This window comes from Cygnus atratus, chromosome 3 (assembly GCF_013377495.2).
Source record: "Cygnus atratus isolate AKBS03 ecotype Queensland, Australia chromosome 3, CAtr_DNAZoo_HiC_assembly, whole genome shotgun sequence".
Classification (NCBI taxonomy): Eukaryota; Metazoa; Chordata; class Aves; order Anseriformes; family Anatidae; genus Cygnus; species Cygnus atratus.
This window is the reverse complement of record NC_066364.1, coordinates 57,002,306-57,124,144: the sequence shown is the minus strand read 5'-3', so window position 1 is coordinate 57,124,144 and position 121,839 is coordinate 57,002,306. Positions and strand designations below refer to the sequence as shown.

General features: G+C 43.5%; 2 protein-coding genes and 1 pseudogene across 9 annotated transcripts; 2 read left to right on the top strand and 1 right to left on the bottom strand.

Moving 5' to 3' along the window:
• The first annotated feature begins 42,055 nt into the window (after positions 1-42,055).
• ECHDC1 (ethylmalonyl-CoA decarboxylase 1) lies at positions 42,056-84,388 on the top strand. Of its 6 annotated transcripts, none has more exons than XR_007707997.1 (8): positions 42,056-42,140; positions 44,088-44,227; positions 48,563-48,784; positions 54,832-54,974; positions 58,580-58,632; positions 60,563-60,643; positions 79,534-81,055; positions 81,929-84,210. XR_007707997.1 is itself a non-coding variant. In XM_035538595.2 (7 exons), the coding sequence occupies exons 3-7, from the start codon at positions 48,565-48,567 to the stop codon at positions 79,859-79,861; spliced, it is 903 nt and encodes a 300-aa protein (XP_035394488.1). In that variant the 5' UTR covers positions 42,056-42,140; positions 44,088-44,227; positions 48,563-48,564; the 3' UTR covers positions 79,862-84,210. The 6 variants fall into 6 exon arrangements, 2 of the variants coding, with proteins under 2 accessions (XP_035394488.1, XP_035394489.1); XR_007707995.1 differs by having other exon boundaries at positions 44,088-44,222; positions 79,456-81,055; positions 81,929-84,208; XM_035538595.2 differs by having other exon boundaries at positions 79,456-84,210.
• Positions 84,389-84,659: 271 nt separating this feature from the next.
• RNF146 (ring finger protein 146) lies at positions 84,660-94,964 on the bottom strand. Of its 3 annotated transcripts, none has more exons than XM_035538592.2 (4): positions 94,852-94,964; positions 89,987-90,143; positions 86,281-86,419; positions 84,660-86,193 (listed from the first exon to the last, which is right to left on the bottom strand). In XM_035538592.2, exons 3-4 carry the CDS (start codon positions 86,416-86,418, stop codon positions 85,360-85,362), a joined length of 972 nt encoding a protein of 323 aa, XP_035394485.1. In that variant the 5' UTR covers position 86,419; positions 89,987-90,143; positions 94,852-94,964; the 3' UTR covers positions 84,660-85,359. The 3 variants fall into 3 exon arrangements, with proteins under 3 accessions (XP_035394485.1, XP_050565721.1, XP_050565720.1); XM_050709764.1 differs by lacking the exon at positions 94,852-94,964 and adding an exon at positions 87,823-87,888 and having other exon boundaries at positions 89,987-90,061; XM_050709763.1 differs by lacking the exons at positions 89,987-90,143; positions 94,852-94,964 and having other exon boundaries at positions 84,660-86,418.
• A 3,718-nt stretch (positions 94,965-98,682) lies between these two features.
• Positions 98,683-108,074, top strand: LOC126913252 (uncharacterized; annotated as a pseudogene).
• The last annotated feature ends 13,765 nt before the right edge of the window (positions 108,075-121,839 follow it).

Here is a 121,839-nt window from a genome sequence, read left to right as displayed (position 1 = left end):
ACCAACACCCCAGTGAAAGGAAACGTTGAGACATTTTAGGGTAGGGAGTTGGACCGAGTCATTTATTACTCATTTCAGCTAAAGCAGTCCTAATCCTGTCTCGTGGTATCTTGTTCTAACACTATAGGTTTGCTGCTATATCTATAGGGCCAGTTTGAGTAAGTTCATATTTTTCCCAACGTACATTTTCCTGTGATTTGGAGAAAGGCTGTAGAAAAAAGACTTGGAATAAAATTGAAGATTTCCCCAATTCAGGATGATTGGGGGAAATTCTGTTCATTCACTTGGCACACAGAGGTCAAATGTAAACTGTGTCCAAACTGAATTCATCTAAAATTGGACAGACTCAGATCTCTGGTTTAGTCCAACTTGTTCAGTTTGTCTTTTTTTTTTCTTTCTTTTTTTTTTTTTTCCTAGATTAGCCTAATTTGCATAGTCTAGTGATGTTGTCATTGATGTCATCTCACTTAATATTAGGGAAGGGAAAATCTAGCTGGTTTTACATTCAGAAGAGTGCTCCAGTCCAATGATGTTATCACGCCATTGTGAAATATCAATCTATGAACTAGGTCAGAGCTATGTTATATTAACTCTAGTTAAAGAACATTGAAGACCGAGGAGGTAGTGTTTGTTCTCAGACTCAGTTCACAGAGAGTAACTTATTGGGTACAGCCTTTACATACTTCCACAGGTTAGCAAGGTATGAATTATTTAGGTATTTGATCACTATCTCAAGTAATTTGATAACTGTGTCAAGCTTATTCTAGCCAGTGAACTATGTAGGTAGGTAGTTCTGTAAATCTATATTTACAATTTGAAGAGTCCCTTTTTAAAATGTACATACGTTCTGCAGAGCCTCATCCTTGTACTTAAATTTCAGGTCTAATCACTGCATGTCTACTATTAGTTTTCTGTTCTTGTTCATCTTAATCTAAGAACAGAAACAGCATCAAGATAGAGCATGGAACTGCGACTGTGGGGATTTATGCTCAGGTTTCTTGTTGTACCAATAGACAATTTGGCTAATCTCGCTCAAAGCACTGGGTCAGATTACCAAAGAGGAACCCAGTGCTTGTTTCTGCAGGAGTGAGTGAAGCACTTGCATAGTTTTGCAGGTCTGGACTTTTATTCCCCTTCTGCAAAATAATGGTTATAATAATACTTTCTTTGGCTGACTTGTCTGTTTAGATTATGTTAGTCACTCTGCAGACATAGCAGAGAGACAACAGGAACTCCCTATTTCAGGGTAAAACAAAGAGCAACAAATCCAAAATCCACTGAAATCATTAGAAGTCTTTTCTGTCTTGAATCATGACCAGTATGTTTAAGATCAGTTTTCACCTAATATTTCCTATCATTGAATTGTGGGAGTAATCTGGAAAGGAGCCATGGACAAAAGACGTGAAAAGATGCAAAGAGAATTCCTTTCTTCAATTAACAAGTATCTCCACATTACACTTTGGCAAAATTTGCTGAGTTTTTGTCCTAGTTTTGGAAATTGTTGTGGGCATCCCAAAGACCAGCAGACAAGTCTCACAGAGTGTCATCAGAGGAACTTCCTATTATCAACCTAGTGGATAAAAATTATTAAAATGTTGCTGATTCTTCCATATAAGGCATATTGGATTCAAAACTGAGCTGGTCTCTGCCTGTCAGCGTTGAGTTAACAGATTCCAGGCAGTATGCTCCAAGTCTGCAATACTTTATTCTCCTGCCCCTGATTAAGGTCTTGGATCCATACAACTCTCACATTTAATTGCACTCTTCTCAGTTAAAAGCACATCTTTAATCAAGCAGTGGGCAGCTGCAGTTAGCACAATCAGATGTCCTAATGAAAGAAAGAAGTTGTAGGTATTGCCAGCAGAGCTCACACAAACCATGCTGAAAAGAAAGGCAAGCTGATGGCTGGAAAAGTTTCTGTCTTTTCTCTTCTCTTTAGTCACCCCTCCCCTCTCCCGCTGACATTTTCTAACTCAGCAGAAGCTGCCAAATTGCAGATGGTTGTGGGGCCTGCATGAACCAGAATAAAACACGGAAGCCAGTATCTGCAGGAGAGGCTGGAACAGGAACAAATGCGCCTGACCTGATTATTCAAGCATGGCCAGATATAATGCCAAAGTCCATCTTCTGATATTTGTTATGTGCTTTATACACCAATTCTGTGTAGAATGCAGTCAAAAAGTGCTGCATAGCCGTTTTTCTTCCTCTGGTGGAGTTGTAATAGCTGTGGGGTGCTTTGAACCTGCTGGCTTCCAAACTTTGCTATATTATATACCTCAAGCACAGGTTCCTGGGGGCAGCAAGACCAAATCCAAAAACTTTTGCCCACACAATAATAAGTGGAGATATTTTGTTACCAAGATGTTTAATTCCTATGCAGCTGATATTCTGTTTCAATGAAGATGTGGTATTGCATGCTGGGTCTTGTAGTTTCAGCACGGTACCTGTGTATGGAAGAGGAGTAAAGGTTTCATCCCAGAGTTGCCAACAGTTGGTTCCAAGGTTCACGCTGAGTTCACTTTTGCTTTTCATCACCTTCATTGATGCTTTGTCATCAAAGGTTCATGCTGGAGCAAAGGCATGGATACAAACTCAGTCGCTAAAATTTAAGAACGCAGAAAGGGGAGAGGGATGCTGAGTCACAGGCAGGACTCATCACGCACTGCTATTGCTCTCCTGACTCTGTGGCATCAGAATATCCACCTCCAGGAGAGGACCACTGCTGCTGTACTAGCCCAGTCTGACCTTCGCAGAGGTCAGCAATATCGTGTACTTTGGGACAAGGAGAAAAAAGCAAACAGGCAAAAAAAAAACCACAGAATTAGAAAGATAAGTTAATTATGAAGATAATATTTCTCATATCCCTGGTCACAGGAATATGTATCTGTGCACTTCTTAAGCCTTGATGGATTGGCCCTTCTGTGTTTTTGGATGGAGTGCAATGCCATTGTTTGTGCTCTGTAGCTGGAGAGCAGAGGCACAGAGAGACCCATGTTTTAAAGGCACTGACATGTGTCATTCTCATGGGAGTTTGGTTTCCAAACCACGTTTAAGCATCTGGCCCTCTATTGTCTTTCCTCCCTCCACACCAAACTGAGATTGCAGGGTAGGGAAGGAAATTGAACCCATACCTCTCACATTCGCCATTACAGCCACACGCAAGACCATCCCCACCAGCTAAGATTAGGATTTGGACCCTGCATACTAGTACTGTTATAGCTCTTGAAATCGCTTTCAGCTGTAAGCAAACCTAACCTGCATTTCTGTCTTAAGGGGTGCCTGCTTTAATGAGAACATAGGCTGTCTATGCACATGGTGAAAATGTACATTTTTTAACTGCTTTTCTTTCATTCCTCCCCATGCTCTTATGAAAGAAAGAATAAATGTAACTTCCTCATCCACTTTCTTGATTAGGTCATTTTATGTGCTTTTAGTCTTGTTCCTTTTTACAAAACCTTTTTTGACTCAGTCCAACAGAAACTGCCCCAAACTCTTCAAGCATCCTTTATGGGGAATTTTGCCATGCCTCTAATTGTGCTTTGGAATTGCCTCTAATACCATCCAGTCCTCACAAAATAGGCAGGAGCAAACTGTGTTTTGGATAAGAAACTCTCCCTGTATTATCAAATGACCCAGAGCATATTTCATACTGTTTTCCACCCCCTTCTTTTTGCATTCTGACATACATTAGTTATTTTCACCACTACTGCAAAGCAGGGAGATGCCAACACCAAGTTAATTCCTAACAGGGATGCCCTGGGGCATGTCCACACAACACAGTGAAGCTGGGGCAAGCACTGACCTGAGAGCTGCTAAGCCACTGAATGTCACTTAGTGGTTGTCTCTGAGTCACTAAGTAGTGCTTGTATACGGAATTAGCAGCTGGGTCACAGCTAAGGAGACCTGCAGGTTCACTTGGTGGCTCTGAAAAGTGATTTTCTAGAAGCTTCAGACATTTGCATGCAGGCAATGAAATTACCATGACTATTTCTTACTCATGTCGTTAGAAAACGCGCATACGGAAGAATCATATTTCTTTTTAGAAACTGGTCATTTTGTTTTGTATAGCAGTGGGCAGCAGATGCTAATGAGAGACCAAAAACCATCACACAGACTAAATGACATGTCTCTTTCTGCAGCCAAATTTAACTCGCATTGAAATCCACGGGAGTTTTGCCAATGACTAGTAGAAATACTAGACGTTCCTCAGGGACGGACAAGCAGTAAAACTGTATAGGGAAAAATCCAGCTGAAAGCTGCACTTCAAATACATATGTAAAAGTTAGTCCTGCTCACAAGAAATTCACTGGCTGGGCTTGCACAGCTGCCACCTGCCATGGGGCAAGTGATAGTTAAAAGGAGCCTAAGTTCAGGCTGTGTGCAAAAGCAGGGATGCAAGTTCAACACAGGTACGAAGCAGATTAGCCCTTGCTCTGGAACATGCTGTTATGAAATCTTTGTGATACAGTCTCACTCAAAGCTGCTAGTTTTCTCATTTGGTAAAACACAGACCTCTCCTCCTTTAAAGAGTACGGTAACTCAGCTAAAACATACAAATGCAGTGCACAAAGGCCTGTTGCTTAGCACTGGCCAGTGCTCGTGATCCCTGGCTTGATTAAAAAAAGTGTTTAAATAGATAATTTTGTTTCAGTAAAAATGAACCGTTCTCTTAGACTGCAAAAGAGTGCTTAGTGTTCAGCCAAATTTAGGGTTCAGAAAAAGATGCCCTTTAAAGTAGGGTAGACAAAATAAAGCAGAGTGTAATGGTATGCTGGGAAATCGTTTAAAAACATCAGAATAATAATAAACATGCATTTTAATGTGGAAAACACAAATCTAGTGGTGTACCTTTTAGAGGCAACAGGGCTTGATAGTGCCAGACACATGTAAACACACATTGATCAGAACTCGTGGGCATGAATAATATACAACAAATATGAGAGATGGAGAGACCAAAAGAAAAATGTCCTTGTGCTGAAAGTTCCTGCTGTAGGCAGAATCAGATGGAAACTATCTCTGGAAATGTTATAGCCAAAATATGTGTTACAACTGCATCTCCAAATGCTCTAGTCTAATCTACCACATCAAGAGGCATCCCAAACCCCACATTTCTTATTAATGTGCAGACAAATATTAAGAGACACTTTACTGCGGAATGAGATAAACCTTCCAAATGAGCCCACAGGCTCAACAAGTTTCAAGAGATCAGCAGTAACTCATTTCTGAGTGACTAGGTCATAGCAGAGGTACTAACTATAGTCTGGTATTGAAAGTATCGAGTGTGACCTCCTCCTAACATTGTGTGTGTCTACATATTTACCCTGGTGATGCTATTTACATGGCTGCAGTCATTCGGTCCCTATGGGCCTCAGTACTGCCTGTGAAACTGGATAGTGTTGCCAGTAATGGAGGAGGAGGATGTCACCAACTGACCACGGTAACTTAGCACACATGATGCTTTTGCGGCATGTTAGATCCCCAGAGCCTTGGGAAGTAGTTATTTGGCAACGTGAATTCACATTTTGTGTCAGAATAACCATTGGACATCCCTAGTACAAGTGTGACATGGTACCTGTGCCTGCTCTGGCTACTTGAGTACTACCAAGACTTTCCAAAGTGGGGGAGAAATGACTTTTCGCTTCTGAAGAATGAATGGATCAGAATGTCCATCCCAATAATGTACGGTTTCTTTGGAAGTCAGGATGCAGACGTTAACAGCTCCCAGGGATGTCGTCACATCCCATAATCTCAGAAGTTAAGAGGTGTAGAATAATAGAAAGCAAACTTCATACTTCTCAAAGGCAAAGCTATTTGGGATCTAGCCTTCCAATGATGTTCTAATAGATGTTTTCAGTCCTGGCTTCCAATGTTTGTAACTCACTGACAGCAGTGGGCTTCCTCTCTCCAGCTCATAACAGCGTCTAAGAGACAAATAAATCTGGTTTATCTTTGACACCACCGTGTATTTTGGTCTTTATTGCTACCTATTTCTCTCTCTTTCCATTTTTCTGTCCTTGCCTGGCAGCTGAAAAAGGCAAAAAAGCACAAGCAGTGTCTTCAGATTTGACACTTTAAGGAGACAGAAATGAGCTTTATACTATTAGTTGCCGTTGGCAACCTCCGCACAGATACAAATGCTCTACTGTGTTCTGCCTCCCTGCTTTCACCTCCCAACGAGTCATCTTCACAAGATGTCAGAAAGTATTAAGTAGGGATGTAATTGCTGCTATATAAAATAGATATATGAAATTGCAATAATTACATTGTACTTGCCATCGTAATGCAGTATGTGATCGAAGGTTTTTCCTACAGCATTAGCCAAGCTTTAAATCTGGTCATTTCTCACAGAAACCTCCCATGGAGCCTGCCTGCTAACCAACCTTGCCACATAAACCCAATACAGAAAGAAAGATAAAACACGCACTTTTCTCACTGCTAAGTATTTCCATCGCTTCATTTTTGAGGAGGGAAAATGGCTGAAAGTTGAAGTCATGTGCTTATCGTAGGTCCAGTTCTCATTAGGTGTTAATACAGTTAATGAGTATTCAGATTTAATTTACCTGTGTTCTGCGCATTTGAAGTCTGCAGGTTGATCGTGTTCAAGTGAAGGATTTCCTCAGGCTTATATGGGCACGTGAGGTCTCTGCCATGTGAACTGCTGACTGACTGCCATGTGTCATCTGGAGCTCAACCTGGCTACTGCCGTTAAAGACAACAAAAAATCCTTTTACAAATATATCAATGCGAAACGGAGGACTAAGGAGAATCTCCATCCTTTACTGGATGCGAGGGGAAACCTAGTTACTAAGGATGAGGAAAAGGCTGAGGTGCTTAATGCCGCCTTTGCCTCAGTCTTTAGCGGCAATACCGGTTGTTCTCTGGATACCCAGTGCCCTGAGCTGGCGGAAGGGGATGGGGAGCAGGATGTGGCCTTCGCTATTCATGAGGAAATGGTTGGCGACCTGCTAAGGAGCTTGGATGTGTGCAAGTCGATGGGCCGGATGGGATCCACCTGAGGGTACTGAAAGAACTGGCGGAGGAGCTGGCCGAGCCGCTTTCCATCATTTATCGGCAGTCCTGGCTATCGGGGGAGGTCCCAGTTGACTGGCGGCTAGCCAATGTGACGCCCATCTATAAGAAGGGCCGGAGGGCAGACCCGGGGAACTATAGGCCTGTCAGTTTGACCTCAGTGCCAGGAAAGCTCATGGAGCAGATTATCTTGAGAGTCATCACGCGGCACTTGCAGGGCAAGCAGGCGATCAGGCCCAGTCAGCATGGGTTTATGAAAGGCAGGTCCTGCTTGACGAACCTGATCTCCTTCTATGACAAAGTGACGCGCTTGGTGGATGAGGGAAGGGCTGTGGATGTGGTTTACCTTGACCTCAGTAAGGCTTTTGACACCGTTCCCCACAACATTCTCCTCAAGAAACTGGCTGCTCGGGGCTTGGACTGGCGTACGCTTCGCTGGGTTAGAAACTGGCTGGATAGCCGGGCCCAGAGAGTTGTGGTGAATGGAGTCAAATCTGGTTGGAGGCTGGTCACAAGTGGTGTCCCCCAGGGCTCGGTACTGGGGCCGGTCCTCTTTAATATCTTTATCGATGATCTGGATGAGGGCGTCCAGTGCACCCTCAGTAAGTTTGCAGATGACACCAAGCTAAGCGCGTGTGTCGATCTGCTCAAGGGCAGGAAGGCTCTGCAGGAGGATCTGGATAGGCTGGAGCGATGGGCTGAGGTCAACTGTATGAAGTTCAACAAGGCCAAGTGCCGGGTCCTGCACCTGGGGCGCAAGAACCCCAAGCAGAGCTACAGGCTGGGAGATGAGTGGCTGGAAAGCTGCCTGGCCGAGAAGGACCTGGGAGTATTGGTTGATAGTCGGCTGAATATGAGCCAGCAGTGTGCTCAGGTGGCCAAGAAGGCCAACAGCATCCTGGCCTGTATAAGAAGCAGTGTGGCCAGCAGGGCTAGGGAAGTGATTGTCCCCCTGTACTCGGCTCTGGTGAGGCCGCACCTCGAGTACTGTGTTCAGTTTTGGGCCCCTCGCTACAGGAAGGACATGGACGTGCTCGAGCGAGTCCAGAGAAGGGCGACCAAGCTGGTGAGGGGTCTGGAGAACAAGTCTTATGAGGAGCGGCTGAGGGAGCTGGGCTTGTTCAGCCTGGAGAAGAGGAGGCTCAGGGGCGACCTTATCGCTCTCTACAGTTACCTTAAAGGAGGCTGTAGAGAGGTGGGGGTTGGTCTGTTCTCCCACGTGCCTGGTGACAGGACGAGGGGGAATGGGCGAAAGTTGCGACAGGGGAGTTTTAGGTTGGATGTTAGGAAGTACTTCTTTACCGAAAGGGTTATTAAGCATTGGAACGGGCTGCCCAGGGAGGTGGTGGAGTCACCATCCCTGGAGGTCTTTAAAAGACGTTTAGATGTAGAGCTTAGCGATATGGTTTAGTGGAGTACTTAGTGTTAGGTCGGAGGTTGGACTCGATGATCTTGAGGTCTCTTCCAACCTAGAAATCTGTGTCTGTGTCTGTGTCTGTGTCAGTGAGACCTGGGTACCACAGTCAGCGTGCTGTGTACCCACATCTAGTCTGCCATAGGTACAAGGTAAGGCAGCAGAGCTCAGACCTGTGTGAAAATAAAACCTGATGCCTGGAGGACTGCAGTTAGATCTAATAATGCAGGAGTTAGGAAACTCAGTGTTTTTCCTCTCTGTGCCACTCATCTGCTGTGCAGCTTTGGGCAGATTGTTTTGACCTGTCATCTTCCTCTCTTTCCTTGTACTTTTTCCTCTCTCCTGTTCACTTTGGTTAAAAAATCCTGAAGGATCATGTGCACTTGGGGTCTGTAGACTTCCCTATACAAAGAATTCTTCCATTTGCTGGGGTTTGCATCCAGCTAGGATATGAATCTTATGGTTCAATGAGCTTAGAGAGTGCTCTTGTGAAGACAGCCGTGTATGCAGGTAGTGCAAGCTCAGAGAAGGGACAACCATGTTGACTGACCAAGACCTGTGAATGGGACAGTAGCTGAGTGCAGGAAACAATGGCCATTAGTCTGAAATATTCCTAATTGAATCTGACTCCTAGCTAAACCACTGCTGTGAGTCACACCAGTGCTTCAGTGTAAATACTTCTCTCGATCAGACACAATAAAACATAATTGGAGTCAGCCTGTTGTTGTTGATTAGAACATAATGTGTTAGAGACCATCCTCTTTTAATACACTCTATTTATAGTGTCTGCATCATGGAACAGTCATTACAGCTTTTCCATCCTTATTGCTCAATCATGAACAAAGCATTTAACATGCATTCCTGTTAGCACACTAATTCATGCCTGTGTAAAATGACAGGGACTAAAGCCAGATTGAGAATGTAGCATTTAAGGAGCATTTCTGTAAGAATCTGTCCAAGTAGAGTGAAATCCAGAGGAAGAGGGGTGTGATTTATCAAGGGATGTTAATCTTCTCTATGTGGGAAGTGCTACACACTGGGGACATGGTATGTATGTTTGCACTGCCAAAAGCATTTACAGGGCAGATGGCACTACATGAGTCTTCTCTCCCTGCAAAAGTGGCTCTGTGCCTGGCTCTGCAGCTTTCCCTCTAGTCGCTCCATGAACCTGCAGTCCCAGCAGAAGCCTTTCTCGAATGGGCTTGAATTGGAAAACAAAGTTTGTGTTCTGCCAGATTCACTTTACCTTAAGCCGTAGTGCAAAAATAGAGAAGCAGACGTCAATTGAATGAGGTATATATTAATGGGCACGTGAGCAGGAAAGTGCCTTTAGGCTAACGCAGTGCAAGTCCATGCACAATTAGAGAGAAACTCGTGTGCTGACAGTATACTCTTCCTACCGCTCGCTGTGAACGCCATGGAGAGTTTAATTTTGTGTCTGCTGTCTCCAGTGCTGTTGCTGCAAGGTGGTGACAGTGCAGTGTCACACGAAACCGCTGATTTAGAGTCTGCTCTCTGCAGAGGACGCACAAGGTTGCCCTCTCAAGAATGAGGCACACACTGGCCAAGACAGACAGTGATGGCACCATGTGTTCCCAGGGGAAACAGCAACTTGCAATGCTCTTGAACAAGTCTGTTTGGGCCAATGTTTGAAGTAACCTCACAGAGCCCGTGGTGAGGTCTACAGATTGTTAGTGTAATACAGGACTCTCCTTAGTGATACGAAGCGGGTAGCTAATAACAGGGCCAAAATTCAACAAAGCACGTAAGCCACGATTAACTGCTTGATGCTGAACATGTGCACAAACATTTCAATGAACTGGAGCCAAAAGTTAGAAGGAAAAAGAGAAGGTGATAGCAAAGGAACATCTGAAAATGAAAAAAAAAAAAAAAAAAAGTATGTTACTGGAAATGCTTGTGACAATTCTTTCAGTTCATTATTTACAGATGTATTCTTTTTCCCTATTTGCACCCTAACATAGCACGCAGAGCTATGCTGGAGATTCACCTTGGAGGGGTCTGCATTTCAGTGGAGATTACTTTAGGAACATAATTTATTCAGATCATTAGTAGTAATCTACTTTTCTGGCAGAGAAAGTGAGTAGCATTTAAAAGTGAGAGGCAAACAGCAGTGGAAGAAGACCTACAGCAAACTCTGTTATTTACTAGCCATGGGCAAATACATCTTGCTCCAGATTGTGCATCCGTCTGCTACAGCAGACCCCAGACCTCAGAGCACCACGGAGCAATGCACACCTGCTATAAATAGTCACCAAGGGCTGTTTGAGAGTGTTCTGTAGGTACTAAATATTTTTTGCAAGACTAGACCCTTCATTTGTCCTTCATGGTATGACACGACATGAAATCATATTGATATGATACATTAACTGGGATAATTTGGGGCCCGGTTTCTCATTTATAGCAGAATAGGCAGTAAAAACACCAACTGAGTTGATACAGACTTCGCTTCAAGGGCTTTTACACTTCCTGCACTGTGTGAAAGGCCCACGGTGCCAGTGAACATCAGTCCTCTGGAGCCAAAGACAGACTCCTCAGTGATGTGCTTGACCTCCTCTGTGCTGCCCGCAGCCACAGTGGCACCATGAGCAGGACCAGGGGACAGTGCTCCTGCCTCTTCCCTGCAGGAGCCTTCAATGACCGTGGTCCTCCATGAGTTCCTGGCTGTTAAAGTGTCTCCGGGGTGAAAGCAAAGTGTATAGCCAGAGGACTATATTCCCAATGCAGAGGTCAAAGTGCAGGAGGGAGTGCAGGAGGGGAAGAGCCCAGCTGGGTCATTCCATGTCAGGCTCCCGTGGATCCCAGGAGAGCACGTGATGTGGTCCCACTCCTCGCTACGTGTGGTCCATGAGGTTGTGCTGTGCAGTCTGCAGACCTACGTGAGAGAATAGCATCTTTCTTAAGCATCCCCAGGGAAGATATTGATGCTAGCAGTATCTTGAGGTCTGTGAAAATGTAGGCCCTATCCTTTGGTCCACATGGTGTGGGATACCAGTTTGATCTCACACGCTATGTGGTATAAAGAGGTGGCCGATGGTAGCTTGAGAGAGTGCTGGAGAGCACACCCAAATTGCTGTATAGCAAGGGCAGGATCGGTACAAACACACAAACTTTCACATGGCCACGAGCCAAAGGACGTATATCATCTCCAAGGGGTGACAGGAGATCTCATTGTCTTTTACAGGCCAGAGCTGGGCTGACCACATGGCTGTTAACTCAGACAAGCCAAAGCTGTCAAACCCAGGAGCTCCTGCTGGCCCACTGCTCGACGGAGAGGACACTGTCCGACAGGAGCTGAACTGCTCACAGGCTGCTCCTCGTGAGCCTTCCTGTAGTGCCCATACTGATGTAGGAAGGGCAGGTACGTGCTTGGAGGATTTCTGTCCTGCTGCTGCTTCCCTGGCACCTGGCAGACCGACAGGCCTCGGAGCATGCAGCAGTCGAACGAAAGAGAAGGTCACCACAGAAGGAAGCCGAAAGATCAGGCGCTGTTCCAGGCACTGCTGCTGATGTATAAAATATAATCCAATTGGCATGCAAACCCCTCTAGCTGCCAAACATATCCCAAGAAGAGCTCGGGGTGGTCTCTAGGGCTGGACCACTGAGAGGAAAAAATGTACTAATGGCAGCAAGATGGGGAAGCCGTGCCAAGTCAGGACAAAAATCATGTGTGTACCAGTTTCCATGCCTGTGAAGAAAACTCTGCTATGTCTGTGAGAAAGGATCTACATGTGGACACGGTCACGCACGCATATGTGCACGCTTAGCTCAGCACACGTGGCCCAGGATGGCTCGCAGCAGCATCGCTGTGCCCTGACCCAGCAGGCAGGATCTGGGGAGACATCCAGCTGCAAACAGGCCCAGGGGAAAAATAAAATCTGACGTCCAGACTGAGACATTCCCTGACTCGTTTTGCAATTTGCCCCCACCTCGGTGCTAGGCAGGCTTTGGGACTGTGCAGCAGGCCAGTCGTGTCCTTTTGGATGACGGTGTGAAATTGTATCTGTTTAATTGCACACAAAAACCCAGTCTGGTTCATGCAGGTCAGACCTAGAGGAGGATTTGAGGGTTTGTTTCAAGGAGACTGCTCATTATCTGGACTGTCCTTTTAGACTAAAATAGAAATGAGCATTAGACCTGAAGAATTTTCTCCCCCTAGGTACGTAGATGGTTTTAGGCTGGTGAGAGACCAATTGCTGTCTGGCCCAACATCTCTCTCTTTTTTCCTTCCCCTTCCCAGCTATGTCTGTCCCCTTGTTGCAATGGCTCTGGGTCTGTTGAACCCCATGCTGAGCAGTTCAGCACATTAAAACCTCAGCTAATTAACCCATCAAAGGAAAATGAATTATCCTCTATCGGGCTGTGGCACTGACGTGCCTTTTGTGCAGGGTCTGACTATCATCAGAAAGCAGTGGAAGCAAGGGGGTAAGGGCAGTGACTGTGGCACTCTGCAGTTAAATCTGTACAGGCTCCCACCCTGGGACAGCCGCCCCAAAGGACAACAGACTCACTGTTTGGCCTGAAACGGTGCATTTCCTGACAGGTTTTGTGACAGGTGAATATAGTGAGGGACAAGTTTAATTCCAGCTTGTGGTCTTACTAATGTTTTGCAGTTTCTTTTGAAAGAAAAAATTGCAATTTAAAAATGCAATGGATTTCCTTCCTTGGCTTGCTTTCTGTCGGTACCCAGCAGACATTGAAATAAGAGATGTCTTCTCCAGCTGGAGCAGTCCATTGATATTCAGGATCACTTCCACTGGGAGGAATTACCAATTACATGAATCAAGTGTCCTTCAGTATAATCTTACTTAACCCAGAAGCACAAAGCTTGATTTCCCAAGGACTATTGGAAGGAACAGGCATTTCCCATGCTCAGCATCCCCCAGTCTGCCACGCCAGTGAGCTCTGTGCACATGAAGCCTGATTTCTGTTGCTCCTCAGAAGTCCACGATGCTTTTTCTTTGGTTTCAGCTGTCAACACACTGCCTTTAGCTCATGTGCTCATCCCCGGCTTGTGCCTTGGCAAACTTCAGCACCACAATGTGCTGTGCAGCCTTCACTGGTTCTCCTCTTGTTTTTGTGAGGTTTTGCTAACAGCAGCTGGTGACTGCTCCCGTTGAGTCAGGAGAAGGGCGCATCACATCTCTGGTTTGGTAGGCATGTCTCTCGTGCCATAATGCCATTTTCAAAGGCAACACAGTCTTATTTCAGGACAGGCAAAAATGTCAGAGGCCATCAGGACTGGTGCACTTGAAGATCCATCCTCAAGAGGTTGCTGGCCCCATATCTTTTTCCTGCATTAGCACCCCACGGTGGGAAGGAGAACAGCCCTGTACAGCCCTCTTTCCCACTCACCTGCAGGGAGGACACTCACTCTAATGCAACGAGCTCACTCATGGTCTATATGTGGCTTGGTCCTGCAAGTATCTCCCTGGGTGATGCTGAAGTACACCCATCTGTTTGCCTCTGCCTCGAACTGGACTGCTTACCCGGTTCCTGGGAGCACTTCTGAGCTGCAGCGAAATGCTGAGCGCTGGCCTGAAAGGTCAGTATGTGTGCAGGCTGGAAATGGCTGGTATTGGACATTCAGTGGCCAAAAACCTCCCTGAAACTCAAACCGACTTTGATCTTAACAATTATTTGGCAATAAATGATATCGCTAAATAAAATAACGTTGGATACCAAGCTGGACTGTCTTTCTGGTACCAAATGGATGTGAGAATGAAGGTGCCAAGTGGCACTGGAAACACTAGGTCACCATGCCTGATCTGGATCCTTGTGTGAGAGAACAAGAACAACATTTATCTGCTCACAGTGTTCTGACAACTCATTAATTAACATTTGTGTCACGCTCTGACATTCTCAGCTGGGAGGCAGGGCTGTGCGGTTGCCCTCATGGTGGTAGCAGGAGTGGTTTTAGCCACGAAAGCAGGACTGCTCTGGTGGCTGGATGCAACACCGTGCCTTCTGCTGGTGTGCCAGGAACACAAGAGTTCAAAGGTATTTCATGGGTCACGTTACTTTGGCCACTTCTCCCCTTCTAATACTGAAATCCAATGTGTTTTTTGGAAGAGGCAGCTTCCCCTAATCCAGCAGGATTGTTTTCATTAAAAACAAACCTCTTGGAGCCAGAGCAGCACAGAGGTGGAGAGAGCCTGCCAACGCCTGCAGCCACCCGACCCGGCTCCGGCACAGCCACAGCCCCCCTGCACATCCCAAGTCCCAGCTTCAGCTGACGTGGGAGCACAGCCGGCTGGGACATGGCTCTGGGGGTGGGCGAGGGACCCAGGAGAGAGGGCTGGGGGGGACAGAGGCAATGGAGGGGGGCAGAGGGAAGGGGAGATGGGGACTGGGAAAGGATGGGGGGCTAGGATGTGGAAAAGGTACAGGAAATCATGGAAAGGGGAAAGGTGGTGAGACAGGGAATCATGGAAAAGAGGGCAAGGAGGGAAAATGAGGAGGGAGGGTGACTTCAAGCTCCTGGGAGGGAATTGAGGTACTGGGAAATGGAGGGAAATCTCCGGGGCCACAGAGGGACACGTGTTGCATTACAGCATCAGGCATGGCATGAGGGCTGGTGGGAAAGCTGTGGGCAGGAGAGGGATTGAGCCAGAGAAAACATAATGGGGAGAAGGTGAAGGGAGGCTGGGCTTGGAGAAGAAGAATCAGGAGAAAAAAAAGAGGGAGTGAAAACATTCAAGATGTTAATGTAATAGAAAGCAATGAAGAATGAAAATGGAGAGGCAAGGACGTGCCCATGACTGTTAGAGATTTCAGCTCATTCAGGCTTGCTTCAGCCCAGTTTTTAAGGGTGACTCCTAGGATAGGCTTAGGAGCCTTTGTTAAACAAACTGCGTTTTGGAAATTTCTTTCCAATAACAATGAAGCAAGATGCCTGAAAACTGGCATGCTTCCTGTAGCAAGGAGGAGATGTAAGGAAAGAAAAATAATAGACTTGTTCATAAAGAAAGTAATTACAACCATATGTTCACACAGTAGATCTATTCTTAAAGTATCATAGCATTTTTATTTATTTATTTATTGCTTATTAGCCATCACTGGGGATGAAAAGGGACGTAGAATAGTAAGGAATTAACTAACCTGTGTTTGCAGCACTGCCTGCTGCTGGATAGCCGCGCTTGTATCCCACAGAATATATGCCTATGCTGTACATCACGTGGCAGCAGGTGGGGAGCTGGGGTGCGGTCTCAGCCTGGGTTTCAGATGGCCTGCTGAGCCTGGCTCTGCCTCTGCACGGCCATCAGCGCGCATCCAGCTGAGCCTCAGGCCTGTGTGTGCCTCGGTCAGGACGCTGAATCTGGTCTCTGTGTGACCTTGTGCTCTCCAGTGTGAAGCACGGCTGCACAGCAGGTGCCCCCACCAAGTGGACCCAGGGCAGCACGAGTGAGATGCCACCACAGCTGAGGTGGTTTGGGGCCAGGTTGCCTGGGGCCGGAGCAACCCGTGCTGTTGTGCTGAAGTGACTGCAAGTTTCATGTCACTTCATCTGGCAGCGTGCTGACAACTGCACAACCTGTCACACACTTCTGGTGCTACTACGAATGCTAGAAAAAAAAAAGGAAAAAAAAAAAAAGCAAGCTGAAGCAGCACAGAGCATAAAGCTGCACTACTCTGCACCATGCCTTGCCACAGTTTCAGTCACGGCTGTGGTGACTTGCAGCCCAGCCCTGTCAGACTTCTCTGGTGTTGGCTGTGGCAGCCTCCCCTTGTACATAAGGCTCACGGGTTTCTGGTCAGAGCCTCCTCCCTTCTCCCTGTGAAGATGAGGAGGGGCCGTGCTGCCGAAGTGGTAGCCAGGGAGCAGGATGCTCCTGGTGGGAGTGATGCCCCACTTCTGCCTGGGCACCAGCCTTGTGGGAAGGGGTGGCTTTCCAGAGAGCTCCCATGGGCATGGCTCCCTCCGCCGCCCAGGCTGAACTAAAGTGAAGGAATCCAGTGCAGAAAGCAGCCACCTCTCCACATCCTCCAGTACTGCCAAAGCCTCAGAGCAGAGGATCTAACTGTGGATAAGCAGTGCCATGAGAACAAGGCTGGGACTGGTGAGCAGTGTTTCTGCCAGGTGTCTTGCTTTTGTGAGCTTTACAAGGTATCTACCTGGTATTTTGGCATAATGATCTACCTGGGCATGTGCAAAACATTTGACACTGTCCCACATGCTATCCTTGTTTCTAAATCGGAGAGACATGGATTTGAAGGATGGACCACTTGGTGGGTAAAGAATTGGTTGGATGGTAGCACTTGAAGTGTTGTGGCCTGCAGCTCTGTGTCCAGGTGGAGATCGGTAATGAGTGGTTTTCCTCAGGGGTCAGTATCAAGACCGGCAGTGTTTAACATCTTTGTTGGTGACATGGACAGTGGGATCAAGTGCACCCTCAGCAAGTTTGCCAATGACACCAAGCCAAGTTTTGTGGTGCAGTCGACATGCTGGAGGGAAGGGATGCCATCCAGAGGGACCTGGGCAGGCATGAGAGGTGGGCCTGTGTGAACCCTATGAGGTTCAACAAGGCCAAGTGCAAGGCCCTGCACCTGCGTCAGGGCAATCCCAAGCACAAGTACAGGCTGGGTGCAGAATGGATTGAGAACAGCCCTGAGGAGAAGGACCTGGGGGTGTTGGTTGATAAGAAGCTCAACACAAGCCAGCAATGAGCGCTCACAGTCCAGAAAGCCAACCATGTCCTGGGCTGTGTCAACAGAAGTGTGGCCAGCAGGTTGAGGGAGGTGATTCTCCCCCTCTGCGCTGCTCTTGTGAGACCCCACCTGGAGCACTGCGGTCAGCTCTGGGGCCCCCAGCACAAGAAGGACATGGACATATTAGAGGAAGTCCAGAGCAGGGCCATGAGGATGATCAAGGGTCTGGAGCACCTCTCCTATGAGGACAGGCTGAGGGAGTTGGGGTTGTTTAGCCTGGAGAAGAGAAGGCTCCAGGCAGGCCTTGTAGAGGCCTTCCAGTGCCTAAAGGGGGCCTACAGGAAAGCTGGGGAGGGACTCTTTGTCAAGGAGTGTGGTGACAGGACAAGGAGTAATGGCTTTAAATTAAAAGAGGGTAGGTTTAGATCAGATATAAGGAAGAAATTCTTTACTCAGAGGGTGGTGAGGCCCTGGGACAGGCTGCCCAGAGAAGCTGTGGATGCCCAATCCCTGGAGGTGCTCAAGGCCAGGCTGGATGGGGCTTTGAGCAACCTGGTCTGATGGGAGGTGTCCCTGCCCATGGAACTGGATGGTCTTTAAGGCCCAGTCCAACCCAAACCATTCTGTGATTCTATGCATTCACCGAGAACAGAGTGCAGCAGAAGCCTTCCCTGCCAAGTCCTGCCAACTTGATTCAGTGCCATTGCTCCCAGCTGTGCCAGTGCTGCTCTCCTGGTGGCCCCAAAGATGCCCACTGCTAACAAAGTGTCTGTGTGCTAGCACCTGGGGTGCCAGCTGGTGAGGATGGCCAGGGCCAAGGAGCACGGTAGATGGCACAGGCAGGCACCACGCACTGCAGCTCTCCTGCTTGGGAATTTGTCTATGCTAAAGTGTGTTGAAAGCTTTAAGAATGCATTAGCAAATAGAGCAGTTAAGTACTCACCAGCATTTTAAATATCTTGTTTCCACGTGTTACATCAGAGAGCCACATATTAATATCACATTCAGAGTGATATCTAAGTGAGTGTGCACCAAAATAATTGCTGTGCATTAGCGCTGCAAACTTACTAGAGGGTTGCTTTAGAAGCCTGCCTGCAACACTAAGTGGGGAGGCATTGCCAACAGCAGCAGCTCCATTAAAGAGAGCAATAAAGCAGAATTCTGTAAAAGTCAGACATGCCTGAGCAGCAAGCTCTTTTGGAGAATGGCTTTTGTTCCATGAAGATGTAATGAGAATCACTTAAGACATAAAAACAGAGCATGTATTAGATGAACTCCACAGACAAGAAAAAATAGTACGAATACCTGGCACTAAGAACAGAAATTCTTCTCTTCCGGATAATCTCAATGTATCTGACTCTTCAAAATCTCTGCTTACAGATGTGAAAAAAAGCTTTATTTACTTTATAGCTTTCTAGGCTATAACATCTTAAAAGAAACCTCATGAGAGCACCACCCAGTTTTATAGGTCTTTCCTTAGTGATTTAGGTGTTCCTGGGAAATGGTCTGGGTTATGGCATCTCATTAGAAACAGAACTCTGTTGACTGAAACAGACTGTAAATAAACCTGAGCACCAGCAGGCTGGTTTTTGTCACAGCCCACATCCCACTGCTGCACTCATACACGTGCTTGTTAGGACCTTGTTTTGCAGAGATGCTGACACGTGCAATTCCTTCTCATGTCAGGAACACTTGTGGGTGTACTAACATTTCAAAAATCAGGTCAAATGGATTTTTATGCTTTGCTGGCCCCAATTCCACATTTCAAGAGCACCTTGCTGGTGTAGGATGGGCAACGGGAACCTGCTCCCTGTGGGCCTGCTCTGTACTCCATGACAACAAATTGCTACTTGTTACTGTCATTATATTGATTGATTATTTTTAATTGGGTAGTGAATTGCCACGAAAATTGCCAAGCTTCCAGTACTCCACCAGTCCATTCCTTCCCCTTCTGCACCCTTGCATTTCCAATTAGCTTATAAATTTAGTCTGAGCAAGCTGTCTCCCATAGCTGTACCTGTGACCAACGGTGTGCATGGACTGCACCTTAAGGAGTTTGTGGAACAAAAAGCAAGCTAAGGAAAGTGAGAAGAAAGGTCTGCTTCTCCCCTGAGAAATGCCTGCTGTTCTGAAAACAGAGAGGTGGAAAGCACTGGGCTAGCTTAGCTTGTCTTCAGCAAGGGCTGCATGCGTTTGCAGCCTTATGGCTTTGCCAGAGTGAGCTATAGGGCTACCACTGTTGTTTCTCACTCCCCCCAAAACACAAACCTTTTATTTCTATTTATATATATATATATATATATATATACACACACACTATATGGTCATATATAGTTGATATAGCCATTAGCTATATTTCTTATGGACTATCTTTCTGTGGCTGATGCGGGAGACCCCCTACTAACACAGGAATTCTCAGGGAATTACATGCCTTTTCTGCACATAAGAAAATGGCACTAAAACTATTAGCACCTGGAATAGCCTGGGAAATTCCCAGATGCCCAGAGTTTTAATAAAAGAAAAGTTATATTTTTTTGTGATGTAAGGCCTGAAACTGAGGAACACTTCTCTGGTCAGGCTAGTTTAATCCCAGGAAAAGGTAGTTGCCATCTGGCATAGTTCAAAAAATGATGAGAGAGATGGAAGCAGCTTCAGGACGTCTCTCAAATACCAAGGAAAGATCAGCCAGACTTGAAGTCCCTGAGAGAGCTCCCTTCCTGTGCCTTGCTATACCTGCCATTGGAGAGCTTTCTAAAAAGCTAAGCAGGACTTCCAATGCTGCACTTAATTTGAAACCCTTCTTTCTTCTCTTACCCACCATTGCCATGGAGAACTGTTTTCCCCTTTCTCCTTTCAGCTTTTGCTTTCTCGTCCCCCAGATCTTCACACCAAGGATCCTACTCCAGGGCAGTCCTACCCATGCTGCTGATCCCTCTGTGTCTGAACACTGCCGGAAAATGGTTGCCCAAAGGCTCCCTGCTGTAGAGAGGCTGAACATGGTCCTACACAAGCTCTAGACCAGACCTTTGCTCAAGCTTATGTACTGCATTTAAGCTGGCAGTGCTATCAGAACACAAGCAGGGCCAGAGGGATTTGGAAAACTATCTGCACGTCCCCCTAGCACACTGTGGCTCCTCTACCAAACATACACACATTTTTGTTGGCTTTTGGCTTCTTCTTTGCATAAAGATTGTAAAGTGAGTTTCATGGGTTAGGGAAATGGGGGGAGTGAGTGTATAGAACCAGGTACAGTGGAGGCTTATTCTCTTGGGTTATCATGAAATGGTGCTCTTAACTATTTTAACTGTGATAAATGCATCAGGATATATGAAACAGATGGGAACAATTTAAAATTTAACTCAGTCCCAGCCAGACCAGCTTGCAACACACATATTGCTTCCTACTGTCGAAATGTGATTGGGTGCTTTATTTTATTTGTGGGAAAGGGCTGAGTATACATCTTGAATGGATTAATTTCACTTCTTACATAAACCTACAAAGCTGTCCATAGAGCTAATCTATATGAAAATTATTCTCGTGGCCCTAAATCCTATCTTTTTTTTTCTTTTTTTTTCTTTACACTATAAAAATCCATCTTTACAATACATACAAGCTGTGTGGTTTTGCAATATTTTTTTTCTTTTAAGTGCAACTAGGTTTTCAGGACTCAGAAAATGGCAATGTGTATGAGCCCTCCTGCAACATTTGAGTAACAATATTAGTCCCAGAGCTCTGCTGCCACCAGGGAAGACAAAATGTTTTTTATGCATGGACGTAACAGGCTTCCAAACACCAGAGTTCCCAAAGGGACAGCGGGAGGGTTGATCTGTTGAGAGTTTTCACCCCTCACCTGAAGCCAGTCCAACAGCAACACACTCTGCCAGCTCCCACGTGTTCAACAAACACCGATGCTTTTATCAGCTTTGTGACACTGTTTTAACTTCATACCACATCAGGTATCATCTGTTCTCCTGCTGCTCATGGACAGCTTCAGGTCGCCACAGATAGCTGCTGTGGGCTTGGGTTAATTTTGGGGAATGGGGTGGTCTGATCTCATTTGTCCTGTTAGGCTAGGCAGTGCTCAGGTCTGGTACTAATTGTCATGAAGCCACAGTCCTGAGGCACAGCAAGTGACTGAACAACAAGATTATTAAAAGAGAGAATGTGGAGGTGTAAAATAGATGCAGGGGAAAAATGCTAACCTTCATGGAGTAAGTAAAAGAGGAACAATGGTAAACTCCAGATAAAATTATTTGCGGATAAGTAACCAAAACTGGCGTGGTAAGGATAAGGCCCAGTATTTTGATGAACCCTTCATCCAAAGCACTTCCAAGTCATTGCTGAGAGAAAAAGAGGCCAAAGTGCATACGATGGGTAATACTTCTCCTCCTGTTCTGCAGGCAGTGGGGTGGTGATGGGGATATGTGGGTGGTGGGCTTGTCTGGCAGCCTGCAGAAAACTGGTGCCTGTCGTGAAATCAAGGCAGTTCTGCTGAGCCCCAGCAGCAGGGGGAGGCATCAGGTTTGCTAGGGTGAGCACAGAGGAGAGCAAAGGGCTGGAGGAACCGAAGACTCCCTGTTTTCTTCTCCGTTGTGATCACAATTTACAGCAAGTCTTCCCAGTGCTCCCAGGTGCTTTCAGTATCTGCTAGCAGAGACAAGCAATGTGTTGAAGGGAAAACACCCCCATTGGTAAACAAGGATTACATTTGCTAAACCATGATAACCTCATACAAAATGTGTTCTCGTGTGGACTTTATCCTTCCTTCACGTGTTTGTGCTCTGTGGGACCTCCCATGGCAGAATTAGAAACAGAAGTGCAAATCAGGTCCTCGGTCTCTCTCTTGTAAGCTGCAGCATTCTCCTAAAGGACTTGGCCCCACAGTAAGAGTAGATTTAAGTTGTGAAGCTACTTGCGTGCTAATGCTTCCAAGTGCCTGTGGATTCTGTAGGCAGGGCTCAGAAGCTGAGACCCGAGCACACCATGGGCCAAAGGCAAAAAGACCCACTGAGCACATCAGAAAAATACTAATAGAAATGGCAGCCCCATGAGAAGGGCAAGGCTCTGAAATCATGCAGCCAGACTCAGCATTGCCTTCAGCTCTGAAAACTGGGAGAGGGAGGGAGGGACTCACTCTTCCTGTGCTGCTTCACCATGTCCTGCTGGGGGAAGATCCCAACGTACATCTGGAGAAGGAGGAGACAGAACAGTAAATATTTGTGTGGGAAGAATTGATTAAGCCCTGTTCATTTTCATTTTCTTAAACTATTATGTAGCAGCAATGGTGAGGCAAATATGAATGTTTTCTGATTTTTGTGAATTGGTTGCATCCAAAACCTGTAAGGAGGAATTTAATAGCCTGAAACCTAACATCCTTCAAATTGTTCCAGAACAGTTCTAGGGTGTGATGCCCTTGGGAGACAACCTCTGGATCTCAAGAAACTGTTCACAGCACTCATTTAGAATTTGCCTTTCCTCCTTTAATGTTGTCCCTGTTGGTGAGATTTTTGCAGAGCTGCATCTTGGTAATACAGCAATTCTGAGATCAGAGGTGAAGTGATTCCCTCCTGCTTTTTTTATGTAGCAGGATATTTAATTGCTATTTCTTTCCTTGGAAATTAGGCACCAAAGTATTTTGGGGATTTGAGACAAACCTCTGTGAAGAGAACTTTTTGCACTTACAAAGTTTCTGTGCAGTCTAGCCATGGATAAGTGCCATAGCCTGCTCTGAATCTCCCTGTTGTCAGCAGTGTGTCCTCTATTCCTTTGCTGAGCCTGCAAGCACAAGCTCTGCCCTAGATGTGAGAGCTGCCATCTGTGCAGCTTGGTAAGAATTGTCCTGGTGTATGGGTAGCAGGACCTCCCCCTGCTGCCACCAGTGCAGTAGGGTGGAGAAGCAGCTCCGGCACTCGCAGCCCCAGATCATGAAATGTGCTCAGAGGTAAGATAGGTCAAACTGCATTTGAACAGAAGGCTAAAAAAATATAGCTTCCAAGACAAACCAGTGCAGCCGGGTGCAATCACTAGGGTGAGCTCCATCCATCCTCCAGTCACGTTGGGTTCTTGCACCACAAGCAGTTGGTAACATAGCTTTTTGGCAACAGAACAAAACTGTCAGCACTATGCTGGCTGGCCTTAAAACACATGCCGTCTCGCAGTGTTTCTGGGCAGTGGGTTTTGGAAGAGGGTTTGGCTTTGACAGCATGTCCTTTCTGAGGGGCTCTGATGTGGGGAAAATGTCTGTGAACTTGTGTGTTATTTAGAGTAAAACACAAAAATAGGTGGGACTGGGTTAAGTAAAACTTTCACAGTTTTACTACCTATTTGTGTTTTGTCACACCCCAAAAAGCACCTTTCTCACTTTGATAGCCAGATAAGTTTCCTCACTTTCTGTTGCAGCCAGCAGCCAGGAAAATGAGGGTGTGCGAAAGCAGGCTCTGAATTTGCTCTGTCTCCAGGCTGCTGGCTTTTACTGCCTGCCTCTCAACTCCAGCTTCAACCCTGGGCTTTCACCACTCAGCCATTTCCTGCCCTGATAAACTCCTCTTTCAGATGCTCATATCCTGCACTGCATATTCCCATCAAACCAGACCCCTCCAGCATCACCAACTCCAAGGGTGTTACTCCCTTTAGAAAGGGACTAAAGATGACAGAGATGGAGACTCTGGCATACCATTCAGTAAGTTCTTTGTTGTTGTGTTTATATATGTATTCATATATCTGCACACTTACACAGGGGCAGGTATAGGTATTTCTGTAATTTCTCACATGTATTAGTTTGGCTTAATTTTCAAGACACTGATTTTGTAACACCATGTCTATACACTTAGAGATATTTTAAACCTCACAGAATTCTTCATGAAGCGTGCTGTAACCGTGTCACCTTTTTTCATGATCAAACTCTTTAGGTCACTTTGTTTATTTGCTTGTTTCCTAGGATAGCGTCTTTCAGTTTGCTGGTCTGGCTTGTATCTCTTCTTCCTTGACGTGATAATTTGCAACTTTTTGTTGAAGCCATTGTCATTGAATAGGTCCAGTTCAACAACTGACAGAGATCATTATGGTTGACAGTCTTAGCCTGATATTTACCTGCTTTTTTCATCTTGCCTAGCCACCAATTTTAGTAGCAGTGACTTTATGTTTACTTCTTGGTCCCTGACAAAAATGGTGGCTATTGATAGACTCGAGCTGAGGTTTGCGGAAGCTCCCAAGGTAAATCACTTTTCAATCATGATTCCTCACTAAAAAAAAAAAAAAAAAAAAAAAAAAAAAATTTGAGTTATGTGGTCTCATAGATCTTTCTACAAGAGTGAGAGGTAGTACACATTTTTAAAAGAGGAATGTTTTTTCAACACAGATTGTGTTACACAATTGGATGAGGTTTTAGGTTAAGGTCATATCTTTTATTAGAATTTCAAAAACCATGAGAAGTTACACATGTGCAAGCTACTTTTAACATATGAATTCTTCAATGGGTGAAATCAGCATCGTCTTACACTAACAATTTTAGTTGGGCATCCTTTGAATGAACTCTGGATAGAAGGAAATTTCAGCAGTTTCTACCTATTACTGCTTTCCCATTTTGATTTCACATATCTTAAAAGAAGAATGTGAAACAAATATATAACTCTAACTTCCACTGACTTCTCTTTCCTGTTAACACAGGGAAGTTATTTACACATATTTAGTTATTTACTCAATATGTGCGGATAATTGCTAGCGAGCAAACCACTCTGTGGATCTGATCTTAATTTGCCTGCAGTACAAGTGACTTTCTTCCTGTGTGATTTTGGTTAAATTCATTCATGAGCTGGCATTATTATAGCTTGTGAGGGGGACACAAAACCTGTTCCCCCTCAACACTGCTTCTTTCTGTGCTTGCTCTCAGAAGTGACACGACTGTTTCTGATGGCTGGCTGGCTGGCTCTAATTCAGGTGAAGGCAGACTTAAAAATCTCACCACAATTTTGATTTCTTTTTTTTTTCCTGGGAGAACTGACATAAACAGTAGTGAGGAACTCCAGAAACTATGAAATCATTTCTTTTCCATCCAAACAGACTTTATGTGGGACATGTTTCCAAAAGGAAAGGGAGTTCTGTCAGATTTATTGCCTGGGAGCACAGTTTACATTTAATTTTCTCCTCTCACCACCACACAAGTTTGTTTCCATATCCATAAGGAATAATCTATGATCACAGCGGAACTGGGGATCCAGATCCTTAACATGACTGACTTCTACCACTGAGGCAACTCCTTCTCAAAAGGACTTAAAGCATCTTTTATTCCCGTGCAGAGGCAAAGCTCTGAAACAGCAGATTTTCTTGAACAGTAAAGAGGAAGCAGATTTGGACTGGAAGACAAAAAAGTCCAAATGCTAGATCTGTTCTGGTTAGTGAGATACTTTTGTAGTTAGACAGTCCAAAGTTTTACTAGTTAGACACCCTAAGGCTAGCCTGGTTTGTGCCAGAAGTTACTTTGTCCCCGGGATGCTTCAGCATGGTAGGTTGGCAATAGAAAGTGCTCCTTGGCAAGCCAGGAGACAGCTTTCATAATAGAGGCTGAACCTCTAGTCAAAAGAAGAGGCATGTCTCTTTCTAACAATCTTTTATAAATTGGGCTAAAATCCTCATTTGGCATGTTCAATTTTTGCTTTTAATGGGGCATCAGAGAGCTTCTCTACTAGCTTGTAAACCTATGTCTCATACAATCTGACTTTCATCACAGTCACAGGATGAAATCTCTTTTCTGGAATGCTCCTGCAAGAAGAAACATTTTATCATTGAAAATGAACCTTCCAGGACCATGAGAACAGCTGGAGTTCACTGTTTTTAACTTACGACAAACAGTCCTTGTTATATTTTGCAGTATTAACTTAGCTTTCGTTACTTCCTGAGAAGAGAAAATGTTATGTTTGTCTTCCTGTTCTGGCTGTAACAGTTTATTCATTTCCTAGGAGTGCTAATTCAGTGCCTCTCTTCTTTCTGTTCTTACAGTCAAACCACTCATGTAAAAGTTTGGTAACATCCCAGAATATTTTAAAGCAATTTGCACTTTGTATGTCATTACACTACCTCATTACTCAGTTACCTAAGAGCATCCAAATGACGATGTCACGCAAGCATGTCTTTATTATGTCAATCCATAAGCATAACGATGCTTATACATGTATACATACATTTACAGCAGTTACATTTCATAGGCTGCAAAGCTGATGTGCTAATCTGAAGCAGCAGGTTGTTTTGGCCTCTGCTTCTTTTTTGTAAAACCTACTACCCCACCATCGTACAGATGTGCTCTGGAGCTCTGTGTCAGCAAAAATTGCAGCTCTGCATGCTAGGCAAGCACTGGTGCTTTGAAATGAACCTGAAACATGACTGGGATTTTCATTTTTCACCAAGGTGCTTAGACATCATTAGAATGATGAAAAAAAAAAAAAAAAGGCAAAAACAAAGCCCAACTTTTTACAATGAAAATCATACCCAGTTAGCCTACAGGCACTTTGACTAACCATATTAGGGCTTTTTTTTTTTTTTTTTTTTTTTAATGTGATGTATTACTAAAAAGAGAGGGATTAGTCAATCGTTGACCTGGACTTTCTGTTAAACTGAGCCCTTATAATCTTCTTTCATTGAACAGATTACTGAAAAATATAAGCAAAAGCAGTTTGTCCAGGAGCAAAGCTATGAATACTTTTGAAAGAGATTGATTTTATATAGGCCAGAATTTATTTATTTATTTATTTATTTATTTATTTAACCCCAGTGTGATGCAGAACTTGTCAGTTTGGCCAAGCTAGAGAAGCAGAGTTGTTTGAAGAGTTTGAGTTTTCCTTGGGTCTTTTCCTTCCTTCTCTTTCCCTCCCTGCCTCACCCAACAAAGGGTATGTAGAGCAATCTCATTTGCCTGTACAGACCAAATTTTTTATAGGAATGCTGCCCTGTAAATAATGCAGTTCTTCCCCCTTGTGGCATTTCTAGCAAAACCACAAGTCATGATATTTTTGGTAAATATTTCACAAATCTGACAGACACATGGCCAGTTGTTTGCGTGTCACTGAGCGGAGAACTGAGACATCTGTAGCTACAGGCAGGGAGAGCGAGGAGGAGAGCAGAGGTCTGAAGCAGCATCTGAAAATGACTCCTGTCACTTTGGGCATGAATTCAGGGCACAGCGGTGCCGTACTTCGAGGTGTAGCGTTGTCTGGCCTGCTCTGTTTTCAGGGGTCTTGAGCTCTCCCATTTCACCTCACACTGCCCCAGCGATCATGGGAGTCAGCCAGTGCAGCTTGTCCCAGTGGCAAAGAGGCACCGCTCGGCACTGTCTGCTTAACATCCTGTTCTTCTGTGCCCTGATCCCCTGTCATTTGTTCAAAGAGATGCTCTGCAGCTCACTGGGGACTTTTGGCACTCGATACGCTGCCAATGAAATGAAGACACGGTTTCTCATAGGAGATTGTTCATCCCTCTGACTCGGAGTGCTGATGGCAGAGGATGCATTATTCATGTGCCATTACAGAGCACAGAGGAAGACGGAGCATTTTGGAGGAACTACGAGGGAATTTCAGACTGTTGTACCATGTCTTATTTTATGACGTTATCAGGGTATAACTTAGGGGAGGATTTTGCTTGCCACTACTCTTTCTGTAGTGACTTGATGTAATGGGATGGGATGGGATGGGATGGGATGGGATGGGATGGGATGGGATGGGATGGAAGAGCTCAGTTGGAAAGGATCTCCAAAGATCATCCAGTCCAACTGCCTGACCAATTCAGGGCTAACCAAAAGTTAAAACATGTTATTGAAGGCATTGTCCAAATGCCTCTCGAACACTGACAGGCATGGGGCATCGATCACCTCTCAGAAGCCTGTTCCAGTGCGTGACCACTCTCACAGTAAAGACATTTTCCCTAATGCCCAATCTGACCCACCCTGTAGCAGCTCTGTGCTGTTCCCACGTGTCTTGCCATCAGTTACCATAGAGAAGAGACCAGCACCTCCCTCTGTGCTTCTCTTCCTCGGGAAGCTGTATAAATAAATAAATAAATAAATAATCCATATAGAAAATATCTCTGCTTCTCTGCATTATCCTCATTGTTAATGCCAGATCCCTGCATCAATATACACTTGAGCTGTTTTGGGTTCCTGGTGGAAAAATAAAGCAGACTGCCTGGCGAAGGGCGGGCATGCCCTTGTGCCGCAGCAATTCCTCTGGTCGCTATTTCAGCCCCAGTACTTCTCTGAGCCCCGTCAGCAGTGCTCAGCCTTTCTTAGCCACCTGCTTGTATCTGCATGCAGCTGTCAGAAGAACGACCAGAGGTTATAAGTGAGGCACAGCAGTAGTTTAACAGCAGAAAAGCACTCCCCCCAGTGAGGTCTTTGCAACACCTCTAACAGAGGCAGATCTGTGCTTTACTGAGTAGCATCTGCACATCCAACTTCTGTCCCTCTGCACTGCGGGCAAGGTGAGAGGTGCACACATCCACTGTAATTTGTCCTGCTTGGACAATCAGCCTTGGGCTGCTTTTGACAAGAAAAATAAAGTTCCGTGGGCACTTTTCAGTCTGGTTCAACAGCCTGTCCCAGAAACTCCCTGTAAATTCACTCTGCTGCAGCAAACCAGCACTCTTATTTTTCATCCTGAGCCTTGAAATAGTAGCAACCTCCTATTTAATTTCCCTGGTAACTGTATGGAAGGGAATAGAGTATTCCCTGGCACAGATATGCAGAGCAATAACTGAGCTTCACAATGAGCAATTTCAAAATATCATCAGTCTTTGCCACCACAGGATATTTTTTCCTCAGTTCTCCCACAAAAACCTTCCCACAGTCAACTGTTTTTACACTCTCCCATTTGTTCCCACACAGGTTCCTGAATATTTGATTACCATGCTGGCCAGATCCATCAGTCTGCTGCAGCTGTTTTGTAACACCACCAGTGGCCACAAAGCTGAAGCTTGCTTTGTAGCTGCTGCGTGTTAGCAGGCTTGGGCCATTAGCTGAGTATGGCTGTGGATGCAGAGGGATCTAGTCCTGCTGGGGGGAGCTTGAAAAATCTCAGCTTAAAGTGACAAATAGGTGTGTTCTGCACACCATGTTAGGAAACTGGCTCTTTGCTCGCCTTCTGTGGCCAAATCACTTAGGCCCCATGAGCAGCTGGATCAATAAGGAAAAAGAACAAGGCTGGGCTGGAGGCACTTCAGCCTGGTTTGGTGGGACCAGCTGCTCAAACCAGTCACTTTGCACATCTCTAGCCAAAGCCAGCTTCAGCCAGGTCACACAGTGCCCATTCCTCTTCACTGTTGATGAGGCCCAGTCACCCCTTCTCCATACCACATTCAGAAAGCAGCTTGTGGCTGTCAGGCAGCTGATTTCTTCACTCAACAGGAATGGGAAACCACCTCCTGAAACACAGTTGAAAACACATTTAACAGCACGTGTTGGATTATATCACAGCAAGATGGACACACATCTGTCTCTGTCTGCTGATTGTGTCAAGGCCGTTTTATAATTACAGCGATTCAACTTCTGCTGCCTGTCTCTGGCTGCAGGATTGAAGCCAGGGCAGTGGGAGGGCGTGATGCTGGGCTGTTGTATTACAGAGGAACAGCTGGCAGCTCCCAACTTGGCAGCTACAGCTGGAGGTGGGCTTGGTAGGACAGCCACAACATCTTGTACTTTGTGACACCATTGACTGAAATTTAGGTTATATCATAATACACGCCCTGCCCACAATGATATTATTCAAAGTGCTTGTTTTTATTCCCAGGGAGCATTTGCCCTTCTGTAACACGCTGACTCAGGATGGCACTTGATGGCACTCGACCCTGATTTATAAATGCCAAGGCCAGGACAGTCTGACGAGCTGAGCAAAACAGACCCCATCAGAGAGTGGTGAGGCCCTGGCACAGGCTGCCCTGAGAAGCTGTGGATGCCCCATCCCTGGAGGTGTTCAAGGCCAGGCTGGATGGGGCTTTGGGCAACCTGGTCTGGTGGGAGGTGTCCCTGCCCATGGCAGGGGGTTGGAACTGGGTGGTCTTTAAGGTGCCTTCCAACCCAAACCATTCTGTGATTCTGTGATTTCACCCATTTATTCCTACATAGAGCACAATTACTTGGGAACTTGATTGGAAGACATTTGAGTCAAATGCACACCAAGAGCTAAAAATTCCACTCATTCACTTGGCATTTGTTGTTGTGGTTGATTCCTCACCCCACCCATGTAGGCTTAAAATACCGGCATCTATTTTCTCGCGTGAGAGCATGGAAGATGTCTCACCTGGCACTAACTCTCAGCCATTGGTTCCCATCACAATATTTCTCTGCCAACATGAAGCACCCCATGGAAGCTGGTGGCTTCTCCTTGCAAGGGCAGCAGTTGATGAAATCAAGCCAAGGCACATGTAATGCACGAGGCTCCCGTGAGCCTTTGTGGTGAAGCATAATGCTGCAGACCGGGACTGCCTTCCTCACCTCCTCATCCCTGCCAGGGCCTGAGGGCCTGCCTGTTGGTGTCATTCCCCTGGCATCTCCACCGCGGGAAGCCTGGCATCCCTCACAAGGAGTTGAAGACAGCAGTAAATGAGAAGTTGAAGCATTCTTCTAACAAGAAGCTGTAACTCCTGAAGTCTATGATCCAAGGTAAGCCCAAGATGCAAGGCTTCTGTATCTCCTTCTTAAAGTCAAACTTGCTTCATGAATACCAGGCCAGACCAAAATACATATTGATTGCTGTGCTGCATTTCCTGGAGTTATATCATTAACATCACCAAAGTGCCAGCTATGCCGTTTGTTCCTCTGTTCTGCTATAGTCATGGAGTTCTCCCGTTTGTCATATTTGCCATGAATCCTGCTGTTTATATGACCTTCCAGTGCCCGGAACTAAACCAAGCCCCTCATCATGTTTTCTTCTGGAAACTCAGTGCAGCCCCTGCTGAAGGGTGTGCTTGGACAATAATTCTGTGTCCACTCTCCACATCCAACCTTACCTCAAAAGAGAGAGGTCTGAGACCAGTTTCTGTCCACTCTCCACATCCAACCTTACCTCAAAAGAGAGAGGTCTGAGACCAGTTTCCCACCACTAAAATTACCGTTTTGGTTTTATGCCAAGGCAAGGCTATGTAGAGTAGATACCTCAGGATTATCGAAATATGCCACTCTTCGAACCTGGACCAATATAATTTGTATACACACACACACCTATCCATCTATATAAATAAAGCAAAGATTGCTTTCTGGTTTCTTCTCCAGATGGGTCATCATGAAGAAACGCTAGAGAAATTCATCTTGCTTCTCCCAGATAAGCCTCAATAAATGGATTTTGCTCTGTGTCATTCAGCCACCCCAGACAGGACGGTACCTGGGTGCTGATATGCCACACAGACTGTGCTCAACTGTCAGCATAAGCTCTGCAGCTGCAAAGCTCAAAAGCCATGGCCACAGAAAGGACTCCTGCTTCATATCAAAAGTGTCGACCTGCCAACACTGTCTTTGCAAATAGGTTTGATTGTCTCCTGTCTCGGCCAGGCCAAGCAAGCTCTCCATGCACAACACCTCACCAGTCTTCTCCCCCTCCTCCTCCTTTTTATTCTTCTGACACTTACCTTCTGTCTTCACAGTATAAACTTGCCATTGTTATTAATGTCTTGCTCCTTGTTCCTTCCTGGCTTTACTTTATAAGGAAAGAAGACAGGAGCAGCCCCTTGAAAAGAAATAAATGTTATTACTACGAGGGGATGAAAGCTCGACTGCTCATGGGTTGCAGTCTGTATAGATTTGCTCCACTCCCCACGTTGCTGTCATGTTCCTGGGAGAATCAGGCAAGGCAGTCAAAGTCCTTAGACTACCCACATCACATGGGCTGTAAAACCTGGGAAAGTGTGTCAGGAAGCCCCGAATATATAAGGCAGATGACCATATTACAACAATAAAATCCTTCTCTGGGTTCATTCTGCTTGTAGGTGACAGATATGGATACAGCCCTATGATTCAGTGCATATGGGTGTGAGCCTGGTGCCAAAGAAAAGGTATACGTGCCAGAACTGTGCTAATAGCTGCTGTATCTCACTGCCTGTGTAGGAAAAAACAGAGGTTTCCTTGGTATGAATGGCTGTGAGGTACGTGCAGCTCCACATATTGGACAGACTGGGTCCAGAAAGGAATCTCAGAGCACAAGTCAATGCAGATGAAACGTCAAAAGGATATTAACATGCTGGGGACCCGAGAAAGCAGGACATTTTATATTTATTCTCTTTAAAAAGCTGTTACGATAGCTCAGATGCACACCTAGGCAATGTTGTGTCATTGTAACAGACAATACATTAATGTTGAGGCTGAAAAGATGCCGAGAAGGGTTAGTGTCTCTGTAATCTACCAAAACTGGAGATAACTTGGTGTAGGAATCATCAGAAATAATAGTTTCTGCTAAAGCAGCCTCAGTTATGGGTCCATGGACCTTTATTCTGCTACAATGCTTGCTAAAGTGACCCCTTCTTTCTTCTCACTTGGTGTCTCTTTCCTACACTGCACTTCCCTCCTTTGCTGTGTCTGGCACAACTGAGTGTGTAGTCACATGATGGACTAGATCAGAGAGCTCATCTCTCTGAAAATCAGCTTTTATTTACCTGGCTGTGTTACTTTTTAGCCAAACCAAAACATCGTCTTAGTTCATGATATGGACACAAGAACCCTTGTGCCAATGTGATGGAAGTTGCACAGAGTTAGGAATGAGATCCCAGAGGAGGATGGAGTGCCATATAAACTTCAGCAGCACTGTTCTCAAACGCAAAGAAACACCAGTGCAATGCCTCTAATCCACACTAGCTCAGCACACAATCATGAGCCTGTAGCCCAAGACAAGATATACTGAGAGATGTGGGTGGTCCCCATTCCTGGGCCTTGCTTCTTTTGCTGCATTGCTGATTAGCTCTGAAGTTATTATGCCATAAACAAGCAATGCATGCAAACTCATGTATGTTCAGAGGACGATGTAATCTGACAATTTGCATTCGCTTACTGAAGCATTAAGACCAGCAGCAGCAGCCATCTGGCCAGGTGGGCTCTTACAAAAGCATATTTATGCTTCAAAATCAAAGCAAAGACAGGCAAACCTTCCTCACTGCAGGAGCCAGGAGAAAAAACTGATGCCATAACCAAGTTGGTTATCAAGAAGAGAAAGGGTAGAGATGGGGACAAAAGCATAAAGCAAATTTCTACTCCAGACGATCTGGCTCTCTCCAAGGCTTCCCCTTTGTTATGGGCTACCAGGTCCACGCTTGCTCCTGACCTCCTCTTGCAACACCAGCCACGGTGTCAGGGAGCCCTGGAGACTGAGAGCATGTGTTCCTCTACCAGGCTGCGACACAGCAGCTGCAGGAGCTGTCAGTGGGGATGCCAGCCCCAAATAAACCCCTCCCAGTGAACACTCTTCCTTGTAAATACAGGGGAGAAGGTGCTTGACCACCAGGATTTCCCTGAACCTACAGCACCACAGAAGAAGTACATGCTAACGTGCACTTACCCATACCTCCTCACCCATTTTATAAGCTTCTCTGAACTTTTGGGGTGACATTCTGGGGAAACAAAACTCTTGCAGAGCTGTTGGCCTCTGCTGTAGAAGACATCCTACAGGCTTGTGTTGTCCCATGCCTCAACCCCCTTTTTTCCACCTTCGTCTCAACGGCCTGAATCACAGGCATTTAAGGCAGTGCTTTGGTCTCCTACTTTGTAGGCAGTTTGGGTGCCAGATCCCAGGCAGGCTTTTCACCACCTGGGCTTGAGTTGAGGCTAATTCCCTACACAGCATCTTTATGTATGACCTATATAAAGATTCATTTCCATTATTTTAGTTTCCAGTTTTTTTGTTTTGTTTTGTTTTTGTTTATAAAGATTTGATGATGCTCCATACCTATCTCATCCTGTGCTGATGAAGAAACAACAAAGGCAATACTGCACAGCACGCCAGATCAGAAGCTGCTGAAATATATATGGCCACAAATGTCTGATCACATTTGGTAAATAATAATACCAGTATCTAGTCTTACAAAACACTTTATAAAAGAATTCTGCCTAGCTGTTTCTCTCTCATTGTGCAGAAGGGGAAGGGAGGTGAATGGAAGGGCAGGAGGCTCCTCCTGCCAGTGTCTGCTGTCTTCACTGATGGGGAATGCTCGCTTGCTCTCAGCAGAGATGTTAGCCTGACCCCACCAGCAGAGCATCCCTGCTGTCAGGTCACATAGCTCCTCTGGATTCCCGCGAAGCTGCTCCCAGACCCATGCTCAGCGCTGTGAGCATGCACGCACGCACACGTCAGCTCCCATCTGAGCAGACCGACCCAGCCAGCCAGTAACACCTGGCTAACAAGTGCAGGGGGAAAAACCACACAAATCCTAGCCACATTCTGAAATGGTGGCACAGTGCCTCATCACCACCTCTGTAGAAGCAGAAAAAACAACTGTCTGCATTGAATGCATTCTAAATTATGATTTATTTGCTTGATTCAGCAGCTAAAAGCTTGTAAAATTTGTTATTTTACTATATTACTGGGGGAAAAATGTTATTTAAATAGCAGAAAGAAAGGTATTCTACGAAGATCAACACTTTTTGCTAATAATTTAAATCCAATTTTATTCACATGTATTTGAAAGGCAATAGAGACAGATGATAAAAGTGATGCAATGATCTTTTCATTGCTTTGTGCCGTTCAGGGTAGGCTGGTCATATCTTCAGCAGCATCCCACAATAAAGGTGTCTGAAGGTACAAGCAGATGACATACAACCAATGCAAGCAGGAGCAGCCCACTGCAGTGACACACATCACATTAATTTAAGGTCCGGCTGACTCCAGCCTGCTAGTTAGCATAGGTTCCCCTAATTACCACTGGTAATCAAGTGATTTGGCTCCCCTGCTACCTAAGGCCAGCTGGCACTGTGCACCTACCTAGATTGCCTTTAGTAAGATATGGATGGACTGAACGGCCAGTGAAAACATAGCACAAATTACAAGGTAACTCAAAGATACTCATGTCCCTGTGTTATTCGGGTTCAGTGATATTTTGGGCTTAAATTATTTACTTCCAAAAAGTCAGTTAATAGAGATTTTGTTTGTTTATCCAGTTGTTATCTGTCAACAGGGAGAGATGGGTCAGTGCAGTGTCAGTGACAGAACAGGAATCACAAAGGGTCTGTTTTGCTTCCACATCTCTCTGCCTTTGGCTTTAGCTTTGAGTTATACCACAGGAGCAGTAAATTTTAACATTATAAAAAGGGTGATGAGTTAGAATGTTACACATGTGCAGGATTATGCTTTCATTGGAGGAAAAATGCAGGTGCTGGTTATCTTTAAAGGCTTTAAGAACAGCAGATATTCAAGCTTTTTCTTGTGAAAAACAAAAAAATATATACACCCCCTCCCAAAAAGCAAAAAACAACAACAAAAAAACTCTAACATGTAGGTACGAGTTTATTCCTAAATTAACTTATTCAGAAGCTTGATCGCAGCCAGTATTAGTTCTTTAACACTATTTTGAAAATCTTCATGGGTTACCATGAAATCTCTGAAGACAGTCAGAAGTTTCCTTTTATCAGTTTCCTCTTCTACCACTGTAGTATTTTTAAATGCGTTGTGTTTCCATTTATTATGGTCTATTACCAGGCAAGCTCTAAGCTGGTCAACATCTCGGTGTAAGGCCTAGCAGCCCCAGTGGGGCCGGGGTCATAGGAGTAGGCAGGCTGCTCCACCTCAGCCCAGCTGAGAAGCTCCTTATTTATCTGTTGAAATATTTCAGCTGTAGAAGCGATACACTTACATAACATGCACTTCAGACAAATAAAAACACCTCTGCTTTTAAAGAGAAATGCTCTGCAGCTCCCGCTGCTGCCTAATTCTCACTGCTACGATTTGCTCTTTATCTATAAAATGTGAAGTATGAAAATACGGTAGGCAAAAAGAATGATGGTCAGGCAAAAAGGATGAAAACCAATGAAAAGGTAAATGAAAGTAGGGAACAATGCTACCTTAAAACAACATCCAATTCTGTTCATTTAGCAGCAACCCTAGCATTGCATCCATCATGTTTTTCCTCCGGAGCGGGAAGATTTCGGGAGAAGCAAGTGCTTGCCTTTGCTCTAGCTGCTACGTGAGATAAAGCTACAAGATTTGGCCGCCATATGGATAAAGCCTTCGTCACAAATGAGATTATTTGTTATTATTATGCATCTCCAGCGATGTGCCTCAATGTAGTTCATGCAAATGCCATGGCACCACTGCAAAAGACCGAAATCTTTCACCAGCTCGCTCCGTGGTTGCTGGTGGATGGACCTGAGGCGTAGGCACGAAACTGCCAACACCTACCGTGATTTCATGCTGCAGCTACAGACAAAAACTGCAACTGCTCTTTGGAAATCTTTAATGCACTGCAAGGAGAGAAAGCACGAGGTTTGGCAGGCAGGATGGGCCTGATTCAGCAAAGTGCTTGCGTGTCACTGACATCGACTGGACTACTCAGGGTCTTAATTGCCTTGTTGAACCTGGGCCAGAGAGGGAAAAAAAGTGAAATGGTTAAGCTGTATGAGTCTTTGGCCTGGGAAATGTGGACCTTTTATCGATATGATGATTCTCCCTCATAATTCAGGGTGGTTTAGAAAAGCTTCAGAAGAAATGTGTGCCTTACTTTCTGGCCCTGATTTAGCAAATATTTTGGTGCCTGTGTAACGTTGTTCATGCAGATAGTGCCATTTGCTTGTGAGCAGAAAGACATGCATTAAGTGCCACAACGGGCTGTTCTGCAGGTTAGAGCTGTGTTTTAATATCTACGGTGTTTTAGCATTCCTACTAAGGTTATACAACTGCTAGAGACATCTGGACCTAACACTGAAATATTTTCTATCACAATCTGTGCACATGTGAAGATTCTCATGCCAGAATATCTATTTTAAACCCTCTTTAAAAGAAGGAACAATACATTCAGTAAGTTATATTTTTATTTTTTTTCTTTAAATAGTAAATAAACCCCATCAAATAAAAATTAACAACTCCAATATCAATGTTAAAATAATGGTTTTTGTTTTGTTTTTTCCTCACTGGTTAGTCAGAACCCATAAAGGATGGCTGCTTTTGTCCTAATTAATGGCCCATTTTCAGAGAAGGCTTTTAATTAACAGCTGACATTTAAGCAGCACTACAATGTGCTGTGCAATTATCACCTGGCCTACTTCTATGTGATTCAAAGGCTCTTGGAGAAAAAGGTACAATGCTTTTTTTTTTAAATATGAAATTTTATAGAACACAGTGGCAAGAGACAACTGAGAAAGAGGGAAGAAATAGAGCTGGATCTTCAGAGGGACTTAGGCTGAGCTTTTCCGGTACAATTAACCCGATGCAGTGACTAGCTGCCCCTCAGAGATGCTCACGCGGCTCTCAGCTTTGTTTTGGGGCACATATTTTCTAACCCATTCCCTCTCCTCAAATTGGCAATGCCCTGTCCACCACGGGAGCCAGGAATAAAAACATGACTGAGCCCATTTGATAGCTCAGTGCTGCTAAAACAGGACAGCCTTCTGCCTAAGGTTTCCTCCAACTTCTTTCCCCTATTTCTGTGTTCCTGAGGGTCACCTGGTAGCAAGCCAGTCTGGTTCAGTTCATTGGCCCTGGAAACAAACCAAACACTAGATGTTGTGCTAAAACAGTTTTCTGCCTGTTGGGTGAGCTCAGCTGGCTTGCAGTACTGTCACCAATATTCCAAGAAAGGAGGAGAAAGAAGCATGGGACCACCATCCTTCTGTGGGGGTGAGCTGCTAATTCAAGACGTACTGTAAATTAAGCAGTATTGGGAAATAAGCTCTTGTGTAGGAAGGTAAACCCCACACAAGCTTATTTTTGTATGGTATACGCTTCATGCCAGCAAATGAATGTCCAACAAATGACGGTGCTGGTAACAGCGAAAGGTGGGACCACATGGCAGGGGCTCGCTGGCCCTCTGGCAGCAGCCACACCAAGCCTGCTCTTCCAGTGCTGAGCCATAACGAGACAGAGGTCTTTGGAGAACAAGAACTTGCTTCATCATGCTTGTTCAAACTGCTCTATATTGCATGTAATAACTTACAGTAGGTATTAATGTTTAAATACATCAATATTTGCTGGGTCACCGAGAGACTGAGCAAACACCAAGCTGTGGCCATGCTGAACCTCTCTCCTTCTCTCTGGCGTAATGAATATTTAATTATGCTACAGCAAGTGAAATAGCTTTTGGCATGAAGGCCTGGGCTGGTCTCCCTCAGCTTCCCTCGAACACAGCAGAGACTGGTGATCAGAGAAACAAGCTCGTTTTCTGGGGCAGAAGAGGGCACTCAGCCCTGATGGGTGATGGTCCCCATGTCATTGTACAACAGGCAGGTGCTTCCTTGCAGATGCTTCCTCACCTCTTCTTCCAGCTGTGTCTTGGTGGAGCCAGGTCAGCTCTGCCCACAGGATGGAGACCCTTAAATGGCATGGGTAGACAACATTGAACCAACACACCATGGTGGGATGGGTATGGAGCTACCCAGAAAGAGCTGAGCCCTTTGTGGACATGTTCAGTGACAGAATCTTAGGTGGGAAGCAACCCTAGTCTTGAGTGCTGGTGGCTTTGGTTCATGAGAGGGACAGGCTGACATACAAGTGACTGATAAGGTTACAGTCCTGAAGTATGCACAGTGACTGCGCTGTCCCCAGCCAGCCCCAGCCCAACGAAATCAAACCAAATTTAACTTGGCACGTGGGGCTGTGTATAGAAAGCTGCAGCAGCTCAGGGGTATTTCAAGTATCTGCAGTGAGGACAGGAGAGACAACTGGGGTGCTAGTGTTGTTAGCCAGTCTGATATAAATTCTCTTCTCATGAAGTGAGGCTGTCAGGCACCAATGGGACTTGAGAGCCTCCAAAGTTAGACAGCTGCTTGAGGAGGAGAAACAGAGCATCATGATTTTGGATTTCAAACTTTAAATTTGAGAAAGATTTTAGAAATAGAATGCAGGTACTGAGTCATTTTTGTGGATCTACTCTCTGGAGTATATGTTGGACCATTGGCCTGTTATTTTTCCAAACAGAGTCGATGACATTTTCATCCTGAAAATTACAGTTAAGGGACTCGTTATGAATTGACCATGGGGTTGTGTGTCAGTTAGTATCTAATAATTCCTAAGATGTAAGCCCCGATCTGTCATTGGTTTGTTCAATGACTCTGAAAGGAGTTTGTAAAAATAGTACCATGGAGCTCTGTATGTATTGGAATTCAATATTTCAGTCTGGCAGCCTTGGATCTGAGAGCGAGGCTTTGTTCTTTTAGCCAGTACACAGTCATCAGCTGTAATGAAGTTGCTTTGGGGTCAGTGATAGGAAATGGGAACATACTCAGTAATTCAGGTGATGACCTGGCTCTCCTATGGTAGTACTGGCTTAGCATTACAAGGAGAAAGTGTTATTGAAATCAGTGGGATTATTTGCATGAATAAGAACAAGAAGCTATTTAAAGAATCGTGTGCCTCTCTCTCTCTCTCTCTCTCTCTCTCTCTCTCCCTCTCCCTCTCTCTCTCTCTCTCTCTCTTTCTTATTGTATATTAAAGCATGCAGGAACTAGTGTCACCGTCCTGCTGGTGGAATTTTCAACACATAAGTAATCAGAAGAGGGTACTATTAGTCTGTTTTCCTTGAGTCCTCTCTCCGTAGTCTAAATATAACTTTTTCCAATCATCATGTTATACATGGTACAACACAATGACAACAAGTGAGACAAACTATGAAACTTAAGGTCAGGTTTGTGCTACTTTCTCTGAGCGCTGCTAGGTGGCAATATGTTCCCTGGAAAACCACGAGCTTCCAACCACCACCACTCTCCTCTGCTTAGGACAGCTAGGACAATGCCTGGACATTGCTGCATCAGAAGAGGATAAGGCCTTGGAGCAGGACATGCTGAAAGCTGCTTCACTCATGCAGATTTCTGACTTGGGACTGAGGTTTTACAGAAATAAATACAGGACTGAATCCTGCTGGGAAAATCTCTCCTCTGCAAACGAGAGAAAAGTCTTTACACTGAAATAAGAGGCAAGCTCACCTCTTGTAATATTTCTGTGTATACTGGGAATGTCATAATAAGGAAAAATGAAACTGTCTGTTCTATGAAGATATTGCCATCTGAGACCAGAATATTTCATATTTTTACAGCATCTCTTAACAATAGAAAATTAGAAATATCTGTTCAGACTGCAAAGATTTTATTTTTCCAAATGTATGATTAATTGAAATCCTTTGCATGTTCAATCATAATATTTAATCAACTAGACCAACTTTATGCCATTTGTATTGACAGTTGCGTTGAAAAACAGTTTTAATAAAGGTGCAGAAGTATTTCCAAGCATATTTTTCATCCAGGCTACAAATACTTTACATATGTATATTAACAAAGACATAGCAATAAAGAGCAGCAGACATTTGCATATTGCTTTGAATACACAAAGCAGTTGTGTATTCAAAGTGATCTGCACTGAAACGCGCATTTATTTTCCTCAATCTGGTTCCTGGTGGGGCAGCACACATCCCCCCAGGAGGTGAAACCAACAGCCAGGGGAAGGACAGGGCAGGCAGGCCTGTATATGACAGTGCCATTTCATGCCAGCTCAAAGTTTACATCGAATCTTCAGGACGAATTACTTTCCATGCAGGGACAGCTTGCAGAACGCTGGTGCCAGTGAGCGGTACCTGATGCTGGGGAGGCAGCGGCCAGGAGCCCTCCTTTCTGTAGCTATTCACGCCTAGAACAACACATAAACCAGACACGGGTTTGCACGGAGGGTGGGCATTGCTCCTTATGATGGCAGCGCAGGGCCTGTGGCAATAAGCTGCATGGGTGTGGCAGGCAGGCCTAGCGTGGGCAGGGGCCGTGGCTGCAGGGGTTGGGACATCCAAATAAACTGATTTAAATTAAGCCTGGCTGCAGGCAGAGCTCTGGGGACAGAAGCACGTGTTGCGGTGCAAGGTGTCATCCTGGATGGATGGGGACAGGGACATTAACTTCTTGAATCATAGAATCATTAAGGTATGAAAAGACCTTCAAGATCACCTGGTCCAACCACCACCCTACCACCAATGTCACCCACTAAACCATGTCCCTACGCACCATGTCCAACCTTTCCTTGAACACCCCCAGGGACGGTGACTCCACCACCCGTCAACCCGTTCCAATGCCTGACCGCTCTTTCTGAGAAGAAATGTCTCCTAATTTCCAACCTGAACCTCCTCTGGTGCAACTTGAGGCCATCCCCTCTAGTCCTATCACTAGTTATCTTCAAGAAGAGGCCGACCCCGAGCTCCCCACATCCTCCTTTTGGGTAGTTGTAGAGAGCGATGAAGTCTCCCCTGAGCCTCCTCTTCTCCAGACTGAACAACCCCAGTTCCCTCAGCCGCTCCTCACAGGACTTGTGTTCCAGGCCCTTCATCAGCTTCATAGCCCTTCTCTGGACATGTTCCAGGGCCTCGATGTCCTTCGTGTAGTGAGGGGCCCAAAGCTGAACACAGCACTCCAGGTGCAGCCTCACCAGAGCTGAGTGCAGGGGGACGGTTACCTCCCTGCTCCCGCTGGCTACACTATTCCTGATACAGGCCAGGATGCCATTGGCCTCCTTGGCCACCTGGGCACACTGCCAGCTCATGTTCAGGCGAGCATCAGCCAGCACCCCCAGATCCCATTCCTCTGCAGAGCTTTCCAGCCAGTCTGCCCCAAGCCTGTAGCGCTGCGTGCGGCTGTTGTGCCGGCACTTAGCCGTGCTGAACCTCATCCGTCACACCGGTTTGGGCAGGAACTCAGGGTTTTGGGCTGAAAACCCGGCTTCCAGCTATGCACACTACTACTGGAGGAGACAAAAACGAACTGCCCTGGCAGCAGCGGCCCCCGGCAGCAGCGGCCCCCGGCAGCGCGGCGGCGGTTCCCGGCGGGGCCGCTTTCCCCGCAGCACCGCCCGGCCGGGGGAAGGGGAGCGGCGGGGCCGGGCCGGGCCGCGGGCAGGTCGGTGCCTGCCTCCCCCGGTGGACGGGGATGGGGCCGAGCGGGGCCGCGGCGGCGCCTTGGGGCGCAGGGGGGTGCCGGGGCCCGGGGCGGCGGCGGGCAGCACGGGGCCGGGTGCCCGTGTCGGCGTCGGGGTTGTCAGCGCGGCGCGGGGTGTCGCTGCCCGCAAATGGTGCTGGTGGGGCTGCGGGTCCCGCCATCTGCCCAGCGTCAGCCCGCAGACCTCGGGGCTTGCTCTGTGAGCGGCTGCCGCCCCCTTCGGCCCTCCGCGGCGCGGAGATCGGCTTCTGGTTTTAAAGGAAAAAGAAAATGTCGGTGCCAAAATCGCCCGCCTAGGTCAGGTGAAGAGCTGCAGCGCGCTCCCGCATGGCGGACGGCAGGAAGCCTCTGCTGGGGAAGGCGTTTCACCCCTCCGAGTCTGATGGCTGCTGTCTAAAATATGCGTGTGTCCTGCCACGGAGCTGCCTCGCTGTCCTGGTAGTGCCCCGTGTCACTACAGGGGGCTGGGGGGTGACACCGCTGCTGCGTGCCTCCTCCTGACCTCTGGCGCGGTTTTGCTGGCTGTGGTGGTGGTGATGAGGGCAGTACCAAGGAACCTGAGCTACGTGGAATTAGAGCGCTGCTTGGCTACAAAACTTCGTGTGATTTTCAAGGCCTATCGGGAAAGTGTCACAAGAGGTGACAGCCAGAATGAATTCACCGCTATGCTTTTTATGGGTCAGGATTTGGTGGCTGAAAGGCAAGCGATGAGCTGGTTGTGGTCATTTCCGATCCCGTGAGGTGGTGCATCTGTTCCTTGTAAAGGTGTCCAAAACACACCTAGCGGACAGTGAGCTTTATGTGAACTTAAAATGAGTTTTCTCTCACTGCTATACAAACAGACCTCTTTAGATCAATGCATGAGCAATGAGGTGTCTGTGTGCTTTTTGCAGAAGGTAACAGGTTCTTGCTCTCACCCTCTGCTGTGAAACTCAGTTCTTGTGCTCACCATGGGACCAGAACCAAATGTTATTCGGTACTGTCATGTGTATTTATGGAAGGACTTCTTTTGTCAGCCGTTTTGCATCCGTGAAGGCCGTTATATTTCACTGGATTTGAGTAACTTTCTGTGTGATTTGTTTACTAAATCTTAAAAATAATTGAAGCATGATTAAAAGGGAATATAATTGGTTAGGAACAGAGAGACAATTTCAGTCTAACGCTTAGTATGCAGGGACTGTTAAAAGTACAATACTAAGCAGAGAACAAATAATTTGGAAACCACACACCATCCCAAAAACTGATCTGTTCAGAAAGAATGAAAAACAATGAAAAAAAGAGAGGTAGAAGCTGAAAAGAGAAAAAGCATAAAAGCAAGTATAAAAGGAAAGAGATGCAAAGGGTAAACCATATTAAAACTAAAACCACCGACAAAGTTTTTTATAACTTGCAATGTTAAAAATCTTTTTCCAAAACTTATTTCATGGTGTGTGATTTGAAGCGTGATGTCTCACATCCTGTTCTCTCAGTTCTGGACAGGTAAACATCGTTTCTAACGCTGGCAAGTGGAAACTGGGAGGCCCAAACTGCTTGTTCTCGGAATGTATTATAATGGCTAAAAAAAGTCCTCTCTAATTCTAGGTACTTCTAAAGTCTGATTTTAGAGGAATTGCAAAGCTCTTTAAGGATCTTCACACTGAACTGCAGGGATTATTGATCCTGCCTAATTTGTCAATGATGTAGGTACAGCAACAACAACGTCCTAAAAATTTGAACAAGGTTCAGCAGGTTTGAGAGCAAGTTCTCAGGTACCTTGAGAAAGGTATGAGCCTTAGGCAGCTCCCGTTGAACTTGGTGGGAGTTCCTGCTTTGCCTAGAGATGCCATAGACGAGGTGTATTTTCCTTCGTGGGGCAGTAGAATTTCCCAAGCTTTGTTTCTGTATTTGTAAGTTATGTTTTGTTGGTAGGTTTTGTGCTTCTGATCCCTCGGCCTGCTTAAGATCTGCTCACTGCTTTCTTCCGGCTGAAGTAAAGCCAGCCGGAGAGGCGTCTGCCCGCAGCTTGCCTCGGCTGGTAGTTGTTGGAATGGGAAGAACCTGCAGGTAAGGTAAGTTTGCCTGGCCATGCATCACTGAAGGAAACAGGAGTGATGCATAAGCAGATGAGATAGGTAGATGGAGGGCTCTGTAACCTTCAGGTGAGGGGTGCTGACAAGCAGCTGGTATCAGCAGCCTGTTCAGCCAGTGCTGGGGTGATACCTCCTGCCTTCACCTTTCTTGTGTTGGAAGCCAGGGTTTGGGGACTCCTCTTCACTACGAGGCCCATGCCCTTGTCTTGGTTTCTCATCCAGGCTGGCCCTCTTTGCAGTTTCTGAATTCCACCCCCACCTCCAACACTAGAATTTCTTCTTTTTCTTTTCCTCCAACACTCACCAGCCTGCTGTCCCAGGTTTCAGTCAGTTATGTTAACGATTATCACTCACTTTCAACCTACCTTTTTTATACAGATGGACTATTTTCATGCTTTGGTTGTATTTCCCCTTCACTCTGATCTTTTGTCTGCTTTCACACCGTTGAGGCAGTTGTGCTGGTCCTCAGCATTGGCTCGCCACTTGCCTTCCATTCAGTAGTCACTCACTGAGGGAACCCAGTGCAGCACCCATCAGTCACCCTCGCTGTTCGCTAGCACAGATGGATGCCTTTGACAGTGACTGTTAACACGCACGCATGGTTAAGCTGTGAATCATCTCATGATCATCATCAGTTTACATCTTCTATCCCTTTCTCCACGCCCTGCCTTCACGCTTCTGTGCTTGTCACTGAAATTACAGCTGCTGGAGGTCCTTGTCAGGTCAAGTTCTCCTGTGCTTCTTGACCTGTCAGCTGCCTTTAACACATTTGGCAGTGTCGTGTATTTTTCTTTCCAATTGTTCTTCTGTTATGCGATTTGAATGTTTTCTTGTTGATATTTTTAAGGACTTTATAAATTTTATCATTTTTTTTTCCTGCTACACTTTATCTCAGGATACCTTTATCCAAAACCAGAAACTCAGCTGATGTCTCTTTGCAGGTGATGCACAGGTCTGTGTCTTCACTTCACACCTGTGACTTCCTGACCCAAAGGAAAGGGCATCCTTATTTCTCTGATATATCACAGCCAGTCATTGTAAGCTGCTTGGTGATAGCACATCCCTGCATCCTTTCTCCCCCTTTTCTTTTTCCCTGATTTGTGTCAGTAATTCAGACACTATGGTGGAGTTAGAGTTTTCCCTGCTTGCGTATTTTAACTTGCAGATTATTTCTGTGTAGCTGCTCTGTAGTGCAGCTTTTCTCGTTTGAGCATGCAGCTCGAATGCTCGCCTGGGTTCCCAGCATCCAGTTCTCTGGTTTGTCTTAGTTCTACCCATCCAGGAGGTTGCTCTGTGTATCCTTTAACCATTGCTCTGGCCAGCCACCTTTATGCTCTCTGGCAATTGCAGCTGGCAGTACTGACTAAGGTTGCTGTTTGATACAATGCGTTTTAAAAGAAAAATTAGGGTTGCAACAGAATAGTGGTTTTTTGGCAAGGACAGATATGCTCGGTTGAGAGTTGGGGTTTATTATTTTCCCAAGGAATCTGCCCACCAGAGAGGGAATATCAATGCTGATATTTTCTCTATTTTATTTTTTACATTAATTTGAGAACTGAATTCTAACTAGGCAGTTACCAAAGTGTTCAGAAGGCCTCTGATATATATACATACACAGAAAATGTAAAACTCTCTACATATACATGTGTATATGGCACCTTCACATCGTGTATCATTCCTTTGATACTGACTTCCAACATGTGTTTGTGTTAACCCATGATCTTCTAGCCCATGTGTAAGTGTATTAAAAAAGTCATTTGAGTACCATATGGAATTTAAACTGTTGCTTTATGTAAGAGGTACAAAACCTGCTTACTGATATAACTAAAGATTGTGGAATGTACAACTCTTGATATCCATGCTATCAGCTTATCTGTTCCTTGTTACCAGCGATACATTAAAGCTCTAGCAGTTTTCAAAATTTGAAAGATGCAAATTGTCCATATTGTTCATTATTCCTGTGCTGTCAGAAATCTGGTCATTATAAAAGCCATGCATAAATTGTGTGTGCTATCGACGTTAATGGATAGAGCATGTTAGACTAAGACTTGATTTCTGTGAATGTATTTAAATAGACAATTATTTTATGTTATTTTAGTACAATATCTCTTGGCTTGTCCTACAACACTGCGCTGGTTACTGCAACAGATTTCTCTTGCATTCCTTTCACTTGCAGTACAAAAACTCAGTCTCGGTCATGCTGTGGATTGCTCTATACTTACTGAAATTTTGAGTGTTGTTTGTCAGAGATCAGCAAAAATTCCTTCAGTCTGAGAGCACTGAAGCTTAAACCTCACGCTTTTCCTGAGTGGTTAGCTTTCTCTAACTGAGCTGTTAAAATAATCCTGTATTTATTAAAAAAGTAGTAGGTACTGACCGGCACTGTAAGAGATGGATTTTAAAAAGTAATTCAATGATAATACCTTGCATGAGTCATTAATCATGAGTCATGATCAGCAGGCAAAGATGTCCAATTTGTTTTCTAATCCAGCGCTTGCTGATGCTCTTTATTGCCATAGTGATAATATTAAAGAGCTGTTAATGCATATAACCACGCAGTTAAAAATGACAGACTCTTTTTTTGGTGCAATGAAATTTCCATATCTTAAAGCTGTTTTGCTCTGTACATTTTTTGACAAGTAACATCTAGGTAGTATAAAAATGATCAAACAAGTATAATTTGGCAAGGGAGTAGGTTAAGAACAGACTTTTTTTTTTTTTTTTCCTGTCAAGCCAATCATTGTGGTTTCCTAGAGAATTAAGTCTCACCTGTCTTCTTATGAGGATTGGGGAGGCTTTGTATTCATTAAAAATGGGAAACTAATTACTCTGTGTTGAATCAAGCATAGTGCAAGCTGCGTTTTGCAGCAAGAGCCTGCACCTATCCATGCTTTTAGCATTTGTTCTCTCTTGACCAAAAATTAGTAGCTGGGTGGGAGGTTTTATTGCATGAATGTCTGTTGGGGAGTAAAGTTTTAGGGAAACAGCTTGCTTTCAGTGCTTTGCGTGGATTGCCGTAAGTCAAAGTTGAATGAATTAAATAAATTTGTCACTTTACTCCCTTATGCTTATTTATTTATTTATTTATTTAGTGTTCTGGCACCTTGCTGTACTAGATGATATGAGAAAATGGAAGACTGTTTCTCTTCTGAGAGCCTGAATATCAAACGAAGAATTTGGCTAAGAAATTGCCTTTGGAAATATGTTTCCACTGTTAAAAAAATAAAAATAAATAAAAGCAATTTTAAAAGCTTTGAAGGATGATAGCTGAGATGTTGCAGATATTTGAATGTGCATAGATACAGAGCAGTAGGTTGATGTTAAAAATGAACTAATTGATCTTGTATTCAGTCAGATTTTAACTTTATTAAATTTTAATTACAAAAGATAAATAATATTTTGTAATGACTTCCTTGTTATGTCCTGGTGTACGTGGTTACTTTGTAGAGTGGAAATAGTGGAGGGATGAGCCATGGGTGTTCTGGTACATGGAAGTAGACTACCAATATTATGTAGCTCTGTAGAAAGCAAGGGCAATGCTCAATTTATAATACTGCTCTACACTTTTCCTCCTTTAGATAGGTTCTGCATAGGTTCTGGTGCTCTGTTTTCCGAAGGAGATCAATTCCAAGTGCAACAAGAGATACTGGGAAAACATACGGATGGCTTTCAGGGGCTAGGCAATCTAACTAGTTTTAAGATGGAACATGATAAATAGGTTAATGGAATTAGATGACAGGGAATGACCTGAAGGTGGGAAAGGTCTTTGGTTCCTAATTTTTGAGTTCTTCAATATTTCTCCCAGGAAGGTATTATTGTAATAGTTGCTTACAGAAAAACAGGAAGTCCTCTTCCTGAAACTAGAGGTTTCGGTAGGATTTCTTCTCCAACACAGATGTGGGTTTTTTGTGTGTGTTTTCTTTGTTTGTTTTGGAGGGGAAGAGGGTTGGAAGACTAATACAGAGTATGTTTGTCTAATGGAACATGCAAGTATTTTACTACATTTCTTGAGCCTTTTCCGTGTTCTGTACCCAAATACTTTGGGGTCATTTTTACAAGAAAAGGTTTTAAAAGATGGTAATTTCTGTCTTAACTGCTAAAATCACTGCATAAAACTCAAACTGTTAACTTTGTGGGAGTAGCTTCAAACTAAGAATTTTGTTAATACAGCCTGTAATGAGCAAATTTTTGTAGACTTCTGTGATGCCATCATCTTGATATTAGTTTCTGCTGTCCTGCTTATCTTTCTTTCAGAAAGAAAACTGAGCTGGATCTCAAAGCAAAATTTCCTTTTTCTTTTTTTTTTTTTCCCAGAAATGGCAGTTTCTCTATGGAAAAAAATATTTCAGACTACAAAGGAAAGGATACTACAGCAGAGAAGGGTATCACTGTATAATATTGCTCATGGCTATGAGGAAGAATTGATAAAGAAGAAACTGCAACAGTTTGCTGGTGGATCCATCAACCTTTCCAAAGAAGATAATGGCATTGGAATACTTACCTTGAACAACCCACAGCTAATGAATGCCTTCACAGGTATTAATTAGTTAATGGAGATGAGATGCTGGGTTTTGTTTGTTTGTTTTTGATCCCCCCACCCCCCTTCAGTTAGCTCTTCTAGGGTTTTGCATAAACAAAGTGAAAAGCTGTGCCTTACCATTCCTTAGCTAAAAGAAGAAAGGTTTGATTTTTAACCACAGGTGTAGTAAATGTCCTCTCTTCTTCATGGTACTTTTGCCCTAAACATCATAAATGCAAGAAGAGAGAGTCATTTAAGAATGACTTAAAGAATGTCTCACAGAACGTACCTCTCCTCTTTTTTTATTATTATTTTTTATTTATTTTTCAGTGAAGACTATTCTGCTACTGTGTTTTTGCTTATTTCTCCTTTTATTTTGCCTCTACTGCTCTGGAAATATATGGTATTTTTATGGGGATAGGAAGATATAAGCTTTGTTTTGTAGATGGTGTTGAAAGGGCCAGTTTATTATGTTGTTCTTTACCTAAAATCTTCCCTCTAACTTGAGCTTCTGCAATTTGGTATTTCCTAGTTTCCCAGACTGGCTTCCATTTCTTCTTCATTTGTCTTGTACCTTAAATACAGATGTTTATGAAAGATCTGATGAGTTGGGTATTCTCAGGTGTTGCAGATGAGGAATCTTCTTAATTATATGCTTTTATACTGGACAATACTTATCAAAACCAGATGCTATATTTTATTAGTCTTGTACAATGAGAAGCTGTTGACCTCCAAGATAGGTGTATTTGCTCTTTCTCTTTAACTGTCTAGGAACATTCCAATTTATTCAATTCTCTTCAGACATAAGTGGCACAAGTTCAGGGTCTGCATGTGCCTGAACTTGAGCCGTTTGTAAGCCTGTAAGAATGCCTTTATCTCTTAATATTTTGAAATGGATACATTTGTCATCTTGTTGATTACTTTTTTGCTGTTCTCTTTTCCTGCCCAGTCCTCACTGTTCCTTTGCTGTCAGCAAATCAGTTTGCAACACACTAGCAAAGCACAGAGCTGTTTACATGGAGAATGTCCGCGAATGATTGTTAGCTGAAAGGAAGAAAACCTAACAAAACCACAGAACTTGTGGTAATTCACCCAGATGTCTCTGCAGTTGCTCTTTTGTTTCTTCTTAAGAGCTCATGTGTAAAATCGTTGCCTAACTTGAGAAGTTGTAGTTAAAAGACATTAGCATGGAGATTGTCTTTCTGAATACTTCCCTGTCAGCATACAAGTTATTACACAATCATAATTACACTGTTGTTTGCTCTTTTTCTACAGGTTGGTTTTGTTTTTTTTTTGACTTAAAATAGAGCTGTTCAAACTACAGTTTGTGGGCTGGGTGTTCGTAGCTTTTTTGTTGTTTTATTTGGTAGAGTCATGAGAAGTGAGCAATAATAGCAGAAAGAGGAAGGACAGATGAAACCCAGCCTGCTATGGGAATCAGATGTAATGTAAGTCAAGTTGCTGAAACTAAACCTAGAGCAGAGCAGGCTGAGGGGAGGCCTCATGGCGGCCTGCAGCTCCTTCACGAGGGGAGCGGAGGGGCAGGCGCTGAGCTCTGCTCTCTGGGGACAGCGACAGGACCCGAGGGAACAGCATGGAGCTGGGACAGGGGAGGGTCAGGCTGGGGATTAGGGAAAGGTTCGGCACCCAGAGGGTGGTTGGGCTCCCAGGCTCCCCAAGGAAGTGGTCACGGCCCCAGGCCTGCCAGAGTTCAAGCAGCATTTGGACAATGACACATGGTCTGATTTTTGGGTGGTCCTGTGTGGAGCCAGGAGTTGGACTCAATGATCCCTGTGGGTCCCTTCCAACTGAGGATATTCTGTGATTTTATGATTCTAAACTTTGAACTTACAACTGTGTTCCTTGTTTTCTGGGTGCTTGAAGGGAGGGTCTTAGAACTGATTTCCAGAAGTGCTGAGCAGTCACAACTGCTGTTTAGGCCACTGGTAGCTGTGCTTTGACTATACTGAGTGCTATATAACGTTAATGTACTGAAATCATATCAGACCTCTCAAACTGGACACTCAAAATTAGCAGGTATTTTCTCTCTGGCTTAGTTGGTGGTCTGTAACATTATATGACTGCTGTGAAAATGAATGATTAGTGAATGTGAATGACTTAAATGTTCTGGTAGCAAACAGAAGCTACAACAAACTAAGAGGAAATTAATAGTTGTGTCTTTGTTGCAGACCCTGATTAGCATACAGCAAATGATCCATGGGACCAGACAGTTCTGTTTTATAGTAGTGTGTAGAGCCCTCTAGAGAGCAGTACTCCATTTTGCTAGGTAATAGCCACAGAAATTTGTTCTGGAAAATCTTACAGTGGCAGTTTAGGAGATAACTGCTTCTTTCAACTGTGCACCTCTGCTAGAGATTTTTTTGTTGTTGCAGCAAGGAGAGTAGAAGCAGAGTCATGCTGGCCCCTTGGCCAAAACAAGTGATGGTATGGTATGTTAATTTATACACTGCTCTTCACTTCAATTTAACATCATTGTCTGTAAACCATAGGTGCTGAGGAACTAGCAAGCACTTGATCATTTTCCATTTGCTGTGTATTGAGTAATACCCTTCAGGGGAAGTGTGGAAAGGAATAGGATGTACGACCCTTAAATTGCTCCAGCAAGACCTGGTTAACTTCGTTTGCCAGAGCCTGTAAAATACCCTGCCTCAAAGAAATTCTGTTAATGTTGTGTCTCAGAGCTTCTTGAGAGTGGCAGATATGAATTTATATATACCTATATGCTTCCTTTAGAAAGCTGCGAAACATCATTAAACTGCTGAGAGAAATTCTATTTGCCAGGCACTTACTTTACACGGCAGCTTTTTATCTCAGAGGAATTATGTTTGTTCAAAGCTTGAGCAACTCATGGAACTGAAAGCAGAACAAAATTGTTGGCAAATTGCTAATGGGCAATGTGGAAGTTGTTATGCCTTTTTTCTCTTCTTAATTGGAATCTGATAGCCACCTGTTTGAAATGGTCTCTTTGGAAACAAATGCTAATAATGTCAGTTTAAGCCTGGTGGAACCAATTTCAGCAACCCAACCTCTTGCTGAACTAAAGTTGAACTTTATTTAAAAGAGAAGGAAGCCAGACTGCAAGAACTAGAAGGTAATGATGATAAACTTATTTTCTAGAATTATAATATAGAATCTAGAATAATTTATTGTTATTTCTAAATAATAAGTTATTTATTTTTAGATAACAGTTAAGGTGCAAACAGATGAGTTATTGCAAGTACATTCAGTGCTGTGAGGAGCATGAACTTACTGGTATCATATGCTGAAGGACCAAGACTGGCAGAACGAGGATTTACTTTACTATTGTGTCCTCATCATTGTATCAGACATCCTGGGATGTGTCTGTTGGTGAAATAATAATTAGGTGGTGTTAGTGTACACGGTAATGGAGGGAATCCTCTGTCAGGGACAGGGGACAGGTGCTCACCTCCTTCTCTTGTCCCACCTGCTATTGCATGCAGCTGGCTCATACAGTTCCTTTTTATAAGCTCAGTTTTTTGGTTACCTAGATTTTTGGTTCATAATACTCTATGGAAGGACTCTTCAGTACCTCACTGCTTTTGTTATTAACAGCACCACGAACAATGGTTGTGCTATGTCTTGGCTCTGGCAAAGCTTTGATGCCAGTCCAAATACCTTTCTTGTAAGAAAACTTGAGAAATACACAAAAAGCAAAATCCATGGTGTTGAAGCACACCTATTTAAAGAACAGTGTTTGCAGGAAAGACATTGAATATGCTGTCAGGCTGGGAAAGCATTTCAAGTGAAGATTCGTGGAAGCCTCTGCTAGCCTAGTTCTGCTCAGTGTTTTCATTTGTATCTTGGGTGATGAATAGAAAGTGAACTGCTGAAATTATCAGATGACCCCGGATTGGAAGAACTTGCAAGAAGGTTATTTGGAGCAGGGGAATGGAATTCAAAGTAATCTTGCTTAAGTGGTACAAAGAGCTCAAGATCAAAAAGGTGAAATTCAGTGAAAACAGATGTAATGTGCAACACACAAAAAGCCTGAGCAAATTATAAAAGCAAATGGAAAGGAACTGGTAAAAGCGCAGTTCTGGTATATAGTATGTCATAAAAACCCAGAATCGTTCTGGTATATAATATTTAATGGCCACTTTTTGCTTTCCTCAGGAACATGGTCTCAGCTATTTCAGTGGCTGAGACCAAGACCAAGGTGGAGGTCCTTTACAAAGCATTCGTTCCTGACCTGGTGCTGGGATGCATACTTCATAAGGAATAGCAAGGAAAACAAGTAGAAAGACAAAAATCTCAGGATGTTAGGATGGCTGCTAACGGGCAATTTTAGGACAGGAAATGTTCAGTGTGTACAGGTGTAGGGTCAAAAAAATAAGAGACGTGGAAAAAAATGAAAGATTCCTTGAGATACTAATCTAAAGCACATTTACATCTGAAAAAGGTACGTCTGTTCTCATACATCCTTGTCTAAGGAGGGTAGAGCTGAGAGCATCATCAGCCTGTAGGTATGCTGCATTTTAAAATAACTTTCTATAAATGTTTTTCTCTTAAGAACATATGAGAGTCCTTCACAGAGGAAGAGCTTTAAGTTAATTTGGGTATGCTCAGTTGGTGTGGAAGATAGGATAAGGAATAATGGCTTTAAGCTAAAGGAGGGTAGATTTAGATGAGATATAAGGACGAAATTCTTTACTCAGAGGGTGGTGAGGCACTGGCACAGGTTGCCCAGAGAAGCTTCAAGAAGTGTTTTGACAAGCTCTCAGATACATGGTCTGATTTTTTTTTAATATATATATTTTTTTTTTGGGGGGGGGGGGGCCCTCTGGGGACCCAGGAGTTGGATTTGATGATCCTTGTGAGTCCCTTCCAATTTGGATATTCTATAATGTGAAGTAGATTAAAAACAAAGATCTGTAAATGGATGAGAATTTTTTTTCTTGCTGAGGAATGAATACTTTTGGATGTCAGGTATTAATTCACACCTCAGTGTTATGCAATAAAAGATGAAAAGAATCACGGGCATGGGCTGTTGCAATAATTGTTCAAATTCCATATATAGTTGATGAAGAAAGGTAGGTGTGGTCAAAGGTCTCTGGAAGTAAAGCCTGCCAATGCAAGTTCAGACAGTTGCTTTGGGCAGTACATAAAATGACTTTTCACTGAACAAACTAGATTCTACTCTCAGCAACTCATGATGAAATGTCTGAAGTGTCCAAGCCTCTCAATTCCACATTTAAAATGTGAGCTTTACATAGCTGTCTCACAGCACTGATAATTTTCTTCCTTTCATCCTTTTTTCCAGTTTCTTTAGAGCAGAAATAAAGTAACCCAAAAAAGTCTGTTGTGTAACTCTGGGGATTAGCACAGTTATAATTGTCTATAGTATGAGAAAGCTCCTAAGTGAACATATGAGAATATATGAAGTAAAAAGATGGTACTATTTAATCCATGTGTTTGAAGTCTAGGATGTACTTTGTAAAGACAGCTTTTCTAGACAGTTACCAGGGAGGGAATCAGAGGTGTTTCAGAGAAATTTCCTTTTTTATTGTTCTTTTAAAAAAAGTTATTTTGCTTCCATTTTTGAATCTGTTTTCTTTTGGATGGACACTTCTAAATGTCGTTGGCCTTCAACACTGTTTACTCTGCTGCCTTTTTTTTTTTTGTATATATTTTCATTTGAATATGCAGAGTGAAATGGCAGTGACATGAAAGTGACTCGATGGACTGATCTGGATAGACACAAGAAGTTTGTGTGTCCTGAATGTATGCAATTACAAACAAGAATAACTCAGGTAGAATTTATGCTTGCACTACTTACACTTTTTTGTTTTGTTTTGGTAAGTGTAATGCAAGTTGCAGAATACTCATCAGAATTTCAGGCAGTACATTTTTGGATTAAAAACATATGTCATGCTGGGGGGGGATTTAAGGTGATGCTTTCCCTTGTGTTTTTAAGCCTATCACATCTTAATGATGACTTGATTTTGGTAGTGAAGAATGTAGTGTAAAATACGCTGATCATAGCCATTTTGTTCTAAGTGTTGCTTCTCATCTCTTGTAACAGGCACTATGATGCTAGAACTCCAGGAGAAGGTAGCTGAACTGGAAAACTGGAAGGATGGCAAAGGCCTTATCATCTGTGGTGCAGGAAATACTTTTTGTTCAGGATCTGATTTGAATGCTGTCAAAGCAATATCCAACTGCCAGGCAAGTAGTGATACGAAGTTTTGGGAGAAAAAAGAGCTTTCTGATATTCAGAGATCCCTATCAGACAGAGGTGTTTCACTGTGTTTATGCTGCAATTTTACATGCAAAGCACAGGATGGAGCTTTTAATGGTTGGAAAAATGCTGGAGGCCACTTTAAGCCATGGCTTAAGTGTTACTGTAATTGATTCATAACTCTGAATTCCTACATGACTTATTATTTTTAGCCTTTTCTTTTAAAAATCTCATTTCAGTTTCTCAGAACAGTATATGGTGAATTTACACATAAAATAACCTCTGCTTCATTAGTTTGACCTTTAAAAGCAAAGACAAGTAATCATTTCTTATATATTCTCAAGTCAAAAACAAACTTAAGCAGCGTGGCTGCTGTTACAAGAAGGTTTCAATTTTGTCAACACTGTGTCTGGACCTGAATAAAATGGAAGAACAAATGCAACGCTTGTTCAGTTGAGCTTTGGCAATGATCTCGTAGTCCAGTTAGAGGAGTTATCTGTAATTTGGGGGTTGAAGAGCTTTTAGTAATGACAGAAATCACTTTTATTTTATTCAACCAATTGGCTGGATGAACGTGGTATTTGTCATAATCTGCGATATGGTCTGCCTTTCCTTCTGGTGCAGGAAAAGCAAAATAACGGCCAAGAATGTTGAAGGATTTTTGTACCCCCGAGTGGCTCCTCCTTCTTTTCTTCCTCTTTCTCCTCTTCCTCTCATGTTCATCTGTTCCTAATCCTGAAACAAACCCAGATCCCCTGCCTGTTCTTTTTTGGTGAGTGCTAAAGTTAGGGTGACCAAATCATAGCAGGCAAATTAATAGTGGTATTGTTAAAGAAAAATGTTTTCTTTCTGTCCTTGTAACCTGGTTCCCAAGAACGATAACCTAATTCTGGAGTGAAACTTGAAAAGCTGGCTATCTGAAGAGCAGAAGAGGTTCTTGAAAGGACAACTAAGAGGAAGGAGGCACGAAGGAGGTTTTTGCTTCCCTTGTTCTCTGTCTAGAAACCCTACAACAGAGGTTCCGAAGCAGTAAGCAGCAGAGGACTTCTGAGCAGATGGAAATGGTTTGTGAAGGCGGACTGAATCCTGGCCTGCCTCAGAAATAGTGTGGCCAGCGGGGGTAGGGAAGCGGTTGTCCCATTGTATGTGGCACTGATAAGACCATACCTAAAATGCTGTGTTCAGTTCTGAGCCCCTCAACACAAGAGGATATTGAGTTGCTTGAGTGTGCTCAGAGAAGAACAATGAAGCTGGCGAAGGGACTAGAAAACAAGACCTACAAGGAGTGGCTGAGGGAATTGCAGTTGTTTAGTCTGGAGAAGAGAGAGCTTGAGGGAAACCTCATCGCTCTCTAGAGTTACCTGAAAGGAGGTTGCATTGAGGGTGGTGTTAGTCTCTTTTCTCAGGTGACAAGTGATAGGACACGAGGAAAAGGTCTCAAGTTGCACCAGGGGAGGTTTAGGTTGGGCATTAAGAAGAATTTCTTGACAGACAGGGTGATTAGGCATTGGAACAAGTTGCCCAGGGGAGTGATGGAGTTCCCAGTCCGTGGAGGTATTTAAGAGAGGAGTGGACATGGAACCAAGGAACGTGGTTTAGTGATGGGACTCAGTATGTCTGGGTGATGGTTGAACTCGGTGATCTTGAAGGTCTTTTCAAACCTAGATGATTCTGTGATTCTATTTTTTCTATGACTGTAAGTTCTTGCAACAAAAAGAGCCAGGGGTACAGCTTCTTCTTCTACTTTATGAAGGTGACTTTCTTTCTCCTTGTATCTCCCAGCTGCACCCCAAGCTATTAATCCTTTCTTGTCTTTGTATGTAGTGCATACTGTATTTCACCTGCCTTTCTTCTCTAGTTTGCTTCTGACTCTGAGGACCATATTAGAGCTGAAAATGTGATTATTCCACTAAACTCCAGTGAATCTCTCTCTTATTCAGATAAAAAATACTCTGACTAGTAGCCTTATTTTTCTTATCAGGAAGACTTGAAGGGTATGTTGTCCAGGACTCAAGTAACTCGATGTCTTTTGCTCTCCATCTTTTGTATAAGCCCCCTTTAAGTACTGAAACGCTGCAATAAGGTCACCCCAGAGCCTTCTCTTCTTTAGGCTGAACAGCCCCAGCTCTCTTAGCCTAGGAGAGGTGCTCCAGCCCTCTGATCAACTTTGTAGCCCTCTGGACCCATTCTGACAGATCAACATCCTTCTTGTGCTGGGGGACCCAGACCTGCACTCCAAGTAGGCCCTCACAAGGGCATAGCAGAGAGGGATAATCGCCTCCCTCAGCCTGCTGGCCACTCCTCATGCCACTGTCATGGCATCTTCTGTCTGCCAGAAATCTGTCCCTGAATACCATAATTCTGGTTGGCTACGGGCAGAGTAGGTCTTGGGAGTACGTGAATAAATTAACAATAAATTGGCTGAAATTGGCATATTCTTGTTGCAAGCTCCTATTCCAAGAGGTGCTGAAGATTTACTGCGTGTTTTCTTTCACAGAGGTATGAGTCAGAAACTTTTAATTAAGGCAGATTCTTTAACATGAAAACCCCTGTAAAACTGATCATTAGAAATCAGTAAATACCAATACAGATATGTTTTTTCCTCTTTTTCTTCCTGCCATTTTTGGAAGACAAGCTGGAATTGTTACCTACTTTATTATTATTATTTTATTTTCACTATACCCGAGCATTATTTTTCTTAATTTGGATTAAATGTCACGTGTGCAGTTCATTTAACGTACGTATACAACCATCATCATACGGTATCATTTGGCTTAGTCATGTGTGTCTGTTCCTAGTCAACACTAGATGCCTGGAGAAGAATGTAAGAAGAGGGAAGGCAGAGAGATAATGATTTTAATTCAGTATATTTTCTTAGTCTCCAGCAATTTATGACCTGAGACTAGGCTAAAGGTGTTACCTTGTATTTAGTAACCTTTTGCAGATTTTTCTGTTGTGAGATTATGTAGTTGTTCTTGAATTTGTGTAGTCCTTTAAAGGTTGCAGTAATCTTCTGCAAAGTGTTCTGTTGTGTATGTTGTAGGAAGAGGTATTTGTTCTGAACCTGGCAGCAACTGATTTTATTTAAAGACTTTGTTCTTGTACTGGAAGAGAAAGGAACAATTATTCCCTAGTTGCTGCTGTTTGCAAGCTGATGTTACTTCTCTCCTCCTTTTTGTTTTACAATCTTTTTTTCTTTTTTTTTGTCTGAAATGCTTTTGATCCAAATGATTAAAATAAAAAGCTGGTAAATTTTAACTTGTATAAAGTTGTGGGGATTTAGAATGGTATGGAGTTTGCAGCCATCCGTGGTCCTATACAAATGTTTAAAGCTCATCTTTATGGGTGTTTATCTGGGAGGAATGAGAACAGGAGATTCAGAGGAAAGGATGTAAAATTTCACATCATAGCAAGTTGGTATTGAAATTATTTTTATAGTGGCTTAATTATAACTGCAATTCTAATAAATGATTGAGGGTGTTTGTCTTTTAACTCAATCTATACTAGGTTTTCTATATGTGCTTAGTGGGGTTGGACTGGAATATGGACAAGGTTAACCAATTAACATTTTTGAATTTTCCATTCTTTATAGGATGGGATGAATATGTGCATGTTTATGCAAAACACCTTAACCAGACTCATGAGGTAATATATTTTCTTTACCCTTCTTTATGAAGTAATTACAATGATTGAAATATGTTTTGGCTAACTCTTTAATCGGATGTTTTAAATATTAAATTTTGAATCCCAGACCTTGTATTTGCATATGTTAATGATGTAAGTATTTGTGGATTTTAAATTAGGCCTTGACATTTTGCAACTATTATTAGACTTTCCAGAGATTGGTACAGAAAAATACCTATAGGTTTCTATGTGGAGAGATGGGAGATAACTATAGTTAAGAAAGCATAGGCCTTTAATGTTTCTGAAGCTGGCTTCTGTAACTCAGTAGAAATTGCTTGCTCTTAACAAACAAGCAGGGCTAGCTTATGCAGCCCACACAGGTAACATTTATTTAATATATTTATTTAATCTTCCCACTTCATAAGAGGAATGTATTCAGTTCTACCATCTGGTACTCCTGATTTTTTTTTCCTTTCTTTTAGATTCAGCTTCCCTTAAGAAATCACATTTCTATTACATGCATGTATGGCAGGTTCCATTTTTTGACTGCTTGGGGCTTTGTTAAGATAAATATTTTGTGTTTTCAAATAGTATACATGGGAAAATGTTATGAGCTAACATTATTCTGCAAAACTGCCCAGGAGATTGGAGACTTATTCTTAGTAGTACTGTATTGGAAGGAATCCTCAGGAGCAGAATTAGAATCCATTTGTATAATTTGGCCTTGGTATAATCAAAAGCAATGTGGCAAAGCAAAGAGGAAGATGTATGAAGATTAAAATCTCACCTCAGGTATCTGAACTTGAAGTATATGGCACTGTATTCCAGTTGTAGTTCAGGTGGAGCACTAAATTGCTATCTGGAAAGATCCATCTAAGATGGATTGCTCTCCCTCAGAGGGAGCTGAGGCAAACTGTGATCATGAAGGAGGTGCCTCAAACAGATGAGATAAGTGTGGATGTAGAGTGCTTGGACCCATATCTTCTGGTTCCCCACAGACCGTAGGAATAATGAGGTTACCGTTGCACAAATTATTGTGTTAAGTGTGCTGCAGCTGGCAAATGGACTTGGGCCATAAGAAATTCGTGGTGCTTCTCTTAAAGTAGAAGTAAAACCAAATACCAGATTGTGATTGGGAGGCTGACTTCTGAATGTAGTTTTAACACTACTTAATGAGTTAAATGCCTCTTTGTGGTAAAAGATGTATCAGCACACAAGTCTGGGACTGACCAGTTATCTTCCTTTCTTAGGGCCTTATCCTAAGTCAGTCACTGTTTATTAATATTGATTTCACAATGACAGTAGGAAACGAGTTTCTCCCCACATACTCTTCCTTCCCTCTGTCCTTTGAATTACCTTGAACATGATTAAATACAACACCATCAGAGGTAGCGGATTATTGCTATCCTCAAAGGACAGTTTTGTCCTCTGAAAAAAAGTTTTATTGATGTTTGAGATGATAGCACTGCTATTTGAAGAAGCTTGCTGAAGTTGTCATGCTGAATCTCATTGTTTCTCTATAACCGAGCTGTGCAGTTCTTCGAGTCCCTTTTTACTGCTCTCTGTATTGTCCTGGCTTAGTGTAGAGTGTTGTGTTGTTGTCCTGTCGTTCCTTCTTGCAGATAGTCTTCTCAGGTATAATCGTAGCATGCATTTTTTTTCATAGTATAGTACATGATCTGCTGTACTGTGATTCCATTAGATATTTCTGTCTTGCTGTTGCATCATGGTTCCCATATTAATTATGAAATAATGGATTTAGTGGAAGTGGAATTGGTATTGTGCTGCTAACCTGCAAAGATGTTATTGAAAAAAATCAATACATTTGAATTCAAAGATTGAATGAGTTAGAACAGAATGTTTTTCTGAGCTTTTACTATAAAGATAGTTTGCCTTTGATCATTTCTAAGAATAAAAGAATGAATTTTGCTTGCAAAATTCTCTTGCGTAGATTGCCATTGATCAGTGTTGCACTAATCCAAGGAAAAGCTATTGGAGGAGGAGCAGAGCTTACCACAGCATGTGATTTCAGGTAAGATTAATAGTTTCAGTAGCCACCATGTTGTACCTATCAGTGATTTAATGACTGTTGCTATGAAAAGTTGGAAGCTTTAGGTACCACTTTAACTTGGAGTCCCATCACAGAATCATAGAATCATTCAGGTTAGAAAAGACCTCTAATATCAACAATATCAATAATAAAAGTTCAACCTTAAACCGAGCACTGCCAAATCCACCATTAAACCATGTCACTAAACAGTACATCTAAATGAAGACCTCCAGGGATGGTGTGTCAACTACTTCTCTGGGCAGCCCCTTACAATACTTCACAACTATTTCAGAGAGAAATTTTTCCTAATATCCAACCTAAACCTCCCCTGGTGCAACTTAAGGCCATTTCCTCTTGTCTTATCACTTGTTGCTTGGGAGAAGATACCAACACCCACCCTGCTATAGCCTCCTTTAAGGTAATTGTAAAGTGTTATAAGGTCTCCCTTGAGCCTCCTTTTCTCCAGGCTAAAAAACTCTAACTCCTTCAGGTGCACCTCATAAGACTTGTTCTTTAGACCCTTCACCAGCTTCGTTGCCTTTCAAGGCATTTGGAATTGGGCCTTGGTTAGCAGACTTCTGGAAACTCCAACTTTTTTTCCTGTGATAGTACAAATGAAAGATTACTTACTGCTGAGTTACACAGTTTGAAAAACCTGTGTAAAACAAGAACAGTGACGAACTTTAGCAACTGTCTGTCACAGACAAAGTGGTTCCAAGATCTTGTACGTGAATGAGAGGCAGGAAGACTGCATAATTGTATATCGCCTTATGTCTCTTTTTGTTGCAGTTGTAAGTAAAAATAAATAAAACTGTCCATTTATCTTGTATTTAGTGTTGTGGAATTACTATTTGCAGCATAATTGTCGTACAGTTTTTGAAACAGGTTTGAGATGCAGAGGAAAGCAAATAAGGTTCTATTCCTGTTTTTTTCCACACAGGTGCAGGGATTTGCCAGCATGAAACAACCAGCAAAAATAGAGGGCTTTAATTAAAGAGGCTGAATGCAGAACAGGAACTGGAGGAAACTAACATAATAAAATGTCACTTTATTTAAACAGTTGCTAATGTGCAGACAGACAGCCTACAGATGTAGCAGGATTAGCACTGCACAGAGCCTCTCTGAAAATGAGGAACTTTCAGTGAAGTTTTTATCGAAGAGAAAGAAATGTGCTCTTTAAGAGGGCCTTAGTGCCTGAAGTGACAAAGAAATTGGCCAAAAGCTGAAAGTACTTACATGCAAAAGTAAATTAGAATATTAATGCTGTTCCAGGTATCAAAACCAGGCTTTGCAAAGAGGAGATGGCATCCACGTTGTTTGAGCCACTCAGAAGCAGTGAATGGCTTTGAAACTTTTGCTTTGAAACTACATTCAGCTGGATCTTTCTTCATATCTACACAGCATTTAGTGTAGATATAGCTAAGCATTAAGCTCTGACTATGGCCTCTGAGTAATGCTGTACTATAAATACCTGGTAAGAAGTGCCATGTTTGATAGCTGCAGTGTTGACTGGGCAGTTTTACCTGGGAGACCTAGTAGATCTTACTGTATCTCTGAGTCCACTGACAGAAAGTGGATCCTGTTATCCCTAAGGAGGAGTTTAAGGCATGTGAGCATAATGAGATGGAAATCTTTTGCCTTTCTAAAACATATACTTTCTACTCTTACTCCAGCTATGTTGTTTGACATACTGTATAATTATAATCATTGTCAAGTAGCTCTTATTTGCATGAAGTGAGCAGCTGCAATTCCTCTGATGTGCTGCCATAATTTTCGCAATAACTACAGCTGTTGATCCGTCTTCCACTGCTTTCTAACACACCCATCCAGTGCAACCAAATAATAGCAATTCAGAAGAAGCAAATGGGACTTAATTAATAACAGAAAAAAGATAGAGAAACATTCTCTGTGCTGTTGTTGCGCTTGAATTTGAGGCTTTTAATACTGGGCAACAAAATCCTAGTTCTCTGAGGACTATGAACAGATAGTTGTGGAACAGAAATTTTGTCCTGAATCACTAGATACCAAAAGAGGAACCTGAGAACAGAGATCAGAGAGGTTTGTTTTCTTCCTTGAATAAACTACAGTTCTTTTTTTTTTTTTTTTTTAATGAGGGTGAGTGAGTTGTAGCTGCTTTTGATTTAATTTTTCAAATCCACTTCTATTTTTCACAGTTATGTTAAACTAATAAAGGTCTTGGTCTTGGCCTGAAAAACTTTCTTATTTTCATCTCTACCTTAGTACTGCATTAACTATACTGATGCTGTTGAAGTGATTCACTTGAACTAAAATGACTTATGTACCTTCTCAGAAATGCACTCTGGCAGCATGATGCACATCTATACTGGAGCAGAGGTGTGGACAAATTCAATTTTAAAATATCTGATGTGGTTTAATATGTTACTGATGTAGTACACTGTTCTTCCAGTGGCAGTTGTTGTGGTTAATTGTCTCTTACTCTGTTTTCAGCCAGCTCATGTAAAATTGGATTAGGGAGGTCTTGCATGAACTTTGGCACGTTTATTGCTGACATAAGGGCAGTGATGAAAAGCAGAAGCATTTTAAGTCACTCCACTTCGGTTTGGAAGAGGATGTCTTCTCAAGACATCATCTTCAATCTTATCTTACTTTATGGACTGTTGCAGTACATCTCATCATAAGAAGCAAGGTCCTTATAAGATTGTAAACAAATGATTTAAAAAAATAGTTCTCCAGACAAGTGCAAGGTAATTATAACCCTTTCAGACTTTTTTCTGATATGAAAGTTGGGAAGATAAGGCTTCTGACACTATAATTATTTATCTCAATTATATCTGTAAATCTGAGTAACATAAAACAGTGTATGTATGAAACTTGTTTTGGCAGCAAGGCTTTTTGGTAGTTTCAAGAAGTCTAGACTGCTTTCAGTGTGCCACTGGTGTGTATTTTTTCTGAGTCTGTAAAGATGGCTGTGGGATTCTGCCACCAAATGTCAGTGTACATTGCAGTTCTGCATGACGCTGCAGCCATTTCAGTGGAGTGCACAAATGGCTGTGTGTGTTGGGTTCACGTGGCAAGGTTTTTTTGGTAGTGGGGGGCTGCAAGGGTGGCCTCTGTGAGAAGAATCCAGAAACTGCCCCATGCTAGATACGGGCCAGTTTCAGTCGGCTCCAAAGGGACACGCTGCTGGCCAGAGACAAGCCAGGGAGTGACATTGGTTGGGCCTCTGGGAGAGCATGTTTAAGAAAGTGAAACACCTGCTGCACAACAGCAGCTGGGAGAGAGGAGTTGGAAAATGTGAGAGAACCAGCCCTGCAGCCCCCAAGGTCAGTGCAGCAGGAGGGCAGGAGGTGCTCCAGGCACACAGCAGCAGTTCCCCTGGGGCCTGTGGAGAGGCCCCTGGTGGAGCAGGCTGTCCCCCTGCAGCCCATGGGTCCCACATGGAGCAGATCTCCACGCTGCAGCCCCCCCGTGGAGGAGCCCCCGGGGGAGCAGGTGGATGTGGCCTGGAGGAGGCTGCGGCCCATGGAGAGCCCCTGCAGGAGCAGGCCCCGGGCCGGAGCTGCAGCCCGTGGAGAGGAGCCCACGCAGGAGCAGGGGGGCTGTGGGGAGCTGCTGCCCACCCGTGGGGGACCCGTGCTGGAGCAGTTTGCTCCTGGGGGATGGACCCCGTGGTACGGAGCCGTGTGGGAGCAGTTCTTGGAGAGCTGCTGGCTGTGGGCAGCCCCCGCAGGCTCAGTTCAGGAAGGACGGCATCCCGTGGGAGGGACCCCGCGTGGAGCAGGGGCAGAGAGGGACCGTGAGGGAGCAGCGGAGATGAAGTGTTAGGGACTGACCGCAGCCCCCATTGCCTGTTCCCCTGTGCCGGTTGGGAAGAGGAGGTAGAAGAGGGCTGATTGGGGGGGAGGGGGGCGCCTTTCACCTGATTCAGTGATGCAATTTTACAAAGAAGTGAAATGAAATACCCATTCTGAGTTCTCTGTGTACAGAAACCTGAAGTGTATTTTGTATGCACAATGCATGAGTTTAAGGAGAGCTGAGTTTACAGGGTTGGTTAAGGAATTCGGACAAGAATTATAGTGGTTTGCTGGGCAATGAAGTAAAAATTAAATATGGGGCAGAAAGAGTTAGATAAGGGATCTGTCTGTGCAGTTAGCAGAACACAATGATCTCTGAGCATATTAGCATCAGTGGGCCACCAGCCAATAGCCGGAACAACTGACTTTGAATTCTGAACAGGCTTGTCTTCTGTTTCACATTGATGCCTCTGAGAAATTGCACTGGGGCAATCTGTAGGTCGTTTAGACACCTCAACAGCTTTGAAAATCTGGCCCTATCTCACTTGACAAATGAACCTCATTGTACCTGGTGCTTTTGAAAAATATAGTCTCTTCCCCAGTGCCCCCCTTTTTCTTCTCTAATACTACTGCAGTCAAAATAGTCAATTGTGAATCCAATTTAAAAGATGGTGTCTCCAGGCAGAGGGCAAGAGTACCAAGATAGAAAGCTACACCCTTCTCATAATATTGACCTCAAAATGGGCTCATCAGTAGAGGCAGAAGTATTATTTTCTTTTTTAGAAAATAAATCAACTAAAATTTCTTCAGGTGGCACTGATGTTTCATAGTTAAATTACAGAGGGCCAATTTCATTACTCTTGTTTGTGCCGAGTAGTATCTTATCTTGTAAAAAGCACCATTGATTTAAAGAAGCATTTGCGTTCTGAGCAGTCTTCTGCTCTGTCTCTAATGGCAGAATGAAGTTTTTAACGGGAGGCAGCTTATCCTAGTAGTACTGCGTTGATATCAGATTGGCCTTGCTGCATTTGAATTAAATGTTTTCTGCGTTTTTGTGAAACATGTAGGCGTGCTTCTTATTATTTTAAGGTGATAGATGTGTTCCGTCAAACAAAGAGATACTTTTGCTGTTTGTGTTTGTGACGACTTGTTTATATACTTTACAGGCATACGCTTAGTGCATTAAATGTAACAGACAAAATGACAGGAGCAGAAGAAAGTACAAGTGCTACATAGATGTAGGCCCACTATGACTGACTTCTTGGTTGTAGACAGTCATCCTTTTATTCGGTTACAATTCATTTGTTGCTCCCTTAAAAAAAAAAAAAGAGAGAGAAGAAAAAGGGTTTAGAAATGTTAATATTCTACAGTAAGCTTTTCCAAGAATTGGTTTCAGAATGTCAGAGCACAACACAGTAGCTTCTTTGTAAATATTTTGCTGTATGCAAAGATTTCAGCTTTCATTTTTATCAGAAGGAGCTTTTAGGTATACAGGATGTTGCCATTTGAAAAAAAGAGGACCTCAGTACATAGCAGCTCTTTTCTCTGTGGAGAGCATGATATGAATGTTATGGGATGGAATTCACATATTCACGAGTTCTTGCGAAGTCCAGGCTGACAAAGCACTTTTCATCAGAAGTGACTCCATAACGTCGCTGCACATTGTCAGGGACAGAATCGGTAGCTAGGTCTAAGAATGGGTTCTGACAACTTCAGGTGCTTGCTGTATGCCACAAATCACTCGTTTAACTGTATTAACTTCCCCTCTCATATATATATGTACATATATATATATATATATATATGAATGAGAGGGAATGTGTGTGTGTGTATCTACACATAAAACCTCCTTCAAATTAGTTGGTAATTTTAGAATTTCATTGCAGTCATGCATCAGTTTCCATTTTAGAGCCCTGGGAGCTTTGTTAGTGCAATTTTCTGACAAATTTTCGGAGAGATGGATTATGGTTTTAAAAGTTTCACGTCTCCTGCCTCTAAGGAGGCTGTGTGACCTAGCTGTGTGACTTGACGTCTGGTTAAGCAACCACAGCAATGCTAGAAATGGACCTGAGAACCTATATTTTTGGAATTATGTTTATGGACTAGTATTGCTTTTTCTTTATTACCAGTTTTTATTGGCTTTTGAAGTTCACCTGTTTACAGTCTTCCACACAGGATTTTTTTTGCATACAGTCTACAGTTCAGATTTACTACCGTTTGGTTTTACTGGAAATGTAAATAACAGCAACAGAACATGAATTTGAGTTGAAGTTTTCTTTTTGAGGCTGTTTTTGTTGTTGTTGTTGTTGTTTTTGGTAGGGATTTACTTCATCCTTTTTTTTTCCCCCATTGGGAAAACAAATTAACTTATTGTAGAAGACTGTTTTGTCATCAGCATGTATCTACCTTTTTGACCACTTCTACCATGCAACCTTATGTCCTTTCTCTTGAATAACCCTGTATGCAGCCGATTCTCTGCTGCGCAGTAATAATAGAGATAGCCCAGATAATGGAAAATCTAGATAAGACAGATTTTAGGGAATGCAGAGCTGGATCCATGCTGACTCCTGCTGAGACACCAGGCTGTCATTCAACTGTAGGGAAGCATTTGAGGTTCATGGAGAATTAGTTTAGGAAGAGTAGAAATGCACGGAAATCAGCTGTTATGATTGCATCTGTGTAGTGACTCAGCCCCAGTTTAGATAAACGGCCTCCAGGTATTTGGATTTGACACTCAATTGCAGATCTTCACTACCAAAATAATTATTTTTAATATCAGATTGCTCCACAAGTTGGTTAATGTAAAGTCCGAGAAGGACTTACATGTTCAAGTCTGCTGATTCTGAGGTGGGGTTATACTGAGCTGTGATTTCATGGGAAGGGCAAACTGGCTGAACAGCTCACCTTAATGTTGGATGACGATGTTCCTGCTGCCATTCCCAGCTCACTGCTTACTGGTTTGCAAAGCACCAGTGAAAATGCCGGTATGAATCAATTATCAAACCTAAAAGCAACAGAAAGGCTGGACACTTTTTGTTCCTCTAGTGAGTTTATGTGATTTTCGGCAGGCTAGTAATGGCTAGAATCAATATATAGGAGGAATTCAGTGTCTGGGAGAGGATAACGAAGAACAGGAGGGGATGGGAATACAATCTTCTAGTAAGTAGTTAGTAAGAAATGAGTTGCTGCTGTTGTAACTCAGCAGTCGCAGTTAAGAATAAATAAAATTGTAAGTACTTACATCAAATAAATTCCTATTTTACTTAAACTGTTGTATGTTTGAGAACTCCTGGTGTATCCATGGTATGTTACTAGGTGTTATCCCCCAGTTGTTTTATGTGTTGATGCATTCATAAACAAAAAGCAAATATATGGACTGAGGAAAAAACAGTAATTTCAGTTAGTATGGATTTGTCTGTGTTAGAGAGACAGAAAAATCAGAAATAAAAAGATACAAGGGGAAATTATACTTCTGGTGCCAAGAGAAATGGTCACACGCTTAGGCATGTTTGTGGAGGTTTTCCAACAGCTTGCTGAAAGTGTGCCTATGCCTTGTCTGGCTAGTCTTGAACTTACCACCAGGTAGTGAGCTGAAACTGTCTGTAGTCCCCCATCAATATAGGTAACGTGCTATATTGAAAAGGTGAAGAAGCTAGTTACTGTTTGTAATGTAGAATTTTAATGTTAAATTTTCCATCCCATTTAAGCCTTTTTGAGATATGCCATTGTGATACCACTTCCCCACTCCAAAAAAAAAAAAAGAGAGAGATGAGTTCTGAAATCATATAACCAACGTAAATGTATCTGGAAAACTTGAAACAGCCACTGTAATTGTTTTAAAAAGGGGAAAAAAAATGGTATGGGTTCATTAACCTGGTAACTCGACAAAATGGCATCATGTCATAATTTCATCAGCAGTGATTTCAAATGAGCTTTCTGCTGCAATCAGAAATTGTTGTGTAGGATGTGCAAATTCAGCATCAGTAACACTGCACACAGAGATGGTTGAATTTCGATGTGTGTCTTGTTACCCTAGTTCTTGCAAAGGTTTGTTAGTGTGATGCTATGGTAGTTTTTAAATCCTTTAAAGCCGTGGGTTGCAGAAATGTGATATCTCAAACACATCGTAAAGTAATAGAGCAGGTTGGATCTTGCAACTCTTAGGGTTGATGTTAAGAAATGTTGTTACTTTCCAATCAGCTGAGTTCAGCAGAGCAAAGTGATCTCTGCCTATTTGACATTTCAGGTACCAATCTCTGAGTCAGGTTTTTGGGAAAACTTCCCCTCCCCTTTCTGTGTCAGCAGGTGGAGACGAGCAAAGAATATGACTGAAATGTTCCTGATTTAAGAGGCTCTTGAATTTGGTCCAGGAGGATTTTGTTCTGCTTTCTTTGGTCTTGATAAACATATATGACAGAAATAAAGATTTGGGAAACAGGTTATTAGCACAGGTATATATGCTGCAAAAGAATGTTACCCGCGAATGGTCATTTTTCATCGAAAAATCTGGAAAATATCTCCATTTCTAATGGAAATTTTTGCTCAAGTCCAAAAGGCATATGTGTTGTTGAAAACGTTTATTTGAACGAAATCCAGATGGCTCCAGTTCCTTTTTTGGGAGGGAAGGCTCATGTAACGTTTTAGATTTCCAGCATGAGTAATTTTTGTGTGAGCCTTATTTTGGCTTTCACTCACTTGTGCGTTTAGACTTCAGCAGCCTGTAAAGCGTAGCTGATACCTGCTTCACGGGTAAGACCAAAGTGCTATGCCAGGTTGGAAGCTGCTCTGAAAATAACGGTGTGGTAGTGGAGGTTGCGGCGTGTCTGTGACTGGGACCACTGGCACACAGGGAACAGAAATAAAGTCATAGCTGGGAGCTGGAAGAGCGTTCGCGAGAAAGGCATCGGGACTTGGCGAGGACGGAAAAATGCAGCGGCCCTCCATGGGTTCCTGCACTACAGCTGCAGGGAGGGAAGCAGACCAGGCACCATGGAGCGCCAGGGCCAGTTAGGCCAAATCATTTTCCTTCTTGCTTTTTTTTTTTTTATTATTATTTATTTTTAAAAACGACGAAAAAACAAAAAAGGATCGTCTTACTTCCCTTAATAGTGCTTGTGGAGTTTTAATCAGTCATGCTTTTTTGGGCACCTATTTCTTGCCCTGTGATCTGTCATCTAATTCAATTTTTCATTCTTGCAACAGAAAAAAGTCTTGCTATAATTTCCAATATTCAGCTTAATTTATCCCTTTAAGAAGAAATGTGACTTTTTATAGCACACTTTTCTCTTTCTCTTTTCTGTGACGCTGCAGGCAAGGAAGTGTCAGCCTGAAATAAAGAATTAGATTAAAAAACCCTAATCCAGAACTGCTGGGTGAAGAGCCTTCATCCTTTGCTGACTTCTGGGAGATCCTGGTACAGAAAGAGATTAGAAGAGCCATCAGTATGGATCACATTCAGTGTTACGATGAGCATCATCACCTCAGGAGGCTTTTAGGGGGCCATTCCTACCTTTTCTTGGCTGAGGCTGCCCCCCTGCTCCCCTTGCGAGGTGTTAGCAACAACTTCTTTCCCTGTTTTTTTCCTTCCATAACAGTCTTTCTGGCCCTATTTTTAGCATTCTCCTCTGATCAGGGAAGTGCTTGAGAAATAAACCTCCTTCAGTGCTCTGGTCGTTCTTACACAGCCACGTTCTGGACCAGTTTTAGTCTGGTTCTTGCCAGGTCACGCAAAGTGTGTTCTGCTGCTTTAACGCACAAGTTTTTACTGCTGATAGGCATTTTCAGAGTTTTCCTGTGTGCAGGCATTGCTACTGAGGAGGTGCTGGTTTTTCTGATTTCTGTAATCTGCTTATTAGAATTTAAATCCTGTTATCCGGTGGATCTTTTTCTAGTAAACAGTATTATTTTGTGCTTCTTCCCTGGAGTGACTTCATTTGAAATTGGAAATCTTGCAGTCTCTTTGAGTTGACTCTGTGCCTTCTGGGAGCTCACCTTCCTTTGAATGCCTCAAAGTCTGGGCAGTAGAGAGACTGCATTCCTCCTAAAATGCCTTATGTCTGTTTACCAGTCTTTGCTTCGATTCCTCTGTATTCCATCTCTGCCTGAATTTTTTGTTACCTCCAACTCTTCTTTCATTACCATGCCTCACCTTTTTTTGATCCACGACTCCACTTTTCAGGATTTTAGCATCTACCAAATATTTTGTGATTTAAGTGAAAATATGACTTTTTTGTTCTTTTTTCCACATTTTATTTGTTTCTGGGTTGATGTTAGAAGGCATGATAGCCACGGTTATAAATGGTTATTTTAAGGTTCCCCCTCAAATGTGCATCTCATTGTTTAGGTCCATCTGCTCCCCTCTGGGAAGTGGCTTGGATTTCCCAGCCGACCCAGAACAATGTTAGCTCTTCCTCAAGAAAATACATCTGTCATTAGGAGGCTCTTTCTCAGTCCAGGTTTTGACCCTAATTCTTTGGGGTTTCCAGATTTTCCTGGAAAATCTGACTGGAGGGCAGCAATGAAAGGTAAAGGCAATAGATGCTGGGGAGAAGCGAAATATTTTCTCCTAGGCTACTTTAAGTAAACCTTGGGGGAGAGGGGGGCGTAATGAATGCACTGAGAGTGTTACAAAATAATTCAGTAACTATAAATAAAATTCCATATAATCTGCAACGCAGTTTGAAAAGAGCGGAGAGGAAAGTGAGCTCTTGTGTTGGTGAGATTTCATAAGCTGGCATTAAGCCTACTCCTTTGACACTGAGTTTTAGAAGGTGCCTAGAACACTCTGTACTTGGGAGACTAGGTGGGAATTTTTAAATTTTGGTTCTTGGATATCATTTTAATTTATTTAAATCTCAAGTAGAGAAGGTAGTTTATTTATTTATTTATTTATTATGCGTGTTTTGTTTTTTTTTAAATCACTGAAAGGATTTGAGACGGATGACTTTCTAATGGGCTTATTAAAGTAGTGGCTGGACCTACTTCATTCCATTGCAGTCTTGTAGTAAAGAGTACAGATTAAAGTTTATAAATAGGAGGGATGATTAATGTACACGATCTTCTCTTACCCTAGTGAAATTTGGGATTGCGGAGCAGCTTTGTGCGATTGTATCTAAGCTATGTACAAGGGCCATAGTTTCCCCAAACTCTCTTAAACCATTTTCTCTTTATTTTTATGTTCTGTAGTGGTTACCATTTAGGTGTCCGTCAAGTGGATATTCGTGACTAAAGGATTTTCAGAAAGAGCAAAGATTTGTCAGTTTGTTTCTATGATGTCAGTCTGCATGGACTATCGTGGACAATTCCTTCATTTTGTAAGTTTTACGGTATTTTCACTTTGGGAGTCTCACTTCATGATGCCACGGCTCTGAAGCAGCAATTGCTGTGATGCCTCATTGTCTTAATCTTTCTGTGCACTGGTCAGAAACACGAGAGGCTCCTCTCCATGAGGTATGGGAGAGGAGCAGGGGAATTAGAACTGCAAGCTGTGCTGGGAAAGCACCGAGCAGTTACGGCTGGCAGATATTCATTGCATTGTTACAGTTTGATAATCTGCTAAATATAATTAGCAGGGAGTCGCCGATTAAGTATATAGTCGTGGCTTTTTGAGCCCTTTAAAGCCTATCCAATTGAGATTGAAAGACAGGTGAAATTATGACTAACTCAGGATGAACCCACTTGTTAGTATTTTCATAGAATTACGGTGTGTGGTTTTTTGGTAATAGATAATGTAGTAAAATAGCTGAATTTCAGAAAAATCTTTAGCTGTTTTATCTAGATAATCACTTTACAGAGTGCCTGGGTAGTTATTTGGTGGTATAGTGATAAAAGAGACACTGCACTGCATAGGCAGAGATGGATTAATTAGTCCCGACTTGCTTTTTTGGAGGAGACTGTCTTATTCTTGAGGGTCTAATTCTAACAGCATCTGTCACAAAAACTGAAGTAAGGACAGGAAACTGCTCATCAGCAGCTTTGCTGACTACCTCAATTATTTTAGTGTAGTACTGCATATTTCTTCTGCAGAACGTTCTCCACACAGTACCTTGCTGCTTCAAAACGCCTTTTTGATTGAAAAAATGGCTGGTTAATTCGTTTGTTGTCTTAAGGTGAGTTTCTGTAATAACCATGGAAGGCTTGTGTGTTAGAATACCTAACAAGGCTAAAACTATATATATATATTTTTAATTAAAAATAGAACCCCATACACGCTGCAATTAAATACTGATGAAAATATTCCTAGCCTTTCTGATAAGATTTATGGTCCTAAGAATATTTTGAGAGACTAAATATTTATACAAGACAAGTTGTCACTAATAGAGCACAATGCTGTAATACAATTAAGTATTAATATTTAGGTTTCCAGGTTAGGTCTCCATTGGCATGAACCAATTAACTTTAGACAGTACTCTCATTTCAGGCTTTCCGTGGCTTTGTGAGGATGCGAAGGCAGTGGTTCATTTAGGTCTTGTTTTCAGGGCTATATTCAGCAATAGCTTTTTCTGTTACAAGATGCTGGAGAAGCTAGAGATGAGTTTTACAGCAAATTACCACAGAGCATATAAAAGTCCTCAAGAATTTGAACCTGAGCTCTCTTAGCACTAAGAAAGCTGTGCAGTTTCTTACATGCTTAACCACCTTTATGTGCGTGGTGGGGAGGGCAGGGTTCAGATGTGTTAAATGGGAAGGCACACGGCGTCTAGTGTATCTTTCTGACTGTAAGATCTGGAATGCAGATGTCGGAGGAGGATTGAGCGCTCGATACATGTTAAGACTTGCAGGGCTGTCTCCCATGCCAAAGAAGAAGGGGAGAAGGCATTACAGGAGCAACTCAAGGTAGGGTGCAGTGGTGGCAGTGCCTGATGCTGGTGCAGTGGCCCTTGCCCAGGCTTCAGGCCAGCTGCACCTGAATGCCAAAGCAATTGTTCCTTACAACAAGACCCTTTGGCAGCTCTGCCCGAGCCAAAAAACCAAAGCCCCAGGATGGGCTGGATGTGTGCAGCAAAGGGCAGGATTCTTCAGAGACCACCGGGACTTGGTTTTCGGGGCAGGGCAGGTGTTCCCAGCATGTACCACAACCGCTGATCGTAGATTTGTGTAGTCGTTTTGTAGCCATGGGAAGAGCTTCATCCTGCTGTTGGCTGAAGGCCCTTTTACACACTTGCATCTCCTCAGGCACAGATCGACCTCGGTTTTTATGTGCCATTACGGACGGTATGGGAGATCCCAGCTACTTGGGTCCTATTGCTTGTCCTGAGCTCTAGAGACCTATGGCAGTGCTTCTGCCTCCCATGAAAGACACACATTGGCGTCTTTCTTTTAAGGAAATGCTCTTGCATCCTGCTGCCCTGTTTTACCTCATCTGAACGGTTAATGTTCTTCATTTGTCTGCTTTAAAGCTATTTTCTTTGCAAAGCCAGAGATGTAGTGTGCTGCCTAGAAGATATTATTTTATTTATGTGGTGTGCTGGACCGAGCTGAAATAAAGGGCTTCTGTTCGCAAATCAGGGCTTTTGTTGTGCAGATAAAGGAACTGGTAGTTTATTTCTTACTCTGATGCTATAAATTCAACAGACACAAATCTCTTTTGCTTTGTTTTCGCTTACGGTTACAAATAACACCTTAGCTGAGTAAAACCACCCTATCTATTGCTTGTGTTCAGCAGCACTTTTGTGCTTAAGAGTAGCACTCTTTTTTTAAATTATTTTTTTTTGTGGGTTTTGCATGCATCAGCAAGTGGAGAAGGGAAGTTGGATTATGGATATTACCTGTGTAACTGTCTCTGCAGCCTGAGTCACCACAGTCACTTGCTGCAAGGAGCCACCACCAGTACTGGGATCCCCCATGCCACTTGCGGTGACGAAGAAGCGTTAGGAAGGTAGAGTGAGAGGATGGAGTGCAACGTGCAGGTGAAGCGATGGGGCAGGGATTGTATTTTGAGTGTTGAGAAGCTGCAGTAGAACAGGGAAGATGTAGGGAATAGACACGGGATTTCTTGCTCAGTGTGGATTTGAGACCTGCCGCAACTGCTGGTTGTCCTGGTAGTACTCACCAAGCACAGTTGGAAAATCCTAAACTAGTTACAGGTGAGCTTTTGTCACTTGCAAGCAAGGTCATCAAAGTTTCATGCCCACCTGGCAAAACGATTTCCATTTGCATGATCAGCACCAGGCACAGATAATGTAAGGTATGACCTCTAACAAAGTCTGTAACTTTCACTCCCCAGCAGTGTTTATTTTAAAAAGCTGTTTTAGCCACCTGTCAGCATAGCACGGCTGTTGCTTAATTTAACAAGAGTTAATTAAGCTGCTGGCATATTGATGAGTGTATTAGGAAAATGTAGACATTGGAAAAGTTTGTGACTGAATTGTACATGAACTTTATTCTTCTGTTGTTTGCTGATTAGAAAAAATGTTTGGCCCTTGATTACCTTCCTTCTGTTACCGTTTTCTTGGTAATTTTATTCTTGCTTTAATGTCTCTCTTTTGCTGTGCTTAAAGTACATGTGTGTGTGGTTTGGGTGGTTGGCTGAAAGCCTTAGATATCAATATTGTGTGCTTCTGGTTTCTCTGAGTGATGACAGTCAGCCAAAATACCTGTGTGGCTGTCCATGACTGTTGCTTTTCATGTGTCTGGGTGTCTAGCATCGACCTTTTGCAAAAATGTCTAATTGTATTTGAATGTCTAATTCTATTATATGCTGTTATATCGTATATATCTCTTGCTCTACAGCATGCTGAACTTATGGATGCCTTTTAATTGTATCCTAAGCCATCTGACGCTGCTTTTTTTTTTTTGTGTTGGTTATAGATTTACCAAAAGTTATAGAGTTATTACATAAAGTTGCCAAAATGCATAGAGGAAATTAGTAGATTTAATGAAAGAACTTACACGACCCAAAGGCATAAGCTTTGCCCATTACTTGTGTTGGCTGTTGGTTTGAGAGCAAGCGGTGGGAGGCTGCAGGAGGCCAACGTATCTGTGAGAGAGATGAAAGTCATCTCCTGCAGCTCTGGCTGCCTGCTCCAGAATAACCATAGCTGAGAACCAGGTGCTACAGCACCGTGTGATACTGGCTGCATCCCTCCGTGATGTGTCCGACTCATGCCAGTTCACAGGAGAACTCACAGGAGAAGACTGGAAGTAAGGAGCTGTGTCCTTACGTGACACTGGGAGCCAAAGAGGGATGGCAACAAAATCCAGGTTGTTGACAACATGCCTAATATTGTAGGCATCCTTCTTTCCATCATGGCTTTCAGAAGCATAGTGGTAAGAGTTTTTAAAACGCATAAAATAGAAGATGGCATTTGTCATTAGTGCCCTTGCCTTGTCAGAATTTAATTCAGACCCAAGAAGTGTAGGAAATGAAGAAGCGAGGGCCAGCACAGACCTTAATATCATCTCTGTTCTGCCCAAGGGACTGACGATACCTGTTGGAACAGGTCAGTAACACGAGTGCTATAAAAAGCAGATTCAAAAAACTGAGAAAGCACGTTTTTGTTTGCATTATCTTTTCAGCCTTCATTGTATGTGCCACAGCTTTGAGTAGCTGGAAGGTACTTCAGCACCGGAAAGCACTGACATTTGCTCGCAAGGAGTGCTGCCTTTGAGGAAGCCAGCAGGCCTGTTTAAGTATGGGGTTTGTTAGGTTGTGTCGTTAGTGGCAGGCGAGGTTTTTTTTCGGATGCACTGTCAGTGAAGTGATGTGACAGTCAGCGCTTCGTGGGCGCAAGGAAATGTCAGAGCGAAGGAATCCTCCATCAAAGGTGAAGGGTTTGTAACATTTACTGAATCTGAGAACATTTTAAAATATACGGCAGGAACATTTGCTGTAGCTCTTGTTTGCTTCGGATGACTAACCCAAAATTGGATGCTTCCCATGGTAGCTGTGCTTTCTTCCTAGGGGTGTTGCAGTGTTCGTAACGTGGAATTACAATGTTCTCACAGAAGGCTTCTGCTGCACTTTGGTGCTTATGTTACCTTAAGCTTTCTTCTCCATTTTAAGACGTGAGGATTTCACTGCCCTTCACATTCCTGAAGGCTGTTTCTCAGCTTGTAAGGTCTTCAGTTACACTGTGTTTGAATTACGTTTGATAAACCTTCTTTCAGTAGTGTCATGCAACAGATTGGTGTTTTTCTTAGGACAGGGAGGGCATGTATCCAGGAGCCCTGTGGTACGACCTTCCCCTGGGTTATAGGAGACCCAGATTTTAATTCTCCTGACCTGGAAGACGAGCACAGGCACACTGCGTCAAATCAGAGGCTCGTTTTGTATTCATCTACTCTCCTGTCTCAGACAAGGCCAGTACTAGATGAATAAGCTACGAGCAGCTCAAGAATAGAATGGTGCTTCTGTCTTTTCAGCTTTTTGATGTCTACATCTTTGTGTTTAGCAGTGTTTGATGTACTTTTCTTACATAAATTTATCAAATAGTAGATCAAATTTGTCATGTCTCAGAAGATAGACTCAATTCCTTTCACAGAATAAAAAAGGGGAAATATTTATGCAGGGCTGCAGCTGGTGACGTCCTGAGGCTGGTCCCAGGCTAGTTCAGCAGCAGCATTTAAGGCCTCCTGGAATAAGCTCAGGTCTCCTTTGCTTCCTTGAGCTTAGGGACTGCACGTGAGCAGTGGTAACTAATGGAGAGTGTGATAGGTGGTTTCTGTAACAAGTGGAATAACTTAGGAGAGGATTTGTACCTGAAAAGCCTGAAAAAAACCCACAGGTATCTTTCTGGAGTTTGAAGACAGCCAGAGATTACCTTTGCATCTTCTATTGAGCACCACTTATTCTCTGAGGAGCTTGTTGAAAGGTGCATTTTAGGGAGAGGGGAATTCCCATGAGATCCTGGAAGTTGCAGGCTCACAAGGCTCTGTACGGGTTTCACTGTCAACCACTTATTTTTCTTTCTGCATGTTTGGTTCCATTTTCGCTGAAGTAAGTGATGACTGAGCAGGGTAACATATCCGTTCCCACACAGTAAATTCTTTCAGCTTTTTTTCATGTTGGTACTGAGGGTTTGGCTGTATTTCTAATGTAAAATTTGACCTCACACGTGCACCTCCAACTGCGTCGAGAGAACTTCCCAGATGAATCCCTGCACTTTCCAGAGGATGTTCACTGAAATGGCTGTCCTTAAGGCCTGAACACAGGTGCCTGGGACAATCTGGGAAATCAGTTTGTTGTATTCAACAAATACAACACTGTCTCACTGATCTATCGGGGCTGTGTTATGAGACTGCCTACAAATAGTCTAGCATCACGTGACTAGCTGCGTATCACCACTCTTTTTTAATGCTTTAAGTTGCTCAGCACAGCCAGAATTAAATCCTAAATAATATTTTCATTCGTGTTTTCCCAGTGGGACATTGGGTGTCAGCAAATTGCAAAGTAAGCTGAGCCAATAAAGGAGTTTTGGAATACGTGCAAAACCTTCCTTTTGAAGAGGAGAGACCTGAACTCCCTGGGATTTGCTGCATTTGGGAAGCACTTGCTCATGTTAGCTAAAAACCTTTCCTCCCCTGCAATGCTCTGTTCTCTTCCTTTTGTCACATAACCTTCCTCCGCTATCTCTACAAAATGGCTTTCATGCAATCTGGCACGTCAGCTGTTGCCTTTGTGCATTGTGTTGGGACTGGGATAAAGTGTAAGCTCTTCAGCCCTGGCGCTTTATATTACATCATGAATGCTGATAGTGCTCTGGTTAAGAAAAAAGCAACCAAAAAACCTTACAATTAACAATAACTGAGCAGATCGGGGAACTGTGAGTTCCCAGTAGTAGTTGCATTTTTAAACGTTTCCTTTTCCTTCCCTTTTTAAAGCTGTTCACCTTGGTATTTTTATTACAGAAAACTGCGTTGTTAGGAAACAGACTTGAGTGTAGATCTCAGTATTACATGATTTATCTTCAGAAAGCCAATTAGTGCTCGGGTGGAAGCTAATCTACTTCACAAGTGGAATTTCCATCCCTTGTCTTGGAAGCGGCAGCAGCTAACCACGCCACAGAACATCTTCAGAAAGAGCAAGTACTGGTTTGCTTCTGTACATCTGCTCTGTGTGTTTCTATTTTGGGAGGCTTTTTCCACTAACCTAATGTGCCAATGTGAACACTGAGAGTACAGCCCGCTGCAGCAGAGCAGAGCAGAGCTCCTCCAGGGAGATAGCTTAATCAACCCTAAGGTGAGTTCTTAAACAGGGGAGGTGACAGACTGCAGAAATGAAGCAAAGATGTGAAATCTTTGAAAACGGGAAAGTGACTGTCTTCTGGAGAGGAGCAATTCTGTTGCACACAGTAAGGCATAGATAGAAAGCAATTCTGTTACACGCTGGGAGTCATAAATAGAAGATCCATCCTGACTTCCCTTACTGCAGCAAGTAGTTAGAAAATCAAACTCAGGCAGACTTTAAAATAGAGCAGCAACAACAACAAAACTATAATCAAGCACCACGGTGCTGACAGAACTCCCCTAGTGCATATCAGTACTAAGAAGAGCATGATCCATCCCCTCAAGAAATAAGCTTTGTGCCGTAGTTTAGCCAAAACTCTGTTGCTTTAGGCATGAATTAAAGGGGCAGTGCTAGTACTGTAAGTGTAATGTACCCTCCATCTCTGCAATTCTGCTTTCAAACACTTTTTAGAACTGACTACAGGGATCGGTGTGGGCACGAAGCATCTTTACTTGCAACAGTCTACAGGTCTCATTTTGAGAAGGGCCAAGAGCTGCAGCTGAAGTCACGGGATGATGTAAAAATGAAGGTATTATAGCTCCGGCTCTAATTATCATGCTGTCAGGTTGCATTTAAAGGTTGGACGTGGTGCTTAGGGACATGGTTTAGTGGGTGACATTGGTGGTAGGGGGATGGTTGGACCAGATGATCTTGGAGGGCTTTTCCAACCCTAATGATTCTGTGATTATCCTTTGGAAGCAGCGGGGAGGAGGAAATGGAGAAGTGAACGCCAGAGAGCTGAAAGCTAAAGTCTGACCTCTGAATGTGTTGTGTTTTTTTTCCATTGGCAGGCTGATGACGCCTGGCAGCGAAATTCGATTCGTCCATAAGCACATGGGTCTGGTTCCCGGCTGGGGAGGAGCTGCCAGGCTGGTGCGAATCGTTGGCAGCGGGGCTGCCCTCCGCCTGCTGAGCGGGGCCCTCAAGGTGGACCCTGAAAGAGCGCTGCGCCTCGGGCTTTCGGAGGAAACCTTGCTGCCTTCAGAGGAAAGCAGATCTCTCGAAGAAGCTCGAGCCTGGCTGAGTCAGTACACAGAGGGTCCAGCTAGTGTGATTCGGGCTGTGAAACAGGTGGTCACAGCAGGAAGAGAGCTACCTCTGGAAGATGCCTTACGGACAGAGAAGGACGTTTTTGGAACTGTGTGGGGTGGGCCTGCCAATTTGCAGGCACTGGTTAGAAGGCCAAAACATAAATGATGGTCAATGCATAAGGAATGTTCTTGATATTTTGCAAAGCTTTCACTGAAACAGGTGTTAAAAGTGAATCATTTAATGCCAGTTCTTAACATTCCTGTCATTCGTGTCTGGCAGACATATTTGGTGTGCAACCGCAGAGAAATTGCCAGAAAACTTACTGTTCTAATCACCCACTGAATGGAGATTAGTGAAATTAGTATGTAAAGGTAAATACTGTGCTGAGAATAGAACTATAATGCTTTTGGAATGAGGCTGAAGATTATTTTCTTTGGAGTTAATTTTGTTTTTCTAACTGGTATGGAAATGATTTGCTTGAGAGATGAGAGGTTTATTTATTTACAGAGCAGGTGCGCCTAAAGCTGTAAAACCTGACTTCCCAAACATGTGGCCAGTGTCTTAAAGCAACTTTGTAGGGATGGTAACTGGTGAGATGATATTTTTTTCTGTTTTCATCTTCAGTCAGTTCTGGGTATAATTGCTGAGAAAGTGATATGGCATTTTTAATGGTGATTGTTATATAGAAGCAGCTCTAGCTCACTGAAGAGCTTGTAGCCCTTGTTCACTGACATGGAGCCAAATCTTTAAATGCATTTAGGTGTCTACTGACTGCTTTGGGAACCAGCGATCTTACATATGTATCTGCACATTCCCACAGCCTGGATCTGATACTGAGCACGTGCAAAGCTGCTGACCTGATTCTTCACTTAAAATCAAGCTGAAATCTTAGAAAGCCACGATGCGTAATGCTCCCAGATGGTATTTTGTTGACTGGATGGTCTCGGTACTTCAGCATTCTGGAAGGACTTGTCTGCCTTTTAAAGTACATTTACTCACAGGGCACATTTGGGCTGTGAAAGACCAGACAACTTGGAACTTGATCTCCATGCCAGTGACTGTGTGAATAACCAGATAATTCAGTGGGGACAGTATTTGCTTTAAAAATTAGAAACTGAGTCCCTGCTTTGGGAGATGATTCTTGATTTAAAATGAAATATATTTGGTAGCAAAAATGTACAGACATATACATGACTGAGAGTTTCCTGTATTGTTGATTAAAAGGCACTTATCTCTAAATCAAGCAGGGTCGATACCTGAGCCTGGGACCCATGTCCCCCCCAAGGGAGCATGTTAAGGAGGAAACTGGGATGTTTTGCATTGACGTGCATTCTTGCTGTGACCAGGCATAACTAACAGGTATGTGGTACAAGCTCCCTTAGGAAAATGAGGTGATTCCTTGCAGGGAAATCCATGTTATGGTATCTACAGTGTGGCAGAATTACTGAGTTTGAGATGGTGAGGATTTTGGGACAGATTAACAATGGGAATTAGGCTTGGATTGCCTGCTAAGATTCTAAAGCTTTTGAGCATATGCTATGCTCCGCTGGGTATTTTATTATGTGGCTTTCACAGTGGGGAGTGTGTATAGCCTGAAGCAATGCTGAAGGAAGGGATGTGTTCTGAGCTGGCACCTCACAGAAGATAAGCAACTTACCCTGTCCTGTTGATCCCTCCTTTCTCCCTTTGCAACTGAAACTGTTGAAAGGTTTCGAACCTCTCTTCCCCAACAATAACGTTCAATGTTTACTTCCAAGTTAGAGACAGGAATGGGAACAGGTAGGAGAGGGTAGTGGTCTGTTTTGTGCTCCACCCTTTTTTTCTATCCAACAGCTCACTGTTAGTCCAGTGCAGCTGGATTTCAAACCCATGACTTAGGAGGTAAGGATGTTTTAATACAGTAAGGCAAAACTTAACTGTTTAGTAATGAAGCTGATGTGCTTTTCATGAAGTTCATCAAGATTCATGAGGGATTCCAGACTGCCAACATCACTGAACTTTCAGAGCATGTGTCACTCCATGCTCACCCAATTCCTACTCAACTTTTTGAAGCAGTAGCACATCGCTTTGTTATTAGTCAAAACAAAAAAGTACTTTCAATGGCAGCTAGTTAGATCTTTTATAGCAACAAGAATAAATTTGCCATTACTAACATTGTGATTATGTTTTTTAAAATGGGTGTGAGTATTACTTAGAACCTGAACAAGACCCTTGAATATTTTTATTTTTCAGGTGTCAGGTTGTAAGGTCCAATAGCATATTCTGCGAACTGCGAGATATAAATTTGAAAGGGAGGAAACTAGCAGAGAAGCAGCGTGTTTTACTTGCACATTTTGAAGTAGACCTGTGCTGACAGTAAGTATAACTTAGTATGTGTATCTTACTGGGGAGCTTTTTCCAGTTCAATTTGTAGACAACGAGTTTACTTCTCATTTCAGCAAATGCATTTCTCCAGCTATCCTCTCTGATTTGTATCAAAGCCAATGTTTGCTTCTAATAACAGCACAAATAATTAACTGGTGCTAGAAATGGCTAAGACCCTTTCAGAAAAGGTTACAGAAACTCATTTTGTCGTCTGATCTGTTGGAATCACAAACATACCACACACTGCTATAGGAGATTCTCAAGGTAATTATAGGCGTTTGTTTTGATCAAGGATTTTTGTGCTCAGCCTAATGCTGTATTCTATAATATTTTTTTTTCTGTTTTAAAAACAAGCGTAGCCCTTATTATGAAAACCAGGATAACTAAATTACCATGAGTGATATCACAAGGGCTCCAGACTGAGATGAAATGGAATCCCATTTTAGCAATTGCAAACCTAAATGCTCAATTTCATAGATCACTTTATCATCATCTTACAGTGACAAATACCTGTAACCAGCAGCTAATAGGCATTTATATATATATATTACAATTTATTAAAGACTACAAGCTTTACTTTTTTGTTCCCCTTTAGAAATGACCTAAAACCAAACAAGCGCTAAATGCACAGAATGAATTAGAAACCCATGTTCAAAATTGATCCTCCCAGTCTCCTAATTAAATGGAGCGCTAGCTTTTCTATTTCCTAGGGGCTAGTTTGCCAGCTCCCTCCTCAGCAAACGAGGTTTCACATTACACTGTGAAACGCCTGTCTTGTTCCTTGCCTCTGTGTATTGGGACACCCCGAGTACTTACTGGGGGTGCGGATTCTGAGCCGAGTGTTCAATCGCCTGATACGGTCACACTGGGGGTCACTTTTAGCAATATTGATAGTTTCCCATATTTGCCGCAGGAATATACTTACCAAATGGGCAACTGAGGTGTTCTTCCTGAATGCGTGGTTTGCTGTGTGTTTTTTTACTGTGCTGGAGGAGTCCTGTATCTGTAGCTATCTATTCTGGAAATGAAGAGATGCAGTACAGATTTTGTAGTATTTTAATATCCTCTTTCCTCTCCATTCTGAGTTTCTATAGCTATTCTCTACAAGTTGAAAAATCGTGTATGCAGAGAGTTACAGAAAAACATACGATGCAGCGTGGCTGTAGCTTGGCTAAAATAGAGAACAAGTATCCTACTGATGGTAATGATTTAAATATAAGATGGGAATTACAGGTTACTGTGTCTTCCTAGCTTGATCTGGGGTGTGTATTTGCCACTCCGATGATTAGCTGTTAAGCAGTTATCAGCCTTACTTTAACTAATTTCAGTAATTCACAGCTGCGGTCAGCCAGCAGGAGCCAAAGGCAGCATCATGGGTGTTTGGCCTGAATGGAGGTCTGCCTCTACTTTGGACAAGAACCCCCATGGATAACCACTAATAAAATGCATTGTATGTTATTTGTGCTGAAAGTCCTCAAATTGAGCATATATAGCAAGTCTTGTATTTTGCATCTTGCTATAACAGTGCATAACCTCGCAGTAAGTGAAATGCACGCGAATACCGGAAGCATTCTTACTGTGTGTTTTTACAGCACAGAGTTAGATTTTGATTAGCGCCATCGCATGCTAACTAGAAAGAAAAAAGGCAGGTGACAACTAACAAATGGAAGAAAAGACATTCCAAGTTCTTTCCTTCCAAAGTTCACATTGCTGGCTTATTGCCTTATAGAACTATGAAGTGGTAAGAAAGTAATACTCCTTATTCCATCTAAGTCTCCTCCTGTGCCATCTCCTTTGTTCACTGGACCCACTGTCTCACCTTGCGGGCAAAAATAAAACCCAGAAACTGGAAGACTTTCACAGCTTTGTCTATGAATAGGCATTTCAGCCATTGTAAGGAAAATGTTTTAGAAGCTTAAGTGTACGGTTTTTAGCACCTTTTGTTTCAAGATTTGAAATAATTGCATTTCAGCTATTGGCCCTTCCTATTCAGGGATATATGTACTAAGAATTGGGGTTTAATTAGCTTTATTTTAAAGATTAAGCCAAATCAACAGATGACCAACCACCATTTTTCAGAATGAGAAATAACTGCTATAGAAAAAAAACTGTTGTACTTTTCAAGTTTGTAGAAACTGGGAGATGTAGTATCCAGGAGATGTACTTCTAATACAAGCCCAGAATTATCTTTTCTGTGCTGCTGCTAGTTTTGCTGTGCAGAACAGATAAATAGCAATGTATTCCATAACATGTTTTTTAGCTTAAGGTCAGGTTTGATTATTCACGCTCTTTTATTTCAATGTTTCTGCTGTTAATAAATAAGACTGCGATACTTTTGTCTACGGTAACAGTGAAGTGAGTTGATCAGCTCTTCAGATGAGGAGCATTAAGCCTGTGTAAACATTAAGCCTGTAGCTCAGGATTTTTCTGTAGAAAGGCACGCTCCTACAGTGTTGTTTGAGATACAGTCAGTCAGGGATGTTAAGAACTTAGATACCACTCTAAACCAATCCTCCCTTTCAGCAAGCACAGGAAGCTGTTTTATGATAGTTTTCTTTAAAGTTCCTCCAGTGAAGTTCAATTAAACTGGAGACATATCTAAGATTGTTACTGGTAAAATGCAATTTTATTAAATTATAAATTCCGTAACAAAAACGAGACAGATCAAGAAAGACCTCAAAAACAGAACTACAAGGACTAGATGGCAAAGCCAGTGAAAATGCCATGAAGTGTATAGGTAAGAATTTGCAACAAAAGTTAACAGCATTTTTACATTTCCATTGAAGGTAAATGATTGCTCTTTTTCTAGTAAAAACACATTTTAACTCCAAACTCACATCTATTTTCTCACATTAAATTAAGCATCCTGCTCACACCCAACATCTTGCCTGCTCCCGCATTGCTTTAGTGTTCTTTTCATACATCAATCCATGCAGAAAGTAGTAAGACACTTAATGCAACAGTCAGATAATGAAAACAATTCAAGTTGTACAGTAGATATACATTGGCCAAAAAGGGACCGAGTATCTCCAAGGGGAGGATGCTACAAAATAAACACAAGACATTTTTAAGAAAACTGGGTATTGCTAAGCAGCTTTCAAACCATTAACAGGACGACCCAGTTTCTTACAGTTAGTCTTCCAGCTGAGACATGTTAAGAGACTTAAGTTAGGCCAAATCTGGTTCTCCCCTTCACCCCACCCTCCCACCAAACACACTGCTAGGTTTGAGTGCAATGCCAATGTGGACAGAAAATTTACAGATACGGGACTGAGTTTTTCAATCGCATGGCTCCAGATTTAAACTTCAGTGACTGTGCACTGTCCATCTGGCCTTCTAGACCTTACGCTTGCGTTTACCACCCCTCCCCCTGCCACTGGTCTATCCACTCCTGACTGGTTTGCGTTTGCATTCAAGTGTCTCTGCTGGGCAGAGGATGGATGTTGCTGGAGGTGGGCAGACACATCCTCGCTATCGCTGCTAGCATCCGATTCGGTCTCCTCCACAGAGGCGTCAGGGGCCGGCACCCTACCGGACGATGACGATTCGTGGTCTTCCTCTCCCTCTCCCCTGTGGCTCCTTTCGGCCATACTGTCTCCATTTATTTGCAACTGGGCAAAAGAGTTTTCTAGAGAAGCGCTTGCATCAGGCGATGGCGTTGAAGGACTCATCAGCTGACCATCGAGTGACGGCAGGGGCCTAGCAGAAACGGGCACCAGGGGCTGTACAGCTGCAGCCCCCGGGGTCGCTGTGCTGTCTGCACCGTCAGCGGAGCTCTCTCTCGCCAGGTTGACAGTGTTAGCGTCACAGTCCAACCTAAGCCCAGCCACTCCCTTCTTTGGAATATCTATAATGTCCCGTTTTATTTTCCTGCGGCGTCCATGCTCGTTTCTCCTATACTGAACCATATTTTCAAGATCTGCTACGTATAAAAACCCAGCAATCAGCATTTCAGTGCTCTTTTTACCTTTGGAAAAGGCATCTTCCAGCTCTCTGCTGGTACGTTCATCATACTGCCACCAACCATTTCTACCTTCGTAGTACCAAGCATATTCTCCGTTGCCTCTGCTTGCTGCTTTGAGTTCTTCTGGTGACAATAAGGTTGGCTTGTCGAGAAAATCCTCTGGAATCTCCTGCCGGCAGAGCGCACATCGTTTCCCAAGCCAAGAAGCTCCCTTCACACACAGATAGCAGAAAACATGTTTACAAGGCAGACTTACTGGATGGACACACGTTTGCAGACAGATAGCACATTCAGGGACTGTCAGGGAAGGTGCTGCATTAGCACATGACTCATTTGTCTTCCTATTTGTGGGAAGCATGTTGATCGAATGATCTATTTCACCACAGCCAGCCATCCTGCAGAAGATCAAAGAGATGTAAATCAGTTTACTGTGTCAACCTAAACTGGCACCTTACCTCACCATCCACAGAATGAGACACTTGCCTTGGGTTAAGATGAGGTATCATTTATGAAGCTCAACTTCTAAATTAACCGATAGGTTAACACTCTGTTTTCTGAGTCAACAAACTAAGCTGAATATCGGTAGAATTTATTTTCCCAATCGCTGATCTTTAATCTTCTGTTTCATTTTTAACACAATACCATGCCAAACTTTGGAATTTCCTCTCTCCTTTTTCTGAAGCAGTGTTGATCAGCTAGCTTCATGCAGGCTAAAGGTACTACAAAGCATCCAGCCAGCCTGTTATTTTGGAGCCTCCTCAGAAAATCTGAAGAGGCTACGATTCTTTTCTCAAGAGGTGACCTACCCACAAAACAATCCATCTGTACAGTACTGGTGATCATCAGTTTGACTAGGGGATTACCAGAACAGTACTTCAGGCTAGGTTTCCATAGTACAAAATATGCCCGGCAGCAGAACCAGGCTGGAGTATTCCCACTCGCTGTTTCTTAGTCACCACAGCGTACCAGCCCTCAGACAGGGCTCGTAACAACCACAGGGCTACAGGAAGAACTGGATTTGAAGACTGAGGTGGCTTTTTCAAAAGCTATCCTGGATTTCTCTTTCCTAAAAAACAGGTGAACTTGCTCATCTAGCTGAGGGTACCTCAAAAGGAATTGTTCCAGCCAAGCAGAAGGGGCAGTGTATCTATCACAGGAGATGAAATACGCAGCCATGATTTATTTGTTTGTGAAGTCATTGCCTGTGCCTTCTCTGGCTGTGTCTTTTCTCTGTTGTTAAACAGAAATTTTATAACCAACTATAATGCTACTCTGGCATTTTATAGGATTTCAATAGGCAAAATACTCTAGCCTAGACATACAAATGCCTGCTAGACTACATTCTACCTATGGCAATCTTTCAGTCTTTTTCATGGTTGTTTTCCTGTTATGATCTCATTTATTCTCATCAAAACAAACCAGCAGATATCAAACGAGGGCGAAGAGTGGGCTTTGGGGGAACGGGGCCTAAAAATGTGCCTTTTTCATTTCAAATCTCCAAGGAATTTGGCAGCATAGGGCTGATACTCAGCAAAAAAGCCTTTCAGTATAACTAGTCCTCTTTGTACAAACAGCAGAGAATAGTTCATCCAAAGTCACCACAGAAGGGTGGGCCAGAAGAGACCGTTAGAGGTCACAAGAGCCCAGATTCCAGCTCCACACGGCACTACCACCAGTATCAGGTCCGATCAGTCATGGCTTTGTCTAGCTGACTTTTTTGAAACCTGCAAGGATGGTATCACAACCTCCCTGGACAGCCTGTTCCAGTATTAGACATATTTCTAGTAAAACACATTACCTCAAGAGAAAATCCCTCGTGTTACAGTAAAAGCCTTCACTGCTTTATGCATCTTACGAACACATGCTGGGATTAGAAAAAAAAAAAAAGAAGATTTATGCTTCTGTGTCTATATTTATCTTTACAATAATGCATCTCTATATGCTACCCGTTCCCTTTTGTCACTGTAATTTCCTCTCAGAAGAGCAATGCCTTTCTTTGATCTAATTTTTTAATCAAGTCGGGTTTTTTAAGCTCTACCGTTCATATATTTTATTTCTGAAGTGGCATGTAACTCTGTCCACCTTTGTATCTGAATTTCTTTCTCTGAGATTAAGAACAAATATGCATACTAGCTCTTCAGTCAGCGTGCAGATACAGACAGCATTACCACCTGGTAATTGTCTTTATTTTGCACATCTACGTGAGAGACACATTCTGAAAGTGTTGTGAACTAGTTGCTCTCTGGCAGCTTCACACTTTCCAGGTTATATTTGGAAGCAGAACTTTACACCAAAACTAGGTTTTTATGACGAGGAACTTATTAGAAAAAGGAGAGAAGAAAAGCTATTCAGATTTCAGAATACCCACGAACACAACTCAATCAGTATCTCACAACAGAAGAGCTGAAAGAGAAAACCATGTATTGATTAATTTGTACCAACCATGGCTGAGGAAAAAAGATCTGAATTTTCAAGTGTTCCCATAATGACATATTACTGTGCAGAAAGGCGCAGCAGCTGAGATTTTTATTTCCACGCTACAGTTTTACAAAAGGCTTCTTTTCCCTAAATACATTTTATAAGGTTATCCTCTTCAAAGAAAAGATAAAAACAACATGAAGATAAGTAACTTCTCTATAATTTGTGTATCATAATTAAGAATTTGGAGACTGCTGGGATTAAAAATGAACCCCATTTTGACAAATCAAATTCTGGTATTGTTACTATTATGAGTGAATGTATTATGCTGTATCATGAGTAAACAAAAAGCAGTGTGAGAGTTCTCATTAATATTTGAGCTGTGCTCAATAGGTCACCTATTAATTTGAAGGTTCTTTGATTCCTTACTAGGTCAAGCTAATAACGCAGCATATGAATGGAAAGGAGGAATAAATGCTTTATTTTGAAAGTCTTAAGTGATTTTTAATGAATTAGAGGAAAACATAAAATTAATACAGCTAGAGGAATACCCTCATCTCTAACCAAGCACAACCCCGCAACATAAAACTTTTAGTAAAAGACAAGCACAACTGCAGTTGCATGTGCTCAGAATGCAGGACAATTATCCATTTAAAGATTTAGATCAACTGAACTGAGGTTCTCACTTTTTGTTTCTAAAAGAATATGCTAATTAATCCCTTACTGTTTACCTTTTTAAGTATCAGATCGAGTTCATAGAGTTTGTCTATAAATTAGTACTAGGGCATATATATGTAGATTTTTATCAAACAGGTAAGCCCTTTGGAAAAGAGGAAAAACATCTAGAGCTGCTATTCTGCTAAGTTACGGCTGTGGGAGCACATTCATTCCAGCTTCATGGCGTTAATAACTAAACAAATCTGAGTGCAGAGTATTTTCCCTGAAATTAACAGTAATATTTTATAACAAGATTTATTCAAAAAAGGCTTCATATTAAAATGGTTATCAAAGACTAAGCTCTGTTTTTTGGAGAGCTGGGTTACTTTATTAATTTTGGCTAACAGGGAAAATTACATTATTGAATAAATTAAAATCAGCGACAAGTTCTAAAAATAAAATTATTTGAAGTATTTGGATCATCAGTTCAGATATAAAAAAGGGAACAACAAGCATCCGAATGCTACGTTTTAACATAAATACAGCCTAAAGCCAACTGTGAAGGAGCTGGTCTACAATCCTGGCAGATCTCACTTCCATTATCTCTTTTTTTAATTAATATTAAAACCTACATTTCATTTGGTAAGCTTAAGACGCATAGCCTAGAGTGCTTGCATCAACACACAAAGTATGGAATAGGTAATGTATAAAAACTATATGAAAATTCCCCAGGCCTTCTGGGACTCTGTCCAAAGAGCAAGTGCATTCCCATAACCTTACCCCAAAACAGTAATATTTTGGACTCTGGGTCAAATTCTAGCTACAACTAAGCAGTTTGTCAACAAGCTGGCACGTGCAAGTCCATTAACAAAACAACAGCAGCTTACTTTCTCTGAGTAATTTCTACTGACGCATGCCACGAGACTAAGATGTCCTCTCTTCAGATGTCTCCAGCTAGGATGGCAGGTCCTCTTTCCCAAGGCTGGCTCATTCCTTGTCTGTCCTGCCCAACGGTACACTGCAGCGTTTCAGCTTCTCTGCACACTAATGGAAAGCAGATAGTATCACCATTACAACAGCATTGGACACAGGTATGAGCGAGCAAAACACAACGCCATGGTCCTGTTACAGAAAAGAAATAACCATCCTTTAACCTACCTGATGCAGACACCATCAGACATTGTCGTATTTTTTGCAATTACCAATTTTGGCCTACAGTTTGATGTCGATTATTTTGATGTCTAACTTATGCAAATTATCTTTTTCTAAAGTAGTATAAAAGGCAATTATCTTATTATATCTGCAGTTAATGCCTCATTTCCATAAAGTAACCATGTATACAAAATGAGAAACAAGACTAAAGTTAGGAGCATGTTATGTTTGTGCATATTTAACCTCTAGTAAATGACTTCCTGTTTTCGGAGAGTTTAACAAATAACAACAGCTTCCTAAACCTGTATATAAAAAGAGCCATATCGTATTATTCCAAAGGCCTGTCCAGCTTTGAATCTTGTCTGTAAACAGGGGCTGTTATCGGATGTTTGAGGAGAAAACCATGCATGCAAACACGTGATTTCCCTAGGTCCTGTCCACATCTCAAGCACTCTGCAGCTTAGGGCCCTCTTTATAAAGTGCCAAGCACTTCTGAGGTTCAGTCCTGAAACAAATATATGTGATCTCTGAAAAAGAGGACAAGGGTGCAGTTCAGGCTCTGCGACTCTGAGGTAACGTGCCCCTCTTCAGGCTACCAGTTAATGTCAGCCAAAATACATTTTGTAGTATGTCACCAACCAGAATTTGAACCAATTCATTTCATAAATACAAAGTAGTCACTGGAAACCAGTGTCTTAACAATTACCTAAATAACTCTACAGTAGGCAGGTAGGAATCTGCAAATTGGGTGAGAGCAGGGAGACCACCAAGATTTCACTGTCCTGTTCTCAAGCTCTAAACAGGAAGGTCTTGACCTGAAAGAGCCACCCTTAGTTACGGAAAGTATTTTGGGAATCGTATGTAGAAAGACTGATGAGCCATACAGCTGTATCTTCCTCTCTTCTGGGCTGTAGCTTTCAAGATGTTTCTGAGGCATTTTGAATTACAATTTTCAGTTGCTGCAAAATCTTACATATACGAATGCTTTGAAGCAGACCCAAGAATGTCACATATTTGATTTCAATTTGCCCAATGAAAGAATCATTTCAGTGTAAACACGGTGCAGATCAGATTTATGTACAGACTAGAGCAAAGTCAAGGAGTGGTAAGTCTCAGAAAGAACATGGAGCATTTAGTGTTACGGTGTTCTGTGCTACGGTCCATCAAATGATTGAACATTTATCACGAATAATGTCAGATTGAAATGTTCAGATGACTTCAGTGCAAGATAAATTACTCAAACGTGTTATTTTCTTTATAGCTGAGCTCCATGTAGCATTCAGTCCAGCTATTTTTAGCAAGCGTTCAAAAGGAAAAATGCAAAAATTAACATGCCTATCCACTTGTCCTAGCACCCCTTCAAAAGGGAGATGGTTCTCCCCTCATCAATCCAGCAACTTCCCCTTTCTTCACACATTAATCTGAAATGGAGAGCTGCAATCCCACTGAAATTTTGGCTCTACTAATCCACTCAGACAAAATACCGTGTTTGCTATGATCAAAGAGACGGTTGCAACAAGCTCGATGCCGTGGGTGTGGTGCCCAGCCCTTCAGCTCAGGTCCTGGCTTTCTATTCCTTCTGCAGGTTTTATCTGCTACCTCCTACAATCCACTGTCAGAGGTGGAGCATTCAAAGACCAAATGTTACATGGAGATGGGAGAAGGACGCTGGGTCAGCTCTGACAGATCTCCTAGGAAAAAAAACGCACGCACATACACGATGCATGTAATTATACCTGGAAGAATCCAATTAGGGCATAATTATGGGATTATGGTAAGGCAACTTTCTAAATGCTGCATAGCTCTTAAAAAGAACTAGTTCACAAACTGACTTCAGGTAACCTCTGCTCTTCATTACGTTGTTATTTACTTAATAAGCCAGCCATGAAAATTTTACAAAACGGGATAAAAGACGCTTGTGGTTACACACACACCCCTTCCCGGACTCTGCTCCTTTGAAGTTAAGTGGCTAAGAGCTGTGTTCTCTACTTAGCAATTAACTTCCTACGTTAGACGAGCACCTCGTACGGGGAGTTACGCTAACTGTGGCAACCTGCGAGAGTCCCTTCCCCTTGCGCACTCACTAAACCCACGCGTCCCATCACACGCCGATTTTGAAACGGGCACTCAACACGCAACAGATGAAGGACAATCCCACTGCCCAGGAGCAAGGGCTTCGACCTGGCATCAACAGCTGGGCAACAGCTCCTCCCACGCTGAGGCTCAGGCGGTGTCTGACTGCTCTTTGTTCCCTTGAAGTCTCCAGGGACGCTTGCTGGGAGAAGTTGTGCCAGCCTCTTCCACGCAGCTTTATGACTCAAAAGTGGCTGACCTCCTACCTGAGCTACCATCCGAAAGCGACCCGAGGTCTTCCTTGAGGAAAACATCCAGCTTTTACTAGACCAAGACGGAACAAAACCTTTCTTGTCAGTCAACTGCTGCACATCAGATTCCCAGTAACCTATCGGAGCCCAAACTACTTTTTTTTTTTTTTCCCCATTTTTCTTTTGCTTTGGAGACCAGAGCAAAAAGAAAAAAAGCAACGATAACTTTTAAGAAAATATCCCAGAAATGCACATATTTAAGAAGCCAGCTCCTGAATGTAAATGTGGTGTTACCTACAGCCTTATTTAAATCCTGCCTTAGATGATAAATTCTGCAGCACTCTACAGATTACTTTAAACTAGTTACCACAAGCTAATCCTTTGAGTACCCATAGGCTGAAAAATCAACGGGTGCAGCACTACAAAATAAAAACGGTAAATGCTTTTATGTAGTTAAGTACTTGACTGTTTCCATCAAGCTCCCTACCTCATACCTCGATTCCTGGGGGAGGGAGGGTGGAAGAAGGTGGAAGCAGGGGACAGAACTCCGTCCTTCCCTACCAGCCACCATGAGCCAAATACAGGGAAAAGAAGGAAAGAGGTGGTTTTGGTATGGTTTTTGCCTTTTTTTCTTTTTAAATAAGGGGAGGGAAAAAAACTCATTCTCCCAGCTGAAGGCCTGTTATTTTCAACATAGTGTCAGCTAAAGGTACTGAGCCTTTCAGATATTTTTTAAACCATCACCAGGCAATGCACAGCACAGCAGATAAATAATCTCACTGTCTCCTGTTAATAGTGACTTCCCTGTACCTCTTTCTTAAAATTAGAGTATCTTTGGGAATTAGTGATGTGATGAAGCTTCAACTTCCCTGTCATTCTTTATGCAGTGCCGTTACACATTAATTAAAAAACAAAAACAAAGAAAAACACACCTTGTATAGATTTAGAACTAAACCACAGAAAAATAGTCAAGTGCAGAGCAGTCAACCATTTTGGTATTGAACTGCTGCATATTTATTCAAAATGAATTTCTTGTCCTGTGCTACAACTGGACCACTGAATTTGAAGTATATATTTCATTTTATTTAAGAGAGCAAAACATTAGCTTCTCACTCAAGCAAAATGATAGTGTCAAAGTTCCTGTAGGAAAACAAAGCGAGAATAGGTTCATCTGAAGTTATCAATGCTTCGGAAACACAAACTAAGTACAAGAACATCTCTAAACAGAAAGACTTGATTATCATGCACAGAAGAAGGAGAGGGGGAAAAATCAATTCCAATAAAGGTTTTTTTTTTCCACCCACTATTCAAACTCCTTCGAAACCCTGCAGTTCCATCCCTCTCGGCAAATGACAACTGCGTTACATCTCAACTGATGCAGCGGGTTTTGAAGGAAACAAAAAGAACTTGTTTCTTCCTCCCCGTACAGATTCCGCACTGTAGCGATTCAAACAATTGGCACTTTGATTCCCTCGGAAGGCAGCCACAGCATTAACCACACAGAACTGTCAAGCGAGCTCTCGCAAACATTCGATATTTAAGATTTACTCAAAGCGACCAAATCGATATCAGGGCTTTGTACCGGGCGCTCAGTACTGTTACAGCAGGCCGTTTTTGGCGATGCATTTATGGAGGCACTTTCAGGCCTATTTTAAACAATCCCCTGTGTTAGGGGCTGCTGTGTTTTTCACATCACAAACCTGACAAAAGCACAACTTTTTACAGCTGCCTTCCCTACTCCTCCTTGGGATTACCCGGTGTACAGTTCCATAGTACAGGACCACGGGCAAACCGCACAGGATTGCTCGCTGGGGTCACAGAAAAGCGGTACTGGGACGAGCACCACCACCTCCGGTGCGCTTCCCTCCGGGCTGTGCCCGTCCCCGCTCCAGCACCGCGACCAAATCCAGCCCCCGAGCACCCCGCCGGCAGCACCCAGCCCCGATCCCCCCCATTTCCAGCGGCGGCGACGCGCACCGCCCGCCTCCCGGCCCCGCCGCAACGCGAGGGGCCGCGCGGGGCCGCCGCCGCCACCGCCGCGCCGCCGCCTCCCCGGGCACCGCCGCCGGCTGCCGGCCGCCGCCTCCCTCCCCACCGCGCTGCTGCGGCCTGGGCACGGGGGGGCCCCGCCGGCACCCCGCGGCCTGCCCTTTTGTTCCGGGCCTCGCAGCCCGGCCCCGCCGCGGGGGGGGTAGGGGGGGGGCGAGGCCGTTGGCGGCCGTTGGTGACCGTTGGAGCCCCCCCCCCTCCCCGGGGTGCCGCCGCCCGAGACTCACCCGCAGGGTCGGGCCGGGCCCTGCGCGCACCGCTCCGCCACCTGCCGCCGCCGCGGGACGCGCCGACGTCACGCGCGGGAGGGGGGGTGGCGGGAGGGAGGGGGGCGCTGCCGCGCCACCGTGACGCGACCGGGAGGGAGGGGCCGTAAGCGGAGGGGAGGGGCGCGCGCTCCGGTGGCGTCACGGGGGGAGGGCGCGGCCACTCCCGATGCCATCCCGGGGAGGTGTCATGGCGGCGGGGCCGCGTCCTGCCTAAGGCCGGGCGTTGGCAGCTCTGCAGAGTCACAGAGGCGTTAGGGCTGGAAAAGACCGCCGTGATCATTTGGTCCGATCGCCCCCCCATCAGTGTCACTCACAAAACCACGTCCCTAAGCACCACGTCCCTAAGCACCGCGTCCCTAAGCACCACGTCCCTAAGCACCGCGTCCCTAAGCACCGCGTCCCTAAGCACCGCGTCCCTAAGCACCACGTCCCTAAGCACCGCGTCCCTAAGCACCGCGTCCCTAAGCACCACGTCCCTAAGCACCGCGTCCCTAAGCACCACGTCCAGCCTTCCCTCAAGTCACGGCCCCAGCTCTGCCCCGAGGAGGGCTGGATGCTTCTCTGGCCTCCTGCCTGTGGGACGGGACCAGGGTGTAGCTGGGGGCTGGGCTGTCACAAAACCGCAGCTGCTGCCTTGGAGGTAGTGTACGGGAAGGAGAGGTGTGTTTTCTGCCGCCAGCAGAAACAATTGAAAGGTACACCATGTTCTTGTCAACAGCAGATGAATAAACCATGGTGTGAAACGATAATCCATGCATCACTTCAGATGGAATCACAGAATCATTAAGGATGGAAAAGACTTTCGAGATCATCTGGTCCAACCATCACCCTACTACCAATGTCACCCACTAAACCATGTCCCTGCGCACCAGGCCCAACCTTTCCTTTGGCTACGAAGATGGTGAAGGGCCTAGAGGGGAAGACGTATGAGGAGCGGCTGAGGTCACTTGGCCTGTTCAGCCTGGAAAAGAGGAGGCTGAGGGGAGACCTCATTGCGGCCTACAGCTTCCTCACGAGGGGGAGTGGAGGGGCAGGCGCCAATTTATTCTCTTTAGTGACCAGTGATAGGCCCCAAGGGAATGGTGTCAAGCTGCAACAGGGGAGGTTCAGGCTGGATATGAGGAAGAGGTTCTTCACTGAGAGGGTTGTCATGCACTGGAACAGGCTCCCCAGGGCTGTAGTCACAGCACCAAGCCTGTCAGAATTCAAGAAGTGTTTGCATTGTGCTCTTAGTCATATGGTCTGAATTTTTGGGTAGACCTGTGTGGAGCCAGGAGTTGGACTCGATGATCCTTGTGGATCCCTTCCAACTCGGGATATTCTATGATTCGATGATTTCCTTGAACACCCCCAGGGACGGTGACTTGGCCACTTCCCTGGGCAACCCGTTCCAATGCCTGACCACTCTTTCTGAGAAGAAATGTCTCTTAATTGTTTTAATTGTTGAAGAGTAGTGCTCTTTGTTCAATTCTTTGTTTCAATTGTTGAAGAGTAGGGGCATGACATTTCTGTTTTTCCACTCACCAGGGACATCGCTCGACTGCCAGGACTTTTCAGCTATGGTGGAGAGAGGCTTGGCAACTACATCAGCCAGTTCCCTCAGGACCCTGGGATTCATGTCATCAGGTCCCATAGACTTGTACCTCTTTAGATTCATCAGGTGGTCTCGAACTTGCTCTTCACTTACAGTGGCTGGGACTTTGATCCCCCAGCCTCCATCCACAGGTTCAGGGAAATTAAAGACTTGGGAAGCTCGTCTACCAGTGCAGATGGAGGCAAAGAAGTTGTTGAGTACCTCAGCCTTCTCCATGTCTGTCATTGCCAATTACTTAGATATAGAAACTCACTCCTAATATAAGAAATTAGCCACCTATAATCACTTACACACTACTATTTTCACCCCTCAGTCTATTTTCACAAATGTTAAAGGCTCATGGTGGCACTCAGGGACTCCTCCTGTCACCCCAGCGCAGCAGCCCGAAGGGAGCTGGTTCCTCTCTTGTGCTCTTCCTTGAGGCTCTGTGCAGAAGGGATGCCACCTCTCGCCCAAGGGCTGGGGAATGGGAAAGAAGCACTCACACAACCCCTGAGAATTGGCAACAGAGTTCTTTATTGCCAGGACATCTTGCAGATGAGCCTGCAGGATGTCCGTGGTGTTTGGTGGCTCCAGGCTAATGCTTGGGATGGAGCCTGCATGACGAGTAGGGAGCTCGCCGGGCACTCCTGCGACGCTGTTGGTGCGCTCAGATGACAGAGAATGAAGACATGCCGGGGTAGCTGCAAGTCTGATCTGGCCGAGGTGGACCCACTTCCATTGGTTCCTCCACATCTGCTGGTGGATCCACCTCCATGGGCCCCACGGTGTTTGGCAGAAGGATAAGCCACTCCTTGCCAGGGACTGCCCAAATGGGATGCCTTCCATCAGGAATGTTTTCAGGCCAGGGTGCCGAACCAGGGGGTCGCCCAGTTCCACCCCTAGGTCCCATGCCACTGTCCAGCTGATTTCCATTTGCGGGTTTGACGCTGCCGTCTGGTTTACGGCCATGGCTGGGTCCCACATTGCTTTCCGGACTATGGGCACACCTCTGCTCCCTGCAGCTGTCTGCCTGACGCGCCTGCCTTCGCCCCACACCACCACTGTGCCACTGGTCAGGCCCAGGCCCCCTGTCGCTGTATGGCTGAGGGGGCGGCCTGTTCCCCGCATCGTTGCGGTGCCAGTGGTACCGCCTGTAAGTGTCTGTGGGCTGTGCGCCAGAGGTCCCTCAAGCACTGGTGTCTGTTGTGCTGCAGGCGCTACCCCTCTGCCCATGACACTTCTTCTTGTTAGGTGCATTCCTTCTCGGTGCTTGCTTGGACTGCATTGCTGTCCTCTCACACCGAGGAGGCCTGCTGCTCGCCTCCCTGCTTCTGGACTTCTTCCTGCCGCACAATCCGGCCGTCAAGAGTGCCTAGAAGCTCAGCGAGTGGTGGGCCAGCTGCAGGGGTCCTGTTTTATAGGGCCTGGAGCAAAGGCGGGCCAGTGGTGGCCACTGTGACCTCAGCAAGCCTCTGTGATGGTGTGGCCCACGTGTGGCCAAAGGCGGATGTGTTGGGAGCAGCCTGGAAGATGCCCTCACATGGACAAGGAGGAGGGTTGGGGGGGGCTGAGGGCCCCTTTTCTGAGGCTGGCTCCCCCGGGCCATTTGGCTTGCCAGAGAAAAAGGCTGCCCCTCGGCCACAGGGTCTAACTTCCACCTCCCATCCTGTGCCCTGGGTTTAGTTTTAACACTGGTCTGAATTTTTGAGTAGACCAGTGTGGAGCCAGGAGTTGGAGTTGATGATCCTTATGGGTTCCTTCTAATTCGGGATATTCTATGATTCTATGATTCATTCCCTCTAGTCCTATCACTAGTTACCTGTGCCAACAGGTAACCCTCAGCTTCCCACACCTTCCTTTCAGATAGTTAATGATGCTAGGAAGAGAGGCCGAACGCATCAGAGTACTCATTCCACATAAATGCAAAACTAAATCTTTCAGCATAACTAAATGAGCAAATTGTCTCATCAAAAGCTTTTTAGGCCTAGAAGTATTGTCAGCTGCACTTTTTCATGTTTTAAAACACAAATCACAGGTATCAGAGAATATAAGATATCAAAAATCTAATGCTAAATTCTAAATTTAATCAGTAATTATAAAACAAATACATTTGGTTAAGCTGTTGAGTTATTTATAAAAGCCTAGAATGGCCTGTCTGTAATTCATACTGTTTTTAGGAAATGTGACATGGTTGCATCTAAGGACAAACATCCATGTGGCAACCTGGAATTTGTGTCCTGGTAACAGGGGACGCTGAGAAGGCGGAGATAGTGAATGCCTTCTTTGCTTCGGTCTGTGCTTCAAAGACTCCCCCTCGGGACTCCTGCACCCTGGAGGGAGGAGAAAGAGTCTGGAAAATGGAGAGCTCCCCTCTGGTTGAGGAGGGCATGGTTCAGGAGCGTCTGAGTGGGATCAATGCACACAAATCCATGGGCCTCGATAGGATGCATCCACGCATGCTGAGGGAGTTAGTGGAGGTGATCGCCAAACCGCTCTCTATCATCTGTGAAAGGTCCTGGAGAACAGGAGAGGTGCCTGAAGACTAGAGGATAGCCAATGTCACTCGGGTCTTCCAGAAGGGCAAGAAGGAGAATCTGGGAAACTACAGGCCAGTCAGTCTCACCTCTGTCCCTGGAAAGGTGTTGGAACAGCTTGTTCTGCATGCCTTCTCCAAGCAATTGGAAGAGAAGAAGCTTATGAGGAGTAGTCAGCATGGATTCACCAAAGGGAAGTCGTCCTCGACCAACCTCATTGCCTTCTATGATGGCATCACCAGCTGGGTAGATGGGAGGAGAGCAGTGGATGTCATCTACCTTGACTTTAGCAAGGCTTGTGATACTGTCTCCCATGACATCCTGCTAGCAAAGCTGAGAAAGTGTGGGATATACGAGTGGACAGTAAGGTGGGTTGAGAACTGGCTGATTGGCTGAGCTCAGAGGGCAGTGATCGGCAGCGCTGAGTCCGGCTGGAGACCTGTGGCTAGTGGTGTTCCCCAGGGGTCGGTGCTGGGTCCGGTCTTGTTCAACATCTTCATCGACGACCTTGATGAGGGAATAGCGTCTGCCCTCAGCAAGTACACCGATGACACAAAGCTGGGAGGGGTGGCTGACACGCCAGAAGGCTGTGCTGCCATTCAGCGAGACCTGGACAGGCTGGAGAGCTGGGCAGGAAGAAACCAAATGAGGTTTAACAAGAGCAAGTGTAGAGTACTGCACCTGGGAAGGAACAACCGCATGTATCAGTACAGGCTGGGGGATGACCTGCTGGAAAGGAGCTCTGCGGACCTGGGGGTCCTGGTGGATGACAGGTTGGCCATGGGCCAGCAGTGTGCCCTGGTGGCCAAGAAGGCCAACGGGATCTTGGCGTGCATTAAAAGGAGAGTGGCCAGCAGGTCAAGGGAGGTGATCCTCCCCCTCTACTCTGCCCTGGTCAGGCCTCACCTGGAGTACTGTGTCCAGTTCTGGGCTCCCCGGTACAAAAAAGACAGGGATCTCCTGGAAAGAGTCCAGCGGAGGGCCACAAAGATGATACGGGGCCTGGAGCATCTTCCCTATGAGGAAAGGTTGAGAGACCTGGGTCTGCTCAGCCTGGAGAAAAGAAGACTGAGAGGGGATCTTATTAATGTTTATAAATACCTGAAGTGTGGGAGACAGAGGCATTTGGCCAACCTCTTTTCAATGGTCTGTGGGGACAGGACAAGGGGCAACGGCCACAAAATGGAGCACAGGAAGTTCCCCACCAACATGCGAAAGAACTTCTTCATGGTGAGGGTGACGGAGCACTGGAACAGGCTGCCCAGGGAGGTTGAGGAGTCTCCTTCTCTGGAGATACTCAAGGCCCATCTGGACGCCTAGCTGGACAACCTGCTCTAGGGAACCTGCTATGGCAGGGGGGTTGGACCCGATGATCTCTTGAGGTCTCTTCCAACCCCTTCAATTCTGTGATTCTGTGATTCTGTAACCTATCCTGCTATTTAGAAAGGTCTTTTTGGTGCTGGGCCAAAGAACAGAGATTATAAAAAAGGAAAAGTCCTTTACTGGCAGTGAGTTTTTTCATCAGCAGTAGGCTTAATCCTGTACCAAACCAGAGCTCGATCCTGTGGAAGTTGAGGCCACAGGAATCCTGAGGCCGAATTCATGTTGGTTTCAGTTGGAATCTGACCTGAATAAGGAAAGCAAGTCAGGGTTCTCGGGGGATATAGGGACTTAAAGCACAGCTACTGTCATTGCATACAGCTTCATAAGAGAAGCAGCACCTTGGAAAACTGTATTTAGGAAAAAAAATATCCCTGCCTGTGTTCGGGAGGTTTGTGACAGTTTACTGCAGCTTCAGATAGACTGAGAAAATGCACTAGTGAATGCACAATTTTATTTTATACTTCATGAATGGCAGTTAAAGGCAATAGCAGATTGTGCCAAAACACAAAGACTTCTAAATGTGTTACACCTCACTAGACTAAAGGAATAAGGAACACAAAAGTATCTAGTTGAACAGATTGGAATAAGGGGATGTGAAATGATCTGCTTAAGATCTAGTAAGATTATACGTTCTAAAATGTTACCCACACTATTATCAGTCCTTATTACCAGCTTTTATTTCAGTCAGAATGCAGATGGTATCTTTTTCTGTGCTAGTGCCTTTGGCATGGACACATCCCATCTATTCCAGTGATGGTTTCCTTAATGCATATTAGTTCATACCTGTTTGCTATAACACGAGAAAACACCTCAGTTCTATCTTTCTACATCTGCTTCCTTCACAGTTCTGTTCTCCCTTATGTGTCTCTTTGTTGTTACCATTGTCTACAGTGTCATCAATCTGGAATTGATGTCTGATGCTCGCCACTAAATTATTAATGAATACAGTGGCTTGAAAAGTAGATTCACTAGATTAGTCTTTAAAAGACACTGCTTCCTCTGGTAAGTGTCTACACCACCATTAATATTTTGCTGATGCTTTGACAATGGAGAACTATGAATCTATATTTCAGTGATTCTATTTATAAAGAATTTGCTTCTGGTTCTTCAAATGTACGTAATACTATATAAACCTTTGCAGATATGCCAATGTCTTATATATACCAAGAGCTTGACCCTTGCTGCACTTGGCATAGTTAGAGAGAGATGGGAGAAAGCATTTTCCTCCTGCTGTGGTTTTGAGTCAGTTTATATCAAAGCAGATTTGGGAGCTAGCGTGGAGAACCTCAGAGTTGCTGTAAGTTACACTAGCAGTAAAGGAGTGGATGATGTATGGTATCATGCCCCTCTGTCCACACCCCTGCACCTTCAGCAAACCCTCTGTACGGAACAGAAGCTGTGAAGACTCCACCGTGCCACCCAAGTGACAGTGCACCCTGGGCTCTTTGCTAGTGGCCAGAGGATGGGCTGAGGGTTGAATTCCAAAGCACAACTGTATTAAAAACAAATGCTGATTGCATTCTGAGGACACTTTTGTTCTATGAAGCCCTGTTGCTTGTCACTCACCACACACCTTTCGTCTAAACTGTTGTAGAGCGTGGGATCCCCATGCTGCGCAAGCATTTTCGTTAAAGTGGTATATATTTCTACCATCACTGAGGATTCACTAAGACATGGAAAATCTCCAGAGTTCTTTTTAAAACTTACAGATTTCATTTTTACAGCCCGTGACAAAAGCCTGTTCCTTGTGCTAAACTGATCGCTAGTCACTATTTGTAGATTCAGAACTCAGTGCAAAGGCCTGAACTGGTGTCTGAAAATCCAACTACTGTACCTTGTATAATTTCTGTGTTTTGCTTACGTAATGTAGATATGTAGCAATGCCTGGCAAATACACTGCTATTTCGCACGTTTGGAAGGATTGCGCTGTTTAGTGATGGGATCATTCCCATTTTGCTTCAAAAAAAGAAAGTTGCATGATGCTGAGGGGGAGAAATGGGAGAAGAGAAGCTGAGCGTGAGTTTCATTTCTCAGTTCTCCTGACTTGTGACTCTCGGTGGATCTGTACCCTCTCTGTCTGCAGACTCCCAGGGAGAGATCCGGAATGTTTTGCTTTCATGTAATAGCAATAACAAATTCTACACAGCATACAAAACAAATTCATTTTATTGTCCCATTTGGCAGGCAAGGTAAAATTTTCTTCCACCAATAAGTAAACGTTGACTTTTTCCATTACCCTGTCTGTCAGAATCCAATCACAGTGTATGTTGCTGTTGAATTGAAATCGTCCATATGGTGATGCGGACAAGCAGAAAAAACAAAAAAAACATAGCAAAACAGCTACTGCCATATAATACAGTGTATTTAAATCCTTTAGTTTTCCATGCAGAGAGTTGCCAGGATTAAAATGCGCTTTTCCCAGTAGTGAATCTTGTGTACCAGTCTCAAGACCACTAAAATCTCTTTCTCTTTGACTTCCTTCCCATCAACAGAGAATATTCATCTAGTATTGAAAAAACATGATCTTCAAAATCATGAAGTTTAAAAAAATAGCAATGTTAGACTTTGGGTTTCTTTTAAATTTGGCCTCTGAGTTTTACACCTGTTTTACGTGTATTTCTGTAGCTATAAAAGACTGTGTTTTTACTTTAGTTGAAGCTGAGATTCTCATATAGTCAGACATCTTCAGAAGTTACATCTTCTTGAAAACTAGCTGGCGTCACAAGAGTCTTGATAGAAAAAAACTATTAGAGATAGCACTATCATGACTACGTTTTATTTTAATGGAAGGAAAGGCAAATATCAAAAAATATGTTGTTGTCATCTTTCATTCAAAGAATAATGAATTAGAAATTGCAGTTTCCTTTTGTATCACTAGATGGTACATGGTAACTGTAGGGAAGCTGAGCTCTTCAAAACAATGTTGATTGAATACAGGTACTGCTGCTTTCTCTCCTGATCCAGCTAATGCACTGAGCAGACTCCTGGCTTGCAGAAAAAACACGTGCAAAACTATTCGTGACAAATAAAACTAGTAGTTACACTGAAACTCTGGTCCTAGTGCAGTCAGTGGCAAAAAGTGTCTGAGTGGTTCTGTGCAGATGTTTTCTGGGAAACTGCGTGGTACATAGGTCCTTATCTTAGGGTTATATTTGAAAAGAGGAACTCTGTATTGAAATGCTTGAAAACATCCATGCTTTCTTGGAAAGTTAGCAAAGTCTTCAAACTGCATGTATCGGCCCCTCTGAGCTACCTGCTGGTGAGCTCTCAATAGCTGTTGAATTCCTTGAAAAGACAGAATAAATGGAAATATAGGCTTGTAATTTTAGTTATGCCTGTATGAATTATCATATGATTGCTACACAAACATATAGTTTCACACTAAACAGCTAGTTTCACACTAAAAGATACATTATTCTTTTTACAGGCAATATTTTTGAATGCTACAATAACGCAATCAAAACAGCAACTCCTATAAAAGTTTTAAAATAAAAAATAAAAATAATAAAATAGGTAGAATGTGAAAATAGATGAAGTAAGAAAATAATAGAACAAACAAACAAAGAACAGCCAAAGCAAACTCCACAATTTTTTTCCAGAAGAGGTTGAATGCGAATTTTAGCATCTTGAGAAAAATTCAGCTTCTGAACCCTTTGAAAGGCTGACATGATTCAAGAAAGCTTCCCTGCCTGAGCTCATGTTAGGAGCTGATAACACTGCAACCTTAAGATATAAAAGTCCTCCAGCAAATAAAATGGCAGCTAACAAACACCCCAGCACTTTGATTTATTTGTAATATAGATTTCCTATTATTTTATAAAAGAGCCAAGAGCATTTTATGCTGTTCTGTTTTGGAGAACAGTTCAATAGCTTAAATGGAACCATTTCTTATTGCAATAATGATATTTCAGCCTGAAAGTTTTTGATTAAAAATTAAAATGTCTCTGGATGAATCTGTCCTCTAGGCTTTGCATGTGTGAAAAGGGCCCCATGGGCAAGATCTATGGACACTATACTGCAGTTAAATCTTGCTTCTCTTGTTCCACATAGGAGTTAACATTTTCTTAGAGCTTTTTAGGAAAAAAAAGATAGAAAAGCCTAGTTTTCAGAGGCTACTTTGTTGTGTGGTCATTTTTTGTTTTGTTTTGCTTTTATTTTTGTTCTTGTCGTTGTTTGTTTGTTTTTCTGTGTATGTGTGCGGTTTTTTGTTTGTTTGTTTTGTTATTTTGTTTTGTTTTGTTTGCATTCTCTTCCTTTCTCCCATGCTTAGGCTCTGTGACTTATTGGGTGAGACCCTTTCATTATGAAGGGCAGTATCATCTGAACCTCTCATATCAGTTTCTCACAATGTCACCAGTTTCCACAGCAGCATTAAGCATTTTGGGGAAGGACTCTCTGTGCCGAGGCTAAAAACACTCAGCTGTGGGAGGAAAGAGAAGCAGAAAACAGGTCTGAGGAGGAGAGGGAGTGCAGAGTGGGGCCATGCTGTGTTGTGGTTAATCCCCCAGCACTGTACCAAGAAGGTAAAAAAGGAGAGTCCCCAGACACTCAGCGTCATCTTCCATTACAAACTGCAGTGGAACAGGAGTCCCCTAAAAGCAGTTTTCAGTTTCCAGCCTCAGGGAACAGACCAATTTTTAACTTAAAGCCAGCAACAAAACACGTGTTCTAAAGACATACATAGAGCTACGGTACAGAAAAGTGAGAGAAAGAAGTTATGCCATACAAAAGAAGTGTTCTTCTTGGCTACAACAGCTAGCTATGTAGTGTGACAGCATCTCTTTTTTTTCTTGAGGAAAGAATAACAACACAGTGCAAAGAATATAACTGGGGTAAATGTTCTTCTTTGAAGTCTAGTCTCTCTTTGTACACTCAGATCTCAGTGAGATGGATATGATGGCCGATATTACAGAAAATGCTGGATTAGGTCAGACTTGTAATGCATTTCAGATATGCAATTGATATAGTACTGCTATGCAGAAATGCTTCTTAATGCTATTTGAATCTTTAAATGTCAATAATGTAGACTAAATAAATGTCTGTAAGAAGGAGTGTCTTCTTCTGTGGCTTCACCAGTCTTTTCTCCATAAAGAAGGGAAAGAAGACAGAGTAGTTATGACAAAATCTGAGTAGGAAATGAATCTCAATTAGTACTGAAAATAATCCCAACACCTTAGATGTTATAATTGCAATTTTAGTGACTATCACCTCTGTGAGCTACACAAGGTGGGACTGTTAACACAAGGATGATGTTGAAGACAGAAGCTATGCAGTATCACCTGCTTTCACATTTGTTTTATAAAGCGTTCTCAGAAAGTAGGATAGCACAGAAAAGTGCATTTCTTGGTGGCGTGAACTCTGAACTGACAGGAATTCATCGAGGACTTGAGGCATGCATTGATCAGCAGTGTTGCACTGCCTATTATAATTTAGTACTTAATTAACAAATCGGTGAAGGGAAATAGCATCCATAAGCACTGATAATGGGATGTTCAGGATAGCTTGCACAATAACCATTTGAATATTAAGAAAGAATAAAGTTAAAGGCTCATCACACAGCTCCAACCCAGTACTTCCACACAACCTTATATTTATGTTTGCAAATAGATCCAGCAGGATAGACTGCCCAAGAGAACAGCCACGTGTTTCGCTGCCTGCTGCCGTGCAATCTCCTTACCCTGTTCCGAGCCACATGTGAAAGTTTTGTGCCTTCCCCTTCCTATAGGAGGGAACAAGAAAGGGTTTGAAAACAAGAGAGTGCTTTAAACCCTGCGTAGATCTTCCCTAGGGGGAGGAGAAGGACAAGTCTACATCCTGGCTGAATTCTCCAACAAACTGGTTTTAAACCAGCATGAGCAGGCTCCCCTGCTAGCACCGTTTATCAGGAAGGGGTACTCCAGTAGAAGATAAATGACTTGCAATCTCAAGTGAAGGGAGGCATTTTCTGCAGCCCAGAGTGCAATACCCTTTCATGCTTTATGCTCAGTGCCTTAAAGTCAGCCACTTCCAGCTCATCACGTTAGTTCTTGTAGTGCTAACTGTTCTGGTGGAGTATGAGTCAGCTCTGTGGATTTCATAGGGTGACAAAAATCAGCTGCAGCATCACCACGTTCCCTCGCTGAACCCAAAGGAGGAGGGTAGAAAGAAGAAAGTACAATGCAGGGAAGAAAAGTTCTCAGAAGTATTACAGTGCCTTTGGGACTATAGCTTTCCAATATCTGCTCTGGCATCAGCTTTACCAAATCAGTAGCCAATTTAACTTTCTGTGAAGTGGCTTAAAGTACCTACCTGTCTCACAGGGGCCTTGTGAAGGTTTATTAGTTAAAAACCTTTGCAGATGGAAAGTGCAAAATGGGTGCATTCTGCTGATGCCATAATCCTCTCCAGGCTTCGAAGCGTCATCAGGAGACCCTCTGAGGAAAGCAGTTGTTTCTCAACCATGGATACTTGCCATTTGTAGTTCACTGTGTTTGCTTGAGTTTGTAACTGCTTGGATTTTGTTTGCTGCATTTTTTCAGTTCAGTTTGGTTGCTAGAATCTCAAGATGAAATACATTTGTTCAGTTTGTGGTGATGCTCCTCTGGGGATTGCTACACCTGAGACTTAGCCTTTGTGTACATCAGTTCATAATTATTGGTCTCATGAGAAGTAAAGTGAGATAAAGTGTTCTGTGGCAGGACTTCTTGAATTAGATCTCTTGGTGCATCTGGAATATTAGCTTGGAAATTGTTTGTGGTTTTAGGTCCGTTTTAATAATTCTGAAAAGCTTCTGATGTATTAATGCATCACTAATATGCAAGAATGTGTATTCTTTCAGATGGCTCAGGTAAACAGAGTAGGCATTTTGTTATTACATTCAAAGTTCTCACATGAGCCGCATGTCAAAAAGCCCTAATTACGTGGAGTATTGAAAGATGGGGGGAAGAGCAATGACATAAGGTGTTCTTGTTTCTTGACTTACAGCAGTGCTGTGAGGGGGTCGCATCACAAACAGATGAGGAGCCTCAGTTCACCACTCCTCCTGATTTTGAATAGGATGTTACTCCGGGCTGAGTTCTGGCCCTTGCTCTTCTGCATAACACTTTCCCCCCAGAATTAGTTTCACCGATTTCAGCTAATTCGTTCGGTTGTGGGATAATCACTTCTGCAGCTGCTGTCATCCCTCTTCAAGGAAGTTGTGATAGAGCTCTTCAAATTTGGGTACAGGCTTCAGATTTTCCATTATGCCCCTGTACTCGGCTCTGGTGAGGCCGCACCTTGAGTACTGTGTTCAGTTTTGGGCCCCTCGCTACAGGAAGGACATGGACGTGCTCGAGCGAGTCCAGAGAAGGGCGACCAAGCTGGTGAGGGGTCTGGAGAACAAGTCTTACGAGGAGCGGCTGAGGGAGCTGGGCTTGTTCAGCCTGGAGAAGAGGAGGCTCAGGGGCGACCTTATCGCTCTCTACAGTTACCTTAAAGGAGGCTGTAGAGAGGTGGGGGTTGGTCTGTTCTCCCACGTGCGTGGTGACAGGACGAGGGGGAATGGGCGAAAGTTGCGACAGGGGAGGTTTAGGTTGGATGTTAGGAAGTACTTCTTTACCGAAAGGGTTATTAAGCATTGGAATGGGCTGCCCAGGGAGGTGGTGGAGTCACCATCCCTGGAAGTCTTTAAAAGACGTTTAGATGTAGAGCTTAGCGATATGGTTTAGTGGAGTACTTAGTGTTAGGTCGGAGGTTGGACTCGATGATCTTGAGGTCTCTTCCAACCTAGAAATCTGTGTCTGTGTCTGTGTCTATTATCTTTGAAACAAGTTCTGAAAAATCTCATTCTGCGTGTCTCGGTTTTGTGTCACCATTTGGCACTGCTGACTTAGCTGTGTATTGGATAATGCCACAGGGACACATTCACGCCTAGCATAGCTGAGTGCAATTCCGGGGAGTTTAGCAGACTTTCAGCTGCTTACATCAGCAATGAATAATCTGTAGCCTTTAAACCACAGAGCACGTGAACAGCAAGACAACTCAGTTGCATCCATTCCCAGTATGAATTCCTAGATTTATACCAGGGCTAAATTTATGATATCTATTTACCTGAGTGCTCAACACTGTCCTCATAATTCATGTTGAGCAGCGTGCTGCAACTATGTTGTTCCTCTGAGTGTGAATTAAATTCATTGCTGTTATAAGAACACATAACTCCCTGAGCTCCAGTGAAGCGACATTGGGTTACACAAACTGAGTCCTATGATTTCATCCAAGGCTTAGTTAGAGGTAAAACAATTGGATACTGAAACAAAGTTGAATATGTCTGTAATGTCATAAAGAGTGAGCAGTAAGGCTAGAAGAGGTGATCGGATATGGATGAGTGAGTTAATTTACTTCTGATTTATAGTACAGACTCTGAAATTCTAGAGATTTCAAAGATTAAGTAGTACATTTTTAAGGAGGCATAGTGCTTTGGTTTGATAAAATACGATTTTCACTTTTACATGCATTTCCAAAGCATGAAAACTATCTGTATGAGTTTAAGAAATGTATGCAGTTGTATACATCCTCATGTATAGAGCCGTGGATGCTTCATGGTCTGTGGTTTGTGCAAAAATTTCTGAGATGCTCTGGCCCAGCAAAGGAGACATTCTGTGAAGGTTCAGATAAATTAGCACTGGTGGGTTTGGTTCAGCTTGACTTGATGTTCAGTAATTGCATTGACAGGGCAATTCTTTGCATTGTCAAGCTTATTATCGCTCATTACTCCCATATCAGTTGCTAGCTTGCTGTGAAATGACAGCAGGAGGTACAAATGGCAAAGCTCTGCAGAGGAATACTTTGGACACAGGGTATCTGTACAGATGTGGTGGACAAGCTGGGATTACTGAGTGAGCGTGGAAGCTGGATATTTCTGCTGAAAAGTTTGGCAGAGGTTTGGTTACTTATTTTATAGTTTTACCTGATATCATCAGGCTTCATCCTTCAGCACAGTGTCAAAGGTCTTCAGGGCAGCTGTGAGCAAAAGAGAGGCTGTTGCTACCAGAGCCGATAGCTGCCGTGCTCTTCAAGGCTGCAAAGGTGTTTTTGCCTTGATGGCAGATGCTGAAGAATCACATCACAGGAAATTACCCTTGTGATCTCTTTGGTGTGTAATGAGATACACATAGAAATTCCCGCAGTGTGATAGCAGCAGGGGACTGTACAACATATACAAGGAGCACCAAAGTTGTCATCTTTCCACTGTCCATCTGTGGGTAGAGCGGTGGAATAACACCATAATAGAATAATTGCCTTAATATTATTTGACACTGCCAGTCTTGCTGATAATCGAATGTGCTTAAATTAGGAAATGCCATTTCTTGAGATGCAATGAAAGACAGCATTGTTAACTGCCAGTAGCCATAGCTTAACAGGTAATTGCAGCTATGTATGAGCCATGCTTGTTTGATTAAATTGGTTTACCCAATAATTGAAGGCTTATTATGATATAATTGTAATTGTAATATACTGTGTTATTTCTGAACAATAGAAGAATAAAGGCTAAAGGGTATCCAGTGGAACAAACCATCTCCTGCATGCAAATAAATTATCCCGTCACTGTTATAAACAAGAAGCATTGTGTTCTGCCAGACTCGCAACAAAGAAATCATTATCTGTCTGGCCTTTGCATTGAAGAACAATAATCTGTATTTCCAAAATTAAAACCATAATTAAGCTATTATTATGAGTCCACGAAACAAGAATGAGGAAAATGATAGAGTTAGTCCCCTCTGAGTCTCACATCCCCAATTAGCAACCCCTGAATCTGTGGTTCACATTTTTCCCACATAAGGATAGCTTTGCCTGGCTCTCTGTTGGTTATGGAGGCATCACCCCGTGGGGCAGCCAAATCACGGCAATGCTTCTCTCATTACCCACCTGCCAATGAGACAAGAGTCTCACGGGGATGTCCTTCAGATACTTTGGGACGGACATAGGCCCTGTTTGGCGCTGGAACCCAGAAAACTGCACAGCAGCTCTCTGACTGACAACTGTTCACAGATTTTTTGAGCCAGTGGAAATCGGTTGAAATCACTCCTAATGCCCTTCTTCAGGGTTGCATTTGACTCTCCGTTGGGTACGGCTGGAAGTCCTAGTCCTAATCAATGTGTCCATATAGAATCATGGCAAATAAGAGTGAAAAAAGACAAAGGTGATCTTTCAAAGTTTCTACCGTGAAGCAGGCCCTCTGAATTACAATTGAGAATATATAGATGTGTATATATGTGTTTGTCTATAGTATTATTATTGTCAGAACAGGCCAAGATCTTCACAGGTCTTATGTTTCATATGCCATTAATTTGTTATTGAATTTAGAAAGAAGACATCGTTCAGCTCATCTGGACACAGTGGCGAATAGTGAAAGTTAGAAAGAAGTCTCCCATTCGGTCTTTGGTATCTCCTAAGCTTCTGCAGAAAATGAGCAAGTTACAATGCTGTAGCTAAGGAATTTGCTACATTGCCTAAGATGGCTGACGGTGCAAAAAGAACTTCAGATTTGGAAAGTCGAGTCTGCAGTGAGTCAGAAAATATAGAGAACAGTCTTCATTTAACATGACTCACTCACATCCTGTCTCCAGATTTAAGGCTGAAACTGACTGAGCAAAGAGTGCAGAATACAGTGGAAGAGTAAGGTCATGACAAAAAGCAAGAGGTCTATTTTTTTTCCTTCCTGTAATAGAAACTCCCAGGGAAAAACATGATCCAGGGCAAGTAGTAATGAAGTTGCAGGTAAACTGTGTGTTTTAGGCTCTGTTTTTGCCTCCTGTGCCTGCCCGCTGACTTCCTCAGCACTGCTACCTTGTTTGTGCCTGGATGTCAGCAGCTCTGCAGCTCCATCAGCTCCTGCCCTGCACCCCCTGTGTTTTGCTGCTGAGCACACACGGCACTGCTCCAGTGCTGAGGCCACCTGTGTGTCCAAGGGATCTCAAAATAGATCTTTCTAAAGTAGATCTTCCTTTGCTTCCTGGCCATGTGATGCTAAGTGCGTCAGTGTGCGTGGTCCAAACGGGGACAGCTGCAGAGCAGGAGCGCTGCTGTGCTCACATCTCGGCTCTGAACCAGGCCACTCAGCCGTGACCCCAGCTGGCCTGCCAGCCCAGCGAAATGTCACCTCCGAGGGTTGTGCTGTTTGGAGTAGAGGTCTCTCTCTGTCCCTTGTAATGCGTTTCTTTAACCTCCCGACCACAACACATGCATGAAATGACACCTGCTGGGGTGGACATAGGCATTGATGCACCCAGCTTGGCATTTAGTCCCAGGTTTTGCTTTTTAATTCTGACTACATTAGGCAGTTCTTTGCTCTGCTTTCTGAGGATCCCTATAGGGACCAGGAGACACGGGGCGGGGGAAGCTTATCTCGGTATTGACAAGTGCCATTTGTGACAGGGGAGGAAAGGGTTGGGTTTACAACCTAACCCCAAGGCTTCTGAGAAATCTAAGGCACTCATTCATTTTTATTATTTTTAGGTATTATGTATACGTATACCTTAAGATGTCAGCATCATTAAAATGATTCATTAAAATCTCATCTCACTACCCAGAGGGGGACTGTTGGTGTTGCTCTGCATTGCCATACCCCATACGTCCCTCTCCTGAGCGATATCAAAGGGCTGGACTCAGGAGTGGGTTTCCACATGAGTCAGTGGGGTGGCAGAGATGTGTGCGTGCTCCCTCTGCTGTCTCTTCGTGCTTGCTGGAGCAAGCTGCAGCACTCATCCTCCTCTGCAGAAATCTACTCTGGAAAAGCTTTTCCAGAGCTGGACAGGGCTGCCGTGTGTTCATGGCACGAGCTGGGCACAGTTCGGCTGATGTGGTCATTAAAAGGGTCCTACAAAGCCCACGGTCCTGTCGCTGGCTGTGGGGGTGAGCATCCAGGTAACCTTAGAGAAGGCTCTGCTCCTCCAGGCAGTGTCTTTCAGGTGCAATGTAAAGCAGTAGTAGGCTGCTAACACATATCACTGGTCCTCTAGGATTATATATATATATATATATATTTGTGTTAAAATAGTACTATCCTACTGAGGATTTAAGAAATTGCAATTTGGTTGTCTGAACCCTTCCTCTTCTCCTCCAAAATCGTGAAGACAAATTACAAATTTTAAGTTCAGAAAGCAAAATAAGTCACTGCATGAGCAACCAAAATAAGGAAGCCTATTTGCCTTTGAATTCACATCTTCTGACCGCAGTCCTTCCCTTTTTCCCCAGTAGCCCTACTTTTGCCACTGCTCAAGAGCTCTGTACGTGCCAACTGGCAGGCCAGGATCTGTCTGTCAAATGCATACCTTGTACAGAACATATATATATATTATTTATTTATTTTTTTCAGATCTGGATGAAACTGTCCAGTAAGCTGACAAGTTGCTGGGACAGCTAGCTGACAGGTGCCTAGCATGACAGCATAAGTTTTGTTCCTGTAAGAAAGGAGATTATAGAGTTTATGTTTTGTATTTGTCTTCTGAATTTGGAGGTTTCAGTGTTCATTTGAGTCACTGAGAAACGTGGAGAGTAAATTTTGTTTGGAAAGCAATAGGAAAAGCTGTGTGGTTTTATTTTCCTCAGTATATGGATGTGGAAACTGGGAGTACAGGCACTGCATATCCTGATAAAAGGTAAAATTATAAACTGGCCACAGATGGGATGGAAGCGGTATTTTAGTTTTACCTAGCTAGCTTTCTCAGAGTGTTTGGCATGTGTTGCATTTTCCTTTGCTCCCTGCCCTCAGTGGGTGTTATTGTTTATTATATCCAGAAAAGAGAGAAATGAGATTTAGACTTTTAAAGAACTCCTTTAGTTCAGTTTCCTGCAGCTGTCCTCTGAATGATTCCCATTCATGGCCATACCCATTTCATCCTTGGCAGTGTTGATATATATATTTTATCTGCTTCATAAATAGATTTAGATTAGAGAGACTCATAGCAGAAGATGGGAAAAGGAGACATTAAGAGATAGTATAGTCCATCCCTCCGTTCTAATGCAGCACCACCATACACCTCTGTTGTTTAATAGCTATTTTTCTAACTTGTGTTTGCTGAGGTTTATTGACAGAGGCTCCACAGTTTCCTTATAGCATTATTTCCACTGGCTTGCCCCTTTTGCCATTCAATACTGTTTTTAATGCCTCATCCTGATATCCCTTTCTGTAGTTCAAAAGCATAACATCTCTTTAGCTTGTGCGTGCTGAATGAACAATGGTACATACCTGAAGTATGTCCATGTGTCCCCTCCATCTTCTCTTCTCTTGCCTAGCAGTCCAGACCCCCGAGTCTCTCTCCTCACGGAACATTTTGCTGGAGCTCTGACCATTCTCAGTGCTCTTGCCTGAACTATTTCCAGTTAAACCATCTCTTTCTTGAACTGTGATACCTTAAGAGGACACTGTACTTCAGCTGGGACATTTAACAGTTCTGAGAACAGACGAATTGCTTTGTTTGTGTGTTACGGGCTACATCCTTGCTTGTGTGTGCCGGTATGATGTTGCTTGCTTTCTGATAGCATGACACTGTTTCTTCCATTCAGCTGAGAGTTACCACTGCTGCCTAAATGGCCTTTCCTCATTCCTCTATGTGTTTGTATATTCCTGCCTATGTGTGGTGCTCTGTATTTTCCTTCTTGAATTTCATCTTGCTGCTTCACAAATACCCATGGGTACGTTCAGCTGTTGGCTGAGGACTTCCCAGAGACTCGTTCTGGTACTTAACTGAGCAGAGACACTGCCTGTGTTTCACACCAGCCGGACACCAAGGAAGTGGTAAAGCAGCCCAGGCACGTCTCATAGCCTGGCAGCAGAGCTCATGCAAGGCTGACAGCTTTATATGGAATTGTGCTGACAGCTTTATATGGAATTATTACTCATTATTGCTTACATAAAAGTGGCATGCAAAGAAACCTTAACTGCAGATCTGTGTCTCTATATTTAAAAAAAAAAAAAAAAGAAAGTAAAAAGTTGTTTAAGAAAGTATGCAATGGTGTCAATGTATCCTCTAAATAAGCCTCTGTCTAGGTGCTTTGTGTTGCTCATTGCCTTATAGCTTGCAAAGAACATCCACTTTTCAAACTGATATTGAAATTCCTCGTGGTACTATCAGCCATTTTTCAAGCCATGGCAGTTACTGCTTTCCCACAAGGGAAGATAGCTGAAGGATGATGAGGATGCTTCTGCAGCTCTAACTCTTAGTAATAAATAATACAGTGCTATTAGTGCGATTTTTATGAAGTAACGTTTCAGTAAAAGCTGGTTACAATACACACTAAGTAGGATTTATAGGCCTGAAATTATAAGTATCCAGCATTCCTGACCAATGACTTATTTATTCTTGTAGTCGGAAGACAAAGCTTTCTATATTGAAAAATAGTTGATACCTCTTTAATTCCAGCTTAGGTACAATGTGGACATTGTGCTTTTTAACCACCCACTGACAGTAACTAAAGTGCAGTGGACCTGCATTTTGTAATGTATGAAACTGCTCCTAGGATTCTGCAGGACCCATGAGAAAATTGCAAGGAATTCTTACTTATCCCTGGGCGAGTGTTCCTCGCCTGAATAAAATAAGTCTTTCTAAGAGCTTCATTCTTAAGATCTTATATTAAGGTGGCCCCCTAATGGTGTACCAGAATCTCATCTTAAGGTGCCCAGCTGACTTTCAAATACCTACTTTTAATTGCCATCTTTTCTTTCCCCAGGGATTATTTTTGAAAATGTAGGTCTCAGGGTGCATGTGCTTAAGAAATTATCTTATGTTGACATTGCTCCCTTGTACAACAAAGCAAAATGAACCAAAACAAGAAAATGATCTGTCAGGCAAAATTTCCACTAACTTGAGAAGTCTTGCTTCTCTTTTCTCCTTCCCTTGTGCAGCAAGCACAATATGTCTAGACTTCACTAATGCATTAGGCACAGCAAATGTAAGGGTGTAGGAAACAGGATGTGAAAAGAAACCACAGATTGGAGATGCTAATTACATCATTTGATGCACTACTGGAGTGCCAGCTAATAATGCCAGCTAATAAAAGAACTCTTGTAGAGCAGGGTACGTGCTTGTTCTTATCATCTGGAGAGCTATCACCAAAAGATACTGCTATAAGATTTGTCCAGATAGAGAATAATAGACAGAGACAGACAATAACGCAAACCACTTTATTAACATGCAAATGCTCCCTTTCAGGATTTCAAGGTGTTTAAAACTGGTGGCTCATGTAATGTGTTCCTGTTTTTAGATAAGTGTGATCCAAAACCCCGTCTTCGCCCAGTCCTTCCACCCCTGACCCCAGTGCACAACACACGCACCTGGGGCTTCCAAGTCATGCTGTCAGCAGAGTGGAGTTAGCGATCCTGCATACAGCCCATCTGCTGAACAGAAGGTGTCTGGGGCAGGGGCTGGTGGGTAGGAATGGGTTTTAGAAAAAGCTAACTTGAATCTGGAAAAACTAGGTGCTCATCACACTCCAGGAAAGTCAAAGTTGCTCTTCAATGGAAGGGAGAGACGGGAAGAGCAGTAATATCTCAGGTACTGTTAATGAACAGCATAGCAATAAAACATAAACATCTGACAGAGGCATCATCACCAAAAGTGACAGAACTGTGCCCTTATGCCACTGTACAAGAGATCTCTTGGTTTAGTAACAGTGACAGCTCCTTCCCAGCTATTGAGTCTCTTGCTTGCAAAAGCAAATACTCTCCTACTAGCTAGCAGAGAATTAACAGTAGGGAAAAAAGGCGGTGAAAGGGTGAGCTTTTTTTTTTTTTTTTATTAATATTTTGGGCATTGCTTTTCCAATAACTAGCAGTGGTACACTGACATCTGCAAGTGTTATGTAATTTACCCATTGTTAGTCCCCTCCTGCTGTATGAGACTATCAGTTTTGTTTCAAAGAGCAGAATTATTAGAGTAGCTGTATGACAGATTTGCTGTCATTTACGCATTGGAGGTTATTTTTATGAGCAAAGTCTCACAGTGGGAAAAAGAAAAAAAGAAAAAAAAAAGACTATAATTTTGAATTACACTTTTTCTGTAAGATGTTTTTCAAAGTTTGTACCTTTGACAGCAGAATAAGACAATGTGCCAGTTTTGATAAGAAAAGAACATACCCTTGCACTGGTTGTGTTGACTTGCATATGAAATTTTATTCATCCTTGTCCTTGTACTTGGACATGGACTGAGATATACAGTGCATTGATAACACAGTAAGGATCAAACCATCAGTGAAACCAGCTATTTTGTGCTCTAGCATAAGATAGAAAGAGGAGCTACCTTCCTGTTTTTCAGTCACACATGCACACAAAGAAACAAACACAAAAAAGCAGTTCCTTCATCTCATTCTCTGGGAGAAAACCTGTTTCACACGTTGGTTGCTCTACTGGTTCCTCCTGGGTAATGACTGTACAAACATTGGTAGAACTTCATTAACCTGCTCGGCCCTGGGTATGCTGGAGTAGGCTATGAATCAGTAGAGATCGTTTCATGCACAGATTAAATAATCATGAGAGTATGTTTTACAGTCTCTTCCTTTAGCCAGTCAACCCTCTGTTCCTGTATCTGCCTTAACTTGCCTTTTCTCCATTTTCCTTCTATAGGCACATCAAGAATAAAATAAACAGAAACCTGTTTCATTCTGGGATCATTTATCCTCGTGCCTTATTCCCATTATACAAGAAAAAAAAATGGTTGCTGTTGTTAGTTTAATTTTGTTCACATCACCCTTTTAAAGGTGCCAGACCATCTCACAGCTTTTCTCCCTCTTGCTCCTGTTATACTGCATCCTATTTTTTTGGTGCTTGCATTTTCTTCTTCCTCCACAGTATTTATTACTGAAAAAAGTGTGTGGAAATTTAATCCAAGAGAGCTCCTTTCCCCAGGCTGGGACTCCTTGATTACAAGGAAGCCTCGTGTTGGAACAGTTTGGTTTTGCTTTACTTCCTAGCCTTCATAAGATGAAACAACTGAATTAAGATAAGCATGGGAGAGATGCAAACAGAAGGAAAAAGAAAGAGGAGTCTCAGAAGTCAAATGCAAGGAGAGTTTTGTCATTCGGGTGGCAGATGTGCCTGTAAGAATACCCAAGAAAGAAGACGGATTAGAAGGAGGGGATCAGCGTTAGTGCGGAAGAAAGGGAATAAGAAAAGGACACTTAGAATTGAATTGGAGAGGACAGAAGGAAGAAACAAGAATAGAGGTGAATGTGAGACCAATCTGTGTGACCGCAATGACCAGAGCTCCAAAAATTTCAGACAGAGGCAGGGAATCCAGAAGGTATTGCAGCTGAAGAAAAGCTAGTCAGAAAGGAAAATGGTTAAAGACCCACAAACGAATCCACTCACTGGAGTGGCCTTGAGCTAAGAGTAATGTAGATGCGCACACAGAGTAACTGCAGACTTGCGTGTGTATCGAGAAAGCAAGGTGGAAATATCCTACCTCCTATTAACCTTCCCATGAACAGCTGTCCTGGTTTCAGGTAGGACAGAGTTAATTTTCCTCCTAGTAGCTGGCAGGGTGCTATGTTTTGGATTAGGATGAGAAGAGCGCTGATAACATGCCGATGTTTTAATTGTTGTAGAGCAATGCTTACACCAAGCCAAGGACTTTTCAGCTTCTCGCTCTGTCCTGCTAGCGAGCAGGCTGGGGGTGCAGCAGGAGCTGGGAGGGGACAGACCCAGGACAGCTGACCCAAACTGGCCAAAGGGGTATTCCATACCATCTGACGTCATGCTGAACAATATATAGGGGTGGCTAGCCGGGGTGGGGGGGCCGGCTGCTCGGGGATAGGCTGGGCATCGGTCAACGGGTGGTGAGCAATTGCATCGTGCATCACTTTGTACACATTATTACTATTATTATTATTATTATTATTATTATTATTGTTATTGTTATTATTTTCCCTGTCTTAATAAACTGTCCTTATCTCAACTCACAGGCTTCACTTTCCCGTTTCTCTCCCCCATCCCGGAGAGGGAGGGGGGAGGGTGAGCGAACGGCTGTGTGGTGTTTGGCTGCCAGCCGGGCTAAACCACAACAACAGCCCAGATTGGATAAGGTAAGGGTGAGATGGAAACGGAGCCACAAGGCACTGAAGTACATTTCAGATGACTGCTAGGAAATACTTAGTGCATTCTAAAGAGGAGCACCAGATGGCCAGTTTCAAAGTTCCTTAAAGGTCTGTTTTCTTGCTGACATGTGTATGATCATTCTCAGACAGCTTTATATCTAAAAAGATGGTTAACAAATGTTACCCAGGCAAGATGATCTTCCAACCAGCCTTCTGCAGGAGTGCAGAGAGTTTATTTTTAAGAAATTGAATGACCGTCTTTGAGTGTGAGGGATTGATGTGGACATTATTAGTATATTAAAATACTTTAGAGAATATTATCAACAAAAGTTTCATCCAACCATGAAAAAAGATAAATTTCAGTGCCAAACAAATCAATGCATGCACTAGTTTCTCAAAGGCAGATACAATTAGCATTCTGGAGGTGAAAGAGCAGACCTAAATCCACTAGAAATATCACAGCTAAGTTAGGAGAGAAAGATGTAAGACACAGATGTGCTATCATAATGGTGAACAAACATGCTGACTTATCATCTGTTGAAATGATATCAGTTTATCACAAAATGCTAGGAAAGGGCTAATCCCCCTTTAACAAGAGGCCGTATGGAAGAATTATTTGAGGGTGTATAACTGCAGAGCACTCTTGCTGCCTAAGAGTGCAAGATCCTTAATGTGTAAACTTTGTGCTAAGTAACGGCAGTGAGATAGCAGATGTGAGCCTGGAAATGTGATGGTACCACCCAAGCCCTGCCTGTTGGATTTAAGCTACCCTGAAACTGCAGCTCTAACTGCTGCTTGCAGAACGTCACTGCAAGTAAGGAGTGACTCCCGTAATCATCTCTTATGTCATGCTATGCAGATTTATTGTTTGAATTATTGTAACTTCATGTGAACCGTACAGATGAAACCCAGTGCTGTCTCTGAAAATAACAATGCATAGCAATTAAGTACAAGACTCATTGTACATTCATGCTGCATCATAAAGTCAAGCCTTCAATAAGCTGCAGAGCCTAAAACCACAGAAACAAAAAAGAGATGAGGGCTAGTGACTCATGAGGGCTATAGAGGAATACTTCTGAATTAATAACAATATTCATGTGCTGCTTTCCCATCAGCATAACTACCACAAATATCCAGAGGCAGTTGGTAGAGAGCATGACACAAGACCTTCATTGTGAGGGCTGGCTGGTGATGGTCCCACTCCGCTGGTGGGTCCTTCTGCTGCCGCTGCTACCACACGCAGCAAAGCCCGGCTGAGGGGAGAGTCATTTATTCAGTGCGTTGATCAGCCCGGCAATTCTCCTGTGGTGGTGGTGGTGGCTCAGAATAAAGCTGCTGGCACAATTTCAGTGAAGGGTTCAACAGTTCACAGCTTTAACTGTTTATGATGCCTTACCACTGGATTCCCCTATTCAAGTGTTCACTAACATGGAGCCAGGTGAGGGAACCAGGTACTGCTTGGTTAGACAGGTCTGGAACCTGGGCCATAACTGTGGCTTTTTTGAAATTTTCTCCCTTTTTGTTAATTATAATTCTCTGAATGGTTTTACTGTCAGAAACAACACATCATTTGTGTTGTCCTACTGATCATAACTGATACTTAATATTTTATTCCAGAACTGTTCTTTAATAATTAGCACACTGTGAATTTGGCCAACAGTTAACACCTGTTCAACTAGTCCCCGTTCTGAGAAAATCATTCATAATCCTACTCTGTTCATAACGTGACTCTGGGAATTACTTAAAATTGACTATTAAGGTTTTGAAGTATTTTTGTGACCGGGAAACAATTGTCAGGAAAGAAATTTCACACAAATTTAGTCACAGCTATGTGCAGCACTTAATTAGCATTTCTGCAGTAAGGTCATGTGACTCCCCATTAGCTCTTAATGACTTTGTATGTAAGATCATCGACCCCTGATTTCACATAGTTATTGCTTGGTGGGCTGTGAGTGCCATTGCAATATATTTGACCTATAAAGACCCGTATTCTTCAGTTTCTTGGTAGTCCCAATGGAGCAGTTCACCTGCAGTCAGTGTAGTTTCCATTCAGTGCCAGGGCTGGAGAAACTTGTAGTTGCCCAGATGAGTTGGATGTACTTTTTAGTGCTTCACCATGGCTACAAGAAATATTATCAAACACTATTCCTTGTGGGAGTGAACAACATGACGGCAGCTTCCTTGATCATTTCCAGGAAAAGTTGTATCATGGTTTTTCAGGTACTCTTGCTATAAATTATTACTGCCACAAGCCAGATTCCTTTTACATTTGTATCCCTTGCTGAAAGGTTGCAGTATTCCAAGTCCTGCTTTTGGTAAGACAAGCCATCTCACTTGTCACTGCCACTTGCGTAAGAAGGGAGAGGCACACTGGAGTTTCTAATAAAGGTTTATATGGCAGTGCACAACAAAGCTCACATTTGTATCCTCAGTTCTCTTCCTTTGGCCCTCTTTTTTCCTTCAACCTGTTGCTCTTGATACTGCTTTTCCAGTCTTCTGTCTATCTTTGCTAGATACATAGCACTCCTTTGTCTCCTCCAAATGATGCAGCAAAAAACAACTGAGATCAAGGACATTCTTGGTTTAGCTCCCTTATTTTGCTTTTTCCTCTTTTTAATTTCCCTCTGAACACTCTTGTTTGTTTTTATAGGTTTTGCTTGTAATTCTATCAAAAGACATTCTTCCATTTGAAAGCCCCTTGGCATTTAACTCCTATGTTAATTAAGGCAGGGAGAAGACACCATCCTACTGGTCGTTTTCAAGAGCTGCAGACAAAGCACCCTTGGGTTCAGTTATTCATGTGGTCAAACTGGTGGTCTAGTTTGAAGTATCCATAGGGATGGCTCATTTGGCCATCAGCCTGTCCCTGGAGGAAGTAAATTGAGCAGTATACTTCTCCTGAGCAGCTGAATATCCCTGTCTGCCCACAGCACCCCAGACAGATGGGTTGCTACAGCTCAAAGCACCGAATGCTGCTTTCTGTTGCAATGCCAGTCCCTCTCCGCACAGAACTGCAGCTGGCACCTCATCTTTTGGTAGCAACACCTGAGCCTGGCAGTGGCAGGATTTCCCCTTCCCTCTCTCTGCCACCCTTCAGCATCACCTGGAGCCTCAGTGTGGAGCACAGGTCGTGCACCCTCCACTTCTCTGACACCAGCTTCTCCTCGGCTGGTGCTGCCAAGGCTGTGAGAAGATGCTGGTGGAGGAAAACTGCTGCTGTCAGGGTCAGTGGTGGGAGGCAGAGGCCAGCACACTGGGAAGAAGAGTGTAGATAAATTACTTGGCGAAGCTGGGAACCTGCAGAGAGGCACCTCCCTTCAAGTTTCCACCACTGGGTACCACGCACAGGCATTCAGCACACCCCGCTTTTCCCTCATCCGTTCAGACGTTGCTGTACATGAGGAG

Excerpts from the sequence above, each read along its gene's own strand:
- ECHDC1 (XM_035538596.2), top strand. The coding sequence starts at position 48,565 with ATGGCAGTTTCTCTATGGAAAAAAATATTTCAGACTACAAAGGAAAGG. Across the intron at positions 54,975-58,579 it reads AAGCAATATCCAACTGCCAG|GATGGGATGAATATGTGCAT; the intron begins GCAAGTAGTGAT and ends CATTCTTTATAG. Across the intron at positions 60,644-79,455 it reads ACCACAGCATGTGATTTCAG|GCTGATGACGCCTGGCAGCG; the intron begins GTAAGATTAATA and ends TTCCATTGGCAG.
- RNF146 (XM_050709763.1), bottom strand. The coding sequence starts at position 86,418 with ATGGCTGGCTGTGGTGAAATAGATCATTCGATCAACATGCTTCCCACA.